This window comes from Triplophysa rosa, linkage group LG9 (assembly GCF_024868665.1).
Source record: "Triplophysa rosa linkage group LG9, Trosa_1v2, whole genome shotgun sequence".
NCBI lineage: Eukaryota > Metazoa > Chordata > Actinopteri > Cypriniformes > Nemacheilidae > Triplophysa > Triplophysa rosa.
The window spans coordinates 6390927-6535105 of record NC_079898.1 but is presented as its reverse complement, the minus strand read 5'-3'; the positions used below and the strand labels follow the sequence as shown (position 1 = coordinate 6535105).

Genomic DNA, 144179 nt, shown 5'->3' with positions numbered 1-144179 from the left:
TCGCCACAGAGAGCGTGGGATGACACTCAACAAGAACCTCACACACTCACGCGAAACAAGCCTCAGAGACGTCTTTTAAAGAGCAGACGTTCAGCCACAAATCGCCATTAACACAGGAACTCGTTTCGGATGCAGGAAATGTGTTAAAATTGAACTTTAAAGAGACACAAACCATGACTTGAAGGGGTCACATCACAAGGAGACATGTTCCTTGTGCTGAGTTGACTGTGCTGTGAAAACATGCTGTAACTAAGCTACAAACATGACTCTGTGTAGCACCTTCTGCTCTGCACATTAGAAACGATCTGCGTCGTTTTATTTTTTAATATGGAGCATCAAATATGTGTTTAACTCTGAGGGTCAGAAACAGGGTGGAAATGGTCATGAAAAACTAAATGATGGCAACAGTATTTATGATAAGTGTGAAAGTTTGAAGTGCGATAACTCTTAGCTCAACTTTATGATGTTGTTTGGTCTTTGAAAGCAGCGATATACGACCAGAAGAAAGCTAAAACAAGGCCCCCAATTCCTTTGATTCTCATTTCTCTGGGGCCTCTCTCCCCCCAAAACATACAGTACAGTGTTTAATAGCTTTAGAGGCTCCAGTGTGTTCCAGCACTAATCAATGAGCTCCACCAACAGAGGACCGCTGCCAGAAGAGTCCTGTATGGCTACCCAACATCACCATGGTGATCACTCCCATTAGGATAGTTGCTTTCCTGATGTTAAATGTCTGCCTTCAGACACGTACAGCCATTATATAAATCATCCTTTCAGAATGTTGGCCTCTTCTAGCCAAAGCTCTTTTTTATGAAACCGACAGGGGCAAGAAAGAGAGAGAAAGATTCAAGGAGAAGCGCCAGGACCAAAAATCACATCTGCTAAACTACTAGAGCATACGATAAAGATTAGCAAAATGGAGACATCTTTACTCTTTGAGTGCTTGCTGTATTTATGCGAAATCCCCAATGGCTTCTGGGAAATACTGATGGCTATTTGATCATTTCCCTACATTTGTACTGGAAGGAGATAATTGATTTGACACTGAATCAACAGGGTAGTTTCATAATTATTTTTCTTTTCTTTGGATCAAATAGTAGCTCAGTGTCTTTTTTACTTTTATTAAAAGGCATTAACCAAACAAGTTATAGTTTTAACAGTGTTTGCAGTTTGTTAAATGTCAAACTTTTTGAAAGCATCTGTTGATTTCCACAAAAGATATTTTTTGCACATCCTTTAGATTAAAGAAACAAACAAAACTAACATACTGTGTGTTAAAATAGATTTTTGGGGGGTACATTTTAAAACGCACCCTGTTTAAATGCAAAACCACAACACTAAAATGACAGATATAGAACATATTTAGAACAAAAATACAGCCTGCATCCAACGCCCCCCCCCCCCCCAGACCATTTCAAGAGACTTGGTTTATTTGTGTGAAAGGCTAAAAGAGAACAGAAGCTGAAAAATGCTGTAAAGAGACAAGCACTCATATGATTTGACACTTGTACAAAGTGCATCTGCCGTGAGAAAAAGAAACGGGTGAAGAGCTTTTTGTGATCTTCCACTCTTCCACTCATTGATAGAATGTTTTTCCATCTTGTTGAATATTTCAGATGATTTTCATTGGAGAACTCCCAAAGGCACCCGGTGAGATTTGCATCCTGATTTATTTGTCATATATCCTTTATATCTCTAAATTCTTTATGCATGCATCTTTCATGAGTTCCTCCGCGTATTCGCAGTCGGATCCAAACACGTTTTACACATTCTGCCGCTGCTGTACTTCCCCCGTTTCACCTTGAGTGTGTGAGATAGATGAAAAATGGAAAAGGAGTTGTTAATTCCTCTCTTCACAGCTCAGGAATCAAACAGGTCAAATTTCATTTTACATCTCCGCTGTCTCAAGACAAACACCACAAGACTTTCAGCGCAAAATCCACTGAACATCTGCAGTCCAGTTTAAGCAAGTGCGGACCATCTATTTCTAGTCTAGTTCCAAGTTAGCAAACAGTCTAGTTCTGCATACTGTATTGAAATGAAACCCTTGTCATTCTTACTCTCCAAAACACATTTTCGTTCTATGCAAATTGGCATTATTTTAATGATTTATTTTAATGAAGACAGTGTTATGTGAGTGATGCAGTAATATTGGGCTAAGCAGACAGTAAATAGAATTTATTTGTAAAGTCACGTTTACTTTTTTAGAGTTCATGACGGCAGTAATCATCACATGATAATCAAATGAAATAAGAGTTACTGTTCTCATACCTAGAAATGCAATGTAGACTAATGGTCATTTAGATATCAGTTTAGTCTCAGGTGTTTCTCCTGAAATTGCTTGGGCGAACAAATGAGGCAATTGTTCATAGAGGTGTAAAATGTAGATTGTAAAGGTAAAATGAATCTGGCTAATCTTGGATGCATTTAATGAGAAATGTTCATATTAAGATCTTCAATAATATTGACATTTGATTCCAGACTTGGCAAATCTAAGCTCAGTTTGAGACGTTGACTACATTTACATGGTCATCAGTAATCTAATTATTTGCCTTATTCTAAGACAATATTATGATTAAGGTGTTTACATGAGTTGCTTTAAGAATATACCTTTCATGTTCCCGTTTTACATGCAATAGTCAATTTACGTCCCCACGCGTCCTGCTCTTACGGCCATTCTTAAGGCACTTCATAATATCAATTTCTTCAAGAATGGTTCACATCAGAATTGGTTCACACCAACTATGTGTAAAAAAAAACTGGATTCACACCCTCCTGAATATAGTGTCCTATGAATGTACAACAGCACATCTTAATAAGGCTAAACCTGTTACTATTGATGCCTGGCACAGTTTTTCGTCCGATATACTAGAATATATGAAGATATTATAGTTATTTATTTTTATTTCTTCACTCCCTTTTCTGTCCTTTGTTTTATTGTTTTGTTGTTGTCTGTGAGTGCTTTTTGTTATATTTAGAACCAATAAAAAAAATTTGATCACTAAAAAAATAATGGTTAACATTATCCTCGTTTCCCGTTCGGCAAGCTTTGAAGCCATGCTGTTTTGTTTGCCGTCAAACAAACAAAACACTGCCGTGTGTGTATCCTGTCGCAAAGTGCCGCGAAAAGTCCTACACGCCGGTAATAATGCGTTTAAGATTATTTCGATAATGCGACTAAAATAGGAATACCCCACACGTCTTAATTCGATTTGTGTTTACTACGATTATGACTTTAGACGGATTAAGGATATCAGAAAGCTCTGTTTACATGTAAATGTTGGAATATTGTTGTCCATGTAAACGTCTCCAGTGAAGACATTTGTGAGATTTCTGCCTCCTTTTTTCAGGAGAAATATCTGAGATGTAGGAGACTTGAGCAAAAGTTTTCATTTGCTTTTCATTTAATCTCATTGATGTCTAAGAGAAAAAGTTGTTGATTACTAAGAAAGAAAGAAAGAAGCACAAGAGTAAAAGTGTAAATAAACCACCACTACTTAAAGGCCAATAGAGGAAATTGTAGGATTTGAAAAGGGTCAAATAAGAAAAAGGCCTCAACAAACAAGAATCAGGCGAAAGAAAATGTTTTCCAATTCCTGCTCGTACTTTACCCAAAAAGACTTTTCTCACAGTTAAATTTGGAATTGTGACAGACAATGAAATCAAATTCTTTTGGATAAGGTTGTTACATGGTGAACGCTACAATGCTTTGAACTTACGTCACACAGAATTAACCCACAGTCAAAGGGTGTGAGGGATTGAGATAAACATGTTTGTAATGGTATATAATAATATCCACTTGGGCCGAGACTTGTTTTTTTTCTATCTTGCTGTTTATTTCCGTGCATGTACTGGAGGAAGTTGCAAGTCCTTAGCAAGCTGCGATTATTTCAGCGCCCCCCTCATTTCTTTTCTCTTTGTTGTCATGCCGTCAGTACTTAAAACGTTCCAGTGATTTTAATTTCACTGACATAGGCACAAGCTAAGGCAGTGCATATGTGCTGCAATGTGCGCAAGACGCTGCTTTTCTTCAGATTTGATCACGGGCTCGCGGAAACAGATTGCGGTGCTGGAATGTGCCATTGAGCCTTACAAAGCCCATCTGTTTGGGCGACCCAGTGGAAAGACGAGCGTGGCGGGCACCAGGCAGAATGATGGAGTACCCATTAAAGATAAGGGAGGCTGGGGTGGCCCACCTCAACAGACTGTTGTTTGGGACACGGGATTGGGCCTGCAATCCCCCCGCCTTCTCGGTTTCCACGTGGCAGCAGTTTCTCAGGGACTGACATACTTTCACAGATACTGATATTCATATGGTTTTTTTGTGTGTTTGATGCATCACCTGAAGGCTTGAGATGGGGAAGACATATCACAGTTTTAAATAAGCACGAGTGTGTCTTAGTTGCGCCGGTATTTTACCTCTCACACGTCGCATTCAGTACATGTGAATTGCCTGCGTGCCGTACCGATGCTAATTCCGCCTCTTCAGCAGTAAGGCGCAGGGCGTTGCGGTTCAGTGACAGCTCGATAACTAGAGCCGGCCGAGGTGTCTCCGCTACATTTCCCATTTGCCATCTAATTCACACATCACAACCGTGTACTCACAAAAGTGCAGCTGAAATAGTGTAAAGACACCACCGCGGAGGATTTGCCAATGTCGGCCACCCTGAAACAGAAAGAGAGAGACTATATCATGCGGACACTGTACGTGATTGGTCAGGTCAGTGGAAATGTACACTAGGTTTATTTCAACCTCTTGAATTCTCCTGTGAGGATGGAAGAGAGAGGCACATGCTCTGATAGCGTGGAACGCCGCAGTGGGCAGAAACTGGAAAGCTGTGTTGGGTTATTTTTAATTCATACGCTGCCACCTGATTAATGGAGTTTTTGAATCTTGCCGGTCTTCCTGGCTGAAACATGCCTTGTTTTAGATGATCAGCCCTCAACCAAAAGCAATGAAATTATTTATGCCTCCTACATTACCGGTGTATTATAAAATAATGTCGAGATAGGCAAATGTCAGAAAACATTAGATTTCAGTAAAGGTGACCAAAATGTGTAATGCAAGTGTTTTTTTACAGGGAAAATGTTTTTTTGTTTGATGTTTAATGTCCTTTATTAATTTCTTCATGCAGGATACTTGTTCTGCTATTGTTCTTTTCTTTTTTTTTTTTTTTTTTTTTTGAGCCTTTTTTAATGAGCATCACTATGACTATTAGACTACTGAACTAACGCAATACAGTAAGACAAAGGTGTTAGCTAACATGACATTAAAAAGTTACTATTCCTGTAGTTTAAAAACCGGCAATATTAAGTTAAAGGGATAGTTCCATCAAAAATCAACATTTTGTCATTTTGTACTCACCCATATGACGTTCTACACGTTTTAAGACCTCCCAGCGTATTCGGAACACAAATAAAGATATTTTTGATAACATCCGAGAGGTTTCCAGATTCCAAATTCTTCTCCCTGTCTCCAAAGCGTGTTCACAAGACCACCACGACTCATGCGCTTCCAGGTTGTGCCCAACGCATGCGCCATGCGGCGTTTGGCGGCCGACTCGAATACGCGAGCTTCGTGGTGCTCGGCGCCCAACTCGGATACGCGAGCGTCGTGGTGCTCTCATGAACGCACGTCGTAGACTGACAGGGAGGAGAAGATTAAACTTGTTATTTTGGTTTCTTTTGCGCACATAAAGTACTCTCGTCGCTTCATAAAAATTCGACTGAACCACCATGATCAGATGGACCAATTTAACGATGTCTTTAGTACTTTTCTGGACCTTGACAGAAGCTATTACCATTATGTCTATGAGGAGGCTTGAAAACCCTCATGTGGGTGAGGACAAAATGACAAAATGATTTTTGGGTGAACTATCCCTTTATTACAGACAGTCAAATATGAACGCATTCTCACCAGTGAAAGTTCTTCCGAAAATTTAATCTTGATGATTTTTACAATATAAATTAATCAAAATTAATAAATGTTGTGACGACAGCAACTAAAATGCGTACCGTTCCAAAATGGTGGATGTGTCTTGAACAGTGGTTTTCAAACTGGGGGCCCAAAGATGGCACCAAGAGGAAACGGTTTTATGGTATTTTATAAAACTTAGAATTCATCATACATTACGTGTAATCAGACATTAGACCACCAACCAAAAGAATTGATGTTCTAGCATTCTAAAAATGAACATTTAATCAATTTGATTAAAATTCTAACTTTACGGTTATAAGTCCTTTTTGGGGGGACCACAAAGGGATGCACCCTACTCAAAGGGGGGCCTCACGATGAAAAAAGTTGAACAACCACTGGTCTAAATGGTCGAATGTGGCATCTAAATATACATATCTATAAACAAAACAGTCTAGACTAGTGGTAGCTAGAGACTTGAATATCACAGAGACTGGACTCTTTTGACCGTAAGTAACCAGCCCAAGCAACATGCTTGAACTCACTCACAACACATCATGGCAACATGCTTAAACTCAAACACGCCACATCATGGCGGCAGCTTTTTCATGAGCAAGCAACTCTCCCGAAAATGTACACATTTTTTTCTTAAACTTAAGTCCATCATCCAGGCACGAGTCATATACTTTACGGTTTTATGTGCTCTGGGATTATATGACCTGGCAAGGAAAGTTTAAATCATTTTATTAGACAAAATGGAGTGTATATTACCTCTTTTACTTCACGGGAAATGGTTCTCACATGTAATCTTCCCGATATGTAAAAAAGCCCAAATCCAGGAACAAAGAGCATTCTAGGTAAAAGAGTTTCTAATTGCAGCAAAGCCAATTACTGCGATATTCCCTGTCTCACTGGTGTATGCACATGGGGACATGCTCTGCTAGCAGTTTGCTTGTAGAATTAATCACTTTGATACCAGTTTGAGTGATCCTATCAAATTAAGCTTTGGGTCAAGCATATTAAACAAAAGAGCCGGGATCTATCTTTAATATATCTATGGTGTGGTCCGCATCAAATTGAAATAAATCAAACATCACGTTAATAGGTGCTGTCCGACATCACTCGGCAGCTCGTGGATGACTTGCCGTGCCTTGATCAGAGATGCCAGGGAATCTAATCATCAGCTACAAATTAAAAAGATTTTAATAGCGATAGCGCACATGATCACACCGCTCACTGTCGCAGAGACGTGGCCGGGTTGACAGCGGCTGGTTACACCGCATGACTCTGGGATGAATGGACCGTTTTCGGGGGGCGAATCGATAGAGTTAACCGAGACGTGCGGTTATCTTGATCAAGGTTGAAAATGGGAACAATATCTGAGCTCTAGCTGGGAGGTAAAGTTATCCATCTGCACAATTAAAAAGCAATCTCTGTTTGATCAGAGGCCGGCGTACGTCTGCTTCTAATGAGAAGGACTTTGATGCTATAAAATCATGTTTGTTCTTACGCCCAAAACCGTATGTAGCTTTTGAAGGAAAAGAGACTTTTCAAGAAATACTCCCGTGACGACATGACATACTGTAAGACTAATGAGAAAAACTGTAATGCATCTACGAAACGATCTTTGTTTTTACAACGACAACTTCAAGTAAAGATTTCACCAGCAGCTTTTGGAGGAAAGCACCCTTCATGAGAAGTAGTCACGTGTAGATGCGCGCTCAGATCCTCAGACACCCAAAGCCTTTTTAACAAGCACTTGTCTTCAGATTTGTTTGTTGAAGGGTATAAAGGCGGGTATTAAGCACCCCCGCACATTTCTGGAATCCTCTATGTCTGATGATAAGATTGAAGTGTTGTTTATTCAAATATGAAACCGTGAGCTTTCAAGTTTCTCAGTCACATGGAAGACAGGTTTAGTGCAACAATCAAATGAGAATCAACAAGGCTGATATGGGTATTTACCAATAAAAGCTCCAGTTTTAGTGCTGAAGTGATGTAAGAGGATTATGGTAGTTTAGACTTTGCACGGACCGGGTTCAGGGCTCTTGGCATTGAATCTAATTGTCGTTGTTCCTTCCTCGCAGGCTGAAAAAATCCGTATTCGTTTCCTGTGCAGGTCAGCAGTCAGTTCATGTGTTGAAAAGGTGACTGACTGTGCGGATGGTGCTAAACGTTTGGCTTCCTGTGAAGTGAAGAGATGTTGTGGGCACGAATTCTTGTGTTGTTGTACACGGTGTGTTTTGTTCATAACGCGTCTCGTTTATTTTACAGTAGTTTTTTCCACACATTTTTTTAAATGATTAATTATTATTTTATTCTTAATTAAGATATCTCACCTATGTTTACTGTACCATACTGTAACATTTTGTTTCTTTGTTTGGTTTGAAAGTTAAAAAATGATTACAGTTTGGATGTCAACTATGTAGTTTGAAAAATTTGAAGATGATGAATGGATGGATGATGGATGGATCGATGGATGGGTACAGTATATAGATAAATGAATGGATGGATAGTTGGGTGGGTGTATGGATATGTGTATGGCTAGACAGATGGATGGGTGTATGGATAGATGGATAAACGAACCGGTGGGTGGGTTGATGGATTGAAGGTTGATGGATACAGTATATGGATGGAAGGACAGACGGATGGATAAACGAATGGGTGGGTGGGTGTATGGATGATGGATGGGTACAGTGTGTGTATGAATGGACGGAGGGATGAGTGCATAGATGGAGGGATGAGTGCGTAGTAAACAAACGGAAGGGTGGATGGATAGGCAGATGGGTTTATGGATGGATGAATGGGTAGATGGATAAACAAATTGGTGGATGGATAGATGGATGAATCAGTAGTATATGAATACATGGATGGATTGATAGGTGTATAGATGGATGGTTGGTTGGTTGTATAGATGGATGGAGGTTTAGATGGTTTTATAGATGGCTGGATAAACAAATTGTTGGGGTTATGGATGGATTGGTACAGTATATGGAAAAATGGATGGATGGATGGATGGATGTATAGATAAACATATGGGTGGGAGGGTGGATAGATAGACAGATGGGTGTATAGCGTACAGTGATAGACATATGCATGCATGGGTACAGTATTTGGATAGATAGATGGATGGATGGCATTATCAGAGTAATATAATTAACTTTCCTTCCAGAGTAATAAATATCAGATACAAAGCTTTCTTTTCTATTCATTGAAGTAATTCCATGTAGGCTATAAAGCATTGTTGTTTGAAGTACAGGCCAATGATTTAAAGCGCTGTGTGTTTTCCTCTGTCATGATGGCTGTCGCTTCAGATGGGAGGTGGGGGGGTTGTGGGATGCTGGTTGAGGGGAGGGAGATGGCAGATTTTTCACCTGAAGGCAAATGCAGAGAGAGGAAGCTGTGGGCTTCATCAGGGAGCTGCTCGGCTCAGCTCGACTCGCCACAGTTCCGGAAAGCACATCTCCTCCTTTATTCATTATTCATCAAGCCTCACAATTAGCTTCCATAATGCTCATGCTTTGAGCACACCCCGATGTTCCTCTTCTCTATGCAATAATACAAGTTGTGTCTCGGCTTTAACAGAATGTTCGTTCCGTTCTTTTGCATACATAAGCTCACAAGCAGACAGAAAAGAAGAAAGTACATATTTTGGGTTGTCGCATAATAGCGGTATTGAGAGTAATCGTGATATTAAAGGGATTCTTCAAGCAAAAATGAAAATTCTGTCATCATTTACTCACCTTCGAGTTGTTCCAAATCTGTATACATTTATTTGTTCTCATGAACACAGAGAAAGATATTTGGAAGAATGCTTGTAACCAGACAGATTTTGCCCCCCATTGACTCCCATAGTAGGAAAAATTACTTTATCTTTTTTTGTTCTGTTGAACACAAAAGAAGATATTTTGAAGAATGTAGGACAGCAAACAGTTCTGGGGCAATTTTGACTACCATTGTATTTTTCCTACTATGGGAGTCAATGGGGGCAAAATCTGTCTGGTTTTAAGCATTCTTCCAGATATCTTTCACTGTGTTCATCAGAACAAAGACATTTATACAGATTTGGAACAACAGAACAGAATTTTCATGTTTGGGTGAAGTATCCCTTTAATAACCGTGATTATTTATATCATGGTAATACTACACATAATAATGTTTTAAATAATTCAGTAACGGTATCTGCTTTAAACATGGTGGTTTTGCACCATTTTGCTTAAAGAACCACAATGATTACAAACTCTCCCAACACTCGACTTGAGTATGATTCGCCTAAAAAGAGAAAACAAAAAATAAATTCAAAGATACAATAAGATCTGCTCTTTTTCTTTACCTGCTCCTTGAGTATTTCTTTTGGATGAAATATTGTAGAAATACTGTAGATACGTTCTCTCGAATAGGTCTCTTTTACCCACTGCACTGTGTGTTGATTTATGTTCAGTTCTTTTAACGTCCAATATTGAGTTACTAGCCTTCTTAGAACTATATACTGAACTTGTTTGGACATGCACAGATATAAGTGGATATTCTGTTAAAGAAAATATTCTCCAATATCCATCTCAAGATTCTTCTAATACAGACCTAAAAATTGGAATATTGATTTAATCTGGTTATGGCACATCAGGTTTCCACTACTTTCATTTGTATAATTTGCTTTTGTCTTTGATGGTAATGGTTAGGGGTGGAGCTTCAGCATTGCTTTTTTCTACTAATCATACTTTTTTTGTATGATTCACATTGTACGAATCCATACAATCTAGCCAATAGCCACCTTGTAAAATAGTTATGAATTCCCATGAGATCAGGCTGGTTTTCATGGCAGTGGTACTGTACTCACTCTTTCCTTTTCCTTACAGCTACACACACACACACACACACACGGCAATCTCTTTTCATCTCTTTTATATGATTCTAGACTTCTCCACATTCTCAGTTGGTGACGTATTTCCCCATTTACTCTAGCGCTTATAAAATTGCTTGTAATCGTAATGACCGATGAAATAGCTTGGGACATTTTCCGAAAAGTTTCAGTGGAGAAATACTGTGCAAGGCCCTCAAAGCAGCATATTGCTTACAGAAACACTTTTCTCATTAGGTTGCTCACAGCCAAAATAAAAGTACTTTAACCCTCCTCCAACTCCTATAATATGTCACTTCCCTTATGTGTGAATCCCAAAGTTATAGTTCTGACATAATTAACTGCAAACTTAGCATGTTCAAAGGGCCAGAGCCTTTTATTCTGGTGTCTTTATTTCCTGCCAGAGATGAATGCTGTACGCTCCCCAGTGCGTCCTTCCAATTTTTTTGTTTTAGTTCGATACTGCACTTTGAGAAATTATTCTGTCTTTGAGTTTATGCCCTCAGGCATTTTACTGTATGCTTTATTTTGTTATTTTTTTAAGATCATATTTTGCTTTTGTCTCACACTTCCTGATATTTGAGGCTTATCAAAGCATCATATTATCTTGATAAACCTTAATTTGATGAAATAGCAATTTAGTTCCTGTATGTGCAATCTGCTTTGATATCCAGGATGTCTGGCAGCTATAAAGATTTCATAGATAAAGTAAATGCAAAATATTCTTTAGTGAGAGTCATGCATCTCAATTGAATCAGATGGCAAGGAAATGCATGTCACTCATGTCAAAACTCGGGTCTCTTTAATCGTAATAGAAATGAAATCGTAACCAATGGCCATTTCTGAGGGATTGTGTGCCCGACCAGCAAACCAGCTCTTAAATCTGTCTTCATGCCATAAAACCTCAAATCTTTCAGAAAGTCCCCCACTTTCATATTTATCGACCTTCTATACAACGAACTTAATAAGAAAGATTGTAGACCATCAAAAAGAGAAATTTGCAGAATCCCTACAGTAGGTTTAGGTTAATCCTGTAACCCCTGTGTGTAGGCTGAATGTGATTGGGGCTGGAGGTGTGAGAGGTAACAGTCAGAACGGAGGAGATGTTCCTCAGCTGATGGCTGATGGTTCCAGCTTCCACCGGCGTAAGTGAGCTGCCAGGAGCAAATGAGATTCAAAGTTAAACGCTGGGGTTTGGCTAGCCGACCACACAGCACACCGGTGTCATGTCACATTATGACCTGAAAGTGGCGAGAAAGTGGAGTAAATGTGGAGCACACGGACAGTGGAAATATGTGTGCTCTCTGAGTCATTTCAAAGCGTGTTCATATTACCTGAACATTTATCTGCGGTTAGTTTTATGTAACCTTGTCTCAGATTATACTGCACAGAGCGCTGGCATTCTGCGGTTCCAGTCGAAACAGCCGAGTTAACCAGGTTAGAAGGATCACATGTTAGAAGATGATAACTTTATAGTTAAGAGACTTTTTTGTTGTGTCGATTGAAGAATGCTTGTCCATCTTTGGAAAGATGAGGTTGTATAATCCTGTACCGATCTTTTTATTCTGCGCTTATTGACTTGGCCTTCGTAAACTCTTGGCTTGAAACAACAAAAAGGTCGCCATTGTCCCTCACAGGAAAATAAGTCAAAGAGTAGGAAAACGAAACAGAAAGCTCTTCTAAATGAAACAAATCTTTACGAGATAAAACAACAATCAGAGCTCAGTCGATTCATGCCAGCTAAAACAAAGGAGGCCTTCATTGGCCTCTGTTGAATACTGGTGCTTTGATTGTGCAGAAACACAGCTGTGTGTCTTTATAGAGACAAACTGAATGTCTGTCCGTACCTTGATTGTGCTGCGAAGGATAAAGCCTCATTATCCGCCGTCACCTTCGTCTGTGTCAGACTCGTAATGAAGATTTTATACAGCTGGCACTTTAGACAAATGTTTTGTGGAGAATGTCACACAGCCAACACAATGCTGTCAGGAGGCAGAAGTGTGAATAAGGCTTACCTAACCGCAGATGTGCGATTGTGTTTATGGTGTATTTTAGCTCTCATCTGTCTTGTGTTTTTGCGCTTCAAGGACTTCTGGATTTGTGAAATTTTCACAACTTTATAATACAGTACTTGCTTCAGATTTACCCTGAACACCAAAGCACATTAAGTAAATAAATACAAACATCGAACATTTCGGTGACCAAGTCCAAGTACAACCAAACTGCCTCAAAACATACTTTTTGTCATTCTGATCATCCAGTAGTTTTGTCTTCTCCTGCACCCTGCTGATGTGTGTGTGTGTGTGCGTGCGTGTGTGTGTGTGTGTGTGTGTGTGTGTGTGTGTGTGCGTGTGCGTGTGTGTGTGTATGCGTGTGTGCAGTACTCGTCCGGTCTCCTGCATTAACACAGATGCACCAACATCTGTGCGCCGCGGCTCCCATGTGCAGACGGCTCTTTCCTATCTCAGCACGGCCCTCTGACTGTCAGGGCCGATGGAGAGAGCAATCTGGAACTTCTGTTGTGTCTCTCACCCTCTGGGATTCTGGAATTATCAATTATAAATCTGCTGAAATGAGACTGTCCTTTTCTTCTTCTGTTTTCAATTCCCATTTTCCAGCGTTTTATCATATTTTGTGTAACCTAAATCTTTCCTAAACTAGAAAAACTGTGCCAAGTACAGTGTTAAATGTCAGTGCAGTGTAAGTATTGGGATGTAAGTACACTGTAAAAAACAAGTATAGGATTTACCTTTTTTTGTACGTTTGCGCAGTTTTGTACGTTTTTCTACACAGTTTTTAATGTAAATTGTACTAAATTTTTTGTCAGGTTTTTGCACGCAGGTTTTTAAGGACAATTTACAAAAAGTAAATCTTACTGGTTGTTTTTTTACAGTGTACCTAAAAGTATTGACAGACAGCGTAGCTTGACAAACAATACATGACATTTTTATTAGCGTGTTGACACGCGCTCTCTTACTTGTAAGTCGCTTTGGATAAAAGCGTTTGCCAAATGAATACATGTAAATGTTTTACAACAGAAATTCGAAGCCAACTCTCTCATACTATCTAGTTGTGCAGATAGCTGATTTCAATAAACCAGTAACTAAATCGAGTCCCTGTGCAGCTGCTTTAATAGTAAAATATTTCCATTCTATTGATAAAATTCATCAATGAATAGTTGAATATTCACAAATATATTTCCCCTTTAATTGCATCTTTGTTGTTGTTAGAAGGTTGTAGGGTTGCACGGTGTACCGGTGCTACGGTAGCATCGCGATGCTAAAGCTTCAAAATAAAGCTTTCCTAAATACAAAATGTTTCATCTAAATCTGTGTTTTTTGTATAGATTTGAATTATATGGCACAGCATCATGATGCTACTTGGTATCGAGATACTTCAGCTGGTATAGTATCGTAAGACATGTTTATGGTACCGTGACAACCATAGAAGGTTGTAGCGTGAAATGATTAGCTCGACTGTAGTTTATCTACTTCAGAATAAGTAACTTCCCCAACAGGGGGAGGCTAATGCTAGCGCAATATTAGTGCTAGCGTCTAAACTGTCCTTGACTAGCGGTTGTGAAGTTGACTTCAGAGTGCCAGATAGCTGCGAGTAAGCATGCTGGAAGTGAACAGCTCAGGGTTAATGATTAGTCTGACAGAGGTGATTATTATCAGCTATCTACCTTGAGTCCACTGCGCGGGCCAAATGAGCGTCTGTGTGTTAGCCAAGGCATGTTAATAAGGTGCGAAACCGATAATGACTTTATGATTGGATAATTAGACAAATGTGTGTAATTGCTTTCTCTCCTGGCTTTCTAACTACAGGAAGACTCCCTGCTGACTCTGTAAGGTTGTTTATATGCCGCCTCGTGCAAACGTCACCTCCACAGAGCGGCTGTGTAAATCTTCGGAGTTTCTAACAATGAGACTTTCTCTCACCTACTCCTGTTTATTGCACAGAATGAGGTGAAGTGTGTATTTGCTGTAGCATTTGGAGTGTTATTTCAGGTCTGTTTATTTGGGCTGTCTGGTTACATATACTGTATATAGGCCAGCCATAACAACATTGGCCCACCCTATGTTGTGAATTTGGGGTGGGACTATTCATTTAGCCACAGAATGGAAGACAGAGGAACATAATCGTTATTATGGGAATTTCAATTTGATCTCATAGAAATACGTAACTATTACTAGGTGGCGATTTTGTATGAATTCCTACTTTTACATTTATTCATTTAGGAGACGCTTTGGATAAAAGTGACTTACAAATGAATGAGCATTTGAAAACGTATAAAAGACACTGTACAAACTTGTTGAACAGAAGTTTCACATAATAGCTGTTACTATTTTGTATAACGCTGTATTGCCAAATCAATATCCAGGGCTGTGTGTTATAAATCTATGCATTTGAAAACACATTATATATAAAACAACTCTGATATAGTATTAGTGGTTATTTAAACTCTCATATTTTTTGTCCAAAGACAGCAATTCATCTAAAATCTGCAGTAAAGAGTCCAAAGACAGTCAGATACAGAGTGACTAAAATTTAATAAATGCTAATTTTGACTCTTACGCTTCATCAAGAGCGTTCAGGCTGATGAGTCAATACGATCCAATCATTATGTACCAATTACAGAATCTGACAAAACATTCTGAAATCTGCATAGAGTGAGACAGTCGAATAACAATTTAACAGAGCAATTAAGGCATCAATTCCAAAGACAATTATGTTAAACTAATAATTAACAAAATGATTAATTCACTGCAAGATCAAAAAAGAAATTAATATAACAATTTCTGCCCCGTGAAACGTGAAAGCTCTGGTTTTGGAGGGGTATTTCCCTGCAACTCCAGCAGCTGGGCCTGCTGCTTTAAAAGATGCTCTTTAATCCTTTGGAAAATTACTCTCCGGCTAACGGGTTCGCCTCAACCAGCTCCAGACATCATTAAGCACCGGCTTTTGCCCAAGGCAGCGCATGAACCCCTTTTTCAGACTGTACACTTTATCCATAATTCAGCTCTCTTTCTTCAATTATTCAACCAAATAGTGCTGGAAAATAATGGAGTTCGCTGGATCTTACACATAAAACAATTTTAATGTTAGTTTGAATTCTCCAGCCTTCGGATTTGCGCGTGTGCACGTGTGCATATACGAGCGAGAGAGGGGTTAGGTAGCGCACTACTTTAAACTCGAAACCGCCCGGCCTGCCAGTGCCCATAAACACATTATCAAAGAGCCAGCACGGTTAAAATATGATCGGTGAAGCCCGGACTCTGACCCAGAACTGAATGCATGTAGAAGCAAGCAAAATCTACTAAAACATTCACGTTTTGTATGAATTCAAAAAACTGTAATGTTAAATGTGAACGCTACTCATCAAGATGTCAAGATCATGATTATAATGTCAAAAAATCATCTTAAATTAGTAGAAAGCCTAAACTGTTTTTCTAAATTAAAATTACGTCATTATCCTCATTACGGACAGTTGTACAAACTATTGAGCGCTTTGATGCTTCATGACCTTGTCACCGTTTTGTGTGTTTAAGAAATTATCTGAAGATTTTGTCATCATTAGGTGTGTGTGCTGGTGTATCGGTTGTAGTCAAACCAGACGCATGATATGAATTAGGGGGTTGGCCTTTCTAAACTATTGGCATCATTAAAGATGACCTCTGGGGTTTAAGACTATGTACTCGGCCACTGCTGGTTTTGATTTAGCTCTTTGATTCTGGCTCATAATGTGTGCCTATAAAAAGAACGGCAATGATACGAATACAAATGTTGTTTAAATCCAATATTTTCAGAAATGGTTTGTTTTCCAAGAATTTTAATTCATTCTAAGAATCAACTCTTTAATTCCTGGAGTCCATGGCGCAGTACTGTTGGACCAGTCCAGATACACTCAAACAGCACCCCAGATTTGATCTATTTGAGAGATTAAATTTATGAATGGTTTACTGTACAAACAATATGTCAGGGATAATCCACAGCTAGCCGCGCGTTAAAGGGTTTTTTGGAGGCCAAGAACCACCGGACGCAAAGCGCATCCTTAAACGCACGGCTAGCTGTGGATTATCCAGTTTATACCACGGTCATTTTCAAGTTAAAGCTGTTATTGATGTTTACAGTGTAATTTTAGATCAAACAGGTGAAAGTGAGTTATTTTCGTCAGTTCATTTTAAATGTAATCAAACTGACTGGAGCTACCCGTGCGTTAAAGGGTTTTAATGCACACCTTCCAGCCAATCAGAATCGAGTATTCAAACAGACCATGGTATAATCTAGTGTAATGCAGAGACAACAATACATATCGACAAAACTACACACTTTGAGGGAATTCTTTCATCATTTATTCTCCCTCATGTCTTTCAAAACCTTTATATGACTCTGTGTTACACAAACGAAGATATTTTGAGAAATGTCTGTGGTTTTGTGTCCATACAATGGAAGTCAATGTTGTTCGGTTACCAGCGTTCTTCAAAATATCTTCTTTTGTGTTCTGCAGAAGAAAGAAAGTCATACAGGTTTGAAAGGACATGAGGGTGAATAAAGGATGAAAGAAATTCATTTTGTATGAGCTGTCGCTTTAAATACCCACGAATCGAAACTATGTTTGTCTTTTTTGGCCATTTCTGAACGCTAGAAACACCGTAACTCCTGCCATTTGAAAAAGTAAACAAGTACTTTGAGCAGAAAACTTTGTTTATTGGGAGGCAATTCATACTTGTTTGAGTGCACCTCATGTTTTGAGGCCGTCGTTGAGGCAGGCTGAACGTTTGAGAGCCCCTGTAGACAGCATGTGCAATATTTCTCAGTAGGACAAAGACAGCCCATGTCTGGCTGAGATAGCGTCTAACTAATGACCATCTGTGTGCAGCAATAATGAAAAATCTCAATCACGTATGGCCACGCCGACTCGTTAGGGAGCAAAATATAACAGACGATGGGCTTCGGTGTGTGAGAGCCATCGCGCTAATTTTTCCCTGAAGGACACCTTTCAGATCTTCCAGACAGGGGAGCTTATTTTGTAATATTCCCTGCAATTCATTCGATCCTCATTCAGATGTAGTTAGTGAGTAATCTGGCACGACTCGTGGAGGTCTTGTTCGTGTTGCCTGGAGTTAAACAAAACAGAACTCGCAAATCCCCACTGTTTTGCCAACAATCTCGCGTTTAGTGAGGTTTCGACGTTCTACGCGAAACGCGCTTCCACGCAAGAGGTGCGAACGTCTGGGAGGAAAATATAAACACACCGCAGGCGTATACTTTTCCAAACGTATTGTGGTAGAGAGTTTGCCTTTTCGTGCTCTGCTCAATATCGTAACGTCTCGCATGCGAGTTCAGCTGCCAAAGCTCTGCGCGTGTGTTTGTAAGCATTTGCGGCACGCTCAACCTGCGAGTCCCAGGGAGGGGGGTGAGATCTAGACGGTCCTGAGATAAAGCCACGCAAGCCCCCGAACGGCGTGGCTAATTTGACACATCTCTCCGCGTCTCTCCCCTCACCGTCTCCCACCATCAACACTTCCTTCCTCGCCAGGCTGCCGTGGAAATGATCCCAGTGCCGTCTGACGCGCCGCTTAGAGCCGCATTTCTCTTAATGGATGTGGAAATCTTGAGCAGTCTAGCTTTTATTGTGGCAGAGGATCAATCCTGGATTCATTTTACCCCGCGTGAGAGATTGTTATGCGTTTGTAGGAAATTGGATGCATATGAGTGTCTCGCACTTCATAAGCATTGTGGCTTTCTCTAAACGTATCTCTTTCACTTGAACATGAATTTATAAAACAAGAGGTTGTGACTAAAGTTTCCTTCATGGTCACTACCACAACCACTACTGCACATCAATGACGTTCTGCATTATGGTCGCCATATGTGACACTGCTAAAGTAAACTCTGCTTTACATTAGATCTGTCAGTAGCATGTTCCTCCTCATGTCGGAGACCTGTATGTTTAATTTGCTATGTTTTGTCACCCTAATGTGTAAATAACACAAAACAGAGCTGTCCACCGAGATCCTTGCAAATACAGGCCTACTATTTAATGTAAGGGTAATTCTCACCAAACCATTGAAGATCGTGTCAGTAATGTTTTTAAATAAAAAAATATATAACTCAGTAACACAAAACATGATCCTAATATGTAAAATTGTGTTCCCTGCAAAATTATTTTGGTGTTTCATAGCTTTTTCTGCTGAAAATCTCATTACCGCAACGCATCTAGCTATGTCCGGGTGCATGATATGTTGTAATTTAAACAAAAAATTTCAAATAAATATTTTGAAAAATAATTTGACTATTTTTGTATTCATGACAAAAAAAAATCATTCATTCTTGATTTTGTTTGAAGTAACACATTTGCCAGTACCTTTCAAATGGCCACCAGATTTCTTTATGTTTCTGTAGTTAAAAGTTCACTACTGTCATTTTGTTTACACCAAACAAAATTGTATTGTATTGATTATCATTACCGTATCAGGTAGTTTTTCACATTTAAAAAATTCTATAAAATATACTTCATTAATGTCTAAACTTGTATCATGAATTAAAAGTTGCTTGAAAGTTTATGGCCTCGTTTCTTTTGTAGCAAAACATGCTATGGTATTGACATGTTTTGGCCATTATGGTAATGAGATTTTTAAGGGTTTTTTTGCACAGATTGTTAAAAAATGTGTTGAACGTTTTGAACTTTGTTGATGCAAGTACTTAAAAAAATCCTGTTTGACGTCTTGGAAACCAACATTTCATGAAAATCGCCCATAAACGGCATAGCACATTTCTATTGTCATAGGGTATGTACAGTACTGTCATACCACCCGGACCCAATTGTGGCTGTCATTCAGCTATAAGAAGAAACAGAAGAGACAGAGACAGGAGAGAGAGAGAGACAGTTTAAGTGAATACTAAACAAAGACTTTAACCCCACTATTATGTCTCTATAGACATCCAATTAAATCACTTGAAAGTTTACATTATTCTTTAATGATAGCAAGGCAGATTATAGCCTGGTGAAATCTTAATGCACTGCGCTCTGTTCGGTAAAAGTGGCCTTGTCTTTTGTAATGAGATATGCGATGTGAAATGTTAATTACACGGAGGGGCGAGAAGCAAGAACTGCTTCCAGAGCTGACCCCATTTCTATTCTTTTAATAACAATTACTCAAGGAGAAAGTGGGTTACAAGAAAACGTTGGGACTTCATTTGGCCGCACAACTGAGACAAAGAAAGCCCTGTATGCCAATACACCTTTCGCTTGACTTGTGAGCTGAGTTGGCGATATTACTCTTTCTAATATTCATTCCCATACTTTTTCTATTATAACCAGGGCCAGATGTTTTCTTCATACCTTTTTCTGTTTGCTGTTCAGATTTTAAGGGAAAATCTGTGAAATGTATGGAACGTGCTATAATGTGTGGGGCCTGTTACCGATTGCGAAACATATTAACAGGTTACAGTGCAGTCACTAGGATTTTCAGTGCACAATTATCATGGCCAAAAGAGTTCATGATATTAACGTAATATCTATTTAAATGTTTCTTAATAAGAAATAAACAATGTTATCAGTCAAATTCTTCTTTAGTAGGGCTGTCAAACGATTAATCGTGATTAGTCGCATCCAGAATAAAAACAGATTCATTTTGTTATTATAAACACATACATACGTGCTGATTTATTTACAGTGTTATCAAATGTGTACAATTTTAATTATATTGTTTATTGTGGTTTTAATATGATGGGTATTGTTAGTGCAGGTTTATTTTGACACCTCTGGACACCTCTTGCAAACAACATGACACTGTGCCTATGTTGGCAGTGTGTTATGTGCTGAACTCATCTTAAAATTTGTGGAAAATGCAGTAAAAAAAAATAGATCTTATGACACAACATAAACTATTCACTCATTGTTTGGAAACTGATGTCTATTGGGCTAGACAAAATTACACATCCAGAGACAAAGCACTCAAGTGGCACTTTCTTCTCAGTTTATAGCCAAGCTTTAGGGTTTTACTCCCATTTCATGTGGATTAGTTACCATTTGGATGTGAGTTTGGTCTCTCCCATCATGTAAATTAGATTTCACGACAATCACATTTGTAATATATCTCAGTCATAATTATTGACTCATTGTAGTAAAATCATGATTTTTTATAAATCTGCATTTCTCCTACGCAGCAGATATGCTGTCAGTGTCAAACCGCAACTTGATTTTTCCCACTAGCTAAAAACAGAGCCGGTGTCGTGCCGAGAAATACACCCCTGCCAGATTATGCACCTCCTTCAATAACACGCGGTCCGATTGGCTAATTCTAACCCCTCCCCACACCTAATCCTATAATCTGGTTGGGGTGCATTTCTCGGCATTACACCGGCCCTCCCTATAAGCGAACTAAGCGGCTGCTTAGGGCCCCGCCTCCACTAGGGGCCCCCAAGAGCACATGAAATTACAGCTTTTTTGAGATATATCCACGACACACATCCATTTTCTCACGCAGGGCTGTACCCACTATTTTTTCTGTGGTGTGTGTCAAAATTTGTGAAATTACTGACTAAACGCAACATTGCAATATCAAAATAAGGGAGGTGGCCAATCAAATGAAAGGAGGCGGGAGTTACTGGTTACAGAGCCGAGCAGTGACCAATCAAGTCAAAGAAGACGGAGATACTGTCATGTCTTCAGCGGTTCAGCAAGACGCTTCAGTTTTAAAGTTGAAAGAGTGCGACATCCTGTAAGTGACTAAAAACATTCAATATTTGACAACTCTTTAGTGTTTAACGATAAAAATGTTGAACATCCGACAGTATTCACTGATGCAAACGAAATGTTGATTTAGATGACAAATTTACGTGATTCATGTAATTTATAACTATGTGTCAATTCAGCATTTTATTAAGAATAAGGTTAAGAATAATAGTGTGCATATTGTAAATTAATTGAATGGTTATCAATTAAATACAAAAAATTTTTTTAAGAATAAATCATCATCAAGACCTGTGTGTGTTTGAAATGGTGTTTATAGGTTGTGGTAAAAAAATATTTTTAAAATAAATTCTTTGCAAATAGTTAAATGCATTGAACAATAAATTCCACAACCTTTGTATGGCCTCTGTGCTTAAGTGACAGTTCACCTAAAATTGGAAGTAATGAAATTATCAAATGTTTTGACAATCACAATACACCTGTAATGCACGACTTATGTGTTTTTGCTTTTATGACATTCCTACATCCCAAACATAGCTACCTCTAATAGAATTGGGTGTGTTAGGTTTAAAGTGTGCGTGCAAATAACCAAACATTGAAAATAATCAATTGTATTGGGGGCACAGGGGACCCCCAAATAAAATTCTGCTTAGGGCCACGTAAAGGCTTGGGCCGGCCCTGGCTAAAGATACGGCAAAAATATTTAATACGTGTACACAGAAGACGAGTTCCGCAAATGACAGGCTGTTTAAATTCTGCAGAAATCTATGGAGCCTGATTTTAACCTGCACCTTTTATTCAACGTTTTATGAATTATTACAAGCAATACTTGGAGGCGTCCAGCGTGAAGGCGTAGACTGACAGGTGATCAAGAACACTCCTGCGCGTTCGGTACATCTAAATCTGAAGTTGTTCCATAAATCTGGTCCTGCGAGAGCACAGCAGCCGCCGCCGTTATGAATAACAGTAATTGTTCGGCCGCTCGCCGCCTTTGCGCCGTTGCCAACTGGCACCTGCTCCCCCACACGTCACATGACGCTACAGCTGTGTCCACATGTTTCCCGGGTCAGCACATCAGTGCGGATAATGCCTGCTTTTGATCAGTCCCCCTGACTTTTCCAAATGATTTCATCATATTACCGCAGATTGCTACCTATTACGGAGCGATACTTATTCAGCAATTTAGCTGCGAAAATTGCCCGACTCAGAGGCTAATTTTGGCGGTGACATTTTACTGCGCCGCTGCCGGATAGACGGCAAATGACAAAGAGTAATTAACGCTAAATGAGCCTCTCGTTTGGTGGGTGTTTAAAGGTCTGGCCCATTCATTGAGTTCTCTTGCCTGATCCAGAAGGAATTAAACTTTGTGTTTGTCTATTAAAACAAAGGCGAGCTCAGCAGTGAGCTAAACAGCATAACTCGGGAGTCGAGGGTAATGCTACACTGCTTCAGGGACACTGCGAGATAATTGGTGTGTGTTGTGTGTGTCTTACACCCCATTTCCCCTCGCACACAAAGAGCTTTGCGCGCTTGCAAAAAGCAACACATGGATTTATTGTGTCGCCTCGCTCGCTCGCTGGTAATTTGTTTGTCGACTTACAGAGGACATTGTTGCGGTGGAGAAAAAGACTGTGAGTGATTAGCTGTTTAGCGTGATTGTGTTGCACGGCCAGTCGAATGAATGAGCCACTGGCTTTTTCCCAGGCATTGCATGACACCACTTCAGGAAGCACCGGAGAAAAAACACCAATTCCAGCGTAGATTTATGCTTGCTCATGGACGTGAGTTAGTACTTCTTCTTTTGGCCAAATTCAATTGTGCAGTGAAATGAATGATGCGAAAACATGATTCATGTTATTCCGTGACACCATTTCTCCACGCTGCTTTCTTCAGATCGTCCTGCTGAAATAGGCTGATGATCCTTTGGATAAAAGAAAGAAAAGTATACATCTTCATTTTATCTGGGATGCGTCATTGAAAGCGAGTGCAAACAAAGAGAGAGAGAGTTATGAACTCATCTCCATTATGGACTGACCGGGGATTTATGGAAAAGGAAGTTGGGTAAAGGTAGTAAAAATGAAATCCTGACATTTAAATACGCTGGCCGTTATACGTACGAAAACAGAAGCTTCTCCTGCCAAAAATAACTCGGCTCGCCATTCCACGGCTAAAATATGCTGCATGGATTAGAGGGAAAGATATTTACCCATGTGTCTCGGGCTCTTGAACCATCTCGGCAGAGTTATATATACAGATTTGTATCTTTTAGGAGAGATGAAAACCATGAAATATCGTACGCGTCCAGGGTTTGGGAAGAGGCACCAGAGATGCCCTTATTAGATAGAACTCCGCATTAGCAAAAGAAAGGCATTTGAGTTATATACTAATGATGACCTATTCCCAGGCCCCTACAGGACTCAGCTGTGTTTAGGGCCAGAAGTATTGGCCTTTGATGAGGAAAAGCCAGACCACTTAATGGAGAGAGTGGCTCTGCCACCAAAACATATATGCATAATGGAAAAATAATGGAATTTATAATAATTTGTTTAGACGGAGAGAGAAACAGAGGGAATTAGAGCTGCTTGGTGCTGCAGCCTGCAGACTACATGCACCTCTGCCATAACAAGATTAGAATTTAAACTATGGAGCGAAAGAGTCTCTCTGGCTGGATGAAATATTAAAATAGGCCATGCCTTGGCGCTAGGCTGAAAAACTCTCTCTCTCTCTCTCGCTCTCTCTCTCTTTTTCCATGTGACATTTTCCACTTCTGACATACGCCTGCCAATCAGAATGATTGACATCGCACACTTCGGGCCACTTCACACCGAATAGCTGTATAAGCACATGGGAATACTCGTTCATCGTACGTACGTGTTTTTATTTCTTTTTTGGAGCTCTCTGATCGTGCATTGTCATGAATCATCCTCAGCCAGACCGGATGGGCGTGCCAGCGTATCTGCTTGTTTCACTGGGAGATGGGTTAAAACGTTGTCAAGTTTCTTTAGGGCTTTAGGCTGACAGTGAACACGTGTTTCCCCGCTGCGATCTGCGGGGTAGGAGCCGCGTGTGTTGTGCGGTGTAAGTCACAAGGTATTTGCATCTAGACAACCTCTGAATGATGCAGTAGGTGAGGAGCACCACCATGACCAAGCCTCCGGGGGAAAGACGGTCCTCCAGACAGACCTCTGCCTGTTCTGTGTCTGCTCAGACTAAACACCTCGTGGAGCAATCAGCCAAGCCGTCTGTAAGCGTGAGACTTTTTAAAATGTCACGTTGAATAATCTTTGTATATACAGTATATTGGAATGTGGACATAACCATATCAAACTAGTGTGAGTGTGGGATTTCGTTTTGGCTTGCGTGTCGTGGTCCTGGCTATCAACGGTTCTGTCCCTGAAGGGTGTGTGTGTATAATCACATGTCGGATTTGACTAAGAGTGAGTAGTGTTATCTCAGTGATGACCTCAGTATGAACACAGCTCACTGACTGAGAATGGGACACTGGAGGGCGAACATTTTCACTTACTAATTTGTAATAGCCACCAGAGGGAGCTAGGATAGTAGCTTTGGGTTAGAATGACATGAGAGCCACTTCTGAAACCTTGTTTTTGTGACCAACCCAGATGGAATGTGATGACACAAAAATGCCATTTGTGATACAATGTAAGTGTAAAAATAATCATTCAAATAATTATTAAATAAAATATGAATAAACAAAAGCATGGATCTAACATTATTAATATATTAATTGCATTTGAATGCTTTTATAATAATAATAATGAAAAAAAATGAAAACGTAAAGACCCCCCAGATGATGTAACTTTTAGCAATGTTATTTATTTAGAAAGTTATTTTGTGCTAACCATACTGCAACATGAAGAATTTGGAGAGGTTTGTATCATTTGCAAGAAACTTTTGTGGAAAAGGTTTGTGCTTTCATGTTCATGTAATAACACACTATTACCATGATTGGGTTTATGGTTGGTTTTCTTGATCAAAATATCATATTGCATGTTACATCGTATCTCCATACATGCATTCGGAAGCTATTTGTGTGTTTTGAGTCATCAGAATTCTGGAAATCTTGCTGAGCTTTCAGAGACTTACCAGCATCTTCAGAAATGAAGCTCCAGCTTCAGGCCACTGGAGGGGTCACTTTGGAAATCGTAAAGAACAGAGCAAATTTTCGACACGCAGATGGGAAAAAGAATTGATTTAATGTTAAATCGATGCGAGTTGGTTAATTCAACGTAGATTCAACAGTACATCAGTTATCTTTGCTGTCCTTTTCTTAAGCCGATAGTGCCGCTCTCCGCCATCAAACCATCAAAGGCAGTCATTAATGGAGAGATCGGCAGGCATTAATGGAAAGACATCCCCGTCACGTCCACTACAAGTCACGTTGGATTTCTCCAAGCCACAAATCAGCGCACGCATGGCGAAAGCAAATCCCCTCTTTATCATCTGACTGTAATTTGGATTTTAATCGTAGCCTAATGTCACGCCATAGCTTCCCTTTTATGCGTCATCTCTGAAGAATCTGCACTGGCTTTGCCAGGAAACTGTTAAGCAAGTGCACAACAGAGCCACCCAATAGAGATGTCTCTGTGTTGACACTGTTAGACCAGACTCACCCTCGTCCTGTCTGTTTACACACGCACCCACACACACAGATGTCGTGAAACACGCGGCTCATATATCTGCTTTATTCTATGAAGCCTATTATCTAGAGCTGCTGTCAAATTGTCTAATGTGTTAGCAGGTGCTCATAGAGGGACAATATGGGTGGAAGTTGCATTTGATTTACATTTGATTTGTTTCAGGAGTCCGAGGGCTCGTTGACAGAATGCTTCGATGCAAACAAGCTCTATTATATTCTATTATAAATGTATTATTTCAGTAGTACACATACATGTATGAGTAACAGGACAAGTGCTTCTGTTGTGAATACAGCAGAATAAATAAATAAGCAGAATGTTAAGATATACTATCTTTTCTACTTTTTCATACATTTTTGCATTTGCAGGACAGAGCTCTCCAAATCCGTAGACATAATTATTCTGTATGTGCTTGCATTCACTTGTTTATTTAAGCGGCATTTATATGAAGTACTTTGAATGAAAGTGAATGCAAAGTACTGTGGCTGCGCGTGGTCTTTTCGTTATCTTTTTTCATTATTATTTTAATACCTCCTCTTGTTATGGATTGTTAGTGGTGTTTGGTTATAGTATGGAATCTTGTCGTTCATGGCTTAGCCAATATGCGACAAACATCAGCCTAACAGTGTTTAATTGGAATTTGTGAATGCATTTCACCCCTGCAGGGTGGAGATTAACACCAGAGCTTCTAAGATTGACTAATAAAACACTACATGGACTTCACAGGTTGACAGGCATTTTTTTTCTTTCGTGTAATATGGAAAACCGTTTTACATAGATGGCATGGAGTGTGTGTGCATTCACACACTCCAAGGAAAAATAATGTTGCATACAATACCGAATACAAAAACACTGCTAATAAAATAGCATGTATGACTTGTGCAATGGCTTTGTGATTTTTTTAAATGTCTCCAAAAATTATTATTATAATTATGACTATTTTAAAACAAAAATTCTTTATACATCATCTGCAAGTTAAATTAATAAGCTTTCCATTAATGTATGGTTTGTTATAGTAGGACAATATTGAGAAAATCCCCTTTTGTGTATAAATGTATATAAAGTTAAGTATACATAAATGAATATATAAAGTTTTGATCTGTTTACGGTATGAAATTTTAAAATATCTTCATGGAAAATGTATCATTTTGACCCATACAATGTATTGTTTGCTATTGCTACAAATATACCCGTGGTACTCATGACTGGTTTTGTGATCCAGGGTCACATATTTACTTTTAAAGATGCAAACAATAAAAATATGTGGTCACACTTTATTTCCAATTCTCAGTATTAATAAACCATTAACTACGACTTTTGCCTCTGTAAACTCCTAATTTGTTGCTTATTAATAGTTAGTAAGGTAGTTGTTAGGTTTAGGTATTGGGTAGGATTAGGGAAGTCGAATATGGTCATGTAGAACATTTGCTTTATAAGTACTAATAAACAGCCAATATGCTAATATTAGGCATGCCAATAAGCAACTAGTTAATAGTGAGAATTGGTCCCTATACTAAAGTGTTACCAAATATGTAAACAGTTTGGTTAACTTAAGTCGTACTATAGGTCTTCTATATTCAAGCAGGCACACAGTATATTCTCAGAATATATTCACATATTCTCATGTGTATGTGCGTGAGCGTGTGAAAGTACAGTATGTGTGTGTAAGTCAGAGTGAAAGAAGTTGGAGATACAGAGAAGATACACACAGAGATAATGAAAAAGAGACAATTCATCCAGACCCTCGCTCTTCTCATATGGTGCGTCTCCTTCTGTTGCACAGTCCTGTTCAGAGCCAAGCAGTCAAGAATGTGGGGTATCATTTCCTGCAGAGAGATGACGTTCATGGAAAGCAGAAAAAAGAAAACAGTGAAGGAAAAAAGCCCTTGCCAAAGGGAGGCTTAGTGGTGTCAGACTCAGGAAACAGAGTTTTCAGATTTGAGGGTTTAGTCTGAATGTGCGGGGAGAAAGCGCTAGAGCTTCCCCGGAGTGTGTGTGTGTTTGTGAGGCTGAGAGCTGGCAGCTGCTGTGGTAGGGCGAGACTGGGCAGGCTCCGGTGCTCGGGCCCCGGGGAAGCACCAAGCTGCCAAAGTGCCCTGGCAGAGGCCCGGGATGGGTCCGCCGGAACAGAAGAGCCTCTTGTGCTCACCTTGCGCGGTCCACCTCCTGTGCTTCGCGTTCGGCTCAGGTCTACTTTACACTGCTGTGCTTAGCGCACAATAGACCAACTGCAGCCACCAGCAGCGAAGCCTCAAATCAGAACCAGAGTCATGAAACTAGAGAAACACTGACTGTTCTCTTGACTGCGAAGGGATGTTTCTAACGTCTCTCTAAGAATGCTAAGATCTGCCTGATCTTTCGCAGACTGAGAGAAAGCATTCTCGAGTGTGTGCATTTGTCAATTCTGCTTTGGAGGTGAGATCCGTCTGCCTGCGTCTCCTTCAGTGGACTCGACTCCGGAGTCAGCTGTCTAACAACGCTTCTCAGCTCATTAAATGAAATCCCACAGCACGCACAGAAGAATTTAAATGAGAACATGCGTTTGATGTGTGGGACACCCCGTCCGCTCCCACCCCCTCCTTCTGGCCCGCCGTATGTGCCATGGCCAGGAAGAGACTGGGTGGTAAACGCCTTGTTTAAGGCACTGACGGGTGAAGGTCTCTCAGGCCGACCTTGGGGAACTTAGCTGAAACTGTATATGTGTAAATCCATTGCAAATCCCCTTTTTTTCCCCTCACAGCCCGACTGCCTCAAGAAACTGGATCACTGCACTGTTTACAAGACCTCATGATTCATTTGGGATAAGGGGTCTTGACAAGGCAGGACCTGGGTCACTATTTGAAAAGATTGTAACCTAAAACCAAGGTGAAAAAGTTGGCTCAAAGTGCTTTAATGATGACATGAGGTAACCAGCATGAAATAATTGGACTTTATCTGTGTTTTCTACATTCCTCTGGACTACAGGACAGGGGACTTCGGAAGGTGAGTGTGAGGGTTGGATTAGGGCGATGCATGATTGATGGGATTTCTCCTTGAGTAGATAACTGAGATCAAGCTAATAATGTGAACATCGAACGAAATAAACGAATATGCTCTGTTCCTGATTCTTAAGCTATTTATTTATTTCAAGCAAACAATAAATGACAAGGGTTTTGTTTGTGCGGTGCTGTCTTTTGTATACACTGTCATTATGTCTTACAGACCCTGTTTATGAGCAACACAGCTGAACACCTTTTTGATATCAGGCTGCTTTTGCTAGTCTGCATTCCCTGTTGGTGTGTTATTCGATTATTTGTTACTCGCACGAAACCGCAAGGACGAAACAATCACAAGCTCGCAAACTCGCCGATCAGGTTTGTACATGGGATCACATCCACATGGCCACTCGATAATGATAAAATTAGTGATAATCAATACAAGGCTTTACGGGATGGTGCAGGACTTACCCACTTGGCACCTGTGAGAAATGGAGATCTGAAGCATCTTTTTTCAAAGCGTTCACAGAGACGCAGAGGAGCTAGTGCATTTCAGGGGAGCATCTTTCTTCCCCTTCATCTCCCTCCCTTTGCACACAACGCCCCCCTCCCCTCTCTGTATTGGGTTTTGTAAGGGATTTTACTCCCGAATCCCTCAAATCAACAGAGGATAGATGCCCATTGTGTTTAATCAAAGCACTTCCTTCCCATAATCCTTCAATTCTAACGGGAAGAATGGGAATGTGAAGGGGAATGCCATGGATGTATCCCATGAAGGCCCACATTATACAGTCTCATTTGGATTTCTCCAGCAGGCACTGCCAAGGCCCGGTGCTTGTTTGTTGATATTTCATTTATCTGGTTTGTGCGTACTTGCCGGTGTTTGTGTGCCGCTGTTGGCTCCGCCAACACGCTCGGTTGTGGATAGGTGTCGGCTCCCCAATCATGTTTACATTGGAAGAGAATAATTGACTTGTCACCTGTAGAAACCTGCTTATGGCTTTAAATCCCGCAGACATGTTTGGCAGGGTATCTGCGTACTGTTTATGCCCCTGTCAGGTGAAAGCGGCAAAACGTGTTGGAGTTGACTCGCAGTAATCCTGTTCGGTCTAGTAATCGAGTTAATCCTCTGGGATTTACCCTGTTTGCACTTTCTCCCATAAATCCCTGGGGTAGTGTACCCACCTGACACCTAGATATTCTAGGCTGTTTTTAATGGGCACTGTACAAGGGTTAAAAGTGTGTTGTTCACTTGCCGTGTTGTTCTGTTTAGACAATGCACCCTGGACTCTTCGCCAGGAATTCGATCCTGAAAGTGGTATGTCATCAGGCATGAGAAAACGGGGAAAGCGGAGTGGTTTAAGTTCACACGACATGGCCTCTTGTTGGATCATTCATCCTTTACTCTGGACCGCAAGCCTGGGCTGGAATCCAAGCAGATCTCAGCCAAGCCCCTTCCATCTGCCCGTATTACTCCTCAGGGAAAGGTATCTAAGCCTTCCCCACTACGCAATTTCCCGATGCCTTTCTACTTGAGTGGGTGGCCCCAGCTTGCCCCGGCTCCCGGTCTTACAGTGACAGAGACTGCTCTCTGCTCTGGAGAAGGTGAAATCAAATCCTTCAGTCCAACAGACAGCAGCGAAGGATCAGAGACCATAGAGAGAAGATTAAAGATCCTCTCATATTTTACCTCCGCGCGCTCTGAATAAGCATTGTAATCCGTGGAATCGAATGCTTCCAATCTGCCCCTCTAAGGTCATGATATCTTGCATGTGACATTTAGCTTTTTTAAAACGTTTTCCCATCTCGTATCAAATACTGACAGTGAAGCCTTGAACAGAATACGGTGTGTAGTCTAGTCTGAATGCCTTTCAATGACATTACCTTGGATCTCATGCGTTTCAGCTTGAATTGCACACACTTGTAAAGCGATACGTCTGTATATGATGTGTAAATTGATATTGATGATCAAAGTAAACATTGTGACCCTTCATATGAGGCTTTGATTTGAACCTTTTGAAATGAGTCCAGACCAATTAATGGAGTTTGGAGTTGAGTCCCAAGAGCTTCATTAGAAGCCCGAACGGCGATTTCAGAGGCAGCTGCCATTTCTCTCCTCCGGTTTCCTATCAACCCCATCCAGCACTCTGGACAACGGTTAACAGTCTGATGTAGATCATCATTCACAAAAGGAACCGGATTGTTCCCGGTTTGGGTTTGATTTTGAGTTGACCAGGCTAAGATGTGTGCATGTTTAGATTGATAAATGATGTTGCAGATTCAAACTAAAACAAAACCCAGAAGTTTCGTCATGGAATGTGACTAGGACAAATGTCTTTCTTCCTGGGAAAGATAAAAGATTGGTGCCAGCCTGACAGTGGGAGTTTGGGAGAGGAACAAGTTTCCTGGATAATCACAGCTCTTCTCATCTTAGGCCATTCTCAAAGCGGATAGGAAGTGGCCATTAAGACATGGTAGGAAGTGTGCTAGCTGTTTGTGTCAATTCAGATAAGGATTTTGAGCCACATATCAAGCTTGATTTTTCTTGCCGTCACCCTGTAGCTCTCAAACCTAATTTTCCGGCATGGCACGTGTCAGCCCCTGTGCCTTTTTCAGAAGCTTTTGTGTAAGAAAAATGTATTCTTCATGGGTTGCTCTTTCAGAACTCTGGGGATTTGATGGAGTTCTACGTTATATTTTATTGAAGTATCAATTCAGCCTCAAATTTGCTTAGGAATACAAATATAAACAATTAAGGCAATTGTTAAAATACAGTATGGAATTGTAAATGAATGTAGATTGTAGAGGTAAAATAATCTGAGTTCGTATTGAGATTTTAAATAATATTGACTTTTGATTGCAGACTTGACAAATCTGAGCTCAGTTTGAGACATTATTGAGATCTCTTCTAAAACTCTAATGGAGACATTTGTTAGATTTCTGCCTCTTGTCTTAGGGGAAATAGCTGAGATGCAGATGAGACTTGAGCAAAAGTTTCCATTTGCTCGCCATTAAATCTCAATAAAGTCCAGAAGAAATTATTTAAAGAGATCGCATATGTGATTCGCATATGGGTACATTTGAGACCTATTGCTGATCTATTTCAGTGAAAATTAGTCAAATTTCCTTGAAATTACATATCTATGGGCTAGTTTTATTGTGATGGCACTTTTTGTACTTTTTGAAGCTTGTCAGACTCTGGTCACTTTGTACATTCATTGTATAGAAGGTGCAAAACATCTCCTTTAGATTCACAGAACATAGAAAGCCATATACTGTAGGCATGGCAGGACATGAAAGCGAGTGAGTAATGTGAGTAAATGGCAGAATTTAAGGTTGACTTTAGATCTTACACCTTAATTGTAGAGTCCGATTGTATCGCGAGGTACACATTTAAAGATATTTCTCCATGCTGATGAATTAATTACGTTATTATTTTGCCTTTCAAATGTTTCGAGCTCATTTATTTTAAGAGTGTCTCTTTCCAGCACTCTTCAGAAGTGCCAAGGAAACCCCTCAGTTACACACACTTAGGAAAAGCAGCGCAGCTTAACCGAGGCAGGAGATTTCGTCAGTTTGCTTTTTTCCACTAGAAACAGGATCAGCTGTAAATACTCTCTTCCCAAGAGTGTGCGCGGCTTCTCTTTTACAGCGATTCACAAACTCTCTATACCTCTCTCCCTCCTTGTGGGCCCTACAAATGGCGCAAGTCCTTTCTCAGCCATTGGTTCCTAACCCAGATCAAATGTTAGGGTTTAAAAAGCTAAAGTCTGATGTGGATGAGCAACTGCCCATAAAACACTTTAATCCCTAATGCTGTAATGTATTTAATTTCACACTCTCTGATGCTGTTGGCCTTTTTTAGGATTACTGACGGCGGGGGCTGGGTTTGGGTGTAGGACAGAGGACCTAGGGTCTTGGACTAAAGCCGTACCAACGCAAAAGATGAAGAGCAAGCACGCCGCTCTAAAACAGTCAAGCTCCTCATTGAACTTTATCCAGATAGCGTGTCTTTACTGTTGGATGCCTATATGTAAATTGGAGGGTTTTAAAGAGCAGAGGAATGCAATGATATCTGCATTGTCCTTAGCCCTGCTTGAGAGACCCGGCAAATCCCATTGTATGCGTGTTACTATGGAGCTTCATAAAGTTGAAGACCAATATAGTTGCGCCTTTATTAGATGAGGATCTGCACAGGCGGATGGGATATTGGATGCAATAATTCCCTGCTAGGAGAGCACACATAGCCTCTTTTATATCGCCCTCTAATATCCAATTTACGGGCGAGAGGACCTCAGCCAACTGAGCCTACTAAAGTTAAAATGCAAAGTCTTCAGCGTGAGATGGAATTAAGGCCAACTTTTCCTCTCTTGTGTGTGCCAACACTTTTGAGGTTTCAAAATATGAAACTTTTATTTTTCCAACTTATTTTCCCTTCAGCTACATTATGTGAGCATATGTGAGAAGGACGCTATTGAAAACAACAACTAGTCTGACATTAAAACGGTTGGTTTTGTGTTTTGTTTGGTAAATCTACTGTATGTTTCGTTGAAAAGAACATTCTCTGAATGGAGAAGTTAGTGTTGTTAAACCGGCTGTTAACAGTTTTCTAAAACCCTGTTATGTGAGTTAGCGAAATAGCTTTAAACTAAAATCAATTGAACCTCCAAAAGCAAGAGGCCTCCATCTATTTAGACAAATCCTTTAGAGGTATTGTATGCAAGTGCTTTATTCGCCCTGATCTTTACTTAGTTCCTCTGAGTGGTTTGTTTCCTGTACACGCACACACACGCACACACGCACACACACGCACGCACGCACGCACACACACACTCTCCTTTGCTGTCTATTTCTCCCATGAACCCCGAGACAGTCACTGCCAGGGGATGTATTTACTCATAACAAGGGCTTAGCTGCAACCCTGTAAATAAGAATATATGGTGATTTATACGCTGTGCAACACGGATTGTGTTGCCCTGCTGGTTTAAGCATTTTACACTTTGATAAACTCACCCGAGGCTTTCTGACACTGTGGGTACTAAAACCCCTGGTGTTGACCCAGCCCTGCTGCCTTTTGCCCTATTAAGCAGGCAAAGCCAATCTCATAAGCACACACACTACTTCTGGCTTGTTATTTGTGCTTTCTCTATTGGTTCTGGTTTGCAATTAACATGATTTCTGCAAAAACAACACAGGATGATCACAGGATCAACAAAACCCACTTTATAGTCAAGTACGTTGACTTCACAAATACAGACAACAAAAAATTCCCTGCACTGTTATTTACTTTCTTCAGCAAAAAGGTTAATGAGAGTGTGCAGAAGTCATAAAACAATCCTCCATCTTATTATGAGAGCATTTCTGCATGATGGCTTCATGGCCAGGAAAATGGAATGAAATACTGAGCTCTGTCAATAGGCGATCCATAATGACTGTGCTGTTAGACTTTTGCTTGAGAATAATTTAAAAGCTCGGTAATCAATAACTAATCTTGGCTATAGTCAGATGAAATGAAATAAAGTGGTAAATGATGTGGTATGCCGGCATACGCTCATGCGCTTTGGACAAATCATTCCTGATTTATTTCCAGCCGCAGACGGAGTCTTCTTTCAGTGTTTTCTGTGTTGATTTGGGTGGAAATCTGCTCAAAACACATGATCAAATGTGTTAAATGGAGCTATGAGCACATTATGCCAAAAAACTTTGTACAATATGCATTACGCAAAAAAAAAAATGTTATTTTCTACAAATATTTAACCATCATCTAAACAAGATACAAGATACTTGTTTCCTTATCAAAAGTGTGAGAAAATTATAACAATTACACTATTAGTCAAACATTTTTAAACAACGTGCAATATCATTTCAGTTCATTGCAAGTGTACCTCAGTTTTGTTTTTCCTAAAAAAAAACACAAAGATACTCATAAATTAGATTTTTTTTAATGTTATTAATTATTAGTTTGGCTTCAAAATGAGATAACTCCGTTTTTAAAAAACTCAAAAATCATGTTTTTTATTGTGTTATCATGTTTTTATTGTGTTAGTTAGCTGTATTTTTTTGAGTATTTATGGCTTAAATCAAAACAAACCAACTGCAGTTTGATTGATATTAATTGGAATCCACCATAAAAAACATGATTTTTGAAAAATTATAAAAATCTCATTTTGGAACCAAACTCTTCATTTTTTCTTTTATATTATTGTATTTTTTTATTTTATTTACTCAAATGAACCGATATTGGTTACTACAAGCATCAACTTAGCCTAAATGTTTCACGAAGAAAGGCAAGGTTGTGTAGAAATGATAAAAAGCATAGGCATCTGATTCTTTAAACATATAACTTGTAAGGATGTAGCTAGGAATTTCAGACCCTGATCGGTGTCAGACTTTCTTAGCATATGTGAAGGTATATTGAGGACAGGATAGTAGTTTCACAATGCAACATTTTGGACATGTAATGGAGTCCGGCTGCTTGCATTTATTGGTGCAGGCCCATCTGTAAATGTTTCTGGAGCTTTAGTGTGTAGTATTTAGTGGACACGCTCGCAGCTGCTTTGAAACAGACCGTTGCTTTGTGCAGTCACCCTGTGCCCTCTGTGACCTCTACCTGCACTGCAGCGCAAACAGAGAGGCAGAAACAGAGAAAAGATGAGAGAAAGAGAGAGAGAGAGGGAGAGAGGGAGAGAGGGGCAAGGGCACTGCTGGGGCGCTGTTAATTCTTCCATATCTAAGCCTCTTTGCTGAGGCTCTCTTTGTCTTCAAAGTCCGAGTCATTAAGGACTAATCCTATCACTCCACCTAATCTGAAGTCGTGGAGTCAGAGTCCAGCTTTCCCTAAAATGGCTTTTGTATGGGCCAAATAGACACGGTTAACTTTTAGTCGAGAGCATCCCAGAGTGCACCTCTCCTCAGTCCTTGAGGCTCAATCCTCCCCAAAACTTTAATGGAGTGCCGTTAATGATTCTGCCCCTTATCGTCCCTCTTCATCCCCCCCACTCATGTGTGTTGTACGGGCCCAACTAGAGAAAAGGTCTCGCTCGGATGAAATAGTGGTCAGGTTTGTTTTGCAGCGTGCGTGATTGTGAATACGCAGCAACATCTGACATCTGCCGGCGTGCATTTTTGGCTTGGCTTTCTAAACAGTTGTCTGGTGTATGAAACTGTTAAGAGAGCATTGCTCGAATAGTTCATGTCATATTCTCAAGAGCACTGGAGGGAAGTGTTTACAAAGTGTCTTTCTGGGGCTTGTTAGGCAGGCAGAGGGGTCTGCTATGGGCTGGACAGCTTTTGGCAGATATCTGCACTACTTGAGTAGATGTTGCTTCATTAAGCTGAGCCAGAATTTGTGTAAACATTAAGGCAGCCTGCTAGCAGGAAGTGGTCAAGAAATGACCCAAGTTGATATTCTGTCAGCTGGTCGGATGGTAAAAGGAGTTTGACCCCTGCCATTCCCGCTGTGTCATCGTGTATTGTTTATGTTTGTTTATTTGTTTTGGTTCACTTGACAGTGCCATAGTTGTTTTCTTGAGTGTAATATGTGGTAAAAAGAACATGCATCATATTTCAGCCCAAACAAAACAAAATGAAATGAAAAATAAAAATAAGTTTTGCTTACAGAAACCAATTCTGACTTTTTTTTTATTTGCTTTCTTTGCAGTAAAAAGCAGCTATGGATGGTTCAAGAAAGAAATGGTAGATCGCAATGTAAATAAAATGTAATATAAAAAAAAATGCAAAAATGAAGACCCCATTACAGTTAACAAATGCAGACATCACTGTTGATTCAGTTTTAATACAAAATGCATAAAAAACTAATAGTAAAAAGTTTATGAAAACTAAAAATAAGGCTAAAATTGCCCACAATGTTTATAAGTATGTTAAGTAGTTCAAGATGAATCTGCTGCGGGAGCTTAATTCTGTTTACTTAAAAAATTAAAACAAAAGTCTATTGGAGTAAAAGTAAAGAAGGATTGTCACACTTTAGATTAGGGTCCATTTCTCACTATTAACTAACTATTACATGTTGATAAGCAAGTAGTTAATCAATTTGTGTACCTCAATATAAAGTTTAACCAGAAGGATATATGAAAGGACTGATAAATATGAATAAGAAATATGTTGTGTGTGAGAGAGTTTGCTTATAAGCAGTAATTGGGAGTTTATTGAGGCAAAAGTCATGTGCTTATTGGTTATAAATTAGTACGTACACATACGTACATATTAATGTCTGACCTTATTCTACATCCTGTAATCCTATATTCCCAATACCTAAACACGACCTTATAAACAGTAATTAGCAGTTTATTGAGGCAAAAGTCATAGTTAATAGTAAGAAATGGACCATAATCTAAAGAACTACTAAATGACCAATAATATAAGTTATTGTGCATATTATCCTACATTATATTTTATATCGTTTCATATTATGCAGTGCAGTTTTTTATACATCCTGTACAAAAACATACACAATTTTTTTCAAGATGTTACCTAACATTTGCATTCACAAATGTTTTCACGCTCCCATATCTACACACGCATACCCATTCCAGATGATAAAGGCTTGTGTCTGTCTTTCTGCTGTTGTCATCATCAGAGAAGCAAATGAAAACCATGTGTTGTTTAAGTGTAATTATGGTGCTGTAAAGCAACAGAACAACAGGAGTGTAGTTTTACTGTGCCGTAAACGAAGGTAGGCGTCTTTATCAAGGGATCTCATGTTGCAGGGATGATGGTCTGGGAACTATGATCCAGCCCACAGAGACAGAAACGGTTCTCACCGTGGCTCCAGAGCCCCCACCCGCACCAGGCAATGCGCCAACACGGAAGGGTCAGGGGTCAGTCTCTAAAATGTTTATGCTCCGTCCTGTGATTTTGAACTCCCCCTCTATTTTGGTTGGAGCCCCAAATTTCTAAATGACTTCAAATGTGTATTTTTGTTGTCACAGGCTGGAACTCGGAGAGATTGCTAGGGTGTGTTTATGAACACTGTCTCAGATGGTCAAGATCAACTGCGACTCTTGTCGTAATGAACCGGCCTGTCATGGCTACACCTTATTACCTGGCATCACTCGGGAAAATAGTGAACAACACAGTGAAGGTTATATATGATATACATTTACTCAAAATCTACTCTTTTATTTTTATTTTATGAAAACAGATCTGCTGCCAGTAAAACTTGACTTTTGTATAGGAAATAATAACACCGTTAAAATGAGAGCTTAAAGAGATAGAAATAGAAGTTCTTTCTTCATTTATTCATCCTCATGTCATTACAAACCTACTTGACTTTCTTTTTTCTCAAGAACATAACATTTTGAAGAACGCTGATAACCAAACAACATTGAACCCCATTGACTTCCATCTTCTATTTTTTTCCACAGCAACAATAAGATCATACAAATTTCGAAAGGTATGAGGTTGAATAAACGATGACGATTTTTATTTTTGGGTGAACGATCCCTTTAATACAATATTTTGGGGTAGATTTATATAATATGTAAGGAATAATTGACGACGGGCCGTTCAATTATCGAAAGTTAATGCACACCCCGAGGTGGTAATGCGGCCACGACGCGAAGCGGAGTGGCCTTTACACCTCGGGTGTGCATTAACTTTCGATAATTGAAAGGACCGGAGTCAATTATTCCGCTTATACCACGGTCACAACACCACAAGACGTTGTTCCGATACCACAAGACGTTGTTACGATGTTTTATGTCAAGACATTTGTATGGTATTTGTCCCGGAATGCTCTTGCTGGTAGAACTAATTTCTTACGCATCTCATCTGAAGGCGTTGCTTGAGCTGCATATGCAGTTTTCCGAGAGCGAGAGGAAGACAGACAGTGCACATGCATACGCGTTTGCTTCACTGAGAGTGAAAAGACAAATATCTATATTTGATTTGTTTTCGTCGTATTTAACACCCCTGTCGTATAAGAAAAGTATTAAGATAAAAAAAGTGACACGGAGGTTTCTGCGTCAGCTGCGGTTCTCGCAGTGGCATAGAAAGCTTCCTGCTGTGTGTTTTAAGTCCCGTTTACCCATTCCACAGACGAATTTAACATGTTGTTTTTGTTATGTTTGTGCTTCGTGTTTTATCTTTAACCCGATGATTGTGTCATGTAGTTTGCCGTTACCTTTGATATATGCTTTAGTTTTTCGTCTGAACAGTCCTGTACAGTGCTCTCGCCATTGTTGTTCAAATGCTGTCCATAAATAATAGTTATTTCTTCTCAGACAATGGAATTTGCCTGTCACTTTGTCTGTTGTTAGATACGTATTCACTGGTGGACAGTAGGCTACATTTAAGTTAAACTGGGCGCAGTGATATGGAACTGTAATTCGGTCGACAAATCTGGAACTACTTCATAGGTGTGCGTTTAACTGAAAAATAATGCACACCCGCCGAACGTTCGTCAGCCAATCAGAATGAAGCATTCAACAGCCCCGTGGTATAAACAGTAATAACAAACATCCTCATAAAACATCAGTTCGTGATAAAATAAGGACCTTAATATTGTCAATTGTCAATCACACATACTAAGATTGTGCTTCTTTGTGAAACTCAAAAATGCCAAGATATTGTAATAAAAAAAATCCCACGTATGTGTCAACAAAGCCACTGGTGACTGACACAGCTAGCATACCAGTTCTCGTAAAACAACACAAGCACGACGAAGGTGTAAAACTTTGACAGCTTGTTATCTCTCAGCGACAGACGCCAAATCAGCGCGTCTTACCATCGCAATGTAAATCAGCAGCGTAAAATAAGCAGCGGCTAAATCAGTCAGAGACAGAGAGGCTCTTTGTTGCAGCGTGCAGATTAATATCTTAAGCGTGTACCATTGTTCAGAGTTATGTCACCAGCGGCCGTAATGATATCTTAAATTAATGAAGTGATGAAAGTGGTGAGGGAGAGGCCTGTGATTTACAGGATTGCTTTTAGCTGATGCACACTACCATCACTGGAGATAAATCAGCCGCCGGGAGCCGTGGGGGGAAATGAATGGATCTGCACACGGGTTTACAGTTCAATTAGTGAGGCGCAAGGACGCCGGCGCGGTGTAATTCTCCTGGCCAGGTGTTAGGATGAAAGGAGAGGAAAATTGAAGAATGTATTTTCTGGTGATGAGAGAACATCTCAGGTCTTTGCTCGAGTTAATGTCTGAGTGTGGCTTGGGCTAAATTGAATGTACTCGGGACGATTTTTTTTACATAATAGAGGTGTCTCTATGACAGATTCAATCATTTCAAGGTGTAATTGCTTGGTAAAAATAATGTCTGTTTCCAAAACAATTGGTTGGACAAATGTCCAAAATTATATCAGTTGAGCCAGTGTTTGTATACTAGTGATACAGTAATATTTTAACACTTTTTATGGGAATCAACCAACGTAATATTTCAGGAAAACATAGTATGAAGTATTTTATGAGGTGGCAGTTTTGAATTTGTACATGAATTGTGCAAAAACAAACCATTATATGAACAACCAAAAATGAAGCTCCACCCTTAACCCCGCCCCATCGCTTAATCATCGAAGCAGATCATACAAAATGTATAAGCAAAACCGCACATGAGGTTACAGGATCAGTATTTTAGCATTTTAACAGATAAAAACAAATCATATTTGAACATACACTAGAATAATGTAAAAACGGGAATATGCAAAAGATTCTTTGTATAATGACATGTTTATTTGTTATTTTACACCTGGCTTGTAAATTTGCAGTCTATTTGTAAGATTTCTTACCACATTTCAAAAATATGTGAAAATTCTGTCAAATAAAATGATTACGGTGTAATCACAAAACACAGACTCCATTAAAGAGTGCTGATACAGTTAGTCGTGATTACTGCCAACCCCAGTAAACCACATGACCTTCATATGGCCTGACCTTCCTTTTACTCTTTAAGAGGTAGGCTTAGGTAACTGCTAAGGTAACTGATGCCACTTTCTCATAAAATCAATAATTAAATTCGGGCATACATGGACTGCTGGCCTGCATCTGAACTGGAGTTTTGTTTTCCATCCCCACCCCCCCGAAAGCTGTCCAGCGGTCTCGTTTCAGATTACTTTACGCCATGTCAAATCATATAAACTAAAGTCAAAAGTTTGGACACACCTGCTCATTCTTCATTATGACTATATTTCACATTGCAACATAAATGGGTGTATGGGAATTACAGTATGTAGTAACCAAAAATGTCAAATCAAAACAATTAAAAGTTGTAAAATTCAGCTTTGCAGAGTGGTCGTGCTTTGCCAAGATTACTGCATACTGTGGGTATTGTGTCAATCAACTATAAGAGATGCAATACGGTGTTTATTTAGAAACAACCCGAGGTTGCTTTACCGAAATAACATTTTCAATAAATGAAGTGAAAAGCCACATATTACCAAACAAAATAAAAAGGGTATTCACAAACGTTGACGGAACATTGAAAGTCACAGTAAGTAAATGAGATTTGAGCTTTGATTTGAAAACAAAGAGATGACGTCACATTTTTAGAACGTCCCATGTATGTTTTCACCATCTTATCCATTTAAATTGAAGTTATATAAATACACGTAATTCATAAAAGTACGTTCTGAATTTGCAAAACCAAATGTCAAGCATGTGTTCTCGTGTGACAATGTGATGAATATACATTTATAATGTTATAGCATTGATTCTCAGTTGTTTATGTGCTTTATATGTTCAAATAGTGTCACGGCATTACCGTGTCATAGTTACCACCTGATTTCTTGAATTGAGCTGTTAACTCATTTAACAGGGTGCTTCATGTGACAGTGGTGTAAACGTCCCTCACATCCAGCACCTCGGTGTAAAATCACATTCCCTGCGGCCCAGCTCAGCACTCCTGTTCCCATACCATTTGTTCGCAGATGCGATCCCACTTTCCCGTGGCATGAGAGGTTGAGAATTCCTTTGCTGGTGAGCCCTGTTTGACTCGGTTGTTTTGCACGTTCAGCGATCTTTAACTTTTATTAATCTGCTGTAGTGCACAGTTTTTGCATTGAAAAGTACATCATTTATTACACATTCGGTTTTATAATGATATTCAGAGTTAAATCAGATTGCAGATGGGCGCACGCAGGGCTAGCGATGGCCAAGCACATGTTTGGCTGTACGCAGCCTGTTTCGCCTTAAAGCACCTCTCTTTCTCTCTGGTTTAAGTTTCCTTTAGGGACTTGGCGAGACCCACAGCGTCAGACCCCATTCAGTCTATTGTTAATCGAGAGCGTCTACAATCAAAGTGTGGAGTGTTTGGGTCAGGAGCCTCAGTGATTGTGGCCTACCCCAGGGCAAGAGTAAGGCCCCCAGGGACACAAGCTCAGCAACCTCCTTTACACCGCACGGCTATGAGGTCCAGCCCGGGGACTCGAGGGTTTCAGAGAGCTAATGAGCAACTCCAAAAATATTTTCTTGATTGAGTGTGCAGTTGACTTGAAGGTTGCTTATTTCTCACTGCGATCCACAGGTGAGGTCCTCTGTTTCACAAAAACATCTTGATGGCTATTAAAGTCAAATTGTAAGTTATATCGAATCTAAATATATGTTTTACTTGTTTTGAAGGCTATCGGGGGATTTAGATGTTAGGATTAGATTGTGTCGTGTTCGCATTTCCTGGAGCATGCATCAATACCACATTTTTTTCTGCCTAGAAAAACATGAAAATGTGCAGCTGTTACTTGAAAGGTCTCCACCCTTGGCTTTATGTAAGCATATATGCTAGTGTACTTTTAGTGTAAGCTGACAAAAATATATTTAAAGCAGATTTACAGGTTTAGACATGTACAGTCGGTCTTTCTGGAAAATGGACAATATCACATATAAGTCTTTAACTCATAGACATGAGCATATATTTTCTGATGAAGTGAATAAAATGGGCGATTCCAGCGTTGTGGGTGTGACATTTTCAGTCGAAACTTAAAATATAAACTCCAGAGAATGTATTTATTCCCAATATATTGAATCATCTGTTAATATTTGACTAAACCCCGATGACAGAGTCCAGACATCAGAAAAATATCAGCCTGTGCACAAGTTTTCTATTCGAAAAGAGTAAAATTCATGCGTTATGGATGTGACCAAAAAAAAGGATGCACATTTTTGAGAGACACCATACTTTGTAGGATTTCTTTCAATTAAAATGTACAAACCAGAAACAATAATACCCAACAATTGGAGGAGGGATGGTTCTTCATAGATCATAAAATAGTTCCTTTTGGACCGTTATGGAAGTGACAGATCTGTTTCAGATGTCACAGTTCACTTACCTGACTATGGAAAATAAACACAAATGCTTAAAAACTTCACATGGGCATTTAAACCACCAAATATTGACCTCTGACCTATCAGTAGGGTGAAAACCTTTGGTAAAAACTTGATTTTTTTTCATCTTGAGGTTGAAGTTTGCTTAGAACTGCCCAACTTTCTTAAATGTTTCCCACTTCCCAATACAGTCAACAGTTTGATCAAATCCCAGCTTTCCGTTTTAAAGAAAATACAGTAATACATCAACACAGGATAGACACTTGGGGTCTTTAATGAGCTGTTTGTCTCGGACAAATTACTTCTGTTGGTTTACTGTACTCATATAAACAAACATAAACAAGTATATTTAATAAACCCTATTTTAGGTCATCTGACAAAACAGATGCTCACTCATGTATTACCTGAAATGGGATTAGTGGGACTGTGCATCTCATTACCGCTGTACACAAAAGCACATCTCTGAATGGCATAAGGAGGGCGTGATGATGTACATGAAGTGTGCTGGTCCGGCGTAATATTGAGACGCTCTCTCGCAGTGTACGGACAGGGCTCATTAGGGTGTGCTGGCACGCTGAGCCCAGACCCGGCTTTCCCCGTGTCCTTGCAGGAATATATGGGGCTTCACACGTCCTCCGCAAAAAGCACTCTTTCGCTCCATTGCTGCCCCCACCTCCGCCGTCTCACCCCCACCCAATTTTTTCCTCTTCTCTCCGTCTCTCAAAGGTGCTGATCAATTCACAGCCTCCTTCTGAGGTGTGAGACTCATCCCTGCACCTTGTGATTGGCTCAGGCATCACCGCTCTCTCTCCTTCGCTTTCTCTCCTTCTCGCTAGCTCTCATCCAAGGCAGCGGCCTGCTCTTTTCACCTCTGGGCTGCCAGCCGGTGCTCCGTACACCGCAAAACCGGCCAGGCTTCGGTCAAATGAAATCACAGTAATCAAACTCACCCTCTCTCTCTTTGCCTCTCCCTCGCACTTTCTCCTCCTCTCTCGTGGCTGTGAGCCCATTAGCACACCTGAAATAATAACTCAAGTGACAAATGTTTTGGCACTTATAGCTGATAGAAGGGTGGGAGACAGTACACCTTGCTCACGGAGAGTTAGACACAGTATTTTCCAATCCCAAATGCTTCAGCACGGAAAACAGACAGATTCAGGAATCATCATATGTGAAAATTGTAAAGCTTGATGTTAATAAAAAAATCACAGTCTTTAGTTCAGAATTTGTGCTTTTTAATCGAATCTTTTTAACATTTGCAGTGAATTCACATCAGTTTCATTGATCATTGATCTAGTTTAATACAATTGTAAACACTTAATACAAGACATTAATATCTTTAATACGATCTGTTTTGTTATGCTTCACTGGAAAGCAGTTGAAATTGTACTGCAAAGTGTGACATGCACCTTTGTCAAGTAAAATTTAAAACAAATAAAAAAACAAATCTCATTTAATACAATTAATTATAGTTGCTTTAGCAAACAAAATCTACCTAGAGAAAAAAGGTTTGACTAAATGTTTATTTGTAAAATGCAGTGTGATATATATAATGTTTGTAATAAATGTAAATGTAAAGATGTTTTCCATTTTCCATTTAGTAAAATGCGTTTGATTAAGTTTGATTGAGTTTTTACAAAAGCTTTTAAAAACTGCTAGAATTTATTTAAATATGTATATTCTGAATTTAAGAGAAAGCAGAAAAATTAAAGCCGGCATTTTCAATCATTCTTTTAGCAAAGTAAAACCTAGAAATGACAAAATGTTGATCTTTTGACGATGATGACTTCAACCAAAATACAATTAAGCAGTCTTAAATGTTTATAAATAAATAAACAATACGCACTGGCATATACTTAAATAGTGTTGTTGAATGTTTTAAAGTTATTTTATAGGACAGAGATACTGTTGCTGTAATTCGTCTGTTTTGTATATTTCGGAGAAGTCGTTACGGCTCTCATTAATAAAGAAAGAAAGTAGATTCTGTGTGTATCCAGTAGAAGGCGCACATGACCAAGCATACAGATCACTGAAAGCCTTGCATATGAAAATATGTTTTTCTTTTGAACCTTGTGTAGTAGTTTATATTTTTGCAAATGCAATAAACCTGTATTGGGATTAATAATATTTGTTGCAAATAAGAAAAAAATAAATTAAATAAGGAAATTAATGCAAAACAAAATAAAATCAAAATGTGAAATCACAACGTACATGTTTGTCTACGATGTCGTTGTAAGCAGTTTTAATTTGTCCTATATTGTACAAAAATGATTAGTAGAAAAACAAACTGTTTATTGTCAATATAGCGCTTTCTTTGTTACGTTTTAACTAATAAACAACTAGTAAATAGTCAGTAAATAAAAAAGTATTGTAACTTTACCTGTAGCATAACGTATAGACTTAAATGGATATTTAAAGACGTTGTTTAATGTAGGCTAATTGTTATTAAACAAAGATTTATCACAGTGATTATTTCACGTAATCTGTATAATTTAACTAAATTTACAAAAGTTTCATGTTTAGTTTTGCAGTGTTATATTATAGACTATGTAAATTCTTTGATGCGTACATCTGTGCTAGATCAATTTTAACCGTTTTTTTTCTGGATTAGTAAATAATGATTTTCTGTTTTTATTTTAAACTATCCAAATGGCTACAGCGTCTTCATTGCGCGCTTATTTAAGTCAATTCAAAGTTAATAAACGAACATTTAAGTATTTAAACATTGAGTTATATTTGATAAGCACTTTAAACATGTTGTCAAAGCATTAAGCAGTGGCAAGATCAAGAAAAAAGTTAATAGCCTACTGTGTAATCCCAGTGCGTTTTACCCATTCCCGATAGTCTTGTAACTTTCATGCAGTTGTCAGTGGTGGAGAAGGCAGGGTTCACTGTTGACTGGCCCCTGGTCGGAGATTGCTGCGGGGGGATATAAAGGATGACCTCCGTTTGACTTCTGAACCACAGCGGCTTGTTTCTTTCAATAGCGACTTTTGGGGAAAAAAAGATTGAAATGAATAACAAATATTGAAGCAGCATGTTAATTTTCTTATAAACATCCAGCCACTTTTGTGTGCTGGACACGGTGTTGTTTTTAGTTTAGTTAAAACTCAAATTAATTTCTGTTGGATTTGGGAATTATTTTAGAGGCCCCTACAAATAGATTTACTTCTAGTAGTAGCCTATGTATACATTACACTGATAAGGTGTATTATCTCTATATTATCATAATGGCAATTTTTGGACAAGAATAATAAAAATACCCCAAACACATTCTTGAAAAATATAAAACAGTTAACCATGTTGCGCAGTTGTACAAACGATGCCCGCGATGCAAACAAATACTTTTTTATCTTTTAGTGCATCTATAAATAATATGACTTTTTTCAACTCACGTTCTCGTTTTATGTCGAGAGGCTGGCATTTCTTTCTGAGCTCAATTTATCCGAAATGACGGTATTAGCTCACTGATGCGTGTTGCGCTCTGCTAACCCTCACTAAAAAGCAACCTAAACATTGAAAGTCCATGCCCTCATTGTGCCGTATAACGTCCTTTTATAGATGCTAATTGAAGGAACTTAATTACTTTATAATGCTATTCTGGTACTGTGACAGCAGTTAAGCGTTTGGGTAAGCACGGCTTTCATGTCATCCCGTTTGGTTCGCACATAATTGAGATAGACACAAAACTAATGTTGCGATTACAAACATCAATAAAACTCAATAAATAGATCAAACAAAATATATTAGTTACAAAACATGCATACATATTTAAATATTTTGAATTTCTGTTCTGGCGAAAAAAACGTATTTTTGATCAATTAAAACAGCAGGAATATAGCATACTTACCAATAAACGTATGCAGGCGTATCTGGCGTGGGGTTAGTCAGATATCTGTTGCATGCATCTTCCTTTCATTTGTTTTAGTCCACATCAGATCCAACACAATCTCTCACCCGCGCAGCGCGCACCCTTCGTTTGCCGAGCGCTTTGGGGATTTGATAGTAATTTCATGCCTGTAAATGCGCGACGGATCCTGCCGCTGTTTTTCGCGGAAGCCGAGGGTTGTGTGATGCTCACAGCAGCTGATAAGACACCGTTCCTTCCATTAATCCCTTCTGATCGATGACAGATGCACATCAGACAAACTTCATACACCTTGTCCCCGGGTCGATTGCATTGCCTACAATTGTGCAAAGTCTGTTTAAAGCAGCTTGTTATGTTTTCATTATAGTATTTTGTGGGGTGTGTATTATATGTCATCAGCATGTTTTGTAAAAATGGGTAGCCTACTTTTAATTAGGAAGATGTTTTTGAAATTGGCCTGAACACAACCCATCTCTCCAAATTGTTTGAGTAAAAAGAAATGCCTTGCACATCACTATACGGCTTGGTGGACTTTTAGAAGGCTGTGATGCCTGGGGAAAGTTTTATCTGCGCCTTGGCAAGAAAAGAAAATGGAATGTGATGGCACGAAGAAGTTACTGTAATGGCCAAATGTTGTTGGCCCTTCTGACAAAAAAAGTCTTAAATACATTTATGTTTTATAAACGAGTGACTAATATCTCATAAGCATTACAGTTTTAATAATTAAACGAGTTTGCACCTTGTGCGTGTGTATTATGTGTGTTTTATTATGGAGGTAAATACAGAGAGAGAGAGAGAGAGAGAGGGGGGGGGGTCTGAACCGAACAATAAGAAGACTGAATTTTACTTTCAGATTACAATATTATATTCCAGCCTTTCTTCTATCACGGCCGCATATCGACCGATAAATGAATGATTGATCGTTCTCTGAACCAATGGACAACAATATTCACTGTAGCACGCTTTCATTGGACACTGCACCAAACTCCTAAGATCCTACAGTAAGTGGATGAGTCCATTCACAAACGACGGGGGTGTTTCTGCTCCGAGCGCGCAGCGTACAAGGCACTCCTGAAGTGCAGCATATGCTGGATCTGAATAAAAATGTTTTGCTGGATGACGTTTGTGTGAAATGTGAAACACGTAAACACATTCGCAATATTTCATGTTGGAGCAGTAAATTACAACAGGCTACCGCGCAAAACACTGGGTGCGGGAAAACTTCATTACGCACCTTAGTCAGAGTTTCCAAGTTTCTTGATGGTTACAAGCAGCCTTTTCATTTTAAACACAATAAACAAAACTAAACAATAAAGTAAAGAGTGTTGAAAAGTGGCACGATGTGTCACGTTCCACACTCCCTTACATTTCTGTATCCCCTCTCGCTGGCAGTAGGTGTAATATTTAATGCATTGTTTTCACATATAAAGTTATAGGTTCATGCAGTGTATTCCCTGTATACGTAATAAACGCAGTGTCGTGTAAGGAAAACACGAAAAGCATAACGCGCTCACTGCTTTAAATCTCCATTCATGTTCAACCGTGGCACTGGTCTGCGCTTTTCTGCGTCCGACAAATTTCACCCCCCCTGCTTTGGCGGGAACTTGATGTGGCCCATCGCATTGTGTAAGACGCGACCTGTTATGGCCACCACTACTTCCGGGTTTCAGCAGTCTGGTCCAGATTCAGTTGCCGAGGCGCGTTCAACACACACTCATTGTACACAAACGGGGGAAGGCAGATCGCAGCATCGATCGTGGCTCCTTTAAGAAAAACTAAGCCAGAATTATCAGCCCACCTCCTCTTGATCTCATTTAGAAGCTATTGCATAAAAAATCAACTCAGAAGACGAGAGTGATCAAAGAAACGAGAGAGAGCTTCATTTTTGTGCGTTTGAGTAGTATTATCGTTAGGGGTGCTAACCAGTGGAAGCGCGCAGAGGATCATCATTCATTCAGCACTTTGACAAGCTCGCGTTTGATTGATTGACAGCCGGAGTGGCAAAAAGCCATGCGATTTGCGAGTTTTGTTTAAGGGGCTATTTTCATACTGCTGTGGAAAAGAAGATTTCGCTCGATCTTTGTCGCTGTCCAGGAGGAAAGAAAGCGGAGGAGCTATCGCTGAGCGCGCTTGGTTGAACTTGTGGTGAAGGACTGGCTTCATCGCTCGCTTGAAACAAGCATTTGGATTTTTGGGGAAAACATATCCCACGGTTGGAATTTGCGTGTTTATTTCTTATTCACCCTGGCCTCGTAGGGGATTTATTTTTTATTCAAGGAAGACGAGGGAGAGTGGAGGGCGATGGCGCAGAGGGTACGTATCCCGAAAACTTTCTTCCACTCCGTACGTTGTTGAATGCAGTTGGAAATACTGAAACGTGGCCGATGACAGTCTCGCAGTCAAACGTTTTCCATTGCTTACCAGTTCAATGCGTTTCTTTTTCTCTTTTATGTTTTGAACTTCAGCAAATCGCTCTCTTGTCATGCGTGTCTCTTTCTGTAGTGTGTGTGTGAGACTTTGAGTTTTGGGACACTAAAATATACATATTTTTTGTTTATTAAACGCACTCATATTTAGTTATGACATGCCGTCATCCTCAAGTCAGACTAGGCGCAATTCGCTGCTTTTTACTACTTTTACTGTATGCACCTAATTTATTTAGCTAAGTTTCTTTGAAATCTTCACAAAACCATTTTACTTTACACTTTAAAACTTTCAAAACCTCCAAGATGTTATTACCTCGCACAGTGTGAAAAATAATTTAATTGGCAGTACTTTTATTATTTATCTCTTCCTTTAATCATAGTCTAACTTTCTGCACTATTGCAATAGTGCAAGTGGAGTTTTAAAATTGACATTTACTGGTTGGTTACTTTTTCTTTGCTTTTGTAATCAAATGTAAACAACAGAAATTAGATTTTGCTTTTGATAGTAGATTTACAGCAGCACCCTGCTGTCTTGCTTACACTTGATGGTTATAGAATTTAAATGTTAATTTCTTTTTACGCTTTTCCTGATATATTATGTCATTACAGTATCATTGTCAGTGAAAATTATTTTAAAGAAACTGCTCAAAATGCTTTCTTTAATATGTGGGCTATATAAAAAAGTATATTTGCGTTTAATTAGAAGTCATAAGTATTATTTTAAATGGTGCATACAGCTTTTATTTTCTTACCAATCTACATGCTAATATGATATTATTTATAACTTGAATTGCACTTGTGAAAATAACAACAACGTTTATTACACTGTAGTTGTGTATTTTTATGATTACCTCAATAAAGCTGTAACTCAATGCTCCATGTGCATGTGTCCGACGCTGTATTAAGTCTATCTACCCCAGTCTGTTTTAAAAAAGCACATTATACTTTTTACAACAAAGCGTGTATTCGCGCTTAATGTTTGAACATCGATGTAGTCTGCATGCAAATCCTGAAATAGCGAAATTGTTATAATTTTGAGAAAACTCACATTCTTACTTGAAGGGCGTAATCATAGTGTTTTATCCTCGATGTAGCAACTATTTACATTTTATTTAGTGTAGACATTATTATGCAATTGCTCTGTATGAGATAAAAGTGACAACATGGAAATATTGCCCTTCGTGTGTGTGCAGTACGAAGATATGCCCCACTATGGGATGGACGGAGTAGGAATCCCGAGCACGATGTACGGAGACCCGCACGGCGCCAGATCCATGCAGGCTGTTCACCTGAATCACGGGCCCCAGCTCCACTCCCACCAGTACCCGCACGCAGCCCACACCAACGCCATGCCGCCCAGCATGGGCTCATCCGTCAATGACGCTCTAAAAAGAGATAAAGACTCCATTTACGGGTACGTGTAGATGGACCAAACATATTTCATGATGTACTTTGCCAATAACGCATGATTTGACCAGTAGTTAAAAAGCACTAAAACATGCTGACAACTTAAGGCGCCTTGAATGTTTCTTCTTTCCTATGTTTTTATTTACATTTTAATTTTAGCTTTTTATTTTTTTCTGTTTGTTTACCATTTCTGCTGATAAGAGATGGTATTTTTTACTTTTGTCTAAAACAAGCCGGACTATTATTAATAATACAAGCTTAGAACTTAAATAATGACATGAATGAATATCGTACGTCTGTTTTTAAAACATCGCTAAAACATCAAAACATGGTTTCAACTAAAACTTTACTTAAAAAAAATGAAACTTATATAAGTTTATTTTTGTAAAGTGGCAGATACTTCTTGGACAACTGCGCAAAATGACAATGCCCTGGTAAAAATTACCATTAAAAGAGAGAATATTCTCTAGAGAGAATATATAAATGTGTGTTTTGTTCATAAAATGTGAAGAAATGTCTGGGTGTGCTAGTTCCATATTTTTCGGAGTTGCTCCAAAAGTGCCTAACACGCAACAACTGCTGGATCATATGAGTTCACATCAGAACGCTGTACATTAAAGTGTTGCCGATCAAAACAGCAATTTATACGCAGTAACAAGATATAGAACGTACTCTGGATTATGGATTAGATAAAGTCCCTAAACATTTGCACAAGCGATGGACCGAGTAGTTGAACCATGGGTAAATTGCTTGGCCTAGACTCAACATGTTCATTTCTTGCACTGTATTCGCAGCCCACTGTTTATATAGACTGTTGTCTTTAATAATATGTTCGAGAAGTAGCTACAATTTGCATATATGAAACAATATTACGCACAACTAATAAAGATCGTTAGAATACACGTTTTTTTTAAATGACCGACATAAAGTTTGTAAATATTCTTAACTATTTCATCGTGGGGCACGTATTGTTATATAAGGTCATATTTGTTAATTAAATGTAAACTTCTCAGATATATGTTGTTTTGTTATATTGGGTTTATAACAGACGGCTTACATCATGAGATGGTGCTATGAGTGGCTGCAAGAGGGGTTATAAGATATTGTGTATTAGTATTTATCCAAAGCAAACTGTCGTTTGTGTTTTTATTGCAGGCACCCTCTGTTCCCACTTCTAGCACTGATTTTTGAGAAATGTGAATTAGCCACTTGCACACCTAGAGAGCCCGGTGTGGCTGGAGGCGATGTGTGTTCGTCAGAGTCTTTCAATGAGGATATAGCTGTGTTTGCAAAACAGGTCAGAGACTGTTTTATTGCGTAGAAAGTTTTTGCATAGTTTTACTGCTACGTTGTTGTTGCGTTGGCGTATTCAGAAACTTTATATGTTTAACAATGTTTAGACCAGTGTATGCTTTACTTTGTGTTTCTAAATAACTTGTTTTATTTCCCCCCTCACAACTTCGAATTATTTGCACGCATGTGCTCACAGATTCGGGCAGAAAAGCCGCTATTTTCATCAAATCCTGAACTGGATAATTTGGTGAGTGCAGATTATTACTAATAGTTTTGCCTAAAAGAGTTGCAATTTTTAGAGCCGCTTCATTATTCTAAACTTTTTTAAAATTAAAAGGTGTTCTTCGAATTGTACATTTTTTTGACAGTCTTTTATTTGCTCATCGATAAAGTTTATTTTATTGCATTGGTTCATTTTACAGTTTTGTTATTTTGACGTGTCTCCCGTGAACATAGATTGAAGTTGTAATTGTTTCATAAATTATATATTATCTGACTTAATTACAATACTAGTCTAGATGATAAATTATACTAAATGTCAACTACTTGTTTTGTTTTGTAAGTGTCGTACGCTTATTTGTATCTCTGAATTCAGAGTGAGTTTTATCCTTTATTTTATTTTAATATACATATCTTTTTTTCATTTTTCCCCAGATGATACAAGCCATTCAAGTTTTACGGTTTCATCTTTTGGAGCTGGAAAAGGTAATCCATGCTCACCTTAACTAGCCGGTCCTTTTTTCAAACCTATGGGCCTCATCTGCATAAATGTATTTTTCCAAGTCTTTTGTAATTAGTGTCAAAATCAATCATGCTGCCTTTTTCTCATCTGAGTTTAATTACAATGCAACATGCCACAACGGGCACAGATATTTCTTTGCGAACATTTCACTGTTTCTCTGCTTTGCCTATTATTCTATTTTTATGTGGTTTTTAAATGTGAACTAATTACGTGATATTGACAGTCAATTGTTATTACCTGAATTAAGTCAGCCGCGTTGAGGGAGGAATTTTATCAACACCTGTTTCCAGGACGAGAGAGGGCCTATCAAGTGATTTATCGCCAAACCATATAGCTTTGCAGTTTTGAATACACGTAATAACCATTGGCTCCTAATGTACAATATTTGCATGAGACTTATATGCGCCGAGATAATACGACAAAGCGATAGTTTGAGGATTTAGCCGCATAAATGTTGTATGTCAGGCCGTATGATTCCCATGTAAAGAAGTGGTAATGAAATAACTAGACGAAATTAAACAATTTACCTTAAATGTCAGTCAAGCAGGTCATCTCTCTAATGGCCACAACCCCGGGAGCAGATGAATTTAACACGGGTGTTGAATACTGTGTCGCCCGCGAGTCGTCTTGTCAGTGTCAATTTTCTGCGATATCTCTATTTTGAGAGAGAGTAAAGTTATTTCACATTCTGGATGCGTTTGATAGCTATCAGAGAATGCCATTGGGAGTGCTTTTCCATGTCAATAGGAGTTCTGTGTGCACTTGTCAACTCGCCGTGATGACCCTTTGTGATGTCTTTTCCTCCCTGCTTCCCTTCGCATCTATAGGTACATGAACTTTGTGACAATTTCTGTCATCGGTACATCAGCTGTTTGAAGGGCAAGATGCCCATCGACTTGGTTATAGACGACAGAGAAGGAGGATCAAAATCAGACAGTGAAGAAATTACAAGATCATCGGGGCCCCTCGATCAGGTAGGCCACGTGAACGAGTCCATTTCTTTTCTGGCCATTCACATCGTCTTTTGGGTCACTTTCTCTGCCTCGCTGTTATTTGCATATGATTAAGGCTTTTAAATTCCATCGGATTGAAAATTTTTGAATAATGTGGCCCATTATTGCTTCATTAGGGTTTGATCCCGGAACTGACCCGAGGAGATTAGCTCGTGAAAGCATTGCCATAAACTTGACCTGTTTCTTGTCGATTTTAATTTAGCCCTTTCCCTCTCCTATCGTCTGCTTTTTTTTTATCAAACCAAATGGTTCGGCTATCTGTGGTATTTATTTGTTACTTTTCGGGCAAATGAAGATATGTCTATAGTAGGCATTTGAGGGTTTGGTGCCTTTTCTGCTGTTGTTCAAGCTTCATTAGCCGCCTTGTCAGTGTTTTCCTCAGACGAGTGCGCGCAGTGCTTATGCTCAGCGTTCTACTCCAAACGCTTTGAACAGCACATGCAATGCGCGCTCATGTAGCAGTGTACCATACTGTTTTCTGTATGTGTAGGAAATTGTATGTAGCTCTAGTGCCCCTGTGATATTTTACGAAACATAATTTTTTTAAAAAGTTGTATTTATTTTTAATTGGCATTATAAATGATGGAAGGGACGCTGGTTAACAAAAACTAAGTGGTCATATTAAGAAGATTGTAGATTCACCAGTATAAAAAGTAATGAAGCGATTAGGTTAAATAATTTAAATCCGTCATCGTCCATATGGCCGAGTGATGGAATAAAGCATTGACCAGTTGTAGATTTCCAATGAGCGCGTCGGTCAACAGCTTCATATGAGGGAGAGAAAATGAAGCCCCATTCATTACCAAACAGGGACTCCAATAAAACGACCTTTGGCTGCCTGGTCTTTTCTATCTCGGCTGTATTAATGATTATGTTAATGAGCGGATCTGCACTAATAATATACCCCTTTCAAAGGCAACATTAAACAGCATCATGTCAGTTGTGTTTTTTAACAAAACGCTGTCGGAGGACACTTGTCAAGATTTTTGAATAGATTCATGAACAAAGATCAAATTAAGCTATAGAAATAAATTAGGCTTATATGAAGACCCATGGGGTACGCAGGTATATAACTTGATAATGGCAATCTATGCTTCGCTGGAGGGCATGAATTCAGATCTTTAATTGACTTTAGGATGAAGACATGTCCTATATTTTTCTTGATTACGTCTAATGCCTAAATATCGGGCTTGTTTAAGTGTTTACATCTTCAGTCTGATTCCCTAATGTAAGCCGACCAACTTTTTAAAAGTTTGCTAATGCATAATAAAAATCATGCATAATTTTTCAAACAATTCAGTGAGCAAAATATATAAAATATGTTTTCTTAAAAACTAAGTTTAGGATAACTCGCGGTTCTGAGCAGTTTTTTGAGTTTTTGGAACTAAACAGTTTTGGAGTTAACTTTAGAAACTAAATGTTTTTTTACATCTCATATTTTTGTGACTACACTTTTGTGCTTGCCAGGCGGCGACATCCCTAACGAATTTGCGTCGCTCGTGCATTATCTCGTTCCATATGTATTTTTAATATATGCCCTCGGGCATAAAGTTGAATTGGACTGGAAAAAAATCCTTTGTGCAAATTCTCAACAATGTTAACAAGAGGGGAAAATGCGCTTCATTTATTCAGAGGCCAATTTATTCCAGCAGGAAAACTGCAGCTTAAAAAAATCAGGAATATACATAGAATTGATTAAACTCAGTGTTTTCGTCCTCCGTGCACCCGAGCATCGTATCAATAAAGTCTCAACTCCAGCTTTGCATTGTTTTGCAAGTATAGAGAAGAGAAACAGGGCAGAGCTCAGGGGTGAAAGAGTCAGTCTCTCTCTCTCCCTCTCTCTCTGTTGAATGCGGCCCAGCCAGTTTGGATTCGTCTTGTTTTCCTCGTACTGAGCAGATAAACGCGAGGCCATATGAGCCTCAGGTGCCATTCGCGCGGAGGGACTAGTTAGCAACTAGTTAACCCTTTCCCTGCGGACTTCATTTGCGTAACATGTTTACATTCTAATTCTATATACAATGTATATAAGCTAGTTAATTACTCAGCACATCCATGTAATAAACATTATTGTGAACACTGAACACTAATGACTGGGGTTCAGAAATGCAGGGAACATTCTTACTTTTCTATAGACCAATCGGTGACTTTTCTTGTAGTAATGCACGACTTTGGAACAAATATTTTTTTAACAAATAAAAATCGGGATCGTCTTATTTAATTCGATTTCATTTCTGTATATTTATTTGCTTTTTTGTACATTAGGTCTAATGTGTTTCCCTACTGGCTGGCTCTTGGTAACTTGTTCATGACGTCTGTGCTCCTTTGGATGTAAAGTAGAGTGTTAGGACATTTCCATGCCGTGCAGGGTTTGCACAGTTGTGTTTAATTGCAGAGAGAGTCAATGCCATTCTCTAATGAACTCAACGCCATGAAAACCTCTGCAGTGCTCAAGACTTCGCCACTCCGGGGCTCTTTAGTTTATTCCGTATGGCCTGAAGAGGGGTTGAAATAATTGAAATGCTGAATAGTTTCTCTGTTTGCAGTTTCCTTTCTGTTTTGTTGAGGGCCAGTTTAAAAACTAGGGGTGTAATTACAGAGCTAGCAATGTTTTTGATATAGTATTGTACAGAGGCCACCCAAGAGTTGTATATTTTTTAAAGTCTTTGTACATTTTATTCAATTTGTGATGCAGTTTTTTATGCTCTGCCTTTAATGAAAATGGATATAGTATTATTTTGACTGCTGTGTAAATAAGTTACTTTTTGATATTTTTGGTTGTTGTTTTGTCCACCCTTTTAAATGTAAAACAGTTTTTGGATAATAGCTTCAGGAACTGCACAAACGTTTTTATTTGCTTGATTTGCACTTGTATTATTCCTTGGTTTCATTTTATCACAATGTTTGGTTTGTTAATGAGAACCAAATATTTTCCTTTTTGAAAGTGGAGATTATTTGCTTGTTTTGAATGATAATATTGAAATGATTATTGTGCAGTAATCACTGTCTGAGAAGAAAATAGCTTCATATTGTTTTCACTGCTGTCAATGTTTCAACAAGTGTTATAAGAACAAGAAGAAGTTTGACTAGTGTTTACTTGCAGAAGTATATTAAAAAGTATTTAGTTAAATCATAAACGGGCATCAGGTACAATCTGTTGAAGTTATTATTGTGCAAATTTTGCTGTTGTTTTATTTATAGAAACCTTTCTTCCCAAATTATTTCTTAATTAAAAAAAACTTTTTACATCATTTTATGGTCAACGTTTTTATGTTACACCTTTTGAAAATGTCAACTTTTGGATTAAAGTCCAAAGTGTTTTAGCTAGTGCTGTGAAAACATTTGTAGATTAAGGGTGACTCTACTGGTTTTAAAACAAGATATCAGCCAGAGGCCATTTTCAGAGATTTGGCTTTCTCTTTAGACCGCTTTCTCTTTAGATCTCAGCAATTATTCCTCTTCCCCATTTTTAATTTATTTAGCTTTGTAAGACTTCAGGAAGGAGTTCTGGATTTTTCTCTCTTTCACATTTGTTTCTGTGCATGCCCTCACCATATCCATTCATTTAGTAAGCCCTAATGTTTTTGCGTGGAGTTGAACCAGCAGCCACATGGTCTGTTATCAACAGTGAGGATCTCGGCCTTATCAACATGCTGGAGTAAACAAACAAACAAATAAACAAGCGTCCTGAATAGATTTAGTCTTGGTCTCAATTCGCTGGGCAAAGCTCACGTGTGAATCCAAGTGTTTTCAAGCAGTATTTTAGTAGAAGTGTCCTTGCTAATCTCGGTTGATGAGGCATATAAAAGCCTCTCGCTCGCTTTCTTTTTTATAGCATTTTATTGTGCTTTCTAGATGAAGCCAGTACCAAAAATAGTGTGATGTGACAGTTGTGGTCTGTGTCACTAAAGCATGCAACTATAAACATACAGTCCCTCTCCCTGTAAATTCTATGTGTACACTGTACAGTAACCTAAAACATTTTTTCTCGATTATTATAAATGAATTGGAAGGCCAATGTTTTTTGCATGAGCGCTTGTATAATGTGCAGAGAAAGGGAGCTTCTATCTAAGACCCAACACAATGAAAATGCAATGAATTGGAATGCCTCACCGATCATGGCAGAATCAGAATTTCCAGCAAGGAAAATCTTTTCATGGCGAATTAAGTGGTGGAGGAAGAAAATGGTAATGAAAAAAGGAAAGGCACAGATGAGAACCGCTACTCCCTGGGCTACGCACTGCAGATTTAAGAACTTTAGCTAAAGCTACGCAGAATAGAACGTGGAAAATTGAATTTACTAAACAATTAAGCATCGAATTAATCTACATCCTGCACGGGAGAGAGAAGGACATAAGGAGGGAAGGAGAGAAGAAGCAAGAGAGGAGTAAACACGTCAAGGGGGAGGGGACAGACTGAATAAATCCTCGCCAGCTCATTAGAGGGACAGTGAATATATCAAGTGTGTTGTTGTGTGTAGCAGGACAGCGTTCTCTTCTCCTGTAACCATCTGCATCCACACCACCTCCACCCGCAGTTCATCTCAGCCCTCATATTTACTCTTTTGTTTATGTGTCTACACGTTTCTTCCGGGTGTCTGTTCGCTGCTGGCCCGCTCTGCGATTTATGATTATTTTTTTATTATTAATTAGCTGTTAGATCTGTGGTGGATGGGATTGTTGGGGCAGTTATAAATAGACTGGAGTGCACCCTGGAGATGTCACTCACCCTGGCCCGAGACCCTCCCCCATTCCCATGGGGCCGAGCGGCAGCCTCCCACAAGCCCCGCTGCTCTTTTGTTCAATTACAGTTAATGCAATAGTTTGCTATTTTCTCGTTCTAATTATATTTTCAAGTGGGATTTGTTGTGCGTAAAAAACATCCTTTTACGCGTGGAGGCTCTGGGGTTCTCGGTCTCCAGGGTGCTGTACTATTCTTTTCCACAAAGCTCTGAATAAACAAGTTCCCTCCATTTTTTTCTCTCTCTCTTTTTTCTTTGACGAAAAGAGGAGTTGTAGAAACTGGCAATTTCAGTTTTAACTGTTTGCTCCCTGGGCATGTGTTCTAGATTACCTCTTACGGCATTCTTTTGGTATGCTGCAGAATACACCATTTTTTTGGTTTCTCAACATTTTTTTTTCAAATAGATCTAGAGTGGCTGGCACTATTATGCCTCATAAGTTTTTAGGAGACTCATGGCAAATCTATCAAAGCAATCTGCTTCGCTCCAGCCAGCATTCATTTTGTTTTTCAACTGTAAGAAATGTATGTTTGACCTCAAAGTGTGTTGTTCAAAGAGTTCTAGTGTATTTACCGAACTGCTTATATTTACTGCTGCTGAATACGGCTCATTGTCACTGAACCAAAAAGCTCTTCTAATTTTTTTTACATTTTTACAGTTTGTCACACATCAGTACACTAGACTATCCATGATAATACTATAAACTATGACTAGAAAGTATGCATGACTGTGTCAGTGAACAGGCCCGCATGGAATCTGTGCATGCAGAATACCGCAAAAGTTTCCTCGGAATCCCATCACTCACAATCTTCTACACATCCTCTTTTTGAATGTTCATTCCTGTAAAATGTATTTTGCTTTAACGATGCTACTCATAATATCAACTCTGTTTAACACGTTTGACTGTTTTTAAATTCTTTCTGTAGAAAGAAAGCCTGCAGATTCTGTTTAGGCCGGTTAATGAGTTGCATACTTGCTAATATTGGTCTTTTTACATCAGAAAGGATGCTGTGGCCTTCATCTCCGAGCTTATTTTCCTCCCACACTAATGTTACTTTTGTGGAGGTGCCCAGTGATAAGAGGCAACATCTGTTTTGTTCTATAGCACAAGTAGGCCCTGCGTGGGGCTGAGTGTGTGCAGGCCCTGCCTCGCCATTGTTCCGTCCACTTCGCTTTATCCTCATGTCTGCTCCATTTGCCACATACCATCCGCCCAACAGCTGACACTTTCTACCCCTTTATACACCTAAGCTTAATTGTCAAAAGGATTTCTCTCTCTTTTTCTCCCCTCCTCTTCCCAACTTCAACTAGAATGGGCTCTTATTTGATTTCATTTTGATTCGCCAGGCCAGCGAACACACACACACACACACACACACACACACACACACACACACACACACACACACACACACACACACACTCCCCTCGCTCTGGGATATAAGAGAGGCTGACAGGCTCTTGTCGTATTCAGAGATCTCAAGTTAGTCAGTGCATGTAGATGTTAAGGCTTTTGCCGCCACACACACAGTTTTAAGGGCTAGTGATTATTCTTTATTCCTTGCGTTTTTATTTTCATTTTTGGACTATGGATGTCTTGTCTCGGGTAATGCGGAGTTTATTATCTAAAGTCTAGTTTTCGTTACTTAAAAGGTGCTGTAATGTTTTTACAGTAGTTATTTTTCGATATTGCATTTGTTCTGAGACATGCTTCCAGCAGCTGGGTGTTGTCATTGAAAGCGCGGTGACAGCGTTTCATCCATTGCTTACGCGAGCTACACTGACTGAATTCTATTCTTATGAGGTTGCGGCGTGAGGCGAGGGCCTTTCCTCTGCAAAACAACCAAATGAGGAACATCTGATAGGGCTGGCTGTCTTTGTAACTCAAACTGCAGTGTGTGCATGTGTCCCTGTGATCTGATGCCCGATTGTGTGGCTCATTCTCTCTCTCTCTCCATCACACAGACCTCATGGAACAGAGACCATGATGATACAGCTTCTACACGCTCCGGGGGCACACCGGGACCATCCAGCGGAGGACACACATCGCACAGCGGTGACAACAGCAGCGAGCAAGGTAAGGCACTGAGACGTCCTTTTACTTGTGTGTAAAAGATAATGAACAATTACTGTAGCGGGACATCATTGCAACTTTTTGACTGGAGGTTATGTTGAAATTACTTTGAGATTGTGAGGTGATAGAAGGCAAGTTGCACATCTACCGAAAAGAAGAGCACTGGTAGAATAAAAGCTAAGCATGCGGATGGAGAGAGTTAAAGCAGATGTTTCAGTGATGTGGCGTAGGTCCATCAGCTGGTTGTGATAAGTCTGAATTAATGAGCCTTTCTCTGGGCTCATCTGGACAGGTTGTCTTAAGAAAGCCGCTGGTGATGACAGTCTTAACAGAACCGCTATTATACTGATGAAGCTTTGTGCGCTGTTATATTCCAGTCCATAATATTTTGAATGAACAATAAGAAAAGCATAGTTATATAGATCTGATTTTCTCCCCCAAAAAAGAAAAACATTTACATTTATGCTTTTATCCAAAGCGACTAACAAATGAGGTCAACAATAGAAGCAATTGGAACAACATAAGGACAACAAAAAGCATAAGCGCAGTAAAAACTGGTCTCATATAGCCTACCACAGTAGGATCCTCAGTAAAGGATTTTTTTTCTTTTTTAAGGATAGAAAGAGTAGAAAAGAAATAGAAGTCCGTACTAATCGGTCAGGTGTTGACGGAAGAGATGTGTTTTCAGACGATTCTTAAAGATGGCTACAGAATCTGCTGATCTTGTAGCAGGGGTCAGATCATTCCACAAATGTGGAACAGATCCAGAGAAGGTGCGTGAGAGTGATTTTTTCCCTTTTTGGGATGGCACTACAAGACGTCGTTCGTTTGCAGAGAGTAGGGATCTGGCGGGTCGTAAGTATGCATTAGGGAGTGAACATATGGGGGTGCCGAACCAGTGGTGGTCTTGTAGGCCAAGAGCAGAGCTTTGAATTTGATGCTAGCGACTATGTAACTTAATGAAGAGAAGAGTGACGTGTGCTCTCTTCGGTTCATTGAAGACCACTCTTTCCGCTGCATTCTGGATCAAAAACAAATCACTAGATGTCGTCTTGTAAGGATTTCCCTCTCACAGGACTTAAAGCTAACGAAAGCCAACTTCACTCACCTCATCATGTCAAAGAAATTCAAACCGTAAGCAGAGTCAGCTGTTCTGTGCTGTCATTGGCTATGTGTATGCTTCAGCCAATCATAGCATGCGTAGGAGGTGCCTGACCAAGGCGTGGAGGAGGGTTTCAAACAAACTGTAGGCAAAAAGCAACTTCATTTATTATTGAAAGGTATGTCAAGGCAGCAGTTTGAGGGCTGCACAGCCAGCAGGCAAAGTAGGATGAAAGCAGAAAGGACCACATTATGTTCCAGATGACTGAGCCACGATTTTTTATACCACCCCCAGTTTTCTCCCTTCACAGAGGAGAGCAGTAAGAGCAAGAGCGGACGGCCCGATCGAGTCGGTCAGATGGCTGATGACTAATAACCCGGGTTGCTCGCCACACTCTGATTGGCCACCTTAATGAGCACATTTTGTGCCGAGTTTGGGCTCCTGCTTGCGGTGACCTTTGCTCTTTATTGACCAAAGTGACACATCATTTTTCACATATTTCCAATTATCGTCAGGCTTTTAATGTCCCCCCTCCCGTCTCTCCTCATGTTCCCTCACCCCAGTGTTTTGGATGAGTGTTTGTTGTGCCGTCCAGTACTGAACAAGACAGTGGAGATGCTGAGATATGAACCGGGATGTGAATTCGTTGAGCACTTCAAGCACTTCAGTCTTATTCACACTGATGGAGGTTTAGTGGAAGTATTATGTTAATGTGGGTTAATTGCCGATTGTGTTAAGCTGTGCTGTTAACTGCATTACCATCTTCTGTAAGGAATCCCAACAAGGCCGCCATTCTCCTGCTTGGCCGATAAACTCATGCCAGAACCTCGGTTCTCTTTCTGAACTATTCTGTCTCTCATCCTAACTACAGTTTTGTATGACTAAAAGTACAGCGTCAAAAACAAGAACGAATAGAGAGTGGCCTCAATGCAATAGTAGTGTCTCTGGATCATAACAAACCCAACAGGCTTTCAAACTGAATAGGAATATTGTGCCCACGTGTATAACATTGTACATCTGTTACCCATCAACGCATAGATTGGCACCATTGCTGATGGTTCCAGTGGTTACCATCCACACCATGTTTTCCATACCGCACCTAAAAAGCATCTTAGTCTGACTAAGGAAAGCATTTTCCTTGCTCAAGACTCTGCACCCTTCAAAGTGTGGGCCTTTTAAGGGTGGAGAAGCTACTCCCTCCCTGCGCTCACAGAAACTTTCTGAGTGGAGTCCTGCAGGGACGCAGCCCGGCACATCTCTAATTAGACCCTGTCTATTAGCATAGCCTGTTTGGAGATTCTCGATGTACACGCCTTAGTTTAACAGCTGCCTTCTCGGGGGATGTATTTTGGAGTTCTTGAAGCCATCTTTTTCTGAGCGTCCAGTCTCAGAGAGTCAAAAGAAAAACAATTCATTATTACGGCCTCTGACTGTTGAGTATCGCTCACTCCAGACTCTTGGCAAGGCCGGAGCCCGGCAAGATTAAAAGAGACACCCTTGGGCTGCAACGAGTGTTCCCAACCCATAGCAAAAAAAACGGGGCAGGGCGCATGGAAAATGACACTTTCTCACACGCAGAGATCATGCTGAGTGTTTTGAAAGGTTTTGGGTTTCCTCCTCCTCATCAAAGGGTCCAGGAACAAGGTGATGACTACAGAAGTCAGATATGTATCAGCAATTACCAGGACCCATTTGCGAACGGCCCCATGTGTGCCAAGTCAAATAGTTCCTGTGAGGCTCATGTTATTGTCTGCATAAATTTACATGCAGAGCCGTGGACTCCAATACTGTACTGCGGTAAGACTATGAGAGCCAGCGAGCGCTCGTGTGAGTTATTCAGAGTAAGTTAAGAAGTTAATTTACTTTGACCGAACTCGACCCTGATGACTATTGACAAATGCGACCATTCGGCTGCAGCGTAAACAGGTCAATCTACAGAAAAGCGACCCAAATATGTGAACAATTCTGTAGGCCAGAATGTACTGTACTCTCTTGTGAATGTCACCCAGATGGTTGACTTCTCCTTTTGAAGGATTACTTCAGTCTGTGCAGCGCAAAGCTGGAACTAAATAACATGGCATCAAACTGATCATTATTTTGTTAGATTGATTGTGATGAGTGCTGTTGTCATCATTGACTTAATGGTCAGTTTGCGACCAGTCTGTGTGAAGGTCAGGCTGAACCAAAGCTCTCATTGGCTCCCAGCCACCGTCTCTGCTCCACGATTGGTTGGCGACTAAGACTGTCCAGCAGACAGGATGTCAGTGAACCTCAGAGCCTGGATCCACCCACCGATCCCCCGCCTCCCATTTTTGTCAAAGTCACCCGATAATTGGAACGATTGTCCAGCAGACTGGAAGAACCCGGCCCCTTTCTATCTCTCTTGCTCAGACTGCGAGCGCCTGCCCGCATGCCTCCGCATTTCTCATAAGCTATTTTCAGTGCTCTCCTCAATTGCTGAGTGCACTACACCGCTGATCAGTTTCCTTTTTGATTTTACAGCAGGGTCCTGGCTTTGTTTAGCTTTAACACTTTGAGCTGTTAAGAGCAAGCTGCTCGGTTCTCTCGCTCGTTGCGCTCGATCTTTGACTTTGTTTTTTGCTTTAATTGCGCCTGTTGTGTGTGTGTGTGGTGTGCTTCAAAGAGCTATGGGAGCTCTGTGTTGTCATTCAGGTGTAGTCAGGCAGCGGTTGTTAATGCTGTATTCTCCTCTGTGTATGCAAAAGCGTTACGAGGAGGGGGAGGCTTGAACGTTCCCCGCGCTGGCTGTGTATCAGTGGCAGTGCGTTGGTGGAGTAATCTGGTTAAATCAGAGGCATAATGGCTGATAAAAGGTGTGCGGTTTTTATAGTGCAGGGATCTGAGACCGGTACCGAGCGACCTGCTGTGTTTCTCTCTCATTCACTTCACACATCACATCATACACACACACACTTAGAAGGAGCAGAGAATAAAGGAAGACTGAGAAGAAGGGATAAGAAAACATGGGAAAGAAGGCAAGGTGTCGTTTCCAGTGCAAAGCGAATGCACGTGTTTCACGGGAACCGTAGTATCAAGAAGCAGTTTTTATTTCATGTGTCACATCACGTTCTCTTTTCAAAGCCTGTATGCATGATGCTCTCATGAATTTCATGTTGTGCCCGCAAATGGCTAAATTTAGCCATTACAACAAAATGCTTGAGATGTCAAGAGGCTTGGATAGAGCTGTGTCCTCAGAAGACACTTGTGAGTTTTGTTAGGTTACCTAGGGAACGGCATCCAGTCCAAATGCTGACATGTTTATGACCTCACTGAATCTTACAACTGATGCCACAACTAACAAGCTACCACTTTTTTCTCCGAAAACGATGGCCGGCAATGGCTTTATGGCCCAGCTCCTGATAAGACCGTGTGTATGCTCAGTGGTGAAAAAGGGGAAACGGCACTGGTTCCCACACCGAGGGGCAGCTTGCCTTTGGGATTATGCTGATGTCCTCTGTTATGTGTGAACAAGGAAAGTGAAAATGGGAAAGTGCAGGCAAACACCCCCCTCCCGTTTACCATATATCAGCTGTTTCTTCTGCTTTCCTAATCATTGCATTTAACTGGCTTTCATAGCCTGATTGAGCACCTTGTCTCTGGGCAGATAATACTCAGAAAGCTGGTATGATAAAGTGTCACTGTTGTGTTTGCTCTTCTGTTTGCTCTGGGATTTAACTACTGCTGAAGTACTTCTCTTCTTCACCCCCCTCCCCACACTGACCATGTGTACTCAGAAAATTGCTGCCTGTAATGCTATTGACATCTTTCTCTTCCACTCTTGGTTGTAAGTCTCCGTGCTCTTATCATAGTTCGATTGTATGGGATAAACATATTTTGTCTTGTTGTGATGATCATCTTAAAGCTGAAATGTGGTTCATTTTTATCCCACTGGTGGTAGATAATGGACTGTCATACCGAACAACTCTTGTTTAATAAATGCTTTGAATTTGGGGCAAGATTGTCTGTTTGATGAGCAATGGAAGACAGGAAGTTTATTGGTGCTCCTAGCTGAGCATAAATGATACACTTCACCTTCTAGGTTGTTTTTCGCCCAAAGAGAGAGAAGTTTGGTCATTTGCTACGTGATGCTCAGTTTAAGTGGGACGCACATGGTAAATTTAGATCAAATGCTATAATTGTGGTGTATTGATGTAGACACTTACTTTGCATCTGTCTCCATGTGTATGGGAAGTCTTTCTAAACCAATCCCTTTTTTCTCGCCAAAACCAGATTTTTGGTTCTTGCTAAATATCCCTTTCACAGCGACTAACTGTCATCACTGCTCTTCTGGTTGTATAGTTTGAAAACATGAGCACTGAAAACTCTTGGTGGCAAGCCAAACATCCTAAAATCATTACTATAAAATCTGATTATTTTCACAACCAGTGAAAGATTATCAAGGGCGGAATATTGATTCACGGTTGAAAAGAGATCAAACTGCACCCAAAAGCTCTCTAAAAGGTTGGTAAAATAGACAATTCATAGTTGATTTGTGAAATGCACGGTCATTGTTTGAAAGGGGTCGGGTTTTGTTGCACAATCCTTGTTGCTTTCCCTAGATTCACTCCTAATGGTTGGGAAAACCCTTGGCTCTGTTTAAAAAATCCCCACGACGTGCCCCGGCATTTGATCTGTGCTGCAGAGGTTCATGTGAATTTGACAGAAATCAGTGCAGCTCATCACTGACGTGTCACAACGCATTAGGTCTGCCTGTAGAAGACCTGAGTGAACATTACTCAGCACGGCCCGGGAGGAGAAGCGCGGCCCCACTGGGCGTCTATCACATACACCATATCCAAGTTTTCAGGAAAGAGCTGATATCACCCAAAGAGATATGCTATCACCGCTTGGCTCGCCTGATAGAAAGGGCAGGAAGGCCACGGTGGGGAGGCAGAGAGGAAGAGAATGGAAAGGGAGGAAGAGAATGGAAAGGGAGGGAGAAGGAGGGATGGAGAGGGGAAGTTAAGAAGGGAGTTTGAGGAACACTGAGTGACAGTAAACAAACAGGCTTTAACTCTTTGTTCAGTAGACAGCCGCTCTTGTTTGGCTGTGTGACATGCACTTGTCTTTAGTTGATTTAGGCCTTTGATAAAGAGATTAGCAAAGTTATCCACTGCCAAAAAGATATCTTTCCTTAAAAATTCTCTTTTACAGTATCTCCCGCTGACCTGTAAGAGACAAATCGGTCGGCCACGATGAGCAGCTGACAGATTGTTTCCAAATACATTTAGATTAAAAAGTAAAAATCTGCAGCAAGCAATTGCAGGACAAAACATTATCCCAGCAGGATAATCCGTCTGTGATCTGTAGGGATGTACATTCCTTCTGTAAGCAGGAGGCCAGGCCTTTTTATTAGCGGTATCACAGTGGGTTCGAGTCCAGCTTAAAGCCACAAACAGTATTGTGCTAATTTTAGCCTCCAAAGAGGATGAGGATGAGTGGCCTGCTGCTAGTTTGCCATATGCTGCCCTGCCGATAATACTGTGCAAGGAATATTTTCCTGTCGATAGCAACCAATACCTTGCGTGTGAGGTCTTGGGACTGTTACGAAGGCATGTGATATATGATGAGCGTATGTTTTAAAAAACGTGAAAAAAACTTTTTGGATAAAGCTGTCTGTTATCATTTTTTGGTATGTCCACATGCTTTATTGTTGTTTTTCGTTTAGTTATAACTTTACCCCATTGAATTAGATTGAACGTTCTATCGCTTGACTGAAAAATTATTCAATTTCAACCCGTCAGAGGCTCCATCACAAAGACCATTAATGCATGAAGCCTAACAAAGAACCAAAGAATTTACCAGGCCTGTTTGGAGACGACACCCCAGCAAGCCAATTTCATGCGAGCAAACACCACCAAAGATCCATATTTGGGGAATTTGGCTTCCCCTGCACTGCGTGCTAAAGCTATTTGACCTTTGTATTTGTCACCAGAGGCCGCTCACAGAGAGGGATTATTTGCTGGTGTGCTGTAGGTTTGGAGTCGTGGTGGATGGACGGAGGTGTGTGCAGATGGAGGCTGGCGCAAAAAGGTTCGGGGGGAGGGCTGTGTTAACAACAGACTGAAAGCTTGACCCAGGACTGACCCTTACTAAACAATCCCCTCCCAGAGCCCAGCCCCGGTCTTTTGACATGGATACCTGCTGAAGAGATTTAGGGCGAAAGATAAAGGCCTCCTCGAGCGTTTTTTTAAGATTTAAGGAGAGAAAGAGAGATAACAAACAAACAAAAGTGTGTATGCTTTTAAAGGGTGTGTATGTGTATGGAAAGAGGGAGTGTTTGCTTTAATGTGTGCTTGAGAGAATGTAAATGCATGTGTGTGCTTGTATTTTTGCAAATGGAAACCCAATCACCAGTCAAAGAAGTCAAAGAATGGCAGGAACCAGAAAGATTCCCATGTCGATAACCTAAAAATGCAAAGGTTCTGACTATGAAAAGTCCCCTGAGCTGTCCGTGTTCTTTGTGAATATGTGTTAGTGAGCATGTTTTGTGGACTCAATAGTCGAGTTGTAATGGTATCACCCACGTCCAGCCGGCCCTGCTCTGTTGCTGTCAGGAAGCAGACGTTCAGCCCAGCGCTGTTTCCGTCACTTTCAGCTCTGAGCCTTATCTCTCTGTTTCACCCCAAGCTGCTAGATCTACTATTCCCCCCACATTCCACTTCCTGTGGCCGCAGCAAGTCAAAACGGAGGCCTTTGTTACACCCAGCATGTATAGGCATAATTGATATGCCCCTTTTTAAGTGAAGGGCATCCTATAGGGCCTTCCTAAAGTAACTGACCAAAAAACTTTACTAATTGCTGATCAGAAAAGGAGGCACCGCACACGCCAGCCAAGCTACAGCCATTGAGATGCATAGGAATGCTTCCTTTCTTATACCGGAAATCTTCGTTTAACTCAATGCAGTATTTAAATGCATAATTGAACGACGAGCAGCCTAGCAAAGAACGTACAGCCCCCTGATGTTACAGTTCATCCCTTGGATGACTTAATTTTACCCCCGTCTTTTTAGTCATAACAGTGCCGCCCCTTTTCTTTATAAGTACGGCTCATCATGTGTAATTCCGCAGCGCAATTCGCTCTCCATGTTAACTTCATTTAACAAGCGTGGGAGAAGCCAAGCGGGCTATTATTAGTAGCAAAATACCCTCGTATTATCTACTGTACTTCAGCCCAATGGATGGAGATACTCAGCGGTTGGGGAAAATCCCTGTGCATTAGAGCACTTATCTCAGCCTGTGTCATTTAGATAGCCGCCATGTGGAAAATTATCTGCCAGAAGCCAATAATGAAGACCGCCGCAGTTAACCACGCGGCCGTGGTTCCGTTTCGCTCATTACCAAAATATACCATAAGGAACGATACAAAAGAGAGCAGTTGTTTCCAACAGATAGGCATTGGTCTGTTACCGATATCAAGAGTCAGGGGACGGGTGTCATGTCTTTATTTGGGCATGTGTATATTGTTTTAGATTCATCTACAGAAGATGAGAGGTTTATAAGCATCCTTTGGTGGATGAGAGGTATTCCGGGCAAATTGCTGCAGTGGTGCTGTTGTTGCGAGCCAGTGAGAGCTCTTAGCTTTTGTTGCGAGTCATGTTCCTTTTTTTAAAAAACACTCACCTCTCAGCCATCCGGTCTGCCTGGATATCGAACAAAGCTGGCCCTGGAGAAGGTGTCAAAAGCTGTCTGAGAGAGAGAGGAGAGAGAGAGTATGTATACTCTTTGTGAGTGTGTGTGTGTTGCCTCAGTGGAATCAGAGGGCTCTTAAAGTGTTCCCGTTTGAACCTTTCCCAGCCTGCCTTTCTGCCCGCCTTATATCTTCAGATTAAAAAAAAATTACAAAGGAGAAAAAAATCAATAGTTACACAGTAAAAGTGCTCGACATGAAAGGGTAAACTCGGGGCCCTACACTTTCATTTGACCATTTTCCCCCCTAGACACACGGACCGGAGGAAGAATGGAAAGAGGAGGGGAGGGGGTGAAGAGTGAGAGAGACTGCAGTTTTAATGCTGTGTTTGTGCCCCTGGGCCCCAGTACGCTTTCCAACGTGTCAGGGGCTTCAGTGGAAGTGACCCCTACACAGACACGGACGAAAGCGAGACGTAACATTTGCAATGACATTTTTGCCATCACCTGTGGGTATGTCAACGGCCTGATCCTGGAGACCTGGGAATATGCATGAGGAGCTCTCAGCTAGGGTGACTCAGTTTAATTAGAGGCATTATAGCGCAGAATATGAGACACATTATGCACTTATTACCCTCTCCGTTAGCCCCGCTGAGAGGCAATGACAGAGACGCACGAGGTACGGCTGAAAGAGTTGTAATTACATTCTTTTTTCCCCAAATTATGAATTACAGATCTGTCTCTGTCATCATATGCATAAGGAAAAAAAAAAGCACACACACTGTCATTATTTAAGATGCCTGCAGTTATTTAAAACCGTCATTATTTACTGTCATTATTTAAAATGAATCCCGGGTAATTACGGATTGTAATTACGACTCTGCAGATTAGTATTAGTACAGTGCCGTTTTTTTCTTCATAATCACGAATCGCAAAAAAAGTATTTATCTTGGAAAGTTGAGCGTAAATACATATACGCACAGCAATATCACATCACGCAAGCAATCAAATCTCAAACAGTCAACACATCTAAAGATCTGCCATATTGCCGCCATGTCGCATCTCATTAAGCCCTCAGCTTTTATATTTATTATTTTATATTTATGTCGAAATCCAGAAGATCTAGGCATATTTTCGTAGAAGAGCAAGTGATTACAGTCAGCAGACCGCTACTAATGTTTGTATGTTTTTTAGGAACAGAAAATGCATGGTGTGGCACCGCGTGCATGGCAAGCTCTGAGTGTCTCTTGTTGGGAATCATACCACAGGAATTCCTGCATGTTCGGAATATTTTGAGGTGGGAGGCACTTGTGACCCATGCAGAGGGAACCCCCACTGCCTGGTCCTTTCTAACCATGTGAATGGCCTGAATACAATGAAGCCGGCTTTATTTTTTCTTCCCCGACCCTCCCCTCTTCTCTTTCCCTCGCTCTCTTTATGTGCAACTCTGTGTGTGTGAATGTGTGCATAGTGAAAAGGAGGAGGATGGCGGGCCCTTAAGACTGAGGTTTTGCTGGACAAGCCATAGCAGAATCGTGCAAGTGTGTGTGTGTGTGTGTGTGTGTGTGTGTGTTTGAATGTTAAAAGAGAGAGAGACCAACACAAGTCACCTGACTCCCTCTGCAGGGAAAGGCCAGAGGTGCTCTAGAAATCATCCATGGACCAAATGTGGTGTAAAGCAAAAGCCATTCTGTTTCCACAGCTTGACCTCATCCATCAGGCCATGGACAATAAAATTTGGTCAAAACACTTCTTAAAATTGTTTTAAAGGGCAAGAAGCTGTACCGTGTGAGCTATGACAAATTGACTTATAACTCTTGGCTTGAATATTAAAATGTAAACTGATAGCATAGCTGATCACCAGCATATGTCGCGTTTATGAGATGTTTGCATGCTGCTTTCTTCATCTGGATTCTTAATAGTGAATGTGACACTTTCCATATCTTCCATTGCTCAGAGAAAACAGTCACTGCGATTGGTCGAGCCAAATTTGTTGCTGTGTAAACTGCAGTTTTGTGTGTTGCTGCAAAAATTTTAGTTCAACCAAAAACATTTGTAGACATAACAGTTTAGCTGATCCAATAACTAGCATAAGCCAACCTAGCTTGGCTGGAAGACTCACGTCAAATCATCTTTCTCATGGTATGTAAATGAACGCTTGACATTGTGACACAATGGCGATGTGCTCGATGGATCGGAAGTGCCACTCTGCTAATTTGCAAACCAGCAAGAAAAATGGCTGACACTTTGGAGTTGTGTACACAAGAGGTAAGAGAAACAGGTAGGGGCCTTTTTGAGTAATCAGATCATAACAGATTAGCCTACATCTTTCTGATAATGTCAGAAAGTGCCTTGAGTAAGAGCGAGTGGTGGAGATAGAAAGAGAGACAGCTGTAGATAGCAGGAGACAGGTATTGAGATGGAACGGATGAACCAATCAGAGGAGCTGGCTGACAAAGGCATGTTCGGAGCTAACCTGATTTTAGCATCATCCAGGCAGGCAGCTAGAGCATCACAGGCTGTTCTCGCACGCGGATGTGTGTGCGCGTACGAGGGGGTCATAAAAAATTCTCTCCCTGGTTAGCCGCGGGGCATCCTCCTCAGCCTCTGGCCTGCTCCAGTCACTGGCCTGCTCTCTAATTGCTGCGTAGACTCCACCACACATGGCCAGATGAGATGACATTTTCTCTCTCTGTCAGTGGCGAACCGGACGGCACACCCCCCCTCCCGCTCCGCGCTAGTTGCTAAGACGCTGTCATAACCCATTAGCAGTTGGCCAAAGTTCGCCCGTGGCATTTCCTCATGGCATCAGCGAAAAGGCGCATAAATCTGCCAGTGGAGCCTGCTGTTGGACTAATGAGGCTGTGAGCTTGTTTATGGACTAGCATCATTTTTATGATTATTTCCACCTTTTCAGACTTGCCGCCATCCTTCGTCTTTATTTGGTGCGGGAAGAGTGCGGAAGCTCTGCGACGGGCTGACATTTTGACACAAACAGATGCTGCCGTAAGCCTGCGCCGTCACAGAAGCGGCGAAATAGAGGTGAAATTAGCGCCCGGCTGTGCTAATGTGAACTGGTATTAAATCGCATTGAAAACGAAATGGACAGGGGTTAAGAATTCCTCACAATTTGACAGATATCACTGAAATAAGTGTTTCGAGATGTCACACCTACCTCTATGATAGCACTAGGCTCTGTAAACAGTAAAAATAATATATATCGGAGCAACCATCTCATTCAGAAATTCACAGTCAGAAATTCTGTGTGCTTGTCAATCATTATTGGATTTTTTGGCAAAATTGCTGAAATCACTCACAGCACCTTAAAATGGGTAGATTTCAATCTCCAAAGTCATTTTTAGGAAAATGAGAAAGTAAATTTGATATCGTGACACAGAACCATTTCTATTTTCTATTCAAATTTTTATCTCATTAGTCTCATGTATATGAGTATATATGTATATATATTATGATATATATATATATATATATATATGTAAATAAAGAGGCAAAATTAACCAAATTGCATTAAACATGAAAATGCCAATAACATTAACAGCTTGAATCCACCCCCCCTTAAAGGGTCCTTAGAGGTCAGTCTTTAGGGGAAAATATTGGGGAAGGAGGTTAAATAGTTCAAAAAGGCAAGAGGAGACGGAAGAGGAAAACTCAAGAGAACACACACGCAACAGTTACCTCAGACATCACTCGAACAACCCCTGCCCTCTGTTTTTACCCCTCTTCCATCTTCCCCCCTCTGACCTGATATCCAGTGTTTGCTTCTGTTTTGCTAAGTCGCATGGGACAAGCCATGGGTTTATTATTTTAGGCTTTGCTGAACACGAACTGGTCTTTACACCGGATTTGAAGCATTTGCTTCTAATGAAAATGTTGTCTTAGATTACAAACCAGCGGTGCCATTGCCTTCCCAGATGGGAGATGGAAGCTTCTATTTGCCTAAAAACAGTAGGAAGACAAACTGCTCTTTAAGGGGATGTTTTTGGCATAAGTTAATGATGTAATCAAAACTCGCCTTTGACGTCCTATAGTGTGTGTTGTCGTTTTGTGTCCGCTTGTGTTAGGGGAGGGCGATTCGGCTCTGGTCAGTTTCTCAGCAAGTGAAGGACCAAAGGAAAGTGCCAGTGTGTAGAAGCCAAAGACACTGCATCTACATAAGTCTTCACTTAAAAAGTCTCAGCCTTTTCTGGGGCTTCTCTCCTAGGCGGAGAGGGTTGGCGGAGTGTTTTATATGGAATGTAGAAAGCCTTCGCTCTCCTAATGGCGTATATAATTCAGGTGCCCGCAAGGCATGCTTTCAGGAATTCTTTTGCCTGAGGTAATGGGGAGCAAAGACTCTTTTAGACCCTTGATTATTCTATTGATGCACGAAGCTGGGAAAAAAATTATCTCCGACCGGATTACTGCAGACATTTCCATTAATTATCAATGATGCAGGTGCCTTATGTCGCCTGCTGAAAGCTGCGGCGAGAGAAGGAGTTAACCCACCATAATCTCTCCCCACGAATAGCGCTGAGGCTTTTGGAAGTACTTTATACCTAATCAATAAGTTACTTTCTCCGTTCCCGCGCCTCGGCTATTGAAAGCCCGGCAGTGTGCGGTTGTTTACCTTGCTTGTGTTTCTTTTATGGTTATTATCTGAATTGCATAATAACAATTATGAGAAGTCTTCTCAGTAGTACGGTGGAGGATGTGAACGATAATTGGGGATCTGAATAAAATCTGCGGCACACAAGCAAACGTAGAGCCGAAAAGGCAGTGTAAGCCATCTCCTCTCCTCTGGTATATCGTACTGCCTATAATAAAGCCTTATCGAGCACCCACAGGTTGGTGCGAGCACCCATGCAGCATTGTTATTAAAATGCAGCGCTTTGAAAAGCGTCTGTTTTGTACAGCAGCCATATTCAACCCCAATTCTTCTTCTTTTTATAGCGTGTAATTCTCCCACCTGAGGTAAAAAGGCAGCGGGGAAAGCTTCAATCAATATTTCCTTGGGATAATGAAGACTAAATCTCTCTGTCATTCTCAATTCTTTGGTGACTCACTGTGTTGGAAGGCAGGGGGGAAATGCGACCTTACATGCCCATTGTACTGCCTCTCTCTGGCTTTTAGAGCATTTTGTGGGGGATGAGAAAGGGGGGTTATTTATAAAAGTATTAAAAATGAATGCATTCAGATGCGATGCTTCAAAGCTGTGCTGAAGCGCCATTGTTGCCAGCTAACCGCGTTGCCTAGTTTTTGAAAAACAAAAAATGCAAGCGCCTTTTGTGCGATTCTATTTCCTTTTACACCTGATTTCAACATCAGTTGCAGGCGATCGGGGTCCAGATACTTTGTGATGTGATCACTGAAACTATAATGCCAAATATAGATCTACTTAATTCTTAAAAAAGTGACCAGAAACTAAAGCGCCAGGTCCACTGATGTCCTATATGTGTGTGTTTTTACAGGTGACGGGCTGGACAACAGTGTGGCATCACCCAGCACAGGAGATGATGATGACCCCGACAAGGAAAAAAAGAGGAATAAAAAACGCGGCATCTTCCCTAAAGTGGCGACAAACATCATGAGGGCATGGCTCTTCCAGCATTTGACGGTGAGTTTTTCTATTTTTAGTCTTCTACAGCCAACACTGCACATGGACCTCATTGCAAGCGAAATGGTTAAATATAGTGTCGATGCTACACACATGCTCCCTCACACACACACGTTTGCTTTATCTTCCTTAGCCTTAACCGCAAACACTCTATAAGTTTTAAGCCAAGAAAAAAGCGGCCTCCAGCTAAAGATAGCAGAGATATGTGTTACAGACGTAAGCCGCCATTTCCTTTTCTTTCCAGCTGGTATTTGTGGAGAGGTTTAGGAATTCTCCCTGAAATGTGTGTTATCTGTATTAGCGATGACTGCCCGGCTCAAAATGACATAAGGAAGGGCATTACGAGGGAAGCTGTGACACACTTATGAATTTCATTGGATTACATAAAATATCAAAGCAAGTGGATTTATATTAAAGAAAGGACAAGGATGGTTACTCTGACAGGATACTTGAAGGTGTACAGTACATGTGAGGTGAATATTAGCCGCTAAGTATGCCAGTAATTCTAAAACATAAATTTACCTAGAAAGGTGTAACACATCGGCGTTCATACATTTTAAGTGTCCTTATAGTGTTAGGGCCACTGTAGATCTATATTACAGGTAATAGGTTATCTGTTAGTTGGAGCATGTGTGTTTTTTTTAGCTGGTGGTTAATTCTCTTGCTGTGACTGTCCACACCTGCCATAAAGAAGTGATAGAGCAGCAGGGGCCATTGATGTGGTTGACTCTTCCTTTTGCTTTGATGGATTTCACTTCCTCTATTTCTTTTACCACAAAGTAATCCGAGTGCTGTCAAGACACCACTTATCTCCACATCTACCCTTCTTTCAGACTTAACACACTTCTGCCGGTCTCATAAACACACACACTCTAAACAAACAGCTCATGATAATAACGTATCTTAATTAAAGACAAAATCTTTAAATATAGTCAGTAAATCAGTAAAATCTTCATAGGTGAATTTTCAATAAGCATGTTACTAAAGCTTTCACTCTGTAAGCGGCTCGCTTTATGACTGTGGGCTGGAGTAGCTAATAGGGGCATGCGGTGTGTGTTTTTAGGTGTTGAAAGGAAATGTGTTTCAGACCAAACTGGAGTCAAAAGGGAGCCCATTTGATCAGTGCCAAAAGCCCCCACATACTCACTCCCCATTACCACATCTGTGGCACAGAAAACTATACCCGAGCCCCCCAGAACCTTCACCTGCCCCAAGCACAACACGCACACACACAACCTCTCAAAGCCCCCACCAGCTATCACCTTTAGGGGCCCCTGGAGAAAGGTGTGGGAAAAGAAAGCCATTTGCCAGTTCACAGACACAAACACACCCACAAACAACAGTGTGGAATATCCACAAGAGCAAAGAGAGATGGGAAATTAGTTTGTCTTGGCTGACCAAAAGAGTATTGTGTCATTGAGGACTTGTTCTGCCTTTAAGTGTTTGTGATTTTATTTAGGGGTCAAACTTGTTTGGAAATTTGGCTGAATTTGCCAAAATCTTGTGGGACAGTAGAAGTGTAAACTTTTTGTAGGTTATAGGGCTTGGCGTTGGTATAAAAGTGTAGATAATACCGTTTTGAAAGAAATCTTGAAATCTAAAAAATACATTCAGTAGAGATGTGTTGAGGGAAAGTTTGCTAGCCCTGGTGGATGATAAATGGGCAAAAATTACATCGAATGAGAGGCTGATTTGATCTGGGACCCATCAACTTAGCAACCACCCTAGCAACTGCATAGCAACATGCTTAAACCACTCAGAACATTATAGTAACCACCTAGAAATATCTTGGCAACCACCCGAATATTCTAGCATTCTGGTGACAGAGGCAAGAAGCAATAATGTTTTTAGGAAATATATATAAAAAAGATTAGAATAGATCTATGGAGGCTATATGGGGGAACTAAAGGCACATTCACACTGAAATCACTGGGGACTGTTGAATGACTGTGCTGGTCATTGCTAGTAGACATTCTTATACAACTACAGTATCCAGCTGTATCAGTTCATGAATCACTGTCTGCACTTTCATTAGCAATAGCCACAATGTGCTGTTTTTATTTACATACTGTAAACTTGAACTCTATTCATCTGTTAGTGTGAACGATCCTTAAATCTTTGGATAAAATAAGGCAAGAATAGAAAAAAACAATAACATAAAATGGATTTCTTGCTAAAGGGAGAAAGAGAGAGAAAAGGGAAGTTAACTTTAATACAAAGACAGAGACTGACAGCTTTGGTCAGATTTTAAATTTAAAAATGTCTTGCACCCAACTAATTAGACTAGTTTCTGTCCCTGCTTCAAACACCTCACACTGACAGATCAGCATTTGTGTGAACAAAAAAAACACAGCACGTGAGAGACGGTTGACTGACCCCATAGACAAAGTCATGGTCTTTTACTCAAAGGACATTGGAAAGTCTCAACCACGGTAGAACGTAAAAGAGAGTACATGATTGATGAGAGAGGTAGTTGCTGAACCCCCGATGTCCCTTTTCCTCTGAATCAATGTGTAAAGGAACAGTCCTCAGGTCTGGTCCTTGGAGATAAAGATGGCAGCAATTAACAAGCGGCACAAACAACACTCACAGCCAGCCCGTCTAACAGAAATATGGATTCTATATGCACAGTGCAGTTCCCGGGCATACCACGCTAAGAACATGCTCTTTTTGTGTGTCACATGAATCACTCAGTGAAGTCATTGTGCCAAGACGGAAATGTGAGGTGGGTGGTGGCACAAGATTATTCGGACAATTCATTCGGTGGAGAGAAAACAATAAGCGTCAAGATATACAGTATGCAACACGTGAAGCTTCTCTTTAATCAGTCGCTGTTTATTAGCCGCTTTGCAGATTGAGTGGAAGAGGGCGGTTTGTAGATCTCAGAATACTAAGAGAGGATGGAGAGATTTAAGATAATTACTCACCACTCACAAACATTTTAGCATGCTGTAAAGCTGGTGTGAACACATTCCAATAAATTTTGTGGCAAAGCAAAAAAAGGCCTTTAACTTCACTGTTATTGTTCCTGCTTAAACTGCTGTTTGTTTGTTTTATTTTATCTGAACAAAGATAGTGTAATTGTGCCAGGCATCCTGGAGAGGAATGCTGGGTGCACTAGGCTGCTTTCCTGTTCCTGTGGCCGTGAAATTGGACTCTGCCACCCCCCTCTTCCCATTCCCCGTTCCCCTCTGATTTTCACCCTCTATCTCACAAACAGTATTTTCTTGTTTAATTTAACAAGAAATGAGTAATAAATGGAAGCCATTGCCCCAAATCCCGCTGTGCTTATGTTTTTGCACTCAGCTCCCCAGTGAAAGGGCAATTTGCAAAATTAGGTGATAGAGTAATTAGATGAAAGCCAGGCTTGAGATTGTTGCTATGCAGCCGCGGTGAGGCCCGATCCTGGAACAGCTGAATACTGGGCTGGCACGCCAGGCTATGGGCTTCATCTTGTTTGTACACAGAACCAGAGAGCGGGAGGGAGCCTCCATCGCAGCTCGTAAAATGCAAACCACAGCGCAATGTGCAATTGCCCATTTTTTTCCCCATTTTACATGCTGCTTGTGCTCGAAATGAAACTGGAAAGCATAATCGCTTTTAATGCAATTAGGCTCCAATTTAGCACCCTCTTCACACACATGTAACAATTCTGGTGGAGGCAACATTCTTGTTTTTTGCTTTCTCACTGGGAGCACGTTTTGCCAAACCTCAACTGTGCAGCATCTTGAGCAGAACCAGGTGTGAAAAACGCTATAACTCATTTCTGCACTCGATGGCTGAATCGTGCAGAGGGGCCTAAGCTGGTCGGACCAGCGGGGGTGGGGGGTAGGGGGTGAGCGGGCTGTGTCCTCTTCGGGGAGTTGGGCTGAATTTGTTGCCCCATAGTTGGAAGCTGGAGTCGGGGTGAGAGAGTCAGGTTGAGTTGGCCTGCTGATGATTTCCTGGGCAAAATTACAGATGTTCAGCATATGATCTCCTCGAGAAGTAGTGTTTGGAAAGCACAGAGGGGTTTTCAAGAGGCTGGACTTCTCATTTTTACTTTAAAACAACACTGGCAGGGAGTCGTACATTTGGCTAAGAACAGCGCATTTTCCTACATGTCCATTTTTTCGATTAACTCGAAGTCCATTTTAATTTACTGCTAAATGTCTCCCACATTAACTTGTGCACTGCATAGGAATATATATGATGTAGTACAGTGGAGTGTAGAATTTGGAGTATTCGGAGTTCTCAAAATAATTCTAAACAAGATCCACTGATTTTAACAAATTATCCGAATTTTTTTATTTTATTTTTGCATTATGTAATGTCTTGAAAGTTCTCTGTAAAATGGAGTGCTGAGTGTTCTATCAGTTTGATCCTGCCACTCATATTGCCATAGCAACAAGGTGCCCTGGCAGACCTTATTGTCTGACAATATGCTGTCTTGACCAACTGTGGTCTTTATGCTTTATGCTAGCTTGTTATCATCTCACGTAACTCACAATCATACAACCATCACTGCAAATGCATAAAATGTGATTGACAATTTGTTTAACACAATAAATCGATTCCTTTCTTTTCAAAATATGCTCTATCTATCTACAAATAGTACAGGTAGTGCCCGAAAACATTTGTAAGGGTAGAAAGTATTTTTACTGCCCTAAAGAAACGCCCTCAGTATTCCCTTTCTACATGTCATTACAGCATCCATTTTGTATAGCCTTAAAACATGTCCGCCATTATTGCAAGTGAGACTCCTGCCTGGCTTTTCTTTGTCAGTAAGAGTGACATCCTCGTAAACAAAGTTTGGGGATGGTAGCAGTTAGTGGAAAGCCCACTCTGAATGGCCCTGTCAAAAAGCCACCCCAGCCATTAGAGGTCAGAGGTCAACCAGGCCTCAGATGCCATTAGTCCGTGGTTGTTTATTGCTGAATCCCTGGGATGTCAGCACACTGGTCACCCATGGCAACCCCGGCATGGCACTCTGCCTTCAGCCTGGTGGGGAGTCCTACTTTTCACCCTTACCACGCAAGGCCAACCCTCACGAGAACTAAACGCAAATTAAATTGACTGCACTCCTAACAGTTTGAGCTTAAGGTATATATTAATTCTGTTACACTTTATATTAAGGTACACAAATTCATCATTAACTACTTGCTTATTAACATGCATATTGGTTGTATTTTAGTATGTATAAAGCACATATTAATGCCTTATTCTATATCCCTTAGTCCTACCTAATACCTAAACCTAAAAACGAACTTATAAGCAGTAATTAGGAGTTTATTGAGGCAAAAGTCGTAGTTAATAGTTAGTAAATAGTGAGAATTGGTCCATATTCTAAAGTGTGACCATTAATTAATTCATCTAAACAAGATCAGAAATTCCATGCAGATTAATATTTTAATTTAATTTAGCAACCAAAGGTCTTTCTTAACTTTAAGTAGTAGTGAGTACAGGAAAGACAAACATTATTCCTCTGGGCCTTTAAAAAAATATTTATTTCTTGTCACTGAATTGTGTCTATTCTATTTGACTTTGTTTCTTGCAGTCGATTGGGTCTTTACCTTCAGCTGTTGTAGCTTTTTTTGGTCTCTGTGGTGTTTTTGTTTGAGAAGGAGAATACATGTTTATTCGTGTGTGAGAGACATTTGGAAGCAATGACTTGATGCTTTTCATAAAAGTTGGTGTCAAAGAAGAGGCAGCTGAGTCAATCTCAGGGCTTTGGCTGCCCATTGAGGCAGGATGCGCCCCTCCTGCTCCCACATCTTGTAATGAAAACATCATCAATTACCCCACTGACAGGCCCCTGGGATGTGGGGCAGGCAACTCTTTGGGGCTGGTCTTTGTGGAAAGACATCCCCCTGCACCCCCACCCCTACCCCTAGAGAGCAAAGAGAGACAGGGTGGAAAAAGACTGTATATCCATCATTGGCAAGGCATCCAGGGTGACAGCGTAAAAAGGCACTGGTGTGTCTTGGGCAGAATGGATTGAATTGGCAGACTCCACATGGTGCAAGGAGAGGTGGTTGGTCACTACTGATGTGGCCTTTCACAAGCCATCTGTGTCCTGATTGATGAGCGGCACATCAGTGGGCCTTTTTCTACACAATCCCACCATGGAGTCTCCTTCGTCAGCTGTACCTTCACATTATACGCACTGGATCTTGGAACAAAGAAAGAGCAGTGTTTAATCTACACCACTTTCTTTCCGTGCCTTAAATCCCCTGTAATGTCTCTGTAGGGCAGTTAAGTTTTACTTCATGTAACCTTTGAACTGTTGGAGGATGGCTGGTCCAGATGAGAAGCTGTCCCTCAGTCGTACGACTCAGCCATCCACCGAACTGACTGCTACCAAGAACCTGACAACTTTATAATGCCCACAGGGTCAGCCACTGTTGCTACCAAACCACTGGAGATGTGCTTTACTTTCCACAGGCGGGCCTCTCTAAAGTCTCCCGATCTTGTTAACATGTACTGTTGGTATATGCATTTTCATTACATTGTCAGTTAAGGATGGTTATACGCTGACTTGCTATATCATACAAGTATTGTATTTCATTATCAGCTACTTGTGAAGCAAGGGCAAGCTAGCGGCTCTCAAGAGTGAGATCATGCTAGACCTGTGCGGTCCTCCAACTGCGTACCAGCCATGGCTTTAACGTGTAAAACTGCACTGCTCATCAACCAGTTCTAGATTCTGTGTAAATCCCACTAAAACGCTGTGTCAGTATAAACTTCTCAGCCTGTTCCTGAGAAGAGCTCAGGCGTGGTGCAAGGTTCTCCAAAACACACCACCTCCTTCTATGGAAACAGAAAGAGAATATCCTGAAGTTTGGCACATTGAGGAATCCACAGAGCACTTCATGACTGTAGCGTGTGATGTTTATAGATCATATGGGGAGGATGTTAATTATGGATTATGGGGATTTCTTGAGCCACAACTAAATTGGCAGGGAGGGCTTTCAACCTGAGACAACATGAGGATAGTCAAAAAATGTTCAGCAGCAGTTGGTAGGAGCCAGTTTGCACCTTTGGGTGCCAGTCCAGCATGCTGTGTTTCGAAATACATCTGAGGAGCAGTTGCTGTGGTTTTGGCGAGTCCATCTTAGATGGTGTGCAAGTCTTTATCCAGCTTCCATTCGTGGAGAATCAAAGCAAGCTGTTTTAGCCTAGCTATGCTGTAATCGGCAGTGCTCTGGGATCTTTCTGTCTGCAGTCAGCAGCTCAATACCTTTTACTTACAGCCACTGCAGAGCATTCCCCCACAGAGCAGAACTCCAGCAGTCTGTCCCAGATACTCTTGGCTGACTGTTTGTGTGTGAATGTGCTCGCCAGTGTATGCCTGATGGATTATATGGCAGAAGAGACGTGGTAATCAGTTTGCACGTTTGCTGAACTAATTTATCAATTCAGTTCCTCCTACTTGTAATCTCAGCCATGCGTGTTGCTCTGAGCTCTTTGTGCTTTTCATCTGGGGACAAACAGTTCTTCAGGAAGAAACAGCACTAGCCTCAGGCCTCACGATGGGGCTTTTTCCCTCTTCGTCAGGGAGAGTCACAGAGAATCAACAGTGTAATTGTCTGGCAATGTGTCTGAAAAAGAACACACACACAGACGCATTCTACTCCGCATTAGTATCAGGCACACCCAGACTATCACTGCTTCATTTTTAAAGCAAAGACAGAAATGGAAACAAATGAAAAATTGACAGGCATTTTATAGTCTATTATATCAGTGCTGTCTTGGAGGAGATAAATTTAATTATTTCATGCCGTCGTGTTTAAGTGCATAAATTGTTTAATGGAGCTAGTGCGGCCAGCATGCTAACTCCAAGACCCTTTTAAAATGCCGTTGTCTTTGTTGTCATTGATTTCCCAAGGTGATGAACAAAGGGGAAATGGTCTTGGACACTTAAAACCTCTTAGATTTGTCTTATTTGCCTTAACTTTATCCAGGAGCTGGCACATACTGAACTATTGAATAGGATTCTCTCCATTTAGCTCTGATAGTGGATCTTGACCTTTACCTGCTGCGCTGAGTGCATGGTGTTTCCTGTCGCAATAAGGGATGCATGGCTGCATGGGAGCTGCATTGAGAGCACCTGCTGATCCATGTCGTCCCCGCAGAGATTGCTGCGTGCAGCCAGGGATCACTCCCCCCGGTGTGAGCCATGTGCGTTGTGTCCCGACCTAGACGCGGCTGCATTTCATCAGATTGAATTCACACGTTAATAGAAAGTGTAAGATCACTAAAAAAGACAATGTGTTAGTCCAGGGGCCTCTTTATTCTTCCTTTTCGCTGTTATCAGCGGAGTTTTTTAGCCATGGTGGAGGAGGAAGCAGACTGAGGCAAGGCACTGCTCACTTGTTTGCTACGACAGATTAAGTCATCGATTTGTATAAGCTGTGCACCGATGAAGAAGGATCTCTCTTCTGCTCTGTGAGAGAGAGAGAGGTGGGGGAGGAAGATAAAGGGAGGACCAGAGAGGAGAGGCGAAACATGTTTCTCTGTGTTCTTCATTCCCTCACCCAGACACTGTCTTTCCTTCTAGCAAGCAGGGAATTGGCATAAGGGATCAATTGTAAAATACCTATACCTTATTTTAACTCTTTTCAAACCGTGACCAGGTTTCTCCTCCCCCTCGGGCCCTCCATTGAACATTAATTAAAATGGCGAGGGCAAAAGGGTAATTATGATAATAACATAATAATATCACGCAGGTTATTAGAATTTTTTGTGGTCCCGAAATTGCTTCCTTTGAGTATCACATTTCAGTGGCATTAGCTAAAGGACAATTTCCTTGAAAGTAAAGGCATTGGAATGGATTCTTTGGTCAACGTGCAATATGGTAACCTGATTCTCTTAACATTTAATGCACCATGAGTTCCTGCTCCTGCCACTCGGCCCCCACCTTTAACAAACCCAGTGTTGGCTGCTGGGAGGCAGGAGGGTGGAGCAGCTTGTGTACCGTAGCATGCCTTAATAATGCTGCTTTGCATTTTACTCCCATTCCTCTCGACAATAGCTAAAACAATCATTTGGTGTTTATCAGCTTTAAACAAGCACAAGCTGGTGTACAATTTTCAGCACTGAGCTCTGGCTGGCACTCTCCAGAGCATGGCTGTTTGAGGTGATGCGTAGCTCTTTGTCCACGATGCTACCTGCCCGACTGTGCTCAAATCTCCATCCCCGCAGATATTAGCCTCCCCCGCCAAGTGCCGGCAGCCCACCTCCAGCTGCAGTTGGCGTGGCACGGCGCGGATGAATTGCTTTTGAATGTCCCCCCTTCAAATAGTCTGTAATTACAAGCTTAAAGAGGTTTAGTGGTCCAGTAAACTACATAATCACTCTTGAATTAGCCTGGGCTCATCAGCTGCAGTCCACCAAGCTCCAGTCAGTGTTTGCAGGCTGGCCCCCTTATTACCGTGTGACTGTGAACAGCAGGTGTGGAACAACACGCATCCCCTTTAAACACAGACTTCCCACGCCACCACTGGGATCTGTAATGAGACCGAATAAGAAGCTGCCTGTCTTAATGCAGCTGACTTCAGATCAGCGTCTGATATTGACTCTCTCCTTTACACCATCTTTTGCCACTGGGAGCTATAGGCCACCTCATGAAAAATATAGCTCTCCCCTTCTCTATGTAAAGCTATTCAAATACCAACCACTGTCTTCAAATGAAGTGGCTTACAAATCCGGGTGTCCAGATATGTGTTATTTTCTTTTTTGCCTGTTGTGCTTTGCATTTTTGAATGCAAAGCCCATAGTACAGATTTGATAATGTTGATTTAGTGCATACTGGGATTGAATGTTTACACAGATATGGATCTGATTTGTAGTCTAGCTCACTCCCATCTTTTAATTTTAGACTTGCATTATGTCCTCAACGGCCTCAAAACCAAGGCGCCTATTCCCTACCCAAAAGAGCTTGTGTTACGCCCTCTTCCCTAAACCCCCCAAAAAATGAACAGAGGAAGTGCTGGTAAGCAAATTGCACATATCTGCTTTTTATCAAAAGTAAAGCAAATGACAAATTTTTTTCCAAGTTTCGCCAGCTTCAGCTTGTTGTAGTACAAGAAATCTAAAAATGCTGCCTGTGAATAATTCATGTGCCAGCTTTGTGTTGACTTAGCTTGCTACAAAACTTAAAGGTGTTCCAATGAAGCATTGCCACTTTTTGTGAGCCAGTCAGTCACCAACTCCGCCAGGGCATCCTAAACCCTAGCCTCCAGTGGTTTTCCAAATCTTACGATATTTCTCCCTCTTTTGTTGTCGTCTCATTGGTAAATCTGTCTTAGCAAAGCTTCTGTAACCCAATTTCTTTCTGTTTTGTTTTATTGTCTTTTCTGCCGTCTCTTCCTCTCTTCAGTTTTCCATATGAAGCGCGTTTTGTTTTTCCTTAATGAAGGACATAACTTCATGTTTATGCCACATACAGCAAAAGGAATTTAAAATGCCTTATGTCTAAGCTCTTCCTTTGCCAAGGCAAATCTCTGAGGCCAAGAATGATAGTGCTCTCTTTAGAAAATAGCACTTTTCTAGTAAATAACTTTGTAACAAAGCAGTGATTGTTCGTCCCATCTCCGTCTTAGTGATGAAGACAACAACTACAAAATTGTGTAGTGAGAGATAATACTCTCAGCCAAATATCAAGGGTAATCCATCCTCCCCCAACCTGAAGTTTGGGCTGGTTGCTGTAGGTGGCCCTAACTGCGGAAGAGAAGGCCTTGAGCTGTGGTTCTGGTGAGTGCGCTGTTAATGCCAGAAGAGCTGGAGTGGGTGAGCACAAAACTTCAGACCTAATCCTGTTTTCTCGAGAGCCGACCCACCAAAGAACAGTAGTCACAGCACACTCGACGAAGCGCTGGTTCGGAAATGGGATGTTGAAATGATACTCAGAGGACACCTCGGTCAAAATGGGCATTGAAATCAGCCTTAGGCATTCCTCAGACGCAGCTTGGCCTCTATGGGGAGTAGCCATGAGATATATGGAAAATCTGCAGTTGAAGACCTAGCTGAAATGAACTCGCACATAGTCACCTTGAAGGGACCCAGTGACCTTGGTCACCTCTGAAACATTACAGATTACATGATTTCTCAGGGAGGTGGGCACTTAGCGAAGGAATTTGTTAGATGGTGCCACCCAGATCAGTTATATATATATATTGTGCTATGCCTCCCCACGTTTTTCCGTCGAGAGTAATAAGCAGCATGTTCAGCACACACTTATTTTATTAAGTTAATCTTGCGTGGAAAGCTTTTTTAATCCAAATCACACAGGATACAGAGAAATGTTCCCTTAAATAGAACATAACAATAATAACGGTAATGCGGGTAATGAAGGCGGCAGAGTCGAGGGGGTTGTGGCTGATTGTAATTAACCAGTTATGTGGAACACAAAAAGACGTGTCCACAGTGTTGGGGGAGGATTCCTTTAGTACGTGGCCCTAACCAACCTGGGAGTTGACGGGTAAAGGAAAACGGTTGGGATTCAAGCTTTTTGTGGTGGAAGCAAGATGATGACGAAAATTCCGAGATTAAAGAAACTTCCAAAATAGTTCTCCACTCACAGTGAACCGGAGGATCCTGATAAGGAGCGCAGCTGGAGCTCATCCAGACCTCCTTCTCCCTGTTCTACATAGACACAACTCTCCCCACAAAGACATAAAGACCAATAGTACAGACCTCTCATGTTTCTGCTCTCATAGTCTGGCTCGTACCTCTCAGCTTTCAGGGTACAGTGCCGTAAATACTGGAATCCTACCCGCTCCCACGGAAAGGTCTCCTGACACAACTTGACTCCTCATATCTTGGCTGTATTCAAAACAGCATTCTCCGCAGCTGCGTTGAATTGTGGGTAAGGAGAGCAGAGTCAGCCGAGGGTTAGGGGGAAAAGTCTGAAATCTGTTTGGAACAGCAGTATTTCACTCAGGCAGAGAGCAAGAGAGGAGGGGAGAGGAGACCTGTTCACCCTTTCTTATCTCGCTGATAGGACACAGACTCCATGCTCTTCCCCGCCATTCTCTGTCTGAGGGGGCTGCAGAGGAAGACTGGGAGGTACTATTGTTGATGCACCGCTAGACACACACAAACACAGATAAGATACATGACGAAGAAATGAGCACAGGGTGGACATCATTGGCTTGGCATCCACCAGTGTAGAAGAGGCTGGAAATTCTGATGAAAGGAGTAGTATATTTGGACAAGACGTATCATTAAGATAGGCGAAAGGAAACAGGGAGGATGCGTTGAGATTTTCCATCTGTTCTTCAGGCAGTGTTATTGCTTTCTCGCTAAAGCATCACGAGACCCTGAGAAAACAATTCTCACCCAGCACTGCTGCCAAGAGGATTAAAATACGTCTTCTGACGATAATAAAATCTGTTGGTTTCTCTCAGTTTAACAAGAACGTAAATCACTCTGTTTTGACGCATAGCAATAATTTGGTGTTTGGAGACTAAGACAATGAAAAAATGCTCTCTGAACATATCTGCCTCATGAGTTCATGAATGCCCCGAGATAATGAAAAACGTCAGCAGGCTCGTATATAATGTGCGGGCAGACGGTAAGGGAAGACACGGAAAGCCATTTAGGGATGTGGTGAAGGAGGGGTGGCAGAAATCTAATAGAGATGTGAGCAGTTAGGGGAACCTGTTTGAGAACAGACGTGAGAGCACCACGCAGAGTGCGTGACTTGAGTAGATGAGTACTTCTTCGCCTTAGCTCTAGCTTACCTGCTTTAACCTGGTTATATATCCCTTTCTTCAAGCCAAACATACTGTCCATACTGAACGCCAACTGTACTTGTCAGTAACCTATGCGTGGGCATAGCCCAGCGGCATATATAGTTAAAGCACAAACAAAAATAAGTCTCGCTCACTTTGCAGGCCAATGTGTCTTTTCAAGCCAAATATGGAGAAATGTAATTGCAGCAATGCTATTTGGGAAGAAATTGTGAAAAAATTGTTGGACGTGCCCACAGACTTATGTAAGGCCAATGTCAACAATAATAATAACTCCAAATCTAGCACCATAAAATAAAAAAGCCACAGAATTTCTGTACCATCTGCCCTAAAGGCACTGGAAGATAAGCTCCCCAATATTTACATGTAAGAGCGCAAACAATCAGACCTGGCGAATAGAGAGCGCCTTTTGTGTGGGCAGGTGTTAATGAAATGTGAATAAGTCATATATTATCTAGATATGACAAATTATGCGTAAATGGGACCTCAGTCACTGCTGCCCCATTCTGCTCAAATACAGGTGTGGCTAACTCAAAGTCATTATGACAACAAAGGTGAGGCACGTACGATGCTCTGGGCGGAAGAGCCTGACCCAGTTGGCGTTTGTACAGGAATCCTGTTTGGGTACTGCTGAATGCTCATGGTCGAAGCAACCTGTCAATCACAGAACAGGCCTTTGTATGAGGTTTCTAGGATTTAATGAGCAGTTAGGATAGGATTAGGTTACGGTTTAAGTTCAGCTGAAACTTGACTGCTCGTTTTCTCCACCCATTGTGCATTGTTGCAACATTTCGTTTTTATAAAGTCGTCTAACAAGTTGCCTTAGTTGAAAGCCCTCCACCCACCTCTTTTTTTGTGAGAACTAAGCAGGTACAATGCGTTCTTCCTTCTATCCTTAATCAATGTTCTTATACGATACTTCTAAAGAATTCCAAAGAACAGTTTATTTTTAAATGACTGCAAACAGTTCTGGGGCACTTTTAACTACCATTGTATTTTTTCCTACTATGGGAGTCAATGGGGGGAAAATCTGTGTGGTTTTAAGCATTCTTCCAAATATCTTTCTTTGTGTTCATCAGAACAAAGACATTTATACAGATTTGGAACAACTCGAAGGTGAGTAAATGATGACAGAATTTTCTTTTTTGGGTGAAGTATCACTTTAAAACATAGCTGGGCATGTGACAGCAGTTTTGAAACAGCAGTTGCACAAAACTTCTCACATAGCAAAATGAGAATTTCTTTCATAAGTTCTTTCTGTATGAGTGAATCCAAGCCTAAGTTAAGTATCACGTCTATAAAACTGTTTTAGTATAGCAAAGGTAGTGAACTGTACACAGGATGTTCATCAGAAAGTGTTAAACTTACTGAATTCAGATTCTCACATGTCTAAAGTTATTCTTTGTGGGTCGGCAGCTGAACAGGCCATGTTTGTGCTGTCACACAGCCTTTGGCGCAGCCTTCCCCCAAAAGTCACAAGGCCTTCAATCCTCTTCTTCAGCCATGCTCTTAACTGTAGCACTGTTTAGCCAATGCACAGCACCCGATGCAATAATTTCCACTGTATTTGTACTAAAAAGCACACGTGGGTCAGATATGACATGAAGTTATGGCCTTGAAATTATATATTTTTTTATGATGAAACAATTATAGTTTCCGTTACATATTTGATACTCATATTCTGGCTAATATTTCTCATATTTTTAACCCAGACTTCACACAAACCTCATCATTGTGGTGTCTTTATGTAGATGAGGCCATGAACACTGAACGCAAATGATAAGGCAAAAAGTCCAAAAATGTACTCTGAAGTGGCCGGAGGCGACACTGCAATTATAACTTTCTGCATGAGATTATCCACAGTTTGTTCCAATTTATGTACAATTGGATCACATGAAAATGACAGAGCGACATGAAAACAGCTCGCTTTCTCCAGCAGTACCAGTAAATAAACATGCATTCAGCAGCATGAAAGACATTCCAATTTATTATCGCTAGAAAAAAAGACCAGACAACCCGTGGCGCCGAGCGTTTTTACATTTCTGCTTGTTCGTTTGGAAGCCTTGTTTTTATTATACCTATAAAAGGGTGAATTATAATCAGAATCGATGACCTCTTTCTATTCTACACTAGATAGACATAGAGAAGGTTATGATTTAAAAGAGAAAATCATATTCCGTTGCATCAAATACACGACTTGAATTTCTTAACTGTGGTGTTGATGCTGGTACTGCACATTATGGTCATTGCAGTTTGTTGTTGATCAGCGATCCATTTCCTTATAGGTTGACATGCAACCCCAGGCCAAGTTAAAGCCCCTGACTGTGTTAATCCCTGTCGGGCTGTGTTTTAGGTAAAGGGCTTAGAAGGTCTGGATCTGCCAGCACAAACAGCACGCTGACCCTTTCACATAGATCAGACGAGTCCATGACCAATTTTACATAGCATATTTTAAAAAGGCTCTATTACTCTCACTCTCTTTCTATTTCTCTAGGTACAAATGTGGTGTAAACATCTTTGCGCACTATACTATTTTACAGGGGCTTTAACACAGGCTCCGTCTTGTCTTTTCCATGAACAGCACATTGTTTAGACTCGAAGCTAGCCGGTTCCATACTTCTCAATGCTAATATAAATCAAGCAAATCTCACCTCAACTTTATTTAAACAGCTGGATCAGCTCAAAATCGAATCCGTCACTTCAAAAGCTCAGCTGCATTGGTTTCGGTCTTATGCGCGTGGTTCATTTTTAGCTGCCCGGCAGATCATCGAGAACACGGGCTAGGTTTAAGCGACTGTATTCCACTTTATCCTGCCATCCTCCATCAGGCATGCATGGCCGCGAGATGACTAGAATATATTTCATTGGGGTTGTACGGCACAGCACTCTAATTACTGTTTCTGTTCCCACACTTCACTTAACTTTATAATTGGCTTGCCTTTTTCGCTGCCATTAATTACACGATTTCATATTCCATTAATGACTGTAAGAAAGAGACACACCTCACTTTTTCACACTAATTAACAGCTGCTTTGCCACTTTTCCTCGCCAAGCGCGTCAGCGGCGTCTCCCTCCTGTACCTAAGACCTTTCTCTGGCTAACAAATGGGCTCATTAATTGATTTATTTACAATATTCCTCATGTCGTTTCCTGTTGTTTTTTCTCTCTTTCATCAGCACCCCTACCCTTCAGAAGAACAGAAAAAGCAATTGGCACAAGACACCGGGCTCACTATACTACAAGTGAACAACTGGTAAGTCAATTGTACTTTTGTGTTTACATGCAATCAATAGCTTCGCCTCTGGCAAGCAGTTCCTAATGATTTGAATTAATACGCTCCCCTCCCCCCACTTTTGCCCACCCCTCCCATCCCTCTCCCACTTATCACCTCATCTCGCTTCAAATCAATTCACCCAAAGGGATATTGCCGCCAGGATTTTTCGGACGCTTCTCTTTCTTGTTTGCACATTCGAATACGAGTCCCTGTAATAGCAGCTACTCTCATGCTTGTCCGAATCCTCCCCGTCCGACCAGCGCTCGCTCGCTGTGACACGGGACTCTTTGTTTCTGTCCAAACGGCTGTAAATTTGACTGAACCTTTGCGCGGGTGCGTTTGTTGTCAGAGATGGCTATCAGCACATACGTACAGTTATTAGCTGTGTCTAATGAAGGGCCTGAGAGGGAGTGGGGAGGTGAAACGAGCACAGGCGGGGACTTTTGACGTAGGAACACAAAGAGAAACCTTTGCCACATATTTTTTCTCAACGGCCTCACCAGGCAACATGAAATTCTGTTCGCAAACTCTCGGCTCTTGTGGCATAGGTGTCAGATATTGATATCGCCCTAATCTGTTTTGCTGAATACATTGGCCTTGATGTCGGTAGGTTACTTGAAATTTTCCTAAATTGAAATCTATTTCAGAAAAAACCCCCACTAATGGCTTGTAATCAGTAACCTAATCCGAATATTACAACATTATATGTAGTAACATTATCTGGTTAATTTTCCCACATATGCAGAAAAACACGAGAGTAAACAATGTCAACAAAATGACTTAAAGCGATAGTTCATTCCAAAATTGTAATTCTTTCATATTTAATTCACCCTCATGTCATTTCAAACCTGTATGACTTTCTTCTGCAGAACACAAAAGAAGATATTTTGAAGAATGTTGGTAAACAAACAACACTTGCCCCCATTGACTTTCATTGTATGAACACAATACCAATTAGACATTTCTCAGAATATCTTCTTTTGTGTTCCACTGATGAAAGAGTCAAATACAGGTTTTGAAAGACACACATACATATACTTACATACAAGCAATACTACAAATAAACGTTTGTTTGTTTTTTGTATCCTGATTGCGTAACACGATAAGTATTCCGTTACTTCCCAGAGCTATTACCAAACCATTTCTGTTTACACCAGAGGCCAGGAGACAGAGTGATGGGAGATGTATTAAAGCCCATTACACAAAATGTAATTTCTGACAACATAATCCTTACCATTGTTCAATTTAGTACCTTGGAGACAACCGGTGACTATGAATAAGGATTAATTTTCAAAAGTGGCCTATCGGTGGAACGCAGTCTGAAGGATGCAAGGGAATTATGTTGGGGTTATCAATTTCTGTCACCTCACGACAACCCATGGGAGATCAATTCTTTCAGCCATATTAGATAGTGGAGAGCGCACACAATTACTTCACACAGCGTTCTTCAAACCTAACCCCTCTGGCTGATGCGTTTGTAGCGAAGTTAGCCTTTAAAAGAATTCTCAGACTGTTCGTGTGCTTGTAGGAGACAGAGCATGTGTGCGATGAGCCGGGGTGGTCAATCTAAGCGGTATTAGCCGCTAAACCCGGCATGCCGGGATCTTACTGCCCTCTTCCAGATTGTGTGCGACTGCGTGTTCGGGTATGTGTGTAAGGGCACAGCTGAAAGTGTGTAAGACGAGAAAGAGAGAGAGACATTCAGCACATTAGGTTAGAAAGTGGAATCTGTCGTTTCATAGGCCTGTGGTTGTGCTTCGTAGGAAGCTCACCATTGGGTGTCTCCATGGCAACCCCTGGTGATGTTACCTCCTGACCTGCTGATTTTTAGATGCAATTTCCCTAGCTGTGATTCTGTTTATCGGACTAGTCGAAGCACAAGGCCAAAACAGCTCACTCCCAACATATAGAATATACAAGTTTCATTCCAGCATCACATACTTGCAACATAAAAGCACTTATTTACAAAACCCAAACATATTTATTCATATCTTTAAGCAAAAACTTTAACCCAAGAGTGGACATGTGACTACTAGAAAGCAATACCCTACAAACAGTAAACAGACGAAGCTAAACAAGAGATCAACCGAAAATTACAGCTTGCCTAAGAAGCCCAGGTCCCATAGACTTGTTAACACACATGTACGTGTCCATTATTGATGAGGACTCTGAGAATCCACGGGCTTGAGATTAAATAAAAAATGCTAAAGGCGTGGGGTGCGGATCACTCATGAATTATTGGCGCTAACACAACGTAGGGGACTGCTTCAAATCCTGGTTTACGTATTAACAATAAGTGCCGTGTGTGTGTGCAGTCGACGTGCAATGAAAACGCTAAAAGAAAACAGTTTGTCATTCCCAAATTATACCCTGTACTCTTAGTCACACCCTTGTGGACACCCTTACGCACACATGAGCATAGACACACATGCATACGCACGCACACAAAGGGCACGCATGAGCAGTGAGCACACAGAGACGTCCGAGACACAGCGAGTCGAGGAGGGAATATGGATCAACGGCGAGATCTATTTTTGAAGGCAGATGTCAGAGCTTTGATAGGCATGATGTACAACTGTATTAGAGTAAAGCAGTCAGTTGTTTTGCTGCTGACGCACAAATGTTTATTGAAACGCAAAGCATTAGCAAAAGGAGAAAACGGGGGAGCGAGAAAACGGTGAGAGGTAGACAGAAAGTGTGAAGTTTTTTAGCCTTTGACGATAAGAGGAAGCATTCTGAGAACACTCTATAAAGATCAGTGATGTAAAATCAATGGGCCGGTCATCGGGTTTCACATGTTGCCCGTTCTTCCCTTCCTGACGGAATTTAATAATCCCTTTAAAGATGCTGTTTAAACCTTAGGGATGGATTGTTTTGTCAATAAGGCGGCTTTTATGAAAGTCTTAAAAGCATGGAGTGAAGTGTGGCGGGGCTACTTTAGAGAAACAGCGTCCACACACCAGGGATCAGGTTTCTGCGCCTGAGAGAAGAAACAAGAGAGAGAAAGAAAGAGAGCGAACTGGATGACTGGCATGCTTCACTTCTCTGACAGCCAAGCCCGCCCATGTCAAGAGAAGTTGAAACTTGTTCAAGAAAAGCTTTGGATGATTGCTCTGTGCGCTCTTGGTGTAGCATTTGGCAACGTTGAGATAGCCTAAAGGAAATTGTGACCTATGACCCAACAGGTATCTTAAAGAGATGACAGACAACATTTTTCCTCGTAGATAAGATAAAATCACAAATTGAATGTCCCTAATATGTCATTACTGATTTAGGAATCTTACACGCGTCCTCAAATCCCAAAGTAATATTTAAAAACTGGGGTCAGATTTTCCAAACTAAAATGTAAAAATGTTTACATTTTTCATGAAATTACTGAACTGTAATGCTATGCTATCCACGTTGATTTTAAAGCTTTGCATTCTTACCGTATGTCATAGTGGTTTTATTATTATTTCTTACGAGAAAGCCGAGAAAGATCAGAGACAAACGCTCCTGAGCTATACCAAAGCAACATCCGAGCAATAAAATTGTATCTGGCAACAGGTTTTGTACTGCTGGAACTATAATTCTGTATGCGGTGTGCCCAAGCGATCATTTGGGTGAATTGTACATACGTGTCTGTATGTGTGCACGGCCACACGTGAGCACCGGCCCACAGGACGCGAGCAGGTCCGGGTGAGCCAGAGCTCGTGTCCCGGGGCGGTCTTCGCACAGCCTATCTGTCAAGGTGCTTTAGCGTGAATATCCGTGGCCTTTCAACAAAATACCAACACACCCTGAGGTCAAACCGCCAAACAAAAGACATATTTACACCGAAGAGACACCGAGCATGCCGGCTCAGCCTACACCCTCAAAATCCCCTCGCTACATCAGGCAAAGATGGGAGACTTGTGGAGAGCTCAGCCCCATGAAGCTGGATGGATATAAGGATTGTTTGCCTTTCTGCACAGTTGAGCTCAGGCTGTTCTCGAGTATTTGCTAACAATTCTGCCATACTGGAATTTCAGCACTTGCTCAGACCTGATCTCTATCTGTGTTGTGTCAACAGCAGACAAGTCGGAGTGGTTCTGTGTGTGTGTGCGTTTAGTCGTGTGTTGGACTGCATGTGTAAATGAGAACATCGCAGTTAAAATAGTTTCTTTGTCTCTGAGAGAACACGTCTTTATATGTGGAGATATATGTGCCTGGATGACTCTTTGGCAGTAAGTTGTCATAGGAAATGTGCATGCATTCGTACCGAGTCTGTGAACCATACAAGGGTGCACCCCTCCTCTCTCTCCCTCTCACTCTCGGTGTCTTACATCACAATGAGCCCCAGGCACTACCTAAATTTTTTCTTCATTTCTCTCCTTTTTTATCCTCTCTTTTGTGAGGGAATGTGAACATGACAGACGGCTGTGCACTACAGCATATTGGTTATGTTTATAAATCTAGGAACAGATTGGACTGCTGATTAGCGAGCAGACCACTGATTAGCTAATGAGCTTTTAGCATTACAGTGATTGCAAGGTCATGCTGAACTTCACCTCTCCAAGAACAACCACGCAAATAAGCATACAAGAGTGAGTAACACATACATTTGTACTGTATGTACAAATACGACAAATACGCTCCTAGCTAGGTTGCGACAAATATGCTCCTATTTCATACAAATCACGATCAGTTGAGCAAGTACATGAAAAATGTTGAAAACTGTGCTACCTTATCGTGATTCACAATAGTAAGCTTATAATCATGAGTTATAATAATAAGTTGAGCTGTGGGGTACGATTTTGTGGGAAAAGTAAATTTGACTTGAACCCATGTAAAAATAAGTTAGTTAGTAAACTGCAGTTTTATGTTTCAAACAGAGATGGTGACAGAGAGGGACATTTTACGGACTGCAGCTTTCTGTAATTATTGTAATTGGCTTTTTTAATATATTGCTGTACAGTATGTTGCTATAAAAAATACTATACACATTTGTAGTCTTTACTGCTTATTCGAAATGAACATCAGTTTTTAAGTTTTTATCCCAGATAAATGTCTGGCTGTCTTGTTGTTATAAATGTCAATAAGATCCTATGTAATCATAGATAAGTCTTGTATTTGTGTGTCAATAGAACTGGCGGTGCCAGTATGAGCTCTCCACCGACCGGCAGAGACCACCACAGTGACAGCTAGGCGGAGAACCGTTAAACCTGCCATCGTGATGTCATTTCCTATGGCTGCCACACACACACACGTCCATACAATGTGTGGTTGTTTGTTTGTGCGTATGCCCAGACAGAGGCAGTGCCCTCTGGCCCAAACGCTAGCCTGCAGCATCAGGCTACAATAAAAACGCCCTCAGAGATGGACGTTAGCATGAAATGGAGAACGTTCCAATGTTGTGTTTGTGAAGCTGGCATTTGATGGTGCCCTCCCTCACTGATGTATTATGGCTTGCTTTCTCTTGCTCTCTCTGGACTGGGTGGGGAATCAGAAGAGAGCAGGCAGGCCGCATTCATGCCAAGAATGACCTCATAGTCCCCAGCTCCAGAGGAGTGGGGAACCTACCCTTTCTCCCTACCTCTGAAGTACATCCAGCAGATCGGAATAGCGCAGTTGCGCTCAGCTTTGTCGGTTTGAACGTCGCAACGGAGATCACAGTGATGGTCTCCTTTTGCCTCGGGCTGGAGGTGTTTGAGCCTGTAGTCGTCTTACATGTTCCTGGCTGAGTTCTTCTCTTGAGCGATCGCCGCTGCGCCTCTCGCTCTTTCTCACCAGCCGGCTGCGTGTTTATAAAGTGTGTTCCTCAGCCCCCAGGCGGCGGCCCCACTCTTTAATAGCGGCTTTAGAGGGGACTTCACAGCTCTGTTAATGGAAAGGTTTCGACTTTGTTTGGCGAGCGGAGCATGTGGGGGTGCACCGGGGGTAAGTTTGCTGAAGTAATGGCCAGCCTCTGTTGGAGGGGGGCTGATGCAGCAGGGATTAGACCAGCCCCTGCTTGAGACTTACCCAAAAGCCCCCTTTACATCTCCTCTGTTTTCTTTGGACAGGCTGTTCTGCTGTGCTAGAATGGGCCAGGTAATCCCTATAATGTCTGTGGGAATTAGAACCAAGGAAAACTTGGCCACATAGAAAAAGCAACATTTTGGGAGCGGTCCTGAATTTCTGGATGCTTTCTGCAATGCTTGATGATAACCGATTTACAGTTGTGAATCTGTATTCATTTATCAAACTTTGCATCCGTTATTCTTATGGGACACCAACTATGTAGGCTGGTCCATGGGGCTGAGGGGGAGGCCCGTGTTATTAGGAACGTGAGGAGAGGTGAGAAAGGCAGCAATATGCAGTGCGAGGAGTGGGTGTGATGGGGCTGAATGGAATTGTCTGGAGGTGAGAGATGTGAGCGGGTGTCAGTAAGTTGGGCCTTTATGCACGTCCCATTCTCCCTCGCCCACCTCCAATAATGAAACAGGTTAATAGCGCTCCTCCAAGACTGGGTGCTATGGACTGATTAAAAGGAGTGTGTAAATGTGTGTATGTGTGTGAGAGCGGACAGATCGGGGGGAGGCCGGAGTGTAAATGGAATTTTTGCAGCAAACAGCTGGACTAGTTTATTTAAACACAGCCAGGCCATAGCAACTGACCCCAGATTGACTCCGAGAGGGGAGGAGCCAAGGTGGACTTTTATGACTTTGAGGCCGAGACAAAATTATCGTATTTTTGAAATCTCCCTCAAGGCATGCCAAGATGTGAATTACGAATTACTTAAGTAAATGAATCTCTTGGCAGTCGTTGATAATAAAGTTGGTCACCAAAGGAGTTTTATAGTGAGCTAGTTGAATTATATCAGTTTGCAAACTTAATTAGCCAGTGTTGTAGAGTATACTTTGTTGTATGTTTTGGCTTAGCGAACTACAATCTCAAAGTATTTTAAGAAGTTTATTAACAATATATATTACTAGCTATCAACTACCATTACGCTATTAAATTTCCTGAATAAAAACCTTTGACTTTATTTCACCTGCTAATTACAGTGAGCTCATAACATCTTGGATATCTATTGTTTTAAAGCATTTGTTGAGGTGAGATTCCTGCAGAGCCACAGATGCAGATCCGATTTATCCAGATCATTCTATTCCGTCAGTATTACTGTTTGTGGGTTTTTAATATACATGTAAATGTAGCTGAGTGTGTTGAAATGCGATTTCACGAGTGAATTTGGTCCACTGTAGTCATGCAAGCGTGCACCTCCTCACACATCTGAGAGAGAGGTAACAAGCGTGCGAAGAGGGCATTTCGGAGAAAAATGGCGTGCTTCATATGCATTTAGATAGACATACTGAAACGTAACCTTTTGTATCTTCAATCCGGATCTTTCCAGCAAGGCTTATTAAATTATTCTCTAATTGGTCACGCGACAAAGGCAGCTGATGAAAAAGACAATTTCTTGCTTTTAATTGGCCATTTCACGTGCCGTTCGTGCTACACCTGTGCGTTTGTAATGAGACTGGGATATTAGCAGAGGGCCTGGCAGACCAGATAGTGATCAGATAGGCTGCGAAGATGGGAATGAGCAATAGTACTCTAACGCATTATGAAACACAGACACAAGAGACTGAGAAGCACCAAACTCTGGCCTCTATCAAGGTTCATTTGGCTCATAGACGGTCTCAATTCAATCTTTTTCTTATCCTTTTAAGTAAAGCTGTGTATTTTTAACCCTGCTCTTTTAACCCTATTTCAGAGGTGCCAGTAGTGGCGTTTTGCTTTAAAATAGCCCCCCATTGTCCCAAGCCGGGCTGAATAGCTGGCTTCATTGTGTGCCTATGGGAAGTAGAAACTGAACAGGCCATAAACGCAGTCCTATAGCGCGGAGAGGTCGTGCAAAGGTGAACTTTTACTCCTAATGGAGGCGGCAGCTTTAGCAGGCCCGTATGGCTCTCTGCTCCTTTTGATTGCCTTCTTAACCGTCAGCGCCAGGGCGTCCGCCTGGCTCACAGAACAGAGCATGACCATTCTTTCTCTTTTTCCTCGCACTCCTACTAGCCCCCCCCTCCATCCCCCTGCCTGGTATTGTGTAGCACTTGTCCTTTGTTCCAGCATTCTGCGCATCTGGCCTTAGATATAGTGAGGAGCGAGAGAGGAAGCTTAGGATATCTTCAAAAAAAGAAAAGAAAGAACAGCCATTTCCACAATTCAAAAAAAGACGGAGAGGGAGCGAGGGAGGAAAATCCTAACGGCAGAGGTCAGCAGATAGACAACAGTGCCCCCCCTTTGACCCCAGCCTGAGATGAAGGCAGTAAAAGGAATGCCTGGTCCGAGACTCCCCCTGCACTCCAGCCTGCTGCTGGTGATAAAACTCCAGACATTCCCTCATTTGATGGTACACTGCCATGTCAGTACATTCCTCCCTTGCTTATTTTTTTTTCAAGCTTTAAGGTGATGTTGTAGAGGGATATTGGTGATAACTATATGGGAAAGTTTGCGTTCTCTGATGAAACGGATTTAAAGCAACAAAGAACATGATTTTAGTGTGGGCACGGTTTGTAACGACAAGCGAAGGCTAGAGCAATTTGATAAAAAGTCATCAAGTATTGATAAAATATTCACCATACATCCTACACCAAATAATATAGTTCATTAGTTAAACCTTTGGGTTGTTTACACTTGCAAAGCAACTTATAAACTGCATTAACACAGAACGTGTCGATACAGATGTGCGTTTATCTGGATTTAAAGTCACAGCTATCCGCTTTACAATTAAGAGGCCATAAGCTTTGCAGATGCCCACGTGAACATCTCTTTGTCTGTTAGTTCTGTTTTTTCTCTTTATTTCTACGTCTGTCTCTTTTTCTCACTCTCTCCCTTCACCCCAAGGCTCTCCTCTCTTGCTTTCTCAACCTGAAAAGAGTAGCGGGGCTATTGTTTCCCTATAAGTCTACTAATTCCCCCCTCAAAGGATGAAATGGAAGTGTCCAACTGTGGTAACAGCAGGAGGACATAAATCAAGTTGGAACCCCTGAGTTTGGTCTCCTGGAGGTGACCGGGGTCATAGGGTCACTAGAGGGGATTTAGGCATAACAAGGCCAGAGCAGTCCGATGTATGGTGTGCGGAGGTTGGGGGTCAAAAGCTACAGGGGCCAGATATGTTTTTGTCGCAAGCATTATGCATAACATGTTAAAATGCGGTGAATTCAACAGCTGAAGGTTCTTTTTGGAGAAGAAAAGAAAATCATGGCTTCACTTCATGAATCCACAGTCGTATTATTCTCCCTCTAGGGAAACACAAGTAAAAAGAAAACATGGATTGTACTCATGTTCTCTGACAATGCAACACTTTTCTGTTTGCAAACATTTCCTAAACAAATTAATTCCTGCGGTGCAGATCAACTGTGTTACATCTGGCATGAGGATTTTGAATGTTTCAGCTGTTTAAAGTAGACAAAAAGAGGAAATATCTTTTGAACATGCATAGAAATAGAAAAAACACCAGCTTCTTGAAAGTGCATTTGTATGCTTATGCTTAGTTGGTGATATATATTGAGCCAGCGCAAGTTTGTACAAGTCATAAGCTTTGTGAACATTTCTGTGTTATGGAACAACTTCTCTCTGACACTCCCACTAGAGTACTACAGGATTAGAGAAAAAAATTCCTCAATAACCCCTCTGATTAGTTATCTGGGCTGGTCCGGGCAACAACAGGCTTGGACGTGAAGGTGTTTACGGAAGAAAAAAATCAAGCCCACTTTTCCCTGTGTTCATAAATGTGACCTTGCATTGCATTTCATCTCTTACAGGTTCATTAACGCAAGAAGGAGAATAGTGCAGCCGATGATCGACCAGTCCAACCGAGCAGGCAAGTCCCCCATAGTTTCTGTATTCAAGTCCCGCAGGCGAAATCCCCCTGCAAGCCATGCACCCGGAGGCCCACCTGCCGGTAAATACTTGGCCAAGCCTGGATGTCAACAATAATTGACCACTAAAATCCATCCAATTAACCCAAAACACTAATCATGCTGACTTGGGTGCTGTATAAGCCAATGATGGAGGGAAGCAAGCAAACACATACAACGGATTTAACTGCTGAAACTGTAGCTACATCTAAAGATCTGACTGCTCCTTATCCAGCTCATCTAAAACAACTGAAAAATGGAAACCCATTTGGCTGAGCAAAAAAATTTATTTTAATATCTAGTGACCGTGTTTTGCCTCCCAGCTTCTTCTCAGTACTTAGTTAACAGTGGCCTGGGTGCACGGCTTGTTCTGGACTGCTGTAAAGTTTATTACCTGTAATAGGGTTCAGGGGGCAGGGTTGCATTAGGGCCTCAGTAAAGTTCAAAGGCATTCATTGGGGTTGAGCTGTTGTTTTTGACCAAATAACCCAACGCACAGACACTTAAAAAAATGGCGTAAACTCACGGTAAGTACATCTCAATTTGCTCATGTGGGAAAGTAATTATCGCTTTGGTTTTCTTTAGCTTCCATTCTTTATGAGAGTTCCACCGGTACAGAAATTAAATTTCAAGTTGTCTGAAAGCGTGTCTTATATCTATAGTTTGTTCAGTACTTAATCTTTGCTGGGCATGTTCTTTCAAGTGTGTTTTCTCTCACGAAACTGAAAAAAAAACTGGGCAAAACCCATCAGTCTGTGTGTGCGTTAACAGATGATGTTTCTCTTGTGACTGAAACTTAATTATAAGCACTAATTGACCACTGTTCGTTTCCCCCACATTCCCTTACCGTGCCCTCCCGCAGTAAGTCAAGGAGCTCCCTACAACCCAGATGGTCAACCCATGGGAGGCTTTGTGATGGACGGCCAGCAGCACATGGGAATCAGACCACCTGGTAAGACCTTGGCGTGTCTTCTCCTCTGACATTTCCCACCTTCCCACAAACCCCCCTCACTAGCTGCTCCTTACTCTGAGACCCCCGGCTAGCACAGGTGTAGTCAAATGCATGACACCCTCTTTGTTCCCTTTTTAAAACCTTTTAGATCTTTTATTTCCCAGAATTTGTTGTTCTCTCTGTATCTACGCCTCTTCCACCCTGTGTAACCGGTCACTGTCGCTTACCGCTCATCCTCCTCCCACCTCACCAGTTAAGCCGCAGGATTTTTCCAAAGCCAGGCTTCTTTCCAACCCTTAGCCTCTGAATGCATTATTTACCTGTTTGTTTACTTGAATTGTCTCATTTGTACCATATGGTTTTCCTCGCCTCTCTTTTAATAAACGGGTGATTGTGCTGTTGTTTCTTGACCTCCTGTCTCGTGGTCTATTTGTTTTCTCATCTTTCGGCATCTTCTTCTTCGATTGTTTTCTCTCCTTCTAGGGCCTATGAGTGGGATGGGCATGAATATGGGCATGGAGGGACAGTGGCACTACATGTAACCTACTAGTTAACCAATCGCAAAGCAATGGGGGAAGTAAGTACAAAAGCAGGGTCTTCCAAACATTCATGATTTGTGACAATTCATTTGATTTCCTTTTGTGAGATGGGAGAGAAATAGATCTTTTCCTTCCAAACAACATGCTGCTTTTTCTTGCTCACCACTACTAATATTTCCTCTCATGTAAGATCTTCTTTGTGGGTGACGAGCTTTGTTTAGGAGTTTGTGTGCTTGTGTTGTTGTGATCTGTGCTCTCCTTTCCGACTTGTGAACTTGGCCACATGATTAAACAGTACATTGAGTCATATAGTGAGGAAAAATCAGTGTGGGCGAGAGAGAGGAGGAAGGGATAGTTCTATGGGGAGGGTAGGGGGATTGAGATTGGGGTTTTGGTTGGAGAAGGGGAGGGGTGCGTTACCATAGCAACAGACTGATTGGCAAAATGTAAGCAGTCTGCAGCAGTGCAAGGAGAGAAAAGTGCATGTCCCCAAAGTGTCATAAATCTGTCTCCCCACAGTTGATGCATGAGTTACATTTATACACCAACCTGCGAGGCGACGTACAAAGAAGCGCTCTCTCACCCCGCAGCCAAACACACAGCCACACATTTGGAAATTATGTCAGTCTTGCATGGAATGTTTTAGGTGGAGCTGCTTCTATCGACCCTGACTTGGTCTACTGTTTTCTTGTCTGTCTTTCCTAATAGGATTACTAATAGCAAAGGCAGGGGAGATGAAGGAGTGCAAAATGGAGGTGCGCACAGCAGGGTACACAGCTTAGTCCGGCCTAATTGACTATATCCAAATTAAATATGCCATCACAAGCGGCGTGACAAATGGATTTGACTTATTCCGTATACAAAAATAGAGATCATTAATGCAGCCGTGCGCAGAATGCCTCTGTTGTCAAAGACGCTGTCTTGACTTCACTGTATTTAACGAGAGCTTTGAAACGTCACGTCCCTGCGCATCGTCTTTGTGTGCATATCTAAACGCTGAGAGTGTTTCCCAGTGTCCAAATGGCTGCTTACAGCAGCTGCCGTAGTTCCCAGAAGACAGGAGAGAAACCTGCTTTAAACAGCCTCAATTTGCTTGCCGAATTCTGTAATTGGGCCGCGCGTAGAATCTTAGATGAGAAGGGTTCAGGGAAAAACGAGAGCGAGTGAGAAGGGGAAATGAGGAGAGGAAAGCAGGCAGAGTGTGACAGAAATATGTCGCCATGGTGAAGAATGCCTGGTCTTTATGGCTTCATCGCAAAAATTTCCTAGCTTGTCTAATTTAAATATTGTTACTTTAGTTTCTAGGTCAATGAAATGTAAGTGATGTGTTTTATACTTCACGACCAATTAAATTAATAGGTTATTTCAAAAAAACGTTATCTTATTTGATTAAGAGAGCAAGGCTTCATTATATTTTATAAGCAATTTTCATTAGTTGAGGAATTTTCCTCAAGGCAAGATTAAGCAGTTATTTGCTGTGAAGTCCCAGGACCTGAAATGAAGGTGTTCCAAGCAGTCACACTGCAACATTACTTAAAACCAAAGCCAATTAAACCTACTTAGAAAAGCGTTATGCTTTCTGCCCATGACGATTATAGAGCTTATAGCTCTCAGAAACAATACACCTGTCAGCGTGGATAAAGCCTAGCTACTGAAGCAGAAGAGGGCGAGCCTTTGATAAATGAGGCAAGGACTGTTTTATGGCCAGTTTCCCCGTACCGTTCTTTGTGTTTCTTCAACAAAATTAGCCAAGGGTGGCCAATTTTTTTCATTTTAATTTCAAGACAATAGCGAATGCAGAAAGCATTAATTATGGGCATATGGACAAAAATGTGACCCTCCCCAGCCATACTTGAACGCCGCTGGTATGCTTTGGTGAGCTGGAAGCCCTGCTGGAGACTCCTTTGTCTGAATTTTCATTCCTTCCAACCATTAAGCAGAAGTTTGTTAACCTTTTGCAGGGTCAAGGTACCCATTTTTCTACTCTGAACTTTTACTTTTAAGGAGGGAAAGGGTCTTCAGGGATTTGGCTCCCGTACTGACTGTGTCAAACATCCCCTGTTGATTCGGTCCCATTGCAGCTCTGAAAATAGACAGGCAAGGAACTCAATGTATTGATTGACTTATTAAGTGAAAAAACGCATTTGCAACGTGTGCCCTTTTCGCAGCCGAACATTGCTTTTCTGATAGACTAGATGTTTTCCTTCCCCGTCATATTCACCAAACGACATGTTCAAGGATCGAAATCAAATACAGCTGATGACCTCTCAAAGCTCGGGTCAGGCCTTCAGCAAGGAATAATTGCAGAGGCATACAGATTACGGCTTCATATGCTAGTGCAAAGCACAGACCACTCTATATGCCATTCAAAAGCTGCAACCTAAAGACCCATAACCAGAGCAATCACAAAAGAGCTTTTTTTAACTAGAGGTTGATTTGTTGCTTTGTGTTGCTGCTGTCACAGGGTTAGTGGCCTTTCTGCTCTTGGCGCGTGCACGCACCCAGGTGAGGCCTCTCAAGTGACGGCCTTTGTAAATTTTCACCTTTCGTCTTTAATTTGAGCACAATGGCGGCGTTTCTCAGAGGGACTCTGAGAGCGAGCCACAGACCTTTGCTCATTGTGTTTAAAGTGAGATAAGTGAGGGGAGAACATAGAATAAAGGCATGGCTTATTTTACCTCATTTGTCATTGTTGTGGTCTCCTCTGGCAAAAAGACTTGGCTCGTGCTAGGGACACATACAAGTTAATTTCTACCTACGTGTCATTTAGTGCTGGATGTCATATTGGTATTATTTTGATGTAGGAAAATTGATAGTGCGCATTTTTTCATGCTTAACCAAAAACTAGAACTTTTAAACTTTTTTTGAAATATTTCTCATCCTTTTGGTAATTTTCAATTAAATGCTCAGTATTCATGTATTTGCTCCAAAAAGTTTTACCACAATTTTAAAAAATGGTACTTACAACATTGTTATCTGTGAACAAGTTTTTTAAAACATTTTTGATTTGTTATCAAAAATTTACTTATGTCACTTTTATCACTACACTTTAAATCAGATGTGCTAATAAGATCTGTCTCAATCCTAATACTTGCAAGTCGCAACACAAGCAGGGATAACACAAGTTTAAAGACATGCACTTTAGGAAAATTATTGGCCAAAGAACAAGTTCATTAAATAATGATATTTATATTATAACATGAATATTCAAAATATCATTGAGGCCTAACATGTCTTTTTTGGATTGACCTTAGTGAAGGGCAGCCTTCCGGTTGACTGGGCTAGTAAGACTATGGCTGATTCTAGGCCTGATGGATACAGCACTAAGTACAGGTCCCTGGTGCATGCAATAGCAAAGTGCCAGTGAGTTTGTCCCTAGAGAGGCACCCTCTCCCACTAGATGTATTCCTCCTCTACTCTCTTCCCATTCATTACAAAGGACAGTCCTTTCTCAAAAGCTTCTCTTACAACCACATGACTCGGTCACACTTTCCGGTGCTGTGATTGCAGAATCAGATTTTCTTGGGACTTGGGACATAAGATCATATTGATAGTGTAATGTTTGACTATTCCAAATCCAGATTCAATAATCAAACTCTCGTTCTTTCCTCCCTAGGACTGCAAGGCATGCCAGGGGATTACCTGTCACACGGTGGCCCGGTGGGTATGGCTATGGGGCAACCAGGCTACAGCGCCTCTCAGATGCCCCACCACCCTGCTCAATTGCGGCACGGCCCTCCCATGCGTTCCTACATCCCTGGACACCCCCACCACCCGGCGATGTTGATGCACGGAGGACCGCATCACCCTGCCATGCCCATGTCAGCCTCTAGCCCCCCTATGTTCAATCCAGGAGACCCTACAATGGGAGGACAATTCATGGACATCCATGCCCAGTAACTCACTAAAACGGATTCTTTAAATGATTGTGATGGATAGAAGAGAAGCTGCGATTGGTTTTCCTGGTGCTTGCGTAGCACCCATTACAAACTGACTTGTTACAGAGACTGAGGAGCTTGCATCTTGGCTATAGACTCGGACCAAGAAAGAAGCCGCTTTCTGTATACTATGGGACACTTTGAAAGGATGTGCCCTTTGCTTAGAAACAAAACGTGAGAGAAAGATTGAATTTATTACTATATCAGCCTCTAGAGGGGAGGGATATGGAGATACTGTATACTGTTGTAAAATTGTGACGCATTGGACTTTCATAAGAACTGGGAAAAAAGTATTGTAAATGCTATCGTATTGTTCTGCATATTATGTTGTTTCTAATAGATTTTTTAAAAAAGGATGTGAACTTTTTCTTTCCACACTATGTGTGTGCCATCTCCACAGACTTTTGGCCTCCTCCATAAATCACATTGCGTTTAAACCCGAAAAAATATATGTGAATAAATCAATAAGTCATTGAATACACGTTTTGCCAGGCCATTCTTTGTGTCCTGTGGGAGCACGGATTTCCTGTGAGCCATCAGGGCCTTAGGAAGACAAAGAGTGATATCCACCTGTCTGAGCCACATCCCCCGTCTTTCAGGAGGTCTCCATTTTGCATTCCTAAATTGTTTTTACACCCTTATGGAACCACCCCCTGCTTAAAACATCAACATAGGAACCAATGAAAACTGTTTTCATTTACCGTTACTGGATGAGAGAAGTTGAATGTAAAAAAACAAGCATGTGTGCGCGAGTGATTGAGAGTGTGTGTTTGTGTGTGTGCGTAAGGTCAGCCCATCAAACTTTCATAGTTTAAGTTATAATTGGGATTTCGGGATTCATAAACATATGCTTTGCTTAAGCAAAAAATGTTTTTTGGGATATTGGTTTAACATGTTGCTATCACTTGTTTGAATTTTGAAGAGTTTATGTATACATTGTAAATGAATAAATTTTGTGTAAAAAGAGGGGAAATGGAGCTACAGTATATTTTATATATTTGTGCATTCTGGTTATGCATGGTTTGATATCTGCTCAATGTAAAATACGTAATAATGACTAGACAGAAAGCTCTGCAGATGCATTGAATATTTTGGGGAATTGCATTATGCTTAGGTACCAAATAAGAGTGTCATAATAAAGAATAATTCTGAAAAGGATATGATAGTTTACAAATCCCCCCCCACAATTAGTACAGAAAATCTGAGAGCACAGACTGTGTCTGAGTCTACTTATATGACTATGGAATATAAGAGCACGTAGATAGCATATACAGATTTGTGTTATTTTGAATTTGCAGTTTTTGCAACATTACAGTGACCATTTTATAGTGTAATTAAGTATTTATACAAACAGTGTTATACAAATGAAGAACAAGACTTTAACAGGATTATTTTAGGAGATCCTTGTAATTATGCATTATGGTTGTAATTAATTATAATAACACATAATATGAGTTACAAGAACACCATAATGTAAGTGACCAAACTTTCTCATCCTACAAACAAACTGAAGCCACGTGGTAAGTACAATTTTGTTTAAAAGTCATCACATCATCATAACATATAGACTATATTGTAAATACAAGGAAGAAGCAAGCAGGTTTTAGCGTGTCTGCACAAATAGAAGCTAAGAAGTCAAGACTACGTTGTCTAAATGCTGCATATTTTACTTTTTTTGCTAATGTGCAACAAATGTATGTTCGGCCCATTTGACGGAGGCTCAGACTGGGGGCTAGATTAGGTAGGGGGGCGGATAAAGGAAGAATTATCCCCCGTTTAGCATTAAAATTCATTTAGATAAAATTGCCACAAACACTTAAATGGGAAGATTAGTTCCCCCTCACGCCTTATTTCACTCACTCAATGGCTCCGTCAAGAGGGCTCCAAACGGCATTATCCAGACAACGGCTGTTTCCAAGCTACCCGCTAAAACCGAGAGCCTAAATAACACTAAAACATACACACCTAGTCGAAATGTATGTTTACGGTGGATTCGATACGACCACGAAAGGGAAATGTGGTGTAACGTTATTTCTTCAGGGAATGCTTAAGAAAGTTACCCATCTTGCAGCAGAAGGGGCGATGCCAGTTGAAACTACACTCCCATAATAAATCAATAAGTTCCCTTTCACAAACCCGTCCCTCAGTTTTCCATCGCCATTGTGTTTTTATTACCGTCTCTTCTCCGAGTGTTTTCCTCTCAAGCAACGCGGGACACAGGCGACGGTTTAATGACGTTTCACTCCTCAGATTTGAATTCCTCAACCGCTCGCCATTCGCTGCTCTGGAGACCCGGGCGGAGACAAATCCCATGTTTGACTGCCATCTTTAGGGGATCTGGAAAACTGTCCTTGAGGGAGCATGCGTTGTACAATATCGAGAGGTTTTAAAGAAATAAACATGAGCTATTTGATCATGTAAGGTAACAAAAAATAAAAATATAATTTGTAATGTAATTTGGTCACACTTTAAATTAGGCTATAGTGTAGGCCAACGAGTTACGCTATATATTAAGATGTTGAGTAATATTAATAATCGTCATTTAGTCTACTTAATATTAAAATATTTTGTGCAATGGCTTACACATTTTATTGTGCTGCTGTTGTAATAATACGAACGTGTAATGTGCTCATTGTAAAGTAAAGTGTCCCCTACTGCTAATGTTAAACCACAACGTGTCACCTTTCTCAAAGGTGTGTATTTGAATTCCACCATTTGCATATAGGCTATTATTAGTCTGTATTTTATTAAACATGCCAGACGTGTCAGAGAATAAGCATAAAAAGTGTTGTCGTAAGTTTAGTTGTTAGTTGCGTTGAGTTAGCAATTGCTAAAGAGTGTTTCGCGACCTTTGCAACAGCTCTACGCAAATGAACATGAATATTGATTTTCTTCATTTATTCACAGTCAAACGCCTATAAGGACGACGCCTTTCCATCTGTTGTTTAAGAAGAAAGCTTTTATCTGCCGTTGACCACGTACTGAACTCTGTGAGTAATGACTGAAATAAATGTGTTCCATAAGCACAGAGGTGCCCAAACAGGACTTTCTGCCTCCCATAAAGAGCAACATGGGTTGTGCTGTTGCATGTTTCTGTCTTCTGTACTCTGTAGTCAAGCAGTTTTGCTTCAGCTTGAAAACTTTCACAAAGGGTCATGTGTCCTCCCAGCACGCCAGCAGTAGCAGTGGCAAATGCAAATGTGGTCAGATTCACTGGTCGTGTTTGAGAGGGTTATGTCCACTCTCAATGAAGTGTGCGTTTGTGTCTGTGCCATTTTGTATGTTAGTGAGAAATACTGCAGAAACAAAACACATTTACGTTCTTCGTGGATGTCGTAATTGTTGTACTGGCAAAATAAGCAATGTCTGAATAAATAATAGCAATCTTATTTTAATTATGCTATTTAAAACGTCTATGTAGCCTGTACGTTTGAAAGAACACTTTTACAAAAACACCGTATAGGCCGCGTAATATGGTGGGGAATGCTGTAACAATATCGACAAACACTAATTTTTACTATGTCATTTACTATTAAATGCATTTAGAAAACGTTTTAAACAAACTGAAACATCATGTTACGTTAGTAGTCTAACTTATTAACTTACCATGAATGGACTTCTCACTTTCTTTTTAATTGACTGAATCAAGGCTTCTCTTTTACTTATTATTATCCACGTGATAAATTATTACAGGCAAATCGTCCAGCAATCTCAGCATAATGAACAGAACAAATAAACAATGGTCTAAAAATAAATATGAAGAGCAGGCAGATTTAGCTATCTAGACATGCCGTTAAAAGCGTAAATGTGTGGCTAAAGCGAGAAAAGGCTGCCTGATACAAAAAATGTAATTTTGTTAAAGAAACGCACCAAGTGAATTAACACGTAAAATAATGTTAGGTGGCAGCTGGTGGACTACTAGCGAGAAGACTGGAGAGATGGAGTGTCCAAAACTGCACCATGGCCATTCTGGATGTCATCTGTTTCCTTGGTGACTTCGCCCACCCCTGCAAGCCCCTGGGCTCCAGGATTGTTGGAGAGAAACGCGCTATTTTCTGCACTATCATCTATCACTGTCACCACGTAATGATTCCCCTCGCAGCTCCTTATTGATGTTTGTAATTGCATTATCTCATAAGGGGGTGATCAATGAAAGCGGGCTATGTATTCTGGGCTTAGAGTATGCAGGATTGCTTTCTTGTCCATTCAATTCAATAAGCGCTTATTAAACCACTTCGTACTCCAAAATTAAGAATTTTTTCCCCAAAGAAATAACAAAACAATTTTAATTTGTGGAAGCCTCTTGAAACCAAAAAAGCATACGAAATTAAATAACAATTCACTAACATCAAAATGTGTCTTTTTCCCTCTATAGAAAAATGTGACATTTTGCGTGGCCAAACAGCACGAATTAAGTTATTAACGCAAGACGCAGATAATGCTTTTGTTAGGGATGGAAAAGACTAAAGGATTTAAAGCAATTGTATTTTCTTTTTTGCCAATAGCCCAGAGGAACATATTTAACGCTGTGTGGTATTTACACATTGCATTTGATGGGTTTAGACGTTAGGACTAAAATGAATCACGCAAATGAAGTCATAATATCATGTTTCAGGTTTCAGAGGGAGGGTTGGTGAGCCCACGAATCAAACAAATGCGTCCTTTCCATTTCATCTGGGACGGACAATACCACCATGTGTAGCATACAACGAAATTAAACAAGTGTATAGTGCCCCTCTATTTAAAAAGACAGCAGTAAGGCTTGCATAAAATATGTCGAACAATTATTTTAAGAACAACAGCAAAAAAAATGTATAAATTGAAAAACATAAAAATGGAAACATTACAAATAGAAACATTGAATTGCAATTGAGTCATTAATTTTGAAAAAAAAACATTTTGCATGTTTATGTTTTACGCACACAACGCATGCGTTTAAAACGGCAGCAATGACATGTAAATATATTATTATTTATTTATCTATTTATTGTTGCACATGTGAGGCTTTTAGCTTTGTTATGGTACAGAAGGGGCTGTCGACAGATGGATACAGATATTCCAGGGAGAGAATGGAGACGTGTTAGTCCGAGTTTTTAACTGTCATTATTGTTGTTATTATTATTATTAGTGGTTGTAGTAAAAGTCTTTGTTATTGGTCATTATTTTTGGCAAATGGTACAATACTATATATATATTTGCCATAAATATAATTTAATCCAAACACTGCTGCACTGCTTCTCCCCAGTGGCACAAAAAATCGAGCACTTGGTATCTTTCTCTCTCTCTCTCTCTCTCTCTCTCTCTCTCTCTCGCTCGCTCGCTCTCACTATCAAGGTCACCACGGCAGCAGCTTACGAAGGACATGAGCTGGTAAAGCAGCTTCGGATGTCAGTGAAAGGTGCGCCAGCCCGTCTCCCATCTTCACCAGGTGAGATTCGATCCAATAATAGCCGTTGTGTGTTAGGCTTTAATGAGAGCTCACCGACCCCCACCTGCCCAACAGTCCTGATGAATGCCAAAACGCACTCAGCAGCATCATCTCTCCGCTCTCTTTTATGTTATGAAGTATTATGTTTCGCTTATACAATAACCACTTATGTTCTCTCGCCGCTTTGATCCCCGGTGAGACACTGAAGTACGATGCATCAGTTGTTAGGGGAGAAAGATAAACGCAACACGTTCAAAGACGAAATTCAAAGAGCCTATCAAGTTATGAGCGCTTTTAAGGGATTAAGAAAACTCAGTTACCTAAACAAAACATTTTGTCGAATAAATATTAGAAAACAAAAAATAGAAAAATGCATACTAGTATATCATAACTTGGGTTAGTTGTTTTTCTGTTCCGATCTACAACTGCAATGTAAAATATTAAGATATGAATAATGAAACAAGTTTTTAGTCTATACTTCCTATTTATTCGTTTAATTATGTTGTTCGTGGTGTTTTATTTATACCCTATATTTAGGTACAATTGTTTTTTAACATGGTTTACAATATCTATTTACTATTAAAAAAAATACGTTAAGAAAATACAATAATTTATATATGCAATGCAATTAACGTTTGATCACGTGTGTACTGTAATAAAAAAGAAAAATTTCGATCAACTGTAAAATAACAACAGAGAAACAAAGAAGTGTTGAGCCTAAACAGAAACTGTGATACAGTAGAAAATCCCCGTGTGTCACGTGACTAAAACTGAAGGTGAAAAGGTCACTAGTGCTTTAGGTAAATATGTGAGCTGCAAGTTGAGACAAGGCAGAGTCACAAATTCCACTCGCATAGCAGAAGAGTGATAAACCTCTGACCCGAGGCCAGTGGCCTCCTCATTTATTTATTCTCAGAGGCTGTAATTCGGTCTATGGGAACGTTTCTTTTTGATGTGCCAGTTTTGCTGCAAGAATCAGATGGTAAGCGGGCCAAGAATGGCCAAAAGAGACACATCAAAAAAGAAAGGTTTCAATAATACGCTATTAAATTACAGTAGCCTATTATTGCAGTGTTCTTTTATCTTCTTGAAAACACACATTTTGGTGGATAAGAGAATACATAAGTGTAGTGTTAAAGAAAGTGTTTTTATGATTTAATTAAAACGTATAATAGCTTTCTAAAAATGAGGATATTATTATAATATGTATTAACTATCGTTAAACTTTTTAATTCATGAATTTTCAAATATCTTCAATAAAAAATGCCACCAATTGTTTTTATAATTTACAACAATACAAGCAAAGCAAATGTTTGGTAAACGTTTTTAAATAAAATATATTATGAAGTGTTTACAAAAAAAGAGAGTCTACCTTTTTTACTAGACCTCATATCAGCGGTGAAAAATAAAAGCATTGTTTCGTACTGTCATATATAGCAATATCATATAAAATATATCAAGTATTTGTCCCACCAAGCCTTCATTTTCATTTTGTCTTTATTGAAGTATTGGTCTGCATTTCATCGTGGCGTCTTTGTGTTCAGGACTGATTCTCTAAGGCTGTAAAAGAAACAGTTTATTCACACATCCAGCTTCGTTTTAAGACAACCATTTCCTAATGATGAATTAAATCCGGTAGCGATTTCAAAGTAACACCCAGAGTGTATCTGTGCCTTACAGCACGCATAATTATCAGGCACACATCCGCGACGGGTTAAAAATGTCAGCGAGAAACTATCTCACCTTGTCAGTTTGTCGGAGTTTCGTGTTTTCACTTTCCCTGAAGTCGTAGTGCGTGAATCAAACGCAGACTTTGTTATTGTTGCAGCGAGGTGCACGCGCAAATCCACTATAAGGTTTCAAAAATGTATTCGCAATGTTCATTAAGTAGACTCGATCTAATTATAAGTTTGTTGTATGCAGCTGTTTTTTTTTTTAATTTAATCAGCGGGAGTCATTTTCACACTTTATCACGAATGCACTTGTAAATACAAGCGCAGTGAAACTAGAAAGGATGCAAATGTGCCAGGTTGAAAAAGACAATAAAAGTCTGGTAAAAAACAATCATGCAAAAGAACTTCTCATTTGTTTACATATTTATTTGTGTGTGTAGCTTTATATGTTACCATGCCTCAAACATAAGCCTACAGTAAATTCTTGTTATGGAGCTGTTGTGTAGCAAGAATCAATCTTAGCCTGACTGACAGCACTTATTGTGAACCTGTACATGAGTGGAGTCATTACATCATTGCCGAAGAATCAAAATGGATTATCCTTCTGGCTCATTCCTGCATTTATTTGAAAATCTTCATATTCATACATTTAGTCATTTGTTTTGTTTTCCTTTCACTCATCCTTCACTACGAGCTTACTGTTGCAGGATAAATATCTTGGATTTAATACTTTGCAATACCCAAGGGTGAATCTGGCCAGGCCACACGTTTATACCAATAAGACAACAAGTTTATTTTACAGGAGCACGTTTAAGGTGCGCTCATTCAGGCTGACCCGATGACAAAACATTTGGCCACAACTGTACAATTGAAAGAATCTGAATATATACTGCTGTATGAAACACACTTATCTTTAAAGCATATGTTGAAATGTCTTTATAATCTGTGGACAAAAAGACCCAGCTGTAGTAATAGCAGCCTCCAGAGGTCCTCTTCCTGCACAGACACGCTCAACCCAAAGCCACGCTTTCTGCTGTGTAGTTTATGATCCATAGACAGTTTATAAAAAGCAATGTAGTCTATCAGAGTGGCTGACTGACTCCGCACAAGAGGTTCAGTCAGAAATTGTGAACAGTTTGCTGTGGAGGTCATCAGGTAACAGTGGGGAGCCCATCGGCTACTTACCCTAAACCAAACATTAAAGGAAAAGCCTCTTTAAACTGTCTAAGAACAGAGTAAAGAGAATATCACATGACAAGATTGCTCTATATTGTTGTCATATATTTCTGAAATAATAAAATATATGTATAATTTTTATTCTTTTTATGTTTATTCATCATGAGCTGTGGCAACACTCTTGGTTTTTCAGGGGGTTTTAGACCTGCGATGTGTTCTGCTGGCAAGGATATTTTTTACCACTGCCATTTAAAGTCTACCTATAGCAATATGTTGAAATAACAGCCAACCCCTCCGCTTATTTCAGACGAATAAAGGATTAGCTAAAGTGCAAGAGATAAATTCATTGATGTGTGAGAGAGATTGAAACAGAACGCCCAAATATTTGAGCTGATTCAAAGACGTGCCACCTCCATTCTTGCAGTCCAAACTGTTTATGTCCAAGATAAATCTCTCTCCGCTTAGATGTAAAGGAAACAAATCCATCTGATGAGACGTCTTCTGCCTCCACCCCTCACACTTTACTTTGGACAAGGCTGCACGTTTAGCATAAAAGCTTTTAGCACGTCGCGTCGCAGTCGAAGCAACCCATTGTTAGGCTTTGTGATGGATTAGCCCGAGATCCATCTAAGAATGTTAGTCTTACACGCTATGACATTTTTGAATTTATTAGGGTTTGTATAAGCAGGGTCATCGCCACCAAATGGGATGTCAATGGGTAAAACACAACTTGAAGATAAATAATAAGCACTTGAACTGCGCAAGTAACCTGAGTTGCACATGTAGAGATCCGGGATAAAAGCATTATTTGAACTGAAGGGTGTTGGCCCAAAGGGGTTATGAGGACAGTCAAAGCCGAGTTTGGTTGAACCGGTCTCATGTCACCAGGTGTTCTTGACTGGATATTATATTAAAAACAACATCCATCAAACTGAGCCATGTTTTATTTCCTTTTAATCTGTGTTGTAGATTTATGTGCTCCTTTGATGTTTTATTAAAAATGGTGTTTCTCTTTCCTGGCTACATTATCATTCATCATCAGTTTCTCGCACGTTTAACAGAGTTATGCTAATTTCTTTAGGACACAAATATTTCACAGTTTTAGTTAAGACCACCATGAGTAATAAAGGCCACTACTCATATTCTAGATGATGTAAAGAATCCACGTGGTTATGAAAAGCAACCGTATTACAGCATCAAATTTAACCATAGAGGCAAAGGCATTTCAATTTTTTGTATAGAAAAAATTAATAATAAACTAAATACAAATTGAATAGATTAATAATGTTATAAATAGTACATTATATGCATTAATAGTTTGGATGTCCCTAGCTGTTTCTCTCCCCCGCTGTTGTTGTGATGGTTCAGTCCGTGCTTACTCCAGGGACAACAGACCTTGATTTTTCACTTACAGCAGCAGTTCAGTTTACAGATGAATTGTAGCTGGGTGCTAAACTGCGTCCATGCTGCAGTCAATGTTTATGTCTACCAATCAACTGCAGTGTGCTTATGTTATATGGTATTATGGACAAAGCAACCTTAAAACATGCCATACGTATTCAGAGGGGCAGATTTATGACATGTTGAATTTCAGGAGCTGAGGAAAGCCATGTTGGCTATGTGTGTGTGAGAAGGTGTTTGTTTTTCTGTTAAGAAAACCTCTATTGTTTATTCTTCATATGCACACAGAGCGTGTAGATTCTTATCTTATGCACATGGTGTATGTTTGTACTCGGAAAGAATGCACATGTCAATAATCTCACAAAAATCATTTTTTTAGATATGAAATAGAATTAATATCCTATAATGAAATTAGGGAATGTTAAAAAAAAACATTGCAAAGTTGAATAATTATGATGCAGTGCATAATTGAAGTTGCAGTAATTCATTTGCATCTGTTCTGAAAATAATTATATAAAAAATGTCGACATACATAAGCAGAACAGCTTACTAAGAATATACCACTGCTTACTCTGGAGCTGGAGAAACACACTGATATGAACACAGCACAAGCATAGAGATCCTTTATGTCAAATTACACACACACTTCCGTGTTTGAATGTATTTCCAGACCTCCAGTTGTCTTTGGTTTATGTTTTATTTAGCAATAATTATTATTTCTTATCTAGTTGCACTTCATTTGTCTTTAAATGTTTGTGATGTCTGTTTGTAACATTGCTGTTTGTCATGGTTAAATAAAGGTTACTTGCATATTTGTGAAATCAGATTATAAAATATAAATTTCACGATTGCATTTCCATAATAAATATGTGTATGGCATGTGTGTGGATACCTCAATCCAGCATCCTGAGGGTGATGTACAGAAAACAAGTGCAGCTCAGTCTGTCCCTTTGATAAACGTCTTGAACAGAATGAGCAGCAAAGACTCTTATTCACACATGCCTTTAAATGGAAGCCAGAGAGGCCAGCGGGCGAGAGGGTAAATAGCCACACGACCAACCCATGAGCTCAGATGAGCAACAGAGATTAAAGTTTTGTTTCCATCTATTTTTTGTAATGGGCCAAATTGAGATTCTTTGTTCGGAAGTCAGGCGATTCAAGTTGTTTTGTCCGCCAACTGCATGCGAGCAAAAAGCAAACAGACACTTAATCCTGACATAGAGAACAACTTGACATCAATTTGTCCCAAGGGAGGGTTGGCGGCGAGAGAAACGAATGGCCGGTTCAGATCTCAGCTACTCTTTCCATACACACATTTAAGTAAAAAGACGTAAAGACAATTTTTTTAAATCAAGAGGAGGTATACAATTCTTTAAAAATGTAACTTTAAATCAATAAATTGAACGAAACTGTGAAGGATCTCGCAGGTCCTCATAAAGAGATGTAAGAGTATTAATTCACAACTTTATAGTCTTGAAGCTGTGTTATAAACGTAAATCTACCTAAGAAGAAATTCTGGATTAAGCCAAGGGAGATCCATATTTACTGTAACCCTGAGAGCCCATACTTCAGTATTGCAAACTCAGGCCATGTTTTGCCAAAAGTTCTCCCTACACATGGATTCCCCATCACAGAGGAACTTTAGTTATTGAGATTTTTTTGGACCATCAGAAACCCATGGTAGAGGTCAGAGGGCCAGAACACACTAGTGTGGACAGAGGGAGTTGCCCACCCCGGAATCCATGACTCTCTGCATGGCTGTCCCTTACAAGGAGAGGCCCAGACCGAGGGGAACAGGGGGAGTGTCTGGGAGAGGTCCGGTTAAACATACCCCCTCCTATTTTCCTCTTCTCCATAAGGTAAAAAACCAGCAGAGAACCTTGGGGTGACTCAGAGGACATGGTGTCTTGTAAAACACGTGCACTTAATATTAGAGCCATAAAACTTGTTAAATGAAAAGCTATTTTGGAAAATAGAAAGGGAAATATTTATGTGCCTGGCCTGTGATAGAAGCCATTTTATCCCGGGGCCAAGGGCCTGACATGGCACAGGTAACTACTGTCAACAAGTGAGAAACCCCGCGGTATGAATTCTCAAGTGTAGTGTGGTCCTTTTAACAGGAGCGCACGATGAATTGGACTCTGAAAGAAGAAATGGCGTAAATTAAAACTGTGTTAAGAATGAGGTGAAAATGCCCTTTTGTGGGGTTCAGTCTATAAGAGGGTGAAAGACAAAACAACAAGGGCTCTTCATGATTGAAAAGGTGCAAAAAGCAATTATGATTGTGAAAATATACAGACCTCTGGTCTAGCTGTGGCAAACGTCATAAATTGTACGCTGTGTTTACACTGCGTTGACCTCAAAGCGCCCGAACAGGGTTGACTCTTGGAGCATTGGGGGCACGTGATCTACATTCAAAACTGACTTTATTCATTTTATTTATAAAATGTAAATGTATTTATTATTTATTTGATCTTAATAATTTTCTCAAACCTAAATTAAAGATAAAAAATCTTATTTTTTCCCTCAGTATTTTGTCAGTTTTAGTTTTCCCGAAGAAGTATTTTAAGTCTTTGTAATTTTGTCCTTCGTACTATTAGGCCTACTGACGTTAGCTTTGATATGAATGTATGTTTTGGTAATGACATTATGTGACATGCATGCCTCCACATCTTTTGATGCTTTAAAATGCATTGGATGATTTGCCTTCCAAGGATTTTTCGATCTCTAATGTAAACCAGCAAGGACGTGAAGGAACTCCGTAGACGTCTGAAGATTTATGGACCATTTGATCTTAGAATGGAAAGGTGCTTTAAGGCCCACAAAGGTTTCGCTGTATGTGTGTGCGTGTCCTCTCCGAAACGACAGCGAAAGGCCATTATTATTTAAAATAATAAAAACACAGACGCGCTCACGCGCCGAAAGACGCATGCACAGACATGCATTTACCCAAACACATAGCCAAAACGCACTAAAAATTTATGGCTGTAACATTCCTTCAGGGTCAAGCAATTTATCAAATCCTCCACATTCTGGTTTCAATTACACAGCCTATTGTGAAAAGCGGCTATTTTAGCAGGTTCATTTGACTCGGTGGGGGACGCGAAAGCTTTCGGTTAATGCGCCTCTCTCCGAAGGCAGCTAGTTTGCGCCTCACCGAGGAGCCGAGGCTGGGTTTTGTGAGAATAATGGACAGTGGCCTCCCTCTCTCTATCGCCTTTTAACAGAGAGAGAGAGGCATGGTGAGGCTACGACTATGGTAGAGAGGTGATAAATCCACGTTTTATTACTGAAGAATTCCACTCTCTCTGCAGGCCTGACAGCCCCCCACGTTCTCAGACCCTTTTGGACAATTTCGAAACCGTGTCCATCTGGTTCTGATTAAATCCCAACTGGCCTGCATCGCATCCGAAGAGGAGAGACGGCGAGGGAGAGGAGAGAAAGACGGCAAGGTGAGAACGAGGAGGAGATCCTCGAGCCAAAACGAAAACAAGGAGAGATGGAGAGACGATGACTGCAAGCGGATGCCAACAGCAGAGCAATGAGATCTGTAACTGATGCCCAACATGGGCGTCATTACTGAAACACAGTATTGTTACATCAATGGCCCAGCCATGGCCAAAAGACATTATTTGGAGTGAGTATCCAGCTTGTAGCTGGTGTTTATTAGCCTCTCTTCTGGCACCTGCTACCTCACAAAGCATGCCAGCATTTTTTCTCGCCCTCATTCTGCCGCTCAGTATCAAACTAATGTCTGTGGCTCAAAGGTATAGTTCACCCAAAAAAAGGAATATTTTGCTTTCATGATGCTCCCATCTCCATTCTGTTATTTTTTTCTTTAAAGCTATTTTTTTGCCAATTAAAATACAAATAGCTGAGGTGAAGATTTTTAGTGATTAGTTTCAGTCTCTTGTGTTACAGTCTGTCACACAATGGTTTCAGAAGACTTGGAATAGATGAGTTCATACAGTAAAAAAAATCATGTTTGTATTTATTCCCGCACTCGAGAACTACTAGATCACTTCAGGGTACATAAATAATGGCAGAAATGTTATTTTTGGGTGACCTAGTCCTTTAAAATGTATGATAGCCCTTTACGTAATCTCACCGAGCTTTATGACATCATAACCCAAATATTGCCCTAAGCAACAACTCGTTGACAGCATCTGGGCAACTCTCACCATAACAACCTTCACCAGCATATCTCACAGATTAAACAGAGATCAGTACACACAAAGGTTAACCAGCCTCTGACGTTCCCACAGGAAACACCGGCGGAGATGAATATGGTGGAGTAAACAATGTATTAAAAATACTGTCCAACAGCGTCTGTTTTTCCACAATGCAGTGCGTATTGCTGGGAGACTGACTGGGCGACAGAAAGAGGTAATGTGAACGTGTGAGCGTTTGAGAGAGGGAGGTTGGGCGGATGGTGCGGGTCTCATAGTGTGTCTGACCCTGTGGAGACCCCACGCCTCATCAGAGGATGAAACTCACCTACAGCTCGGTCTTTTCCCTCCGTGAAAAGAGTGATATTAATACAAAGCAGATGTGGACACGGATAACCGCAGTCCAGCACTTGAAATGTTCCTGTAATGCTTACAATGAGAAAAAACCCACCTCTGCATACACTGATGCAATAGTTCATAAACACATTTAACAGACTGTTGATCCGTATCTTTAAATGCATAAATGCTGAGTGCAGAACTAATGCCTCACTTCCCTCAAAATGAATTTTATGTTTCTATACCTGAATTGATTTTTTTATCTCCACAATATAAAACAAATATTGCGTGCACAATATATGATGTTATGATCGTTTTACAAATCATTATGAGGCCCTGAGATCGCATAATGCGCCAGAGTTTATTTGCTGTTTGGGACTCCGGATTATGCACATAACTCTGTGAAATAACAATATCATTAAAACCCAGGCCGGGCGAATAAATCATTATTGCCATTAATGTCTGCTAAACTATTCAAATAGGCTCCTCTTTCCGAAAGTCCACCCATCTGTGTGGGCTTGTGTTATATTCAAATCTCCATAATCAACTTTGTTGTGTGTGCTGCATCTGGCAATGATAATTAATGGCATTGTATAAAACCTAATTTTTGCGTCTGTGATGAATGAATAGGTTGCTAATGGTATCATTTGAATAAAAAATGAAGGCTTAAAAATGCATTTAAGGAGGAGGGCATCGGGTGCATGCACAATGGAAAACATTCCTGTGCCATGAGCTTGGATGCATCGTAATGGCATCCCTTAAACAAAATCATGGTTCAATATAACTCAAAATAAAATTGATGTGTGAGAACATGCAGTGACATCACTAGGTCTGTAGAATTGCCAAATAATGAAATCGCCACAATCAGGCCTCTGTCATCACCTGCTACTTGAGCCTTATTCATGTCACACTGTCATACATATCACCTCTGCAAAACTCATTCTCACAGCTCACACTGTTTTTACTCTTAAAATTATACTTATAATTCACGTTTAGCTGTACATTCCTTCTATACTGTTCAAAAATAGGATTTGCAGAGTAATATCCAAAAATTTCAAGGGTCTATGAAATTCAAGACACTCAAACTAAATGAACTGACAGAAGAGATACGAAATAAATGATGAAATGAATCATATGTCCACGGTTTTCATGGGTTCAGGAAGTAGTAAAGGTTATTATTGGGAACTCAAAGGCCCAATTAAATATGACGGATCACCTTGCCTGTGATTTTACCCACTATTGATGAGTGTGGGCTTAGGCTTCAAGAAAAACAGAAACGTAAGTATAGCAGGAGCGTTACGTCAAACAGTCAATTCTCACTTTGGCTCAGTGACAGGCTCCTTAAACTCGACGGAAAGCTGAATTTAACACATACACACTGGAGATTTTTAACACAGATTCCTCGGGCAGGCCGACGTGTCTCCCGTAAGCACCACATCGGACCGCGATGACATTGATGATGATTTTCAGCCTCTCTGAGGTTGATCTGCCCGCCAGCGCAGTCAGACTGACCTGCTAACGCCATATGTCTACAGTAAGAGCTTCTGCACAGAAATGAAATCTGACTCTGGTTCAATACAGCCGCCCTGAGCTTCGGTAAAATCGCTCTGCCTAGAGTTGTCCCTGATAATACTTTCTGAAAATTTGTGTCGACAGAGATTCTAAATCAGCCCGACACAGCTTCACCAATGCTGTGCGCTCATGAAGCATTCACAGGTGAAGTACACCAGCATAATTTACGAGTCAGGTTGGAAAGCGGCCTCCTAGAGATGGGGGAAGTGTGAACAAATTAATTTATTTTGGTAATCTCTCTCTCTCTCTCTTTTTTTGCTGTCTTTGTCAAAATGAATGACAACAATTTGGCTGAGGATCTGGGATGTGCAGGCACCATTGACAGGCGAATTATCAGGGGCCCAGTGCTTCTTATTATCAGCGGAGAACTCATCAGAGGAGCGGGTCCTGGAGTCCTCTTCGCTGTCACTATCTGTCAGGAGGACAAGCTCTACTGCAAGGGCCAGCTGACAGGTCATTTCAACAATAACAATTACTCCGATTACTGGTGTCATAAACAATTCAACCAAGGCAGAGCAATAACAAAGCTTTATAATTCACAGCCACATAAATAAATGCCAGCAGGTAACAAGTAATTTACCAGAGGAATGGAGCCCAATACATGGTGCGTTTCATTGTTGCAGGCCAAATGAAAGCCAGCCACTGGAAACATACATGATAACAAGAAACAAAAATTTGGCCCAGTGTGCTCTCTGCAACATTACAATAATAGATGAAATTAATAGAAAAATCTCACTTCATATGTGACTCTGGATCACAAAACCAGTCTTAAGTAGCACTGGGACATTTTTAGTAAAAGCCAAAAATACATTGCATTGAAAATGATCGATTTGTTCTTTTATGCCCAAAATCATTAGGATATTAAGTAAAGATCATGTTCCATAGTTTGTAAATTTCCCATACGCTAAATATATCAAAACTTTGTTTTTTTTAGTGGATGGCCTGCTAGTGCTCTGATTAATATCAAAGGCAATTTTCTCAATATTTTGATTTTTGTTTGCACGCTCAGATTCCAGAGATTTAAACAGTTTGTGTCCTATCCTAACAACCCATACATCAATAGATAGGTTAATCATCAGCTTCCAGATGATTTAAAAATCTCATAAGACTGGTTTTGTTGTCCAGGGTCACATATATTTTTATGCATGTACAATACACATTATATTAGTTACTTTATGTGTGATATTTAAAAACGTTTATAAATAAATTAGTAAATAAAAATAAGGGTTAATTATTGTAAATAAATACATTTAAGGAGTAGTATTCATGTGTTTAGTCGTTGTTGTAGGTGTCAGTGATGCGGACAGACGTCAGCTATCAGCCCTGCAGCAATTCAACAAATCCACAATGTCTAATGAGGAGAGCTGTTGAGCAATTAACACATGTCAAACTCGCCATCATCAGGTGCCTCTCTCATTTTCTCACTAAAAGCCTGCGTTTTCTCTTCTTCCTCTCCTCTCTCTCTGTGTTCCTATAGCCGGGGGCATGTGGGAATCAGATCGTGCTCTTGTAATGCACTGTCTGTGTGTCGCACGTACAAAGCTCTTCTGTGATTACCAGTCTGCGAATCCTTTAGTCGACAGCAGATTTCTTTCTTTTTAGCAGCAGTCAAATGAGACAGGGCGCTTAACGACAAATAATCGCAACAGCCGCGACGCGCACGCAGATTTAACAGTCAGTGCTGTGAAAAATACATTTTCAAACGAGAGATTAGAGTCCACTGCACGCTTAAAATATTTACTTCAAAAATATCAGGTATACCTTTTTATCAAATGTATTTTTATTACATTTTTGCTTCGAGATTTTTTATTTTACAATAGATTCTAATTTGTTCTCTGTAATAAGAAATTGGGCAAAACTATAAAATACTTTGATTAATATTTATTCAAACATATTAGCAATATATATTAAAATGACAAAAACATCTCGTTATCCATATGCAATGAAAATTCAATAAACTGTAATTGATTTCGAAATTAATCTCACCTAAAATGTCACCTGACATCGTTTCTAGCTCTGCAAAATATTTATATCAAATAATTCGATTTTCAATTAATTTACAAACACATCAAATGAGTCTGTTATATTTGTCTGATGTTTACCTGCGCATATAAAATCCGACTCATCTAATTCCAGACTGTTTTAGAAATAAAATTCATTAAAATGCCAAGATAAGGCTTAACGATAAAAGCACACTTGTGCAAGTACAATTATAAAATTACATTTATTAAAAATAGAAGTTAAAATTATTACATTTTTCAGAACTTTTAAAGAAGAAATAATACATAAAACCGACATAATTTTAGAAAAGGACACGCTTAAAAAAACCGAATCTCCACAAATTCAATTATAAAACGAATTAAATCTCTTTCACACGAGAAGAGCTAATGAAGCTTAATTTAATTTTCCTTGAAAAAATATATATGACAGAAGTGTACATTTCATATTTATTAAAAATGCATACCCTTTAAAAAGTTAAAACATATAAAAACAAAGAACAGAGTATTTCATATTTAATTGTGTTTAATATCCATAAATATCACATCATATTTTTCACCAGTTCAAAAAAATATTTAACACAGATTACAGTTTTGCAAGTAACATTTTCTTCCCATCATGCCTAGCTCAGAATTACATTTAAAATGAATGTGCATTGCACATACAGCAAAATCACAGTCGTTGCTATGACAGCATTCTTATATCCATAAGGATATTCCTGGCATGTCCAATTATTCCACACCTAAACTGATTGAATTTCTCTAGAGGAATCAAGTACAGAAAAAAGACAACAAGATCCAACTGCACCCTGACGTCTGATTCTACTTAACCGTACTAGTTAAGTACAATTCCACCGGGTGTAATTGAACAAAAGCTGGTAAGAGCGTTGCCTACGGTGGAGGATGAGAAAATGTGCTTTTGTTACCAGTTCTTAGATGAGAGAGATAGTAGAACTCATCCTGCTGCTGGTTTGGGGAGGGGGGACTCACTTCTCACCGCAGTTTGTCTTCTTTCCCTGGACCACCATCCTTTTTGGGTTGTGCATCTCATTTGCATACATTTGTTTCCAGTCGAGGAGGCCTTCAGCTCATTAAGGCGTTCTCTTACAATCTCCCAGAATCCCGCTGCTTCCAGCCACTACCTGCTGCGGAACGAGAGCGCTGCTAGGCGCTGAAAAAAAGAAAGAAAAGGAAAGAAAAAGGAGAGGGTAAGAAAGCAAAAGGGAGGGGGAGAAGGCAACACGTACTTCGGTCCAAAACAAAAGCGGAGGGCTGGTATGAAAGAATCCTCTGTGTGTGTGTGTGTGTGTGTGTGTGTGTGTGTGTGTGTGTGTTTGTGCCTTGTTTTCTACACTCCCTTGGAAGCAGGCACCATTTTGTGTTAAGTAGTCTCCTGTCATGACAGATACCTCTGTGGGTCAAGAGTCAAAGTTGATGGGAGGGTCAGCGAGAAAATATGCAAGCCAAGCTCTAAACTGGATACCTGCCATTGGATAGAGCTGGGCTGGGAGGCACGATTATGCAAGTTTCCCCTTTTTTGGTGTTATACTGAAGTATGTGAGGTGGAATGGGGGAAAATGGCAATGCTTTAACCCTTTACATGCACAAACCAGCAGCACATCAAGCTATAAACAGTCCATTGAGTCTGAATGCAAGTGTAAATGCTGATACCGCTTGAAGTGCTGCAGTAATTTTGGTTTATTTAAAGCATGACGACCCCTGGCCAAAACCTGCTTCAGTGAAGGGATGAATAAAATTTTAATGGCTCATAAAACACAGCAATTCCTCTCGGTGCGTTTTTTGACCGCATTATTCGTGTCTGCGCCGTGTCGCCTCTTTTTGTCTGTGCTGTGAAAAGCAGTAGTGAGTGGCCACAGTTGGAGCTCTGCTGGCATGAGAGGAGGTGGGAAGAAAAGGAAAACCATGAATACGACAGCAAGATCACACACACACACACACACGCTTTGGTTGACTATCCCCGTGGGGACAGTCCATAGGCGTAATGTTTTTATACTGTACAAACTGTATATTCTATCCCCTATCCCTAACCCTATCCCTAAACCTAAAGATCATAGAACACTTTTTGCATTTTTAGATTTGTAAAAAATATTGTTCTGTACAATTTATTAGCTTTTTTGCCCCTGGGGACCTCAATTTTGGTCCCCACGGTGACACGAGTCCCCATGTGTTGGTGTGTATTCAGGTTTAGGTCCCCACCGGGATATACAAACATGAACACACACACACACACACACACACACACACACACACACACACACACACACACACACACACATACACATTTGTTTGTTTAGTTAGGTGGGGACTTCTCATTCATTTTCCCCAATCCCAACTCTCACATGGATCTGCATTTTTCGATCTTAAAACATCATGAAGTATGTTTATTAAACTGGGTCCACACATTGTACAACTTGTAGTTTCCTTGTGAACACAATGTGTGTACTACAAAAATCTCTGGTTTGTATTATAGTAAAATGAGTTGTAACTCTGTGTTTTATATATTTATTGATTAGCATTGTACTACCATGTTTTTACTACAAATAATATGGTTATTGTAATAAAACCATGTTCATTTTTAAGGACAGTTTTTTGACCCTTTAAAAAAATATATTTTAACTAATATGCAAGATATATTTTTAAAAGTGTTAATTCATTTCAATGGTTTGATGCCCTTGGAAGGGTGTTTTTTTAGATTAAGCCTTCTTTTGGCCCCATAACTAAAGCTAGTTAGTTAACTAGCTTAGTACCCCCCCCCCCCCCACACACACACACACACACAAATAAAGAGCAAAAACTTTCTCTCGAAACCATTCAGATGTAAAGCCTGTGTTCAACACAATGAAAGGGGCTTAAAAAAAATCACACAATGTCTCTTGATTAAAAAACCCTCTCAGCCATATTCATGTTTGCTCCACCCATGACATGCGCCATTTGCTCACATGGAAATGGCCCTGGTGTTGATTCCCTCACCAGTCGAGCTGGCCTGGGGGCTAGATAAATAAACATGCATCTGTTGTGTTATTTAATGCTCTGTCTTTAACTGTTGGGTTCGAGTCTGCAGGCTTCACGACATACAGCTCGAGCTGAATAAACTCAGCCTGTCTGTCTGCCCGCAGCACGACAGCTAATGCTGTTAGCGTAGAGGCAATCCATCATTCAGTGTATGCGTCTGAGGAAAGGTATAAATGGAATTGAGATGTGAGCTGGATCTCTCTGTGAGAGTTTGTGTGTATTAGGGGATTATGGAGACTGCGTGTCAGGGAAGACTATGCTTTATAGTCAGTGGCCACTATTGCTGAATTGAAGTCTGGAGTGTTCTTATCTTTTAGATTTTAAGTTCATTATTAATAATATTAACATTCAAAATTCATTCAATTTAATTTTAACAATTGTTTTGACTATTTTTATGTTTTTTTATGTAGGGATAACTTTTCTATGTGTATTATTATTATTATTATTTAGTTTAATTTTGTTTTTTTATTTTATTGCATTGCAAGGATTTTTAATCTATACCTGAATGTTGCGTATGAGAACAATGCATAATGCTGCTACAAAAATGCTAAACTCAGTACTCCTACAACTACAGAATTGGCATATTTGAATACTTCTACATACTTATACTCTGTTGGCTTTAGAGAAAGCACTATGTGCCATGGCTGAACAACATTATCATTCAGACCTTTGTAATTATCACAGATACACAAAATACTTTAAAATCGTGTATTTGTGTGACTTGTTTACCATTTGTAGCCAAAAAGGTTTATATGTTCATTCAGAGTGTTTGTGTATTCGATGGGCTTGAACCTTGTTCTTGAACTGTGAATCTGCACAGGTCGTGAGACTGTAAATATACACGCAGAGACCTGAAGCCATAAATCTCCTGTGCAGTGCAGGCTGTCTTTTACACATGGCCATTACAACACACACACACACGCACGCACGCACGCACGCACGCACACGCACACGCACGCGCACGCGCACGCGCACGCACGCACGCACGCACGCACGCACACACACACACACACACACACACAAACACACACGCACACAAAGCTCTGCAATGTAACACAAGTATCCCCCAAACCTACCAGAACTCATTTACTCATGAGCTGACGCCTCACCAACCATAGCTGCTCTTACACAGCCTATTTGTTTCTTTATTATTCTTTATTAGTAAATTCAATTACTTATAACTATATAAAAATGTAATGTCGGATTTACACAGCCTGCTCTCAAAAGCCAGTGTGACTTGTGTAATGTTCGAACGGTAGAAAAATTGCCATATTTTTATTTGATTTGTATATGTGCTTTGAGAGAAGGACTTCATCCTTCTTTTAAACACATTTATTTGCTTTGTAAAGAAACTCAAAATCCTAATTAATTTGTGTTTTCTCAAGGGCATGTAAACAAAAACGAATAAATGGAAAAGCATTTTGTCAGAGTTATTACAATGCTCAGGGGGAGTTTGGCAGCCTTTTCACCTAAGACAGTTCCAGTTTGATTTTAAGCCATTTTTCTTTTTGTCACAACTTTTCAGAAATCTTAAAAACAAATGCAATTTTCCTGGATCATTTTTAGTGTATCCGTCACTGTTATTTCTTCTTCTTTTTTTTTTTGAAGTTGTGAACACACGTTTTGGGCACTGTGTAATGGTAATTGCTTTCCTTTTGTTTTTCCTCTTTTGTTTGTTCTCTTATTTACCATTTGATTTGTTTGTCTTCGCTGTGAATAAACATCACCTGGTGCCTGTGCTTTGTCTTTTGCACAACACACAAAATCTCAAGGTGTTATGACGTCACACTGGCACAGAAAAATAAAGAGAGTCAAAATCTTAATAAAAAGTGTGGCTAAATCTAAATGCAAAATGGTTTAATCTGGACACACAACAACAAAATTGATCCGACAAATAAAAAAGGAGAATTTATAAATGAATGAGAGAATAAATGCATTCATTATAACATAAATGAATGGAAATGAATGTAGCGCCAGTGCAATAATATTGATTTCACTGGTCTTTTCGTGACATTGGATTTTATAAGTTGTTTGTTTCCTTTTTATAGCTAAACCATGACCCACGCTGCCTTAGGTATCAATCTTTTTCACACATTCATTTGCATAGATTGTAAGATTGGTAAATAAATAGAGTTTCTCTATTTTGGGCCCATCATTTCAGCATCACAGGGATTCCCAGCAGACTAGCGCATTATCTCACTCACTTCATGGCCTTTCCGTTCTCCGTGACTACACAACGCACTGTGTGTTGACCTGATGTAAAAGACTCTCGGAGAGCAGCTGTTGTGTATGAGACAAAGCCCCTGCTGCCCCCTACAGCCTCTCCATTATGACATCACCACCTTCAACTCACAGTATGACATCAAGTCAGATGTCCAAACCAAAGTCAGAAATAGCAGAGGAACGTAATTACAGTGCACCAAAATACACCCTTAAGTAAATATTGACTCCACAGCATATCGTTCAATACAGCAGTCACTTCTAGATTAAGAGGTGGATCTTTAAACACACATATTTTTAAAGGCTGAGATGTCTTTAATGTGCTCATTAGAATTCATTGTATTCAGACAGTTAGCAAGGTCACCACTTTGTATTGAGTGATGAGTGCTGGGAGAGAGAAACAGAGACAGAGAGACTGAAAGTAATTGCTGTGATTCAAATGCACTAAAAGACCTTGAATCTGTAACTAAAGTTTAAATCACCTTCTTTGGAGACGCTGATGTCCTTTTCTGGCCTATAACCGGTGTTGTTTAACACGGCATTACTCAATAAAAGGCAAATATTCTATGCTTTCATCTGTGTTTTGTGAAAAAAAATATTGATACAATTTACACACTGAATAATATAATATAGGGTACTGAACAACTTTTTTTTACCTTATACAGCCGCAAAACAAATTAAGAGACCATTCTAAATTTTCATATAATCCATATAGATGTACAGTGCATTGTCGCCATTCCAGTCCAGTTTCTGTTGAATTTCAACAAAATCAAACCTCAGGAGTGACATAAAGTCATCCAATAGCAATGTGAAAGACTGACATCATGACCAGACACATGAAAACTGTGAGAAAAATCCAGATTATCACATAAAAAATATACTTTTTGTACTTTTCCTAAATACATGTACAAATATGACTGTTGTATTGCTTAAAAGTGAATCTGAACTTGTTTTCTTTGCAGTATTTGAGGTCTGAAAAAATACAGAGCATCTTTTCTGTTTTTTACCCGTTTCTCCAGATTTCATTTTCTGCAAATGAATAGGAAATAGAAACAATCTTTTATTTGAAATTTGCTAAACATATGGCTAGTAGTTCCCAGAATTAAACAAAAACGATTGTTTTACCTAAATACATACCTATAAATAGTAAATAAAAAATATATATTTTGAAATGGTCTCTTAATGTTTATCGTGGCTTAAAATTATGCCATGAAAGTAAACATATCTCATAGCAATTCCTAACAATTTACGAGGTGGCAATTTTGTATGAACTTGTACATTTTCATATGATCTACGTTTACCCCAGATACGTTTTAGGGTTATGGATGGGAGTGAGGCTTCTATCTTGCTTTCTTCTAATAATTGTACATTTTGTAAGGTTAACGTTGAACAAACGTATACGAATTTGCCACCTTGTGAAATGGTTAAGCCTTGTGAGATCTGTGAGATCAGGTTATATATTTAGGTTCCTACAGACATTATTTCATTTAAGTCAAGATTTTTCACATCACACCTCTGCTCCACATGCTGTATGATTTGAAGCATCATTCAGTGCATATCACAAAAACAGCACAGGACGAGTTATGAGCTAAAGTTTAATATCTAGAATTGAATAATGTTTTATGCAGGGTAATCCATAATCCTGAAATGTTAACCCTGAACATCTGTAATAGCGATGCTGTCCTTAGCAATCACACATCAAATAAAAGCTGTAGTATTACCACATTTAAAAGAAATGATTTCTATGACTGAAAGATTTAGCGTGAAGACTTGATCGTTCATGTACTGAGCTAAAGATAACATGACTCATTTTCCATCATCAGAAGATGTTTTGGTGTTCTTTCTCTCACAACATCATTTCATTGGGTTCAGGCGTAATTGCAGATTTAAATTTCCCTTTTCCAGCAGTCTGCGGTGTCACATTCGGAGGTCATGTCTGTTCCCGTCAGCGAGACAGCAGGTATGCGCATCCCGGGCCCCTCAGCCATTGTCTGCACAGGAAAATAAACCATCATCACGCGGATCACTTTTCTCTCCAGCACACCTCCTGCACCAGGCCTGAACTGAATGATCACTCGCCCAAACACACAGCCCTGCCACCCTGAGCATGCTGGGAAGAGTGAGCTACAGTTCAGCTTTTGGGGAAAAAATAGCCATACCATGTTCTTTCTTTACTTTGCATCTTGATAACATCATGGGGGTAATATCATTTCTCCTTCCGTATTGTTGAGAATGAACATGAGAAAACCTTTTTCCAGTTCCACAGTCCTGTAACTTAATGTCGATGCTTTCACTGTCAACATGTTGTGCTTTTCCTCTGTGAAGAAAAGGCGAGCACATTTCTCACGGCCGGCGCTCGAGTCATCCTCTCCTTAGGCTTGCGATGAGGACCTGCTTCCTGACACAGAGCCGAGAGAGGAAAGACTCAGCAACGGTCACAATTCACCACAAGCCTGCACCACGGCAACCCACACATCCGCACGCCTTAACCTACAGCACGCAGACTGCAGACCAATCCGTGCCGCTGCCGCTGAGCTGCATGAAGCCATGATGGATGTCACGATGAAAGCCGAGCGGGAGTGTGTATGCTTAAAGACCTCAAACTGAGAATGCTAAACATACTCCGCTCATGGAGGTTTGTAGAGTATGAATGCATTGTCTAAAAAAGTAATTTATGGTGCCCAATGTGGTGGGCAATTTCTGAGCCACCGGCAGCACCAAACAGTTCTGCAAAGAAACTGGCAGAAACAGCCGATGACTGGAGGGGCGTTTTTTGAAACAATATTTGCTTTTATTGCCAACTCAGGTCAGATTAAACCATCAGACTACAAAATGGACAAAGCACTAAACTTTTAATTTATTAAGTGGGCAGAATTTGGCAAACTACAGCGGTGATATGGGTCTTATTCTAATATACAAAAAAGTGCGTAGAAAAACAAATAACTAGCAGGACTTGAATGCGATTTTATCACTTACTGCAATATTTGAAGAGTTTGGTACCAAAATGAGAAAACTTCAAAAATCATGTTTTCTCATTGTGCATTCCAATTAATATCAATCAAACTGCAGTTGGTTTGTTTTGATTTAAGCCACAACAACTCAAAAAATACAGCTAACACAATAAAAAACATGATTTTTTTTAAACGGAGCTACCTCATTTTGGAACCAAACTCTTAATTTGTTGATCCTCTTGTTACCCCATGGACTTTGACTCAGTAAGCTTTCTTCATGTGTTATGGGTATTGTTTGCCAACTACACACCATGAAAACAATGTTTTTAATATGTCTTCAATAATATATTTGAATAAGAAGGTAAGGCATCAACGTTACACTTCTGGCCACCATTGTAGGTCTACATTTCAATTAGTCCACATAATTATGCAATATATATAATATTATCAGTCTTCGAAAACCCCACATTGGTTGTTAACCAAACTTTTTTTTAAAATCTTTATCTCTATGTTGACAGGTGGCCATGCAAAGCTTTGATCATCAACTGGAATATCAGGGCCTCCTTTATTTCACTCCGAAACAAGGACACACACACTCCATTAGCGAGTGCAGGCCCAGCCCAGGTCATTTGTGTGATAAGGGCAGTGGGCATGAAGAACAGGGAGTGTACTGAAGTGGATCGGCACCCGGTGCTCCCTTACAGTTCTGCCATTACAAGTCATTACAAGTGACCTCTGACCTCCTCCCGCCCTCAGATGAAACGAGTCTGGTCTTGCTCCACTCGTTCAGGAGGCATGCAAAAGGTGGGGGGGGGGTGAGTAAGTGACCCATTCTACAGACATGTCCCAAACACACAGACGCACAGCTTCAGGGCTCTCCTGTGGCTATGCAGATGCGAGAGAATGCAAAAAAATGAATTTTAATCACCCCAGAAATCTCCAATTACCGCACAGCTACCCGCCACAAATCTGTCTCCTCGGGACGCGTTCCTTGGCGACGCCTCCGCACTCCGGCACGTGCCATCTTCACGCACCCATCCTGACAGCAGACATACCTCCTAATTACAAGAAGTCTTCCCACGTTCCCTATTTTCTTCCTCACTGACCTAAAAGAGCCTGACACATTAAGTCTGATCCGCGATTGGTCAGCCAGCCTCACCGCCATCACATGGCATGAGTTCACTGTACTGTCCGCAGCAGCGAGGCACGGTGGACGCGTGGAGATTGTGTTAATTAACATGGGGTTTGTGTTGGGGGGTCGGGGTGGTCTCAGATGAGACTTTGTTGTCAGATTCATTCAGCCGTGTACACAGCTACTCATCCTCAAGTGCCTTTATTAGAACACAAAGACTGATTTAAAAGGAAAGGCAAATAAAAGGTTATTAAAAAGAAGAAAATGTGATATACATTCCTCTCTTTTTAATGGGTTAGTTACTGAATTTTATTTATTTATACATTACATTTTTTTAAAGTAAAAAACACTGTACTTTTTTACTTACAATAAAGGTCTATGGTGCAACTGAAATGTTCTTTATTCATTAAGAAAATTTGTCTGGTTTTTATCGACAGCATGTCAAAGATGTTTGCAGTTAAATGGTGTTTTTATTACTTTAACATAAAAATGTTTAAAGGTTAAACATAGCTACATATCACAAGTTACATAACAATGCACGCAGACACAATCACTACCATGTACTTATTATTTTTTCATTTTATATTCATGTTTTATTAAATATTTTTGGGTTAATTTGCTATTAATTTCTTGTTGTTTGTATTGTTGAGAAAAATCATTTCGCTACATTGCACCATACAGTATATGTGATGTGACAAATAAAAAAAACATGAACCTTGAAACCCCTCCCAAAAATGCAAACACTATGGCTCTGCGATGCTGTCAAAATGATGCTCGGTTTGAGTATCCTGACCAACCTGACCTAGTGACACTGGCTCAACCAATGCCATGAATTCGGAGCGAGACAGATCTTCCGTCCAGTGGCAGACAGGCGAAAGAAAATTACACTTTTTTTAGAAAACATATACTTCACCTTTTATTCAGTTTATGGGTTTGTTAAGTAGTCCAAAGCCATTTTTACGTGTATGGTTAACTACATGTATATACTGTATAATAAATCATCTTCTGCCAACATAGCCCTTGGCACTAACAAGAATGCCGCAGTGAAAACCTCACAACATCGACACAAATCCCTTCTGAAAATCCTCCCATCAAAAGCAGAAAGCAAAATTCCTTTCTTCACACCAGCTTTGATATCCTTGTGATGGAGCCAAGCAAATATTCAAATGTAAATATTAAACAAGGCGAAACAGAGATCCACGCAAAGGTCTTTTGTTCGGAAGCACTGGAAAAGCAGTCACCCTTAAACAATAGGTCAAATTAGCATGCAGCAGCCCCGGAGCGCAGGGCCGTCGCACAGTGACGAATCCCCCTCTGCTGCTGGGAAAGGAGGGGGTCACCTCTGAAGATCCATCTCAGCCACTGGCAGTATGTCAGGCCCATTCATTTCTTCCACACCAACAGTACCTACGAGCATGAAAAGAAGTGAAGATGTGGGAGGCCAGAAGACAAGATTAATATAGGAAATACCTGACATGTGAATGAGGTGGAAGCCTTGTGATGTGACAAATGATGACGGCTGATAATTACCCACGTGCCCTTGGGAATGGGTGACAGAGAACAGCATCCGAGAACACAGATCTCATTCTAATCTCCCGGTCTGAAAAAGAAATTCACCTTTAACCCTTCTGTTTTATAGGTACGCTCTTGCACGGAAATTCGGAGTGCATTGTAACGGCAAACATGTCGGGATCAAGCTGAAAGAGGATTTCTTCTAATTGGAAAGTAAAGTTAGAAAGAATAAAGTGTGTGATTTCTGTGTCCCCAAACTACATTTTTAGACGTTGAACACGCTATCACCCAGAGGTGGGTAGAGTAGCCAAAATCTTTACTCAAGTAAAAGTACAAGTAACTAGAGAAATTGTTACTCAAGTAAAAGTAAAAGTCACTATTTTAAAAATTACTTGAGTAAAAGTAAAAAAGTATGCAATGAAAAAACTACTCAAGTAGTTAGTTACTTTGTATCTGATTATATAGGCCTACTACATAAAATTAATATTAACGCCAATATTTTAATATTACATTTTAATCAATATTTTTAATTATCATAAGCAGATATCTTTGCAATATATAGAGAGACTAAAGAATAGACAAACACAGAAGAGACGAGCATTTCTGTAAATTTCATCTAGTCCTGATGTCAATGTAGTTTACACAACTTATTTAGAATAATAGACCATGTCAAACTAAAGCATGAACTAAACTCAGAGCATTTCCTAAGATGATCTAGAACATCTGCAGTGCTCTCTTAAATGAAATACACATTTTTGAACAAAGTTCATGTTTTCTCGTGTTGTGTCACGTGTGTGTTGTGAAACGCTCTTACTTGTAAACAAACAGTAAACAGTGAACCACACGCCCATCAACACGTTTTCTTCCCTCTGTTCTTCAAATGTATATTTCTGCAAGCCCACGTCTCTGTGTCTGACAGGTAACGCGCATGTTGATGTGTCTGACGAACAGGTCGCGCGGGTGCGCGCAAATGGCGGGCATTTATCATCGCTGGCAAACAATATGACACATTTGCAGTTTTGATTGTATAGATATAGATTAATATCCACTTCATCCAACGCTCTTTGTGTTCTGCGTGTTCTTAAATTTCGCGCTATGAGGAGTGAGTAATCCTGCTTCAGATGATTCAGATTGTGCTGCGAACTGAACAAATCATTTGAACTGATTCATTAGCCTATTCAAATGGTTTTGCCCATTGTTCAATTAATGCTTTCAAAAGAATCGACTCAAACGAATCGATCACTCGGGAATGCCCGTAAAAAGAGACGACAACCTTGAAATAAACAACGCGTTTAAAAAGCATATTTTAAAATGAAGGAACGTCACGCAATGTAAGTTATGTAACGAAGTAAAAGTACAGATTTTTATTAGAAATTTACTCAAGTAAGAGTAAAAGTACACACTTTTAATTTTACTTAAAAAGTACATATTCTCCAAAATGTTACTCAAGTAAATGTAACGAAGTAAATGTAGCGCGTTACTACCCATCTCTGCTATCACCACAATTTGTAACAATAGTTATACAAGGTAACTATGGATTCATAAAATTGCATTTGTTTTATTATGATCAGGTTGGGTAGGTGTATGGAGCTTTTGCTATTCTAATAATTGTTTCAGTAGGCTACAATTCACATGCAAAAATCAGTTTCTGTGAAATCAGTTTCCCGAACACTCATCCATATACCATTGATTGCGCCCCAAAAAAATCAACACCATTTGTTGTTGTTGCGCCAGGTTGGCATTTGAGGAAATCTAAATGACTCATACTTGACTACGCACATTAAACTGGGAAAGGCATATACAACATTGAAAAAATCACACTTGAGCTGACAAAAGTGACATGGCACCATTACAGCATTAGACATTTTGAGGGACCTTATCTCAATCACTCAAATGAAACATCACTCAAAAGGTTAAAACATTGCAGAATAATTACTGTCCCTACGATTTGCCATTAAAAACATTTCAAAGCATTTCAGAAAATATCTCAAGGACTCTTGAGGTAATGCCTTGGGTTTCTCAACTATAGCTCTGAGGTGGCAGATGTAATTATATAGACAGACACACACACACACACAGACACGCGCACACACACACGCACACACACACACACACACACACACACACACACACACACACATACACAACCATCATGACAACCTCCATAAACAGAGACGACAACCCGAGATTAAGCAAAGGCCCCAATTTAATTGTCAGGCATCAAGATCAAACTGAACTGAACTAGAAAACACATGAAAGGTTATCAGGTTTTTAAAAGGTTTCTAATTGGTTATGACCAGTATATAATGAGAAAAACTGACGTGCGAAAAGGGCACATTCCACGACCTATGAAGAAAAGTCAAAAACAACAAAAGCGAAAAATCAACAGAGACTTAAATAAAATATTATCATGATTACAACGTGTGGAACAAAGCTTGAAATGTGATTGGCCGAGGGCATGCTGACATACTGCAGAGCTTTGTGTCATACAAATCTAGTCGTTCACCAAAACACTGCCAGGTTCAGTCAAACCCTGTCTATTGTGTGAGGAAAACTTTGCTTTTCTTTTCACATCGGCACAGTTATACACTCAACACACCACTTCGGTCATACTGGAAAAAATAATAATCATCTTGTATATACATCATATCAGTCGAGGTAGTGGACGTTTGTTATTGTAGCGGTCCAGGGGTCATGCTGCCATACCGCGAACATTTCTGCCACATGCAGCTCTGTTTGATATGCTCAGATATACAGCGAGCGCACTGCAGCGTTCCAACACTGTCAAAATCACACTGAAATAAATTCACAAGGGCAGGGAAGGTCAGAGTACTGTACATTTCACACCTGCTTTTTCTTTCAGCCCGAGACAGGAGTGTATTTCTGGCCAGCTCTCCTGAGTTTTAATTGAAGGCCAGCCCAAGATAATCTGACAGCACCCTTGCACTGTTGGCTTGAAAAGCGACTTTTGGCAGTTCTGTGGCCCTCTTCACATCAGCTTAATGGGAAAGAATGTGAAAAGTCATTAACAAATGGAATCTGCACGCTGCAGGTGTGACCCTCAACACAGCACACATCTCTTCCACAAATCAAACGGGAAATGTGGATAATTAGAATTAAATTAACCTAAAAAAAAGCAAAAAATAAATCACTATTATTTGCTCACTTTCATGTCATTCCAAGTTTGTATGCTGTTATTTATTCTGGAAGAGAAAAGGAAACATTTTCAAGAATTGCAAGAACGTTTATGGATCGTCCAGACGGTTTCCTGCTATACAAAAGCATTGTGTGAGGCAACAGAAGTCTGTTGTTATTTACCAAAAATCTACCTCATATTGTTGTTCGTGTTCATATTAAAAAAACTTATGTCAGGTTTGACACTACTGATGGAAAATACGCTATCGGTTCTTATGTGTGTTGTGCATATGGTGCAGCAGTTTATATGCGGAATCAATAACGTGTTTTAAGAGCTTCAGCAAAGAAGAAACATTTCAGCTAATAGCGGCACGGGCACCGCTAGCAATTTTGGGCCCTATGAGGTTGGGCCCCCTAATGCACCAAACATACAAGCCAATTATCCAAAATCTTTGTCTGCAATTTAATAATACATTTATAATTTCTTTTACATTTCTACAAGTACTGTTACTCCTAATAAAACAGGGCCCGTATTCTTAAAGCTTCTAAGAATCCTCTAAGAAAACTCTTAATTTAGCTTAAAAACTTCTACGTAGGAGTCTTAGTTTAAAAGTGATTCAGGACCAATCTGAGAGCAACTCCGAGCAAGGAAAAGACAAAAACTTTTATCTTAGTGAGGAGGCGGGGCTGACCCCGTTGCTATGTCTTTTGAAGACTGTGATTGGTTGGTTGACCAAGAAGGAAAAAAGAGCGCTTTTAAGTATAGGGTCATTAGTTTGAAATTGCACATGTATTTTTTCCTGTTTTACCATACTCACAGACACACACACACACACACACACACACACACACACACACACACACACACACACACACACACACACACACACACACACACACACACACACACACACACACACACTTCTTCATTTTTTATACTGTACAAACTGTATATTCTATCCCCTATCCCTAACCCTATCCCTAAACCTAAAGATCATAGAACACTTTTTGCATTTTTAGATTTGTAAAAAATATTGTTCTGTACAATTTATTAGCTTTTTTGCCCCTGGGGACCTCAATTTTGGTCCCCACAGTGACACGAGTCCCCATGTGTTGGTGTGCATTCAGGTTTAGGTCCCCACCGGGATATACAAACATGAACACACACACACACACGCACACACGCACACGCACACACACACGCACACACACACACACATATATATATATATATATATTGTGAAGAGTTTGGTTCCAAAATGAGATGACTGTTTTTAAAAAAAAATCAAAAATCATGTTTTTTTTATTGTGCATTCCAATTAATATCATTCAAACTGCAGTTGGTTTGTTTTGATTTAAGCTATAATAACTAAAAAATACAGCTAACTAACACAATAAAAGACAATAAAAACACGATAACATAATAAAAAACATGATTTTAGATTTTTTTTTAAAAACGGAGTATCTCATTTTAGAACTCTTCATATATATACAGTATATATATATTTATTTATTTATTTTATTTACCATGCTCTTAATGTCAACGTATTTAATAGAAAATTAACAGTGACACAATAAGTTTCTGTAAGGGCTGTTTGTGTGATTAGATTGTGACCGTTGTGACAGAACCAAATCATCTCTGCTACATAGCTGCATTTCTCCAGTTGCTAAATATGTTAATGTAGTGATTTCTTCTATTTGTGGAGCGTTGGCATTTTCTGCGCTGTCTTGGAGATGTTAGCGTGTCTCTACTAGGATCGGTCACAAACATGAACCCTGCACGATCTAATGTGTTGTGTCTTATTAACTCACTGTCAATCAATTTAATTTAATTTTATAGCGCTTTTACAATTTGCATTGCATCAAAGGGGCTATACAAGGAAACCAAAACCAAGATAATCAAAAGTTGAACACACACAAAAACAATAAAAAATTCTGATACACCTTAAAAGTAATATGGAAATTATCGTGCATTGCAACACATATCTTCTTACTTTTTGTGTTTCGTCCATTTTCTCTGCTGCTAAAGAAACTCTTAAGTCTCTTAAAAGTCCTCCTCGCAACTTCTTAAGGGTTAAGATGCTTAATGAATTACTTTTTTCTTTACTAGGATCTTTTCTGTCATTTTAAGGGGAAACGCCCACATTTCTAATAATTTTCTTAGAATTTTGTCACTAGGAGCAACTCTTTGCGCTAAGATTTTTCATGAATACGGGCCCAGATCTCTGTGGGCCCCAAAAGTGAGTGGGCCCTTAGAATTGCCCCAACTTCCTCCCCTTAGCCACGCCCCTGAATAGCAGAAACAGTTCCCTACATTAAATTACTATCACCTGACTTTTTAAGATCAGCAGTCGTACGTATTTTAATGTACTCTAAACATTTTTTTGTCCACATATGACCCAACTATGGGTTAAAATCAACTCAGCAGTTTTAAAGTGTGGCATTGCTTTTTTGGACACTATAAAAGGACAGTTCACCCACAAAATGAGGTTCTTTCATCATTTATTCACCCTCATGTCTTTTCAAACCTGTATGACGTTCTTCCTTCAGAAGAACACGAAAGAAGATATTTTGAAGAATGTTGCGCACCTAACAACTTTTCCCCCATTGACTTGCATTGTATTGACACAACACCACTGAGACATTCCACAGAAAAAAGTTCCACAGAAAAATAGTCAGGCTTTAAACAACACAAGGAATGTGACACATTTCGGTGTACGGCACATCAAAAACATCTCTTTCACTGAATAACAGTATGTCCAAACAGCAACAGTCTGAGACAGCTTGAGAGTGAGTAAATTATGACAGAATTTTTCCTTTAACAGGCTATAATATCACGCTATAATGCACGTAGTTTTTAAAGCAATTTTTATGAGTGAAGAGCTTTAATACCTCATCATGACTCGCTTAAAAACTTTCCAGCCATCAGCACTGCTTTGAAGTCAACTGCGCTATGAAATATAGCAAATGATCTGAACGCAGGTAACATCATCTCTTTACAGATGTAAACAGCAAAGAGTTACATGGCCCCGCCAACCAACGGGACCTTATTTGGTCATCGACAGAGCCAGATCACATACAGAGGCCGCCTGTAAACGTGACTGTAGACGTCTTAGCATGAGGTGGACTGTGTATTTAACACCACACTACTGAATCACACACGCCGCTCATCGTCAAACGAATAAACCGCGACTCTATCATTTTCCTTTCGTCACTCCCGCTTGGCTCACAGCGCGGTGCTGCGGGTTTGGCCTGTTGTGAGGAGGTCATCATGACAAATTTCCTAGAACATGTGGACGCAGGTTGAGTTTTTTCACTGCTTAGGAGGGGAGGGGAATGAAAACGCTCCCTCTCGCACGCTCTGAAGTTTGAGCTCATTAAGCTCTCCGATGCAAACGCGGTTGGGAGGTGGATGTTCATTAGGACGTGATTAATCGGTGTTGGCAATCTGGCACCCACGCATCCAGACGTCTGCATTCAGACCACGGAGGTGTGGACAGATCTCATCGATAGACTAACGCAGGCATCGACACCGTATGCGAGAACGACCTCGCTCGTGCCGGCGTTGACTTTGCCGCGCTGCCATCAGCCCTTCCGTAACACCGCAGACGGCACAATTACCCATTCATTTATTCAAGCAGCACAAAGAGCATTTTTATATGCACAGCTAAATCGAATTTAAAGTGTCGGCGCACTCGCCGTCTTTTGCCGCCGTTTACTTTAAAGTGTAGTAGCTAATGATATGTGTGTGTGAGAAAGGAGGTGATGGGTGGAAAGCGTGTGCACATTCTCCTGCTGTGCTGTGAAGCTGCTCGCTAAAAACAGGAAACTGGTGCGTCCTCACTGCTGACACAACACGCTGAAGACCTGACTGCCGTCAGCGCAGACCCTGCGCTCGACCCCATCACCCATGCTGCTCAGAGACACGCCCGGCCGGTCTGTCGACCGAGACCTCCCGCAGGCCTGTCTCTACAGCACAACAACATTTGTGCATCCAGTGCGTTTTTTGTGAATAGAAGAAGCTGAGATTTGAGGTCAAATGTACTGAATAGATAGTACAATCTTTAAAAAAGTTCGTTCTTGAGGTGTCATAAACTCCACAAAACATTCTCTGTAGTGGACAAAAGGTTGTTTGCATTGGACTATAAACGGGTTCTTTAAAAAAATGGTTCAAAAATGGTTCACCTATGGCATCATTGCAAAGTACCCTTTATGGACCCTTTCGTTTTATAAGAGTGTATGGACACGGTAGGTACTTGAGTCAACAAAAAAGAAAAATACGTGTTACGCTGTATGTCAGGTAAATCAGGTATGTTTTTTTTAAAGAGATGGAGTTTCATGTTGTGCAAGGTGGTGTAAATGAGTCAGTGATGTCAGAGTAATTAGGATGTGTGCAAAGATGGGAATGAACTGCAGGCTTCCCCACTGCTTTGATGAACGCCTCAGTCTGTCAAATCCACCTCCTGTAAGACCTGTAAGACATCTACGATTCACACAGAACTGGCACTGGACTCGCCAGAGACATGCACATTGAGAATTAACTGTAAAGAATGAAGTGTAACTGTAATCGGTTTTAAATATAAATGATTGAGAATCAAGAGAGCGGAAATGATATTGATGAATCTAGGCTTGATGCGTCAAACCATGTGCAGGCTCTGATATGAAAACTAATGCATGCATTTTCTTATTGTAAATGAACCGAGCCATAATATATTTTTTCAGTCTGCATGGAATGAGGTTGGTTTAGTCTCAGAAAAGAGAGCCATTTGTGTGCTACAGTAGCAACGGCCCAGTGATTTACTACTGATGTCATTAATGGGATGTTCTGAAGGAATGTGAACTTTGCATGTCCTCATTCAGCACCATTACATTTTAATTGGTTACGAAAATGTATTTTTTCCCTAAAATGTATTGTACATTTGCACAGATAGAGTCTTTGTTTCAGCACATTTTGTCCAATCGTTATATTTCATTATTTTGTTATTCGACTGTTACAACATATGCATGGGTTTGACAATTATTTTGGTCTTGTCAAGGTCAACAGTTAACTTTGTTATACAATAGTTGTAATTGAACATTTAATCGCTTAAAAAAAAAAGATTATTAAGAGTAATGACTGTAAATAGTGTGGTGTAATATTTGCAGTTATTTAGCTTATTTGCACTAAAATCTGGAATGTTCAACCCCAAAACATTTTGTATATAACCAAGGTTCAAAACATGTTATAATGTAGAATTGTTCTGGGTTAGTAGAATATTTTTTATTCAAATCTATTAAAATGATATGAACGGTAAACTTTGATGAGGTCGAAATACAGTAGCTCTTACTGTAAGTTTTAGGCTCAGGGTTAGTAACAATCAATATCTATGAGAGAAATGTTCAAAGACAAATAGCATCATTTTCTGAGAATGACTCAATTACAGAGTAAAAGACTGAGAAAACAATCTTCAAAGATTATACAAGTGAACATCAAAAGCATGGTACAAATATTCCATATAAATATGAAGAAAGCAAAAACACTAAATATGCATAAAGCTTTTGAATCAACACCCATTCAGCATAAACTTATTCATTCACATATAGGAAAAAAGCCCACAAAAACTTTGCATAACGTTTTGAGTCCTGTAATATGAATGTCAAAATAAATCAATAAATTTAAACCTGCCAAACAGGCTGTGGTAGGTAAAGTATAATACCTCATAATAAATACCTCAAGAGCAATTTTAGACCGATCTTATTATACCACAAAGTGACAGGCTGGTATTTTGGTTAAATAATGTCTGTCATTGTCGTGTATTGTTTCATGATTCGAAATAAAAGTAG

At 40.3% G+C, this 144179-nt stretch overlaps 1 protein-coding gene and 1 long non-coding RNA gene across 3 annotated transcripts; one reads left to right on the top strand and one right to left on the bottom strand.

Moving 5' to 3' along the window:
* Positions 1 to 45000: 45000 nt before the first annotated feature.
* On the bottom strand, positions 45001 to 48055 carry LOC130559514 (uncharacterized). The gene is made up of 3 exons (XR_008963586.1): positions 47683 to 48055; positions 47239 to 47572; positions 45001 to 46378 (listed from the first exon to the last, which is right to left on the bottom strand). It is a non-coding gene; the product is annotated as an uncharacterized LOC130559514 (long non-coding RNA).
* Positions 48056 to 48929: 874 nt separating this feature from the next.
* Positions 48930 to 107619, top strand: meis1b (Meis homeobox 1 b). Of its 2 annotated transcripts, XM_057342637.1 has the most exons (13): positions 48930 to 49569; positions 50876 to 51096; positions 52245 to 52386; positions 52579 to 52629; positions 53037 to 53087; positions 53952 to 54098; positions 60844 to 60955; positions 75173 to 75318; positions 91229 to 91305; positions 101097 to 101155; positions 102055 to 102144; positions 102628 to 102721; positions 106300 to 106415. In XM_057342637.1, exons 1-12 carry the CDS (start codon positions 49558 to 49560, stop codon positions 102684 to 102686), a joined length of 1167 nt encoding a protein of 388 aa, XP_057198620.1. In that variant the 5' UTR covers positions 48930 to 49557; the 3' UTR covers positions 102687 to 102721; positions 106300 to 106415. The 2 variants fall into 2 exon arrangements, with proteins under 2 accessions (XP_057198620.1, XP_057198619.1); XM_057342636.1 differs by lacking the exon at positions 102628 to 102721 and having other exon boundaries at positions 106300 to 107619.
* Positions 107620 to 144179: the final 36560 nt, after the last annotated feature.

Bases quoted from the DNA above. Each gene is read 5' to 3' on its own strand.
- meis1b (XM_057342636.1), top strand. The intron at 60,956-75,172 runs GTAAGGCACTGA...GTGTTTTTACAG, and splicing joins TGACAACAGCAGCGAGCAAG to GTGACGGGCTGGACAACAGT. The intron at 75,319-91,228 runs GTGAGTTTTTCT...CTCTTTCATCAG, and splicing joins GGCTCTTCCAGCATTTGACG to CACCCCTACCCTTCAGAAGA.